The following is a 144,179-nucleotide window of genomic DNA, read 5'->3' on the forward strand; positions in this document are numbered from 1 at the left end:
ACTGTAACACTGTATATTATAAGTTTATCCTGCTCAAAGCACTTCACCATTTTAATATTGTGTGTATTGAGCCGTACTGTATTGTAGCCATTCTCCAATCTGTTAAATAAAGTTTTCATTCATTCATTACACTACTGTATGTACACAATCATAAATGTAAAACCGAGTAGATTTTCGAGTGATGACAGACTGTCACAGACTGATTGAATGACAGGTGAAACAACTAATTGTATTCACCTCCCGTCTCCCGCCCTTCCCACGCGCCATGAACCACTGAGCTACTGGGATACAGTGCTTGCGCAGTCAGTCGATTTTAGCTAGTAGTCAGACTTTGCTAGCACAGAATGTCTCACTCGCAGAAAATAAAAATATCAGATTTATTTCCTAAACGTCCCGCCGGTCCCAGTGATAGTCCCACTAAATCTGATAAACGTCAGAGAGAGACAGAGACGACAGGTTCAGCCTCAGCATCAGGTATTGAAGAGTTAACTGAGTCTGTTCCCCTATACCCCCCCTCGGGCGCCAGGGGCTTCCACTGAGGGGTGATGCAAATAGGGATGGGTTGTTATGGCAGCTCATGATGGAAAGAGTGCACACCAAGTCTGATCCCGAGTTGAAGAATTGCCTCCAAAAGAGAGACAACTGGATGTCCAACAACATCCAAAATGATATTCAGCGACAAATTAGAGGCAAAGCATCCAAAAGCCCATTCTTTGGCTTGAGCGCTGACGGAACCACTGATATCACTCACTGGAAAAGAACAATTCTCGTGTAATATACAGTTTGCCGATGACAACTTGGAAGCTCAGAACTTCTTTTGGGGTTTTTACAATGCCCGGCCCAGACACAACAGCCGAGACGCTGTTTTTGTGTATAAAATACTTTTACGCCTCGACCTGCCCATGGAGAGGCTGATAGGATACTGTTTTGACGGGGCTAGCAACATGTCTGGGGGGTACAGGCTAGACCAGGGGTTCCCAAACTTTTCAGGCCGCGACCCAAAGAAAACGGTGTCAGAGAGCCGCGACCCCCACTATTATAGGAGGTAAAAAAAAAGAAAAAATGTAAACGTAAATGTATGGTTGAAACATGCAAACGTTCAAACGCACACACACTAATAAGCATTGGAGGCTTTTAACCAGGGCCGGACTGGGGAAATCATTCAGGCCAAGAAATATAGCCCCAGTCAGGCCACTTTTTAAGCAGGGGGTCTGGGGGTCCCCCACCAGGATTTTTTTTGTTACAAAGACTTCATTTCCTGCATTCTGGTGCAGGATTTTTTTTTATTTGTACCCTTTAAAGGCCAGTGTTTGTGATGGCATCACACATTATTGTTAAAAAACAGGCTAGCATATGTATGATTAGCAACAACACAGATTTTTATGGATTTTCAGTTTTTTGTAATTGATAAATACAATATTTTATTCAACTTCAGCCCTGATCATAACACCACATATTCATTTTATAATTCTAACCCTTTAAATGCCAGTGTGTGTGATGGCATATATTTGCAATATATCAAATGCAAAGTACATTTTTCTGGGGGGGATTATTACAGGCTAGCATGTGTCAATGATTAGCAGTTTTTCGTAAGGATCCCGCCTCCACCAATCACATGCAGCTCCCTTTGTGTGTGTGTGAGAGCAAGAGAGAGAGAGAGAGAGAGAGAGAGAGAGATAGTTCTCCAACTTGTGTGAGTTGCAGTGATCTCCTGGTTGTTCCCCACCTAGGTTATCTAACTATTGCGCTGGTGCAACTAGAAACACTGGCCTGGCCTGCTTCTAAGTTCAGTGGCCTGACCGCAAAAAAATAATAAATATATTTTTTTTATCATCTGGCGACCCCCCAGCACCCCCTACCGTTTTAAAGTTCCAACGTGGCTGCTTCTGACTATTGATTAAATTTACAAAAAATTGTTAATTCGCCCCTTTTAAAAACACCTCATACAATATCTTGGATTTCCTTCGACTGTCACTTTTGTGTTGATTGAATATTTCATGCTGTGTGTAACTGTAGTTTGTAATACAGGTCCAAAATATTGAGAGCTTAAAGTTGCAGGGGCTTTCTTATTGCATCTGAAAAAACTAGATGCTGTTCTGCAAAGTAGTTCAGAAATGTATTTGTTGTATAATATACCTTGGATCAGGTTAAAGAAAATACCTTTGGGGCTTGATTGTACTAAACTTCTAAAATAGATCTGTAATGTAACACGTTGTTTTTACCTTATCATTGTGTAAACAGGTAAAAAAAAACTAGGTTGTTATGTCTGTTTTAAATATATCATTGACCCTCAGCCAATAAACAAAAATTCAGAATTCAATAGGATTATGTGATATCACATAAGGAAGAATAACACTATGCAACAACCATCAAATGCACTCACAACACACACACATCCAAACGCATACACTCACTTTAAACAAACAACACATTGCAGCACCCACTCTCCACATTTTAGAACACCTAAACACACTTTATATTTATTGGTAATGGTTTTGCACTACACCATATACCTGTGTACACCTTGCTGTAAATTGTGCCTAAATTGTACTTCACCCCCATTTCTGTTTTACCGTATATATTATTGTATATTAGTATTGCATAGTATATTGTATGCTAACTCAGTTACTTCTATTCTGCATCGAACATTGTGTCTACGTGACTTCTAGTTTTACATGCTATACTATTTTATTTCATACTATCTCTTGTCTAGCACAGTCTCTGGAGCATAACAGAAAGAAACATTTTGTATAAAAGTATTCTGTAGTTCTGTATGACAACTAATAAAGAAACTTGAAACTCATGTTTTTACATGCACCAAAGTACATTTACCATAGTTTCTGCTAAATATCCTGCAACATGTTTTCAGGTGACAATGATATAATTGCATATTGTTTACATTAGATACAAAGATTTTGTAATACACTGTTTAGAACTATAGTGTTTGCAAATATTATGTCTGATTTACTCATGTGTAACATGTTAGAGATGCAATTCTTGCATGAAAGATGCTATACCTTTTACCAAGTAGTCATTTGAGATCATAGATCCCTTTCTTAGCTAGACCTGGTTCCAATTGACTGCAACAACAAAGACCTTAAAATACACAGAACGCTTACTGAGACATACATAGAAGGCAAAGTGGGCCCTGGGGTTACATTTGAGGTACAGCAAACTATATTGAATGGGTTTTTCGGGGTAAAAAAGAGGATGGAAGGTATTGAGGGCCTACAGTTTCAAAGTTTTTTTTAAAATCCTTTACAGACCTAGCTATCATAGAAGGCCTATTCCCCAAGACTGCTATTTTCTGGATACTGTGACATATAAGTTTGATGTTATGTTGAGGTTTGAACCATAGTAAAAGGATAGTTGACCTATAAATGCATTATAAATACAGGTGTACCATTGAAACAGTCTAGGGATAGCTATTTAACTTTAGCTAGAGTGCTTTGATGTGATCTATATCCAAAAATAAGTCTTAATTTAAGAAATTACAAACATCACAAAACAAACTGGTCAGACTACTACTTGACCTGAACCCCAGAACCCACCTCACCCCTGCCCACTTTGACAACCTAGGATGGCTTAGAGTAGACGACAGAGTACAGCAACTTGCAATGGGCATGGTCTACAAGATACACTATACGACCGGGGTGCCCATGTACATGTCAAAATACTTCCCAAAGGTCAGTGAATACCACAACCACTACACCAGAGGAAGCTCAACAAATCATGTTAAACCCAGATTCGGCTCAAACAAGGGACTAAACACGTTTCGCAATTATGCCACAACAATGTGGAATGCCCTACCCAAAGCTGTAAAGGAATGTGAATCCCTGCCCACATTCAAAACCGCTCTTAAAGAGCACCTACGGGAGGCTGCAATTCGAAACTGGCCACCGTAAATGCCCAAAACCCCCACCACCTCCTAATAGACAGTCTCCTCCCCACCGCATGTATATATTCCCTCCCCGCCGTATGTATATTTCTCTCCCACCCACCCACCCCCTCCTAATGTACAGTCCCCTCCCCATCATATGTATATACTCTGTCAGGATCTAGGGGTAACAGTACTGTATATTTGAATACCGTTTATGTCACAAATGTATCAGTACTAAATACCTATATGTCCCTATGCCATAAATGTCATGTATGTTGTGTATGTCATAAATGTCTATATGAATTGAAAATGGGGGACCCTGATGGAAACAAGACAAACGTCTTTCTCAGGTCTGCATCCCCTTAACAATTGTATGTATTGAGCCGTACTGTATTGTACCCATTCTGCAATCTGTTAAATAAAGTTTTCATTCATTCATTCATTCACATATGAAATACCCTATTGAAACAGTTAAAACAGCTTGGACAGACACATACATATTTTCTGGACTATTTTGTATCACAAACAGTGCTGTATTTGTAATCTGCTATGTCCTAAATGTATGGATGTAGCAGTACTGTCTATCTGTATGTCATATAGGCCCTGATTAATTGAAAATGGGGGACTCTGATGTAAACAAGACAAAAGTCTTTCTCTGATCTGTAAGCTCATAACCTTGTCAAAGACTCTAATATAGGGTACATTTATATCTGAATACATTGTATTAGTTTTACGAAATAAGAAATAAGAAAATAAGAATCACCACTGTGTCTCAAAACTGTGAAATAGTTGGTATTACAACAATTACATTTACATTTAGTCATTTAGCTGACGCTTTTATCCAAATTATAATTATAATACAACTCTGTCAGCCGTGTAACAATATTCATCAAAGTGTTGCATGTTATAGTGTAGGTTAGTTTATTAGGACAAATGCATGACTGTAAGGTTAGTTAGGCATTGGTCAGATTATGTTACAGCGACACCTTCCATTGTGTGAACTAAAAATATGCTATGAGTATAATGTTGTACACTAACTTTCATGTTACAAAAAAATATAAACCAAATGTATTTGAATGATGCCTGTAAATATGACTATAACGTTCTACAGAGTTTTGCTCTAAGTTTGCATGTCCCTTAAAGTGCTAATCTTCTAGCCACCATGCGGTGTTTTAACACCTAAGAGGGCCCCAATTCACACCCCTCACACACACAGACCCACATAGATAGATATTTTCTGTACATTATATTTTCAGCACAACTCTAAACTACCACATATAACTTTTATACCTAATCATATCTTTAAGTGTAATAATTAATGTGAACAAAAATACAAAACACTGTAATGCAACCTTTTTAAAAGAGTCTATTTTAAATAAAACGCTTCACCGGTTTTACAACGGTGGTTGTAATCAGCCCCTCACCCTTTGAGAGGCAGCCATCTAGCAGAACTTAGCCTCCAAGCATATAACCAAACACTATATATTACATACATACATACATACATACATACATACATACATACATACATACATACATACATACATACATACATACATACATACATACATACATACATACATACATATATACATATATACATACATACTTAGTCTGGTTACAAGTTATCACTCTTTTTCAAACAACATCAGCCTATTATTAATTTACATTGTATTTTCTTTTATTTACATATTTTCTGAACACAAGTGTCTAAAGATTGTGTCTTTATCCATGAAACTAAAATATAGACACATTGTAATTTTCTGAACACAAGTGTCTAAAGATTATGATATTCTCCAAGAAACTAAAATATAGACACATTGTAATTGTCTGAAGACAAGTGTCTAAACACTCTCATGCATTCGGCTTTATCCACGAAAACAGACACAAACATGCACACCCACACACAGCCACACCTTGGGGGCCGTGAGTTTTTTCTACAGAAAGGGGAAGTCGGACACAGTCGTAAATCTCTTGGAAATGACAGGACCTGAATACAGAAATAAGAGGGGATGTCTTTCGTTTCTCCCTCCTCCTTCTATGACAGCTAAGGGGAGTGTCATTTCAGAGAAGCTGCAGTTTGACAGAGAGTTATTCAGTCTACTAAGAAACAGTCTAGTGTTTCAGAATGTGACAGAGAGGGAGACAGCCTTCAGAGGCTATTGAGCAACCACTTGGAAGAAAGCATTCTCCACTCTCCAAGAATCCATTTTCTGAACACAGAGGAATACACAAATACATTGTATTTTTCTTAATCCCCCTAAATACACACAGAGGAATCATGTAGAACACAGACACTTATTCTTAAAATACACACACACACACACATTTAATCTGAAGATATAAATAAATTTATTCTGAAACTTAATTCCCACACGCACAGAGACTTTTTCTTAATTCCCACACACACACACACACACACACACACACACACTTATTCTTAAGACCCTGGAATACACACAGACACTTATTCTGAAGACCTTGGAATACACACACACACTTATTCTTAAGACACACACACACATTCTGTAACTTAACCCCCCCACACACATTTGAAATGTATTCTGAAGACCTTGGAATACACAAATACATTCTGAAGATATACACATTTGAAATGTTTATTTATGTCCACATAAATTTATTCTGAAACTTAATTCCCCTACACATACATTCTGAAATGTTTAATCTGAAAATAAAAAATAAAAATTATTTTGAAAAAAAATAAAAAATAAAAAAAAGTTTTATTTTGAAAAGAAATCTGAAAACTCCTCCCCTTCCGTAACAGGATGTCCCTCCCCTCCGAAAGTCCCGCCTCCTTGAATCCTCGACCAATCAGAGAAGGGGTGGGACTTAGGGGGTCATAAATCATCTCAAAAGGGGGCGTGGCTACAACCAATCAAACTAAAGAGCCGTGGCTATATGCCCTTATAAGGTCTGACACATTGTGAATACCTAATCTCTCCCATGGGGTCAATCGTTACATCCACACATCCATAAATTTTTTTAGAATCATCGGAGACAGAACAACCTCAAGGGGCTTCGTTTCGGATTTCTATACACTCTTGCTCAGGTCCACATACAAGAATCTCCCATTAGATATAGTTTGGCGGGAAGACATTCCAGAACTGGACAATGAGTTTGACTGGGGTGATGTCTGGACTAATATTACACTGGCCTCCAGGGCCGTCCGGGCCGCGGCCCGTGGGCCTCTAGTGATGAGGGACCTAAAAAAAAAAAAAAAAAAAAAATTAAATTTTTTATTTTTATTTTTTTTGGAGGCCCATCGTCACTAGAGGCCTTTTGGAGGCCTCTCGTCACAAGAGGCCCCAAATTAGTATTATAATTTTTTTAACTTATTTTTTATTTTTTTGGAGGCCCCTCGTTTTTGGAGGCCCCTCGTCACTAGAGGCCTTTTGGAGGCCCCTCGTCACTAGAGGCCCCAAATTATTATTATTTATTTTTTTACTTTTATTTTATTTTTTTGGAGGCCCCTCGTCACTAGAGGCCCCACATTTTATTTTTATTTTTTTTCTTATTTTGGAGATCGATGTCATACTGTGACACTGAAATGAAAACATATTTCATCAACTAAAATATTTAGTCAACAAAAATATTTCATCAACTAAAATATACAGTACGTCACACCCTGCCGTCTGTGGGTGGCAAATCCTGAGTATTTTTTCTCCTCTTCATAAGAGTTTGAGGTTTTCCGTTTGAGGTAAAAACAGCAATAAAAAGTCAAAACTTGCATCTCCACATCCCAGCCCCGACGCCTGAATACTTTTACCAACGGATTTCCAGTTCCGCGTTCGCGTTCTGCGCTCTGATTGGCCACTGACGCTTCTGGTAGCGCCAATCGTGTGACACCTCTTTCTTTCACCGGTTAAGCTTAGGCACTCTTTCAAAGTTGGTTAAGGTTAGAGTTTGTCTTAGAGCAGGGCGATAGAACACCAGCCCTGATTCCATACTCTAACCTTAACCAACTTCGAAAGAGTCGCCTAAGAAACGTCATACATACATACATACATACATACATACATACATACATACATACATACATACATACATACATACATACATACATACATACATACATACATCAGCCCCACCCCCACCTAATAGACAGTCCCCTCCCCACCGTATGTAATGTATATATTCTCTCCCCACCGTATGTATATTTCTCTCCCACCCACCCACCCCCTCCTAATGTACAGTCCCCTCCCCATCATATGTATATATTCTCTGTCAGGATCTATGGGTAACAGTACTGTATATTTGCATATCATATATGTCACAAATGTAACAGTACTATATACCTGTATGTCATGCATGTCCCTATGCCATAAATGTCATATATGTTGTGCATGTCATACATGTCATTATGAATTGAAAATGGGGGACCCTGATGTAAACAAGACAAACGTCTTTCTCTGGTCTGCATCCCCTTAACAATTGTGTGTATTGAGCCGTACTGTATTATTTGTAGGGATGCACGATAATTATCGGGCCGATATCAGCAATTATGACGTCATCCCGATAAACCTGATAACGTTATTAATAGCTCTGATAATATAATATATTTTTTGGTAAATTTGGTGAATTGGAATGAAGTGCGTTTGTTTTGACTGTAGGCTCCTCCCGTTTTGTCAGTACTGTGCTACGACTGACAGCGTGTGGTTTAGGAACAGGGCGTTTTACACAAATCCAGCGGTCCCTTTCTTGGCTGTGACGTAGCCACGCAAGTTAACGTTAACAACAAAGATGGCCGCGTCGGTACTCGGAGTTTCAGAGGAAAAAGATTGCTTGCTATTTGTAATAAATGCAATGCAGAAGTTCCACAAGGAGGGAAAAGGGCAACAACTTGCAATACATCCAGCCCGACTGGTCATCTGCGGCATCACCACGACGGTGTGTTATTGTGTTAACTTAGAAGCCCATAAGTATGAAATAAAATAGTATAGCATGTAAAAATAGAAGTAAAAAATAGAAGTCACGTACGTAGACACAGTGTTCAGTATATACATATGTACAATGTTCAATGCAGAATAGAAGTAACTGAGTTACCATACAATATACAATATACTATGCAATATACTAATATACAATATACTATATAGTGCAAAGCAGAAATGGGATGAGGTACAATTTGGGTACAATATACAGTAAGGTGTACTGAGGTATGGGTTGTAGTGCAAATCCTTTACCAATAAATATAAAGTGTGTTTAGGTGTTCTAAAGTGTGGAGAGTGGGTGCTGCAGTGTGTTGTTTGTTTAAAGTGAGTGTGTGCGTGTGGATGTGTGTGTTGTGAGTGCATTTGATGGTTGTTGCATAGTGTTATTGTTCGTTGAGCAGCCTGATGGCCTGGGGATAGAAGCTTCTTCTGAGTCTTTCTGTGCTTGTCATGAGACTCCGGTATCGCTTGCCTGACCGCAGCAGTTCAAAGAGGCAGTTGTTTGGGTGGCTGGAGTCCTTGATAATTCTCTTAGCCTTACCCCTGCACCGCTTGTTGTAAATGTTCTGGAGAGTGGGAAGCCCCCCTCCAATTGTGCGTTCGGCTGAACGTGCCACTCTCTGTAGTCTGCTACGGTCTTGTGCGGTGCTATTCCCAAACCAGGAGGTGATATGTCTGATGTAAATATTTTGCATGGTGTGTTTTTAACCTGTTCTTAATGACCTGTATGCCATTATATGTTATGCTTTTTTAGCGGCTTTTAACACTAGGCCCAGGGACAACAGTTGAAAATTAGCTTTGGCTAACACTGTCTCACACATTTACATTTATGTTCATTAATGTGTGCTGTCCCTGTTCAAATAAAGTTTAAACTGAAACTGAAACTCAGATCAGTGCAGTGTGAACAGCACAAATCACATGAAATCTGATCTTTTCAATTCTGATTTGGGTCACTTTCATATGTGGTCCTAAAATCAGATACAGGTCTGATCTTTTGCAATGCGACCTCAGTCTGAATAGTCATGCTACTTTTTACGTCAGTCTAGATTGACATTTGTCACAATTGTTTTTATGGCCATCTTCTTTTGCGTGTGTGGGTCAGTTCAGGAGCATGACCAGTTCACACTGGAATCTGATATTGGTCAATTTTTTTTTTAATTATGTGAACAGCCCCAAAAAAAGATATGAGCAATAAATCAGAATTGAGCACCAAGGCTTGCAGTGTGAATGTAGCCTGTGTTGCAGTGGAGTGCCTCACATGATGCAAGGTTTATTGCTTGTTAAAAAGGATCCCCATTAGCTGATGCCAATGACACCAGCTAGTCTTCCTGGGGTCCGAAGTCCCACATATCAATATATACACATACAAATATACATACACACACACGCGCACATATATACATGTGTACATACACATACACACATACATATATACATAATATACATACATACACACACACTATATACACACACAATACAACAACCTAACTTATTACAATCATCCAAAAAAAGACATCATTGAAGAAAAAAAACAATATTGCACATGAAAGGTGCTTGCCTGTAAAGGGCAACATTACCATCTTCAGCTTGTCACAGGTAAGAAAATAATAAGAACAAATAATTAAAAACTAAAATAAATAACCACTGGACTACTACTCACTAGCTAAGTAATACATTCGTAATTTATGTTTAAATGATGATTTGCTATTTAATTGAAGTATGTGTTCTGGGCAGCTACTGTATTCCAATAAGGAATGGCTCGATAAATGACAAGGTGCTATCAACACGTCAGTTTCTACAGTGTGCTAAAAGGTCACAGACACATTTCAATTGCCGTTCTGACCTCTCTGAATTACCATGAAGCCTCACTGAACATGATTCCATAATACTACTTGCTAAAAAATGTGTGCAGTGTTCGTGGCTGACACCCTCCAGCCAGGGAGTGGCTATTTGAAAATGTAACTGTAGTGGATAAATCTGCATGCCAGCTATTTATTTATTAATTTCTGATAAATGTGAGATGACTTTTACATTTTAAAGTTGCTGTAAGAGGTATATTTTTGTTAAAATAACTGGTCTACGTGTTAAAATAATAGCTCTATACATTCCGACAGCCATCACTGATGTAGAGTGTTTGGTCAGTAACATGGGTCTCCCAGTCACTCCACTCTGCAGTAAACTGTTCCCACTTTATCCAATCAGGAGAGAGAACGCCATGCTGCAAAAATGGTCTGACAAAAATTCGAAAGAAAAACGACAGTTTTGAGCAAATATGTGCTTGAAACAAGTAAAACAATCTGCCAGTGCACTAAGCAAATGTCGTTTGGCAAGATTTCTAGGGTTCTCTCTCCTGATTGGATAAAATGAGAACGGGATACCAGAAAATGTATTTTCTGTTTACTGCAGAGGGACTGGGAGACCCATGTTAGTAGGTGTCAGAGTGTGATGGCTGTCAAAATTTGAGTTATTTAACCCCTATTTTAACAAGAAGATAATACTTACAGCAACTTTAGATTATTTACGGTTATATTTGGTAATAGTTGGTAATAGAAATAGTTGTCAGGTTTTCACTTGGCACTATGGTTTTATTCTTTTGGTTTTTCTTAAAGGGGAACTCCACTTTTTTTGGAAATTAGCTTATTTAACATCTTCCCTGGAGTTAGACAAGAAGATGCATACCTTTTTTGTCTCTGTGCGTGCATTTTAGCTTTGGGAATAGACGCTCCGTTAGCATAGCTTAGCTTCATCACTGGAAGTGAGGCAGGACAGTAGCCTTACAGTGCCTTACAGTGTATTGCAAGGTCTGACATTGACCAAACTTGATATGCATGACCTTGGTGGGCTCTAGGTCAACTCCTGAAAAGGGGGTCAATGTCAGACCTTGCAATCAAAAGTTAGGGGGCGCACTGAAATTATGGCAAGGGTTATTAGCCCCCTAACTTTTGATTGCAAAGTCTGACATTGACCCCCTTTTCAGGAGTTGACCTAGAGCCCACCAAGGTCATGCATATCAAGTTTGGTCAATGTCAGACCTTGCAATACACTGTAAGGCACTGTAAGGCTACTGTCCTGCCTCACTTCCAGTGATGAAGCTAAGCTATGCTAACGGAGCGTCTATTCCCAAAGCTAAAATGCACGCACAGAGACAAAAAAGGTATGCATCTTCTTGTCTAACTCCAGGGAAGATGTTAAATAAGCTAATTTCCAAAAAAAGTGGAGTTCCCCTTTAACCAGTAGGCCTGAGCGTATATAGTTTAGCAGGTCATTGTCTTGGAACTCACTGTTCCCTGGGAGGACCACATTGAGGAAGCCAACGAGAGGAAGAGGGCAACTCTGAGCTTGTGGAAGAATGTGTAACGATGGGTGTGAGGTGTGAGCCTGTTGAGGAGGGAGGCAGAGGATTCCCAGGACAGTCCCTCTGCAGGGCTTACAACATGCTTTACATTCATAACAATTATAACATTTATAACCAATAGGGCATGCAGACCCTCATCTGCACCTTTGTTTTTCTCATATTTTTATATTCAGAGTTAATTATATTGTTTACACTGTTTATTTTCTCATATTCTATCAGATAAAATTGTATTTCCTATATGTATTGTCTTTCTTCTTTTACCCTATCCATACCTGTACCTCTCCTGAGTCCTCCCCCATGCTGCTATGACGCCCAAATTTCCCTAAGGGGATCAATAAAGGAATATCTTATTTTACAGCATAGAGCATATGTCTGAATATACCTGCATCATTCTATATACCTACCTGCATATAACCTGTATAACTCTGTATGATAGCATGTGCAATAATGCTGTATATATATATATATATATATATTAGTGCTGTCAGGCGATTAAAAAAATTAATCTAATTAATTACAGGATTTGTAATTAATTAATCTAATTAATCGAATTTTAATCGCATAACCATTTTATGCCTGATATTCTATATTATATAATCATATTTCAAATTGCATGTGTCCGGATGGCAGAATTCAGTACTGTATCTACAAAACCTTCTGTTTAATCATCTTCCATCTATTAATTTGCTTAGATTTTTCAGGTCTGGTCAATTTGAGCATGGTGTTATTCACAGTCAAAGATACAAAAAAATGTATTGATATTCTCATTTGGTTCATTACAATTTACTCAAAATAAAATGTTCATTCAATCAATCACCGCGCAGATTGATTGATTGAATGAAAATGTTATTAACAGATTGCAGAATGGGTACAATACAGTACGGCACACAATTGTTAAGGGGATGCAGACCAGGGTGCAACTTGCACCGTGCAATCCATTCTTTGTGGATCTAGCCCACAGTATTTCTGACACTGGGAATACATTCCCTGAGATTCATAGAATTCCTAGAATCAGATACCAAGAACATGCAAATGGACCATATTAAAAAATAAAAAAGTCTGTAAATGTGTATTCTACATTCTTATGGAATGAATGAGATACAAAAAAAATATTATAAAAAAAAAAAAAAAATCTTTTTTTGTAATTAATTTTGAGTTAATTTTCATAACGCGATAATTTGCTGTGTAATTAATTAATCTAATTAACGCGATAAACTGACAGCCCTAATATATATATATATATATATATATATATATATATATATATATATATATATATATATATATATATATATATATATATATATATATATATATATATATATATACATACAGTATTTATCCACATCGGTCTGTACATACCTGCATATAATCCTTTTTACATATCTGTAGATACCTCCTCTTACTAGTTACAGTGCTGGATAGTGTCTTACCTCTATCTCGAAAGTTATGGAAAAACAGGTTGAAAAGTACCTTGCAGGAAAAAACCGAATCTACGAATTCCAATCTGGCTTCAGAACATCCCACTCCACTGACACATGCCTTTTCTATTTGAACGACCACATCAAGCAAGAGGTGGACGTGGGCAAATACTGCAGCATGGTCATGCTGGACCTCCAAAAGGCTTTCGACACTGTCAATCACTCCATTCTGATTGACAAGCTAAAAGCAATTGGTTTTGATAGTTCACCAGTGAGCTGGATGCAATCCTACCTGGAGGGGAGAGAACAGATGGTGGAGGTGAACGGTACACTGTCTCTCCCCCCCCCCCCCCCCCCCCCCCCCCCCCCCCAGTGAGCTGTGGTGTTCCACAAGGAAGCATACTAGGACTGTTACTGTTCCTAATTTATGCAAATTACCTGTGACAAAATGGCAACCAATGTAATAAAAAAAGTCAACCAACGAACAAGATTATTGTACCGGATCTCCTCTCTGGTAAACAAGAATACCTTGAAGACTCTAACAGGAGCACTCATTCAAGGGTACTACGACTATGCTTGCACCTCATGGTACCAAAGCACCTCAAAGGCCCTAAAAACAAGACTACAAACATCACAAAACAAACTGGTCAGACTACTGCTTGACCTTACTCCTAAAACCCACCTCACCCCTGCCCATTTTTACAACCTAGGATGGCTTAGAGTAGACGACAGAGTACAGCAACTTGCAATGGGCCTGGTCTACAAGATACACTACACCACAAGATATGTACATGTCGAAATACTTCACAAAAGGTCAGTGAATTCCACAACCACAACACCAGAGGGAGTTCCACAAATCATGTTCAACCCAGATTCGGCTCAAACAAGGGACTAAATGCGTTTAGCAATTATGCCCCAACAATGTGGAACCAACGCCCTATCCACAGTCGTAAAATAATGTGAATCCATACCCTCCTTCAAAACCGCTCTCAAAGAGCACCTATGGGTGGCTGCAATTAGAAACTGGCCCCGGTAAATGTCCAACCCCCCCCCCCCCCCCCAATGTACAGTTTCTTCCCCTTCCAAATTAATGTATATATTTTTGTATATTTGTATGTCTTGTATGTCCTAAATGTCTTGATGAAACAGTACTGTATATATCTGTATGTCATGTAGCTATGTTAAAAATGTCTTGATAAATTGAAAATACACACATCTGATTTGCACTATTACTCAGTAGTACTAAATGATATGTTTTATATCCAGTTGAACCACCTGTACATTATTACTATTTAACTTTACTGTTACATTTTGCACTCTGGTTGGGTGCCAAACTTATTTTCTTTGTACTGTATAATGGCAATACATTTTAATAATATAATATAATCTTTATTAATTAAACTACTGTCGTTTCATAAAACCAAAAGCAACAGCCATATTATATATTCGCGTTTATGTATGAACTACATCGTGTGGGACTACATTTTAGATTACTGTAATGCCGTTACATGTACATCTAGCCTCACTAACGAGTAGTAAACCGTTACTCCCCAAACGCGAGGGGTTTGCAGTGCAGTCGGCTCCACTCTGAGGGTATTTCCAGCCATCATCACCACTGGACGAGCTGCAGGCGGAGTCTCGGCTGAGAACTCATGTTAGTGTCTGTCTCTTGGGTGTGGTTCTCTACAGCCACAGTACCGTTAGCAGGAAATCAAGCTGCAGAGCAACTTCACTTCACTTTCAGGCGGAAAAACAGCGGCGTTAACTTTGTTTGTAAACCGTGGTGAAGAAACCTGCCAGTAGACTAGTTAACAAAGTTGATTGAGGCGAACGAAGGGCGTTTGATTACGCGCCATTTTCTCATGGACAAAGGTTTTTGTTGTCTCTATCGTTATTACTAGCTTCTTTATTCTCAACTTTTTATTTTTTAAATCGAGAACCCCAACCAAGAAAATGCCGAAGACGGTAAGACGAGTATAACTCCTATGTATTCATATATTTAAATGTTATATATCTCTGTATTTGTGTGTATGTGTGAGTGTGTGAGAGAGAGAGAGCGAGAGAGTGAGTGTGAGATACTGATTGTGTGAACGCGCACGCGCTCGTGGCTTTGTGACCGGTGATGTTCAGGCATTTTCGGCTACAATGATGTGACAATTAGTTTGTAACCGAGAGAGATGTGTGTCTCGCGGTCCCCGAAGACCGGAAACGCTCTATGATTTCCCCTCAAGACTCGTTCCACTTTTCACAGTTCAAACCAGTAGCAGGGCTGTAATAACGCATCTATGTAGGCCTGCTATAGGCCAGCGCCACACACAAGTAGGCCTATGGCAAGTTGTGTGTGTATGTGGGGTGGGGGGCATACCCGGGGGGGGGGGGGGGGGGCATACCCCACCATTTTAAATAAAAAAAGTTGTTCTCCAAACACAGCAAAGCTAACCTTATTCTTGACTCAGAGCTGCCAGTTAAATCAAAATAGCTTTCAAGATTAAGTTATGACCAGAGGGGCTCTGCCCCTGTATTTTCTCTATTTATTGTATTTTAAACCTTTTTTTTCTCTCTCTTCTAGACAGGAACGTAATGTAATGTCAAAACTGTGAAACTTTGATATTTACCTATAAATATTTGAAGCTATGTGTCAATCAATTAGGCTCCCCCTATATTTGGTGATTGCATATTGCATATTGATTTGATAGGAATGAAAAGTTGAAAGTAACCAACAGGAAAGTGTCTGAAGTATCTTTACTCCTGATGTCCTGAGACGGTTCAGTCAAAATTAGACTAGTGAACATTCACTACAGTGTCACAACCATTTTGTTCCATTCCCTATAATCTGTGATGCCAAACAACAGCTCCACAGAAAATTAACAGGATGGAAAAGGTGACGTTGTCCAGGATGGTTTTCTGGGAGTCAGGGTACATGGCTGTGTATACTGGGAAGTGCTATTAGTTCAGACAAAAAAAAGTGTCAATGGAGCAGCTCTGGGGCACATATAATGCCAGTTAGGGTACAGACCCTCACCTGCACCTTGTGTATACTGATAATGTTTCTCATATTTGTACAGTATATTCAGAGTTAATTATATTGTTTACACTGTTTATTTTTTTCTTCTCATATTTCTTTATTCAGATTTAATTGTATTGCCTATATGTATATCTTTCTACTATTACCCTGCCCATACCTGTGCCTCCCCTCCCCCATGCTGATATGACGCCCCACATTTCTCCAAGGGGATCAATAAAGGAATATCTTATCTTTTCTTTTCTTACATCACATAAACTGGATTCTCTGATGTCTGGCTTTTGGAGAGATGTTCACAGATGCCACTAATCTTTTCAAATTCAACAAAATACAAAGTTATTAAAATCGAGGCACCATTCAAGCCAGTTTTAAGCAAAAAGAAAAAAACAAAAACACTACAATTTCTTTGCTGGACCCGCCCCCTCCCCCCCAAAAAAGGAAAGAAAAAAGAAAAACGGTGCATTTCCTGTTGCATCACCTCATGTTGCTCATCGGCCTGTAGCTTGGTGAGGGACTCTGCTACACGACCAGCATCTCATACAAAACACAGGGAAGCTGGTGAATCCTAAAGCTAATCAGTCACAATCACTGAATGGATGCTCTGCACAATAAGATTTCATTCATGTCTGTCTCCTAGGCTGCTTTGTGTGCAAAGCACATTTCAAGCTGCCCCTCTTCGCCTCAAGCAGCCATTAGAGTGGATATTTACTGCTGCTGACCAGTTAATAACCTGCTGGAGCTGCCTTGTTCGATTCCAGTCTGAAGAGGAATCTTTAGTATAGTCTCTCTCTCTCTCTCTCTCTCTCTCTCTCTCTCTCTCTCTCTCTCTCTCTCTCTCTCTCTCTCTCTCTCTCTCTCTCTGTCTCTGTCTCTGTCTCTGTCTCTGTCTCTGTCTCTGTCTCTGTCTCTCTCTCTCTCTCTCTCTCTCTCTCTCTCTCTCTCTCTCTCTCTCTCTCTCTCTCTCTCTCTCTCTCTCTCTCTATCTAGTGAATGTTATCTCATGAATTTCCCCAAGGGGATCAATAAAGGAATATCTTATCTTATCTATAGCACCTTTCATATTTATTGCACATAATATCACTCACATCCAAAACCTCCACACATTCAATTAGTTTGACAGTTATTGAGAGTAAATTAATTTGAATATGGCCACCAGTGATGTCATCTGTGACATTGAATCCTTGTGTTGTGTTAATTACAGCGCAATGAAATTATGTAGATGAAAATAGCAATACCTTGTCTTATAGGGACTGCTACCTTTATAATTTCATTGAGCTGTTGCGGTCGGGTTTCTTGATTTAAAAAATAACAACACACAAGGATTCAATGTCCCTGATGATATCACCACTGGCCATATACATTTGTTTTTACTCAAAATAACTATCAAACTAAATGAATGTGTGCAATACTGTTTAGAGTTTCTAGATGTTTGTGAGATTATGTGCAAAATAAATCAGCATTGTTTTTTTGGTGAAGCATCCCTTTAATGTTCTGCACTTCTATAATGAAGAAAAAGGCGTGTAATGATACCAATCATAGAGGTTTTCACATGTCGTCAAATCATTCACATCAACTAGTCATAGATAAATACAGTATATATGTATTTATTTTAGAGGTGGGCATAGATAAATTTTTTTATCTAGATTAATCTATCTGCAATCCTGAAGTTAATCTAGATTAAAATGGCTCATTTGAAGTCTGCCGAAGGCATTCAAAATATGTGTGTTCTACGCAGTGTTGTGCTAGTTACTGAAAAATAGTAACTCAGTTACTTTACTAGTTACTTCATTTCAAAAGTAACTCAGTTACTTTACTAGTTACTTACACCCAAAAGTAATGCGTTAGTGTGAAAAGTAACTATTTAGTTACTTAAAAAAATAATGTATTGTTCCCATTGATGCCCTTACAGATTCTTACAGTCAACATCTGTTGATCATTTTGACAGTTTCCACTAATCTCTCTCTCCTAGTATGTCTCTTAGCTCTCTGTCTCTCATAAATGTCATAAATGTCACTATGAATTGAAAATGGGGGACCCTAATGTAAACAAGACAAACGTCTTTCTCTGGTCTGCATCCCCTTAACAATTGTGTGTATTGAGCCGTACTGTATTGTACGGTACCCATTCTGCAATCTGTTAAATAAAGTTTTCATTCATTCTCCCCCTCCCTCCCTCCCTCCCTCCCTCCCTCCCTCCCTCCCTCCCTCCCTCCCTCCCTCGCTCCCTCCCTCTCACACACAGAGAGAGAGAGAGAGAGAGCGAGCGAGCGCTTAGGTTCTATTAGGTTGAAAATAAGTGCACGCTAGGTTGAATGAATTGATGAACAATTGATGTCGCCGTTGGAACGTTTCATTATAAGCGCCTTGCAAGTTGCAACGTTGGTTAAGATATGAAAATACTTGCCAGTAAGGATACATTAGCCATTAGCTAGCTTACTTACAGAGACTTGTGGTGGAGGTTCTAGCTGAACGAGCCCGCCAGCTTGATTTCAGGCAGCAAACGGGTCCGGAAACGAACGTTTTAATCCACACCACACCACAATATGTAAACAAAGGTTTTAACCATCCACAACAGAATACTGCAGTCCAAATGTATTTCCGATGCTTGATTCTTCTCTCAGACCGACGCAATGTCTTGAAACTATTATGTTTATTGGCGACGCGAGTGTAGTGTGTAAACAAACACGCCCACAACGTGTCTCCGCACACAAGAGTTCTACGCACACACAGAGTAATTCGACCAGGTATACATCAGCTAATGTAATTGGCTCCCAGACCCAATTTTGAGAATAGATTAACGGCGTCAATTTCTTTAACGCGCGATAATAGTCTGCCGTTAACTTAGCCTGGCCTTAATTTATTTATATAATTATAATTTGTATGTGCATATATATATATATGCGTATATAATTAGAAAATCTGATATCGGCTGATACCGTTATTTTGAGAACAGCCAATATCTGTCCGATGATATATATCGGCAAACCGATATATTGGTCGACTGCTAACATATATTGCCCTAAAGATCACAAGGCCCCATGCAGTCAGCTAAAGGCTAAACAGCACAGGGCACATAGAGGAAGTGGAACAACAGTCTGTAACCACTATTACACCCTGCCTTGTATTCACATGTCTTCATCAGTGTACAGGATATACAAATTCCATACTAATTTCCTATTTCCTTCTCGCTAATATGAGCTAATATGCTTAAAATGCCATGCTGTTTTGGGTTTATGAGTGAGTAGACACTAGGGGTGGGAATCACCAGAGGCCTCACGATACGATATCACGATACTTAAGTCACGATACGATAGTATTGCGATATTAATATTGCGATATATTGCGATTTATTACCTTTTTTCAACTGCAAAGTAAAACTTTGTCAACATGTTTTATCTAATAAAATAAAGTTTTCAGTCTGTTCATCTCACTTCAATCATTTTTATTGCAGCAAATGGGATTTTCTCAAGCAGACACTGTAATCTGTGTTGCATGTACCTGACAAACTGAACTGTTTGTATTACAGTCATATTCCAACTTAACTGAATGCACTGTATGTATGTATGTATGTGTGTGTGTGTGTGTGTGGACTACTGTACTATTACAGGTATTGAAATGAGCAATGCAACTTCCTTATACAAAAAAATTAATAAGTTATGCAGCCCCAGAGCCCTTCAGCAACTGGGGGGGGGGGGGGGGTTTGAAATTAAATTACTGTTAAATTGAAATGATGAATGAAAACATGTACTATTAAATAAAAAAAGAAAGTGAAAAAGTAATAATAAAAATAAAAAAAGTATATTGATACTTGGCGTCCTTGTATCGATACAGTATCGCCACGCAAATATACTGTATACTGTATCGATATTTTCTCCCACCACTAGTAGACACTCAACAGGAGTTTGGTTAAATGGTTTGAATTTAATATGTTTAGATTAACATTTTAACATTAGGTTTTTGGACATTGAGCTGTATCAAGCTCCATATGAATCACACTTTACATCTTGATGATGTCACAGGTTTAAGTTTTAGTTCACTGGAGAGAGTTGTTTGACTGGACTGTGATGGACTACAGGAATTATATATACGATTATATACATGCGTGAGGGAATTCCTCTTTATTAAGGCTTTAGTATGTTTAGTTAGTCATGCCCAAGGGGAATGTTTCCAAAGTATGTTTCCAATGTAAAAAAAGAAAAAGAAAATATAGGCTATCCTATAGATTTTCTTTTTTTGTTAGCTTATTTTGAAAAGCAGAGATTAGTGTTTGTTTCAGTTTTCACATATCATGTTTAATTCTTCTCACATTTTTATTGACTATATTAACCTTGTAGCTGACTGTAATAACCTTGTTTTAGCTGACTGTAATAACCTTTTAGCTGACTGTAATAACCCTTTAGCTGACTGTAATAACCTTGTGCTGACTGTAATAACCTTGTAGCTGACTGTAATAACCTTGTAGCTGACTGTAATAACCTTTTAGCTGACTGTTAATAACAACCCTGTTTTAGCTGACTGTAATAAACTTGTAGCTGACTGTAATAACCTTGTAGCTGACTGTTAATAACAACCCTGTTTTAGCTGACTGTAATAAACTTGTAGCTGACTATAATAACCTTTTAGCTGACTGTAATAACCTTGTAGCTGACTGTAATAACCTGACCTTATAGCTGACTGTAATAACCTTGTAGCTGACTGTAATAACATTGTAGCTGACTGTAATAACCTTGTAGCTGACTATAATAACATTGTAGCTGACTATAATAACCTTATTATAGCTGACTGTAATAACCTTGTAGCTGACTGTTAATAACAACCCTGTTTTAGCTGACTGTAATAAACTTGTAGCTGACTATAATAACCTTTTAGCTGACTGTAATAACATTGTAGCTGACTGTAATAACCATGTAGCTGACTGTAATAACCTTGTAGCTGACTGTAATAACCTTGTAGCTGACTGTAATAACCTTGTAGCTGACTGTAATAACATTGTAGCTGACTGTAATAACCTTGTAGCTGACTGTAATAACCTTGTAGCTGACTGTAATAACATTGTAGCTGACTGTAATAACATTGTAGCTGACTGTAATAACCGTGTAGCTGACTATAATAACATTGTAGCTGACTATAATAACCATGCTTTAGCTGACTGTAATAACCTTGTAGCTGACTATAATAACATTTTAGCTGACTGTAATAACATCGTATCTGACTGTAATAACATTGTAGCTGACTGTAATAACCTTGTAGCTGACTATAATAACCTTGTAGCTGACTATAATAACCTTGTAGTTGACTGTAATAACCGTGTAGCTGACTGTAATCATGTTTTAGCTGACTGTAATTACTTTGTAGCTGACTGTAATCATGTTTTAGCTGACTGTAATTACTTTGTAGCTGATTGTAATAACATTGTTTTAGTTGACTGTAATAACTAAACATGATGAATTGAAAATGGAGGACCCTGATGTAAACAAGACGAAAGTCTTTCTCTGGTATGCATCCCCTTAACAATTGTGTGTATTGAGCCCTACTGTATTGTACCCATTCTGCAATCTGTTAATAACATTTCCAATCACTCAATCAATCAATCAATCAATCAATCAATCAATCAATCAATCAATCAATCAATCAATCAATCAATCAATCAATCAATCAATCAATCAAACTTTGTTTTAGCTGACTGACTGTATAATAACCTTGTTTACCTAGCTGACTGTAATACACTGGTTTTAGCTGACTGTAATAACCTTGCTTCTGGTTCTATCTTTTTTTTTCTTTCTCTCCAAAGAAACCATGATTATTTAGAAAGCATGCCTTTGCTGGAATACTTTTGGCATTGCTTCAATTTCCCAAGGAAGTCATGTTGTGACTCAGGCTTTCTCCAATTACATCAGTTCCTTTCCAGTAATTTTCTAACCCGCAGCCTTATATGGAGTAGCTAATGTCCCAAAAATCCCAAAAAATCCCTCCTCCTCTTCCCGTTTCCTCCTCCTTTCCTCCATGACCCGGAAAACAATGTTGCCTGTGGTCCCAGAATAGTGGAGGAGCCGATGGGGGGAAGCTGCTCCTAATGTCTCCGTCTGTCCGCCAAGCGTTTCCTCCTCAGGAGCTAAACGACTGTGACGTGCTCAGCACCAGGCTTCTTACATGTGAGATTATTGGAGCAATACCTTGGAGAAAGAAAACATTACCTTTAGGTGGATATTCATTCATAAATATGTAAAGCCTTTGAGATTCAACGCATACTTATATATTAAGTTATATATACTTATTATGCACATTGAATAAATAACTTATTTTAAGGGATATATTTTTTTTTAACATGAGGTCATCATCAGCTGACGTCTGCTCTTCCACGCTGACGCTGGCAGCTGGCACAGTTTTTCCCTCCTCCTCTCCCTCTCCAATCCCTCTCCTCCTCTCCTCTCTTGTCTTCCTTCTCTCCCAGTTGGAAATGAATGGCAGTGGGGGGAGGGGAGAGGGAAGGAGCAGTAATGAAAAGTTTTGGTGACGCAGCCACAGTGTTTAAGACTCCCACTTCTCCTCCCTGTACAGGCTGACAGAGTATAGTGTGTCCACAAAGCACTTTTCTGTCTCAACAAATGAAGATCAGGCTGTCGTCGGGTCTTATAGGTTGTGTTATACACGCTGTAAAGACTTGTCTTTCAGACATGTAGGCTGTGTTTTGTCTTCAGATAGAGCCAGGTTGTTGCACAACAGTAGCACATGTTTTTTCCCCTCAAATTGCTGAGTAAAACACGTAGAATTAGGCTATATAGTAGTAATAATATACTCTTCATGGTTAGGTGTTAAAAAGTTATCATTGACTTCTTTCGAGAAGCCTTCAACTCACACAGCTGTAGAGCCGAGGAGGTTGTTTATGGCGATGCCACTCTCTGTCTCTCTGTCTCTCTCTGGACTAACGTCTCCATGTTAATTGCGGCATCATATCGCTACTTGCTGGATATAGCAGGCTTATCATTCCCATAACGTTTGGTTTCTAATGAATACTTAACTTTGTGTAAAAGTAAAAGATTAGCAATAAATCTATTTAAGTCTCATCGCAAAACCGACAACGGCGTACAATAATCTCTTCCGCAGCCGACACTGTTAGTGAATCATGTAAACGTTAAGGCAATATTAACACCCTCTCATGACCGCAATGTATACATTGAAGAACATAGTGTACAAAACTTGAATATGACTTACCGCTTTACACCACTGTGTATGAAGCTTGATGGATGTAATACTGTAGTTTTCTTGTTAGAGAAACCAAGGTTTTTTCTTTTTCTTTTTTCTTTTTATGAAATATGGGAAAGGAGAAATGGCAAAGTGAAAAACACCAGAGGTATGCAAGCAGGGGATTAAGGGACTCTAGTGCACATAGCACAGCAGATTAGGTATTTGTAAGCTAGACCTGGTAGAGACAAAGTACAAACATTTGGGGGCTTTATCCCATAAATATATTTTTTCTGCGTCGCTGGTATGCACCATAACTTGAGAAAATTAAACGACTAAAAGTAAGTTTGATTTGCTTTTTTGCTTTTTAAAATTCTTTACAATTTTTGTTCTACAACACTATATCTGAGAGGGATTGAATCTCAAGGTCATCTAAAGGTTTGTATAGGAAATAACAAGCCAGACAGAGAAGAAAAGTATAAAATATGATTATGGGTGAAAATAGCACAAGCAGAGGTTACTTTTGATAGCAATTGAAGGGGGTTAAATTAAAACAAAAATGCAATAATTTTTTTGATTTAATAAAGAGTAAAAATTGAACTATTCCCTTGGTAGGATTAGCAGTACAGTGTTATTACTGCTTGTTTCCTTACTAGTTTCTGAAAACTATTTTCCTTGTATATCGCATTAGCATCAGCTCTTTGGATTGCTGATGCAATTATTTTGACTTGCTCTGTAGTCATGCTTCTCTTAGGATGCAGAGGTAGTGATTGTGTAAAAAAGAAGAAAAAAAACAAGCTTCAGGATTTATATACAGGACATTCTATGTTTAACCTTTTGGCCGACTTAGCACGTTTAAGAACGAGAGTGGTTGAATATTTGCTGAAAATGGCCACACATTATATTCTGGAGTTGTTTACCGTTTGTGTCCAAATGGGATGTGGTGCAGTGTAGCTAAATGTTGCTGAGCTCAGGATGATTATCCCACTGCATGATACCGCTGTTGCCCTAATTGAGGACTTTAGTTTGAGATTACATGTCATGAACAATGCATTGTGATACGCATGGATTTATCTGATGCCCTGCCGTTGTTTTCACACACACCTCCAACTACCACCCACCTAGCCTTTTAACGACATCATGTACATTGTCTTTTCTGTTTCGTGTCTTACATACCTTGTCATTTTAATTGCTTGTTTGTTTCGTGTGTTTCAATTATTTTAATTATTCATATATATATACACACAGTATATATATATACATGTAATTATTATATAACCCCCCCCCCCTTTCCCTGTTACCCTTAGAGAGGCCCTTTTGTCCTCTCGCCAGGCCGTCATTGTGAATACGAATTTGTTCTTAATTGACCTGCCTGGTTAAATCAATAAATATGGCTAAATTATTATTATCTTTTAAAACGTGCTAATTATGGTGTGTGAAGTGTTTCTGGGTTCTGGCCATGCAAGACCCTATAAGAACATTTATGGGGACTCCTTATTGGACCTCACTCCCCACCTTAACCTTAACCCCCCCCCACCTCCAATGTAACCTCATTGGACTTCGCGCCTTAACCTCATTGGACCTCACGCCCCACCTTAACCTCATTGGACTTCACACCTTAACCTCATTGGACCTCACGCCCCACCTTAACCTCATTGGACCTCACGCCCCACCTTAACCTCATTGCACTTCACGCCTTAACCTCATTGGCCACACGCCCCACCTTAACCTCATTGCACTTCACACTCCACCTTAACCTCATTGCACTTCACACCTTAACCTCATTGGACCTCACGCTCCACCTTAACGATAACCTCATTGGTCCTCACTCCCCACCTTAACCCTAACTTTAACCTCATTGGACCTGATGCTCCACCATAATCTTAAAATCATTGGACCTCACACTCCACCTTAATCTTAAAATCATTGGACCTCACACTCCACCTTAATCTTAAAATCATTGGACCTCACGCTCCACCTTAACCCTAACTTTAACCTCATTGGACCTCACTCACGCCCCACTTTAACCTTAACCTCATTGGACCTCACACTTCACCTTAACCCTAAGATCATTGGACCTCACGCCCCACTTTAACCTTAACCTCATTGGACCTCACGCCCCACCTTAACGTTTTTAAAAGAGTCCCAACCTTTATGATCTTACTTTCCATTTCTTGGGTAAAAAACTATTTTAAGTTGTTCTGCTTAATTAATTAGCCATACCAGGTGGTTAAGACGCAGCCCTAAACTAGCCCAGATGAAACAATGGGTACCTTTCACATTTGAACCGATACGGTACCGGTACCGGTACCTGTGAATCGATACCGGTACCCAACGGTACCTTTTTTCTGTACTTTAGTCTCTAAAAATGTAATCTACGTACCTCAGTCGTGAAAAAATAAATCCAAACTTCAAATAACTACACTTTCGACCGTTTTTCGGCTTGCCATTGCCCCGACTGCTTTGTTGTTGAATCAAGTCAAATCCTAGGTAAGCGTATAATATTGTGCGTGTGAATGTTGACATGAAAAAAAAAATCGAATTTAAAAAAAGATTTTGTATCTCACGTGAATCGATACTCGGTAGTACCGACGTGTTTCGGTAAGTACCTTTAAAAGTACCGAATTCGGTACCCATCCCTATGAAACAGTGTTCCGTTAAAGGGGAACTCCAACATTTTGGGAAATTAGCTTATTTAACATCTTCCCTGGAGTTAGACAAGAAGATACATACCTTTTTTGTCTCTGTGCGTGCATTTTAGCTTTGGGAATAGACGCTCCGTTAGCATAGCTTAGCTTCATCACTGGAAGTGAGGCAGGACAGTAGCCTTACAGTGCCTTACAGTGTATTGCAAGGTCTGACATTGACCAAACTTGATATGCATGACCTTGGTGGGCTCTAGGTCAACTCCTGAAAAGGGGGTCAATGTCAGACTTTGCAATCAAAAGTTAGGGGGCTAATAACCCTTGCCATAATTTCAGTGCGCCCCCTAACTTTTGATTGCAAGGTCTGACATTGACCCCCTTTTCAGGAGTTGACCTAGAGCCCACCAAGGTCATGCATATCAAATCTGGTCAATGTCAGACCTTGCAATACACTGTAAGGCACTGTAAGGCTACTGTCCTGCCTCACTTCCAGTGATGAAGCTAAGCTATGCTAACGGAGCGTCTATTCCCAAAGCTAAAATGCACGCACAGAGACAAAAAAGGTATGTATCTTCTTGTCTAACTCCAGGGAAGATGTTAAATAAGCTAATTTCCCAAAATGTTGGAGTTCCCCTTTAAGTTCAGTAACATCATCGTATGGCATCTAAATGTACCGTGTAAATGTACCAGAGTTTAAGTTTAAGTTTATTTGCAAAAGGGACAGTGCATTAACATTAAAAATGTAAATACGCCAGAATTAGCCAGAAGGCTAGATTTCATCTGTAGTCACTCCCTGGCCAAGATGTTAAAAAGGGCATCAACCTAAAGTGATAAAAAAGGTTATCACACATAACATACATCAAATAGGCCTACATAAAATACAATTCATCATCACAATATATGCATTTTAACAAAAATACACATATAAAACCGAATAAAGCTGAATTGCATATACACACCGTTAATGCATTTAGCTGTGGGTGCAGCTCTGGTGTTCTTTGAGCCAGATTTTAATTTTTTTATTTTTTTTTTATTGTTCAAGCGTGTTACATGTCCGGATATGTATAGGCATAGTGTTCATAGTAGAGACGAGGAGGAAGCGAGGTACTGTGTATCTCACTCTGCGCCCACTTCCCTTAACAGCATCGCAACACGCAGCGGGGAAAACAGTTCCGACCGCAGTTTGCTCAGAATGTACAGTATCGGTGCTTGGGTTGATACACAGATACTAGAAAAGTATCGCCATACCTAGCCGTTAAAAATGGTCCAATACTCCTTTTTTTAATACTAATTCTATTAGTATCAATACTTTTAGAATAGTAGCCGTATTGAGTAGACACGTGACCGGAGCAGTGCATGTGTGTGAGAGAGTTAAGGCTGTCCCTGTTTCTGGGATTCGAACTTCGTCAGGGTTTTTCGAACGAACGTTCGAAACTTCGTTTAAAAAAAAAGATATATATATTTTTTTAATAATTTTATTTATTTTTATTTTTTTAAATGAATATCCTCAAACTAAATCCTCAATTTGAATAAAGTGATGAATCTGATTAAATGAGTATTTTTTTTATTTATTCTTTATTAAATCAACTTTCTTTAATGAATATAACTCATCAGTTTATTTTAATACTATAATATTAGTGTAGCCTAATCTTTATCTGCAACTGTGAAGAAAACCCCCATTATTATTATTTTTTTTGATAACATTTTTTTCTTTTTTTAATTAAAAATAAAAAATTCAAATGTTGATTTAGAATTCGAATGCCAACGTAACAAACGAAGGTTCGAACGTTCGAACGTTTGGGCTCAGCCCTAGAGAGAGTGCACGCTTTGTGTAGTAGGCGTGTCAACAGTGTCAGATGAACACACATCAAGGCATTTTCCACATTGTCTGTTTGTGATTCTGCCTAAAGCCAGAATGAGCGCTTCAGTGTGAGCGCTTCGGTGTGAGCGCTTCGGTGTGAACGCTTCACTCGCAAAATGATTTACTTCACTCAAATTTGTCAGTAAAATAGCGAACCGGAAAAACTATTTAGGAGCACATGTGAGTAAAGATTATATCAAGCTGACAATTCAATGACCTAAACTAACATTAGCTGCTAATGTCAACCAAGCTGGCCCCAAAACAGTTAAACTAATCCTGGAGCCACTCAGCGGAGTCTCTGGAAGGTTTTGTTTTCCAACAGTGAGGAATGGGAGGGGCTAAGCCAAGACCCTCTCCCCCTCTCCCTCTCCCTCTCCCCCTCTCTTTCTCCCCCCCCCTCTCTCTCACATATGTATAATATTTTTTATAATCTTATCTCCTGTGCTGGCACAAGCACTAACATAGTGTGGAGTGGAGAGATAACACATAATAACAAATATATAGCTATATATATATATAGCTGAACAGCTGTAACAGAATCATTTTATTATTTAAGTTTCAACAGCGTCAACATATCTTCTGTTATTTTATGAATAAAAAAATATTTTATAAAGAATGTTCCATGTTCTGTCATCTAATATTATATTCCATTACCTTTCCTGATGTTTTAAGTTTTTGCCGTGGTATCATTTTAGGACTGGTATCGGTATTGTGAGGCTGGTATTGAAGTAAAAATGTTGGTATTTGAACACTATAACACTGCTAATGAGAAAAGGTTGACTGGCATAATTATCTTCTCCCAACAGCAGTGATCTCAGGGGGGGGGATTCTCCTCGAGCTGAAATACGTGGTTCTGAGCTCAAATAAAACAGATTTGCGACAGCCCTAGAGAAAAGAGAGGGGGAAAAGATTATTTTCTTTTGTCTGACTCAGACCAGATCTGTTGCCATGGTTACGGCTGTCGGCGTGGGGCGGATGGGGGTTGGGGCTGCCCTCGTTCGACGTGCAGAACGTGTGGAAGAGCACATGGCGGATGATTAACGCCCATTTGTACAGATGGGAAGCTTGTTCCTGTTCCAGCCGAGTCCATTGTCTTTGCATGTTTGGAGTATCTTTGGCCAAGCTAACCCAGCTAGCTAACCCTGCTAGCTAACCCTGCTCTCTGCAGCCCTCTCTGTGTGCTTCTGCTGTTGATGACGACAGGAAGTGATAGGGTGGCAAGTGTGTCCTGAGCAGTAAATGGGGTCCTGCTGACACAAAGGGGAAAGAATGCAGCCCTAATCAGCCCCACAGCTGGGAAATAATGCGCACCATTGTGGTGCAGGCCAGGCGTGGGCCTCAGCCCTGTGCAGCTATTTCCCTGCCCATAGATAGGCCCTAATAGCTTTTTGTTTTGTTTTGTTGTTTTTTTCCAGGACAGAGAAAATAAGAAATCTCTATATGGTTAATCAGCCTTCACAGTAATGATATGAAATCCTTCCGTGGCATTGAGACATGGCACAGAGGTGTCAAAACAATGAAGTCATCCAACGTTATTCATCTAGTACTTTTTTTTCTCTTCTCAGGGAGATATGGGAGGTGTCATTTTTGTGCTTGGGACATTTTTGTTAGAAAAGCTAATTATCCTTAGAGACAGTGGTTTATCTGAGGCTACACTATTGTTTGACAGTGGCTTTCACGGATCGCTTGTCAGGGGGCATGTTTTGGTTTGGAGCTCCACAGTTCACTAGTAGTGACATTTTCTAGTTTGTTATGGGCCTATATTGTACAGCATAATTTGGCACCATACTAATTACCTTAGGTCAGTTTTAATTTGAGGCAATTTTCATTCATAATCAGAACAAATACTGAAAATATACAGTGATTTGTATTAAATTAGATTAAAATGTATTGTCATTATACAGCACAAGTACAGTACAATGAAAAGACGTTTGGCAGCCAACCACAGTGCAAATATAACAGTAAAGTGCAATAGTTATATACAATGTACAGATGATTACACTGGATATAAAATATATAAATGAGCACTACTGAGTGATGTATGTACAGTGTCTAAATGACCGTGTTGAGTACACATGTGTGGCTGGGTAAGTAACTAAAAATAAAAGAATGCAAAGTGTCCCAACCAGACACATAGCTGGTTACTGACATTTACTCAGTGCACAGAGACAGAAGAGTTTGACCCCATTGACTTTGCACTGGTTTGTGGCTAACTAGCCAGAGCTATCATTAATGAGTTAATGTACATTATTATGTACTCATTATTAATGAGTAGGGGGCTAGGCCGTCCAACGATTAAAACTAGAATTAGTTTAGAAGATTTGGAGTGACTGAGGCGGCTGGGTGGCGCAGCGGTCTAAGCGCTCGTCACCAACGCAAGAGACACACATGTCATACTGGCTCAATTGGCAGAGTCAGCGGGAGGGAAGCCGGTGGGTGGTAATCTGGTCGTTGTAAACAGCGACTCCTACAGGTCGGTCTGGGCGCCTGCACAGCAAAGAAGGGATATGGTGAAGGTAGTGTGACCTCCCACGCGTTACACTTCACCAATGAGAGTCCACGCTGGCAGGTGAAAAGAGGTCGCTGGCGATATGGCCAAAAACGTTATTGCGATAAAATTATAAAATTATTTTCATATCACTCGATATCGATAATTATCGTCGATATAATTTCTGTCAAGTTTAATTAACTTCTTATGCCCGGCGCCGACGGACGGGCTATTAATAGACTCACTTGTTTTGCTGCTGCGAATGTCTCGAGTTGATGTCGTCATCAGTCCGTGCACGTTCTTCTACGCACCAGTGCATAGATTATTATATTCCACCAGGGACAACCTACCGCCACTGGATCATATGCATTATAAGAATGGAACTAACAGTTAGCCAGAGCAAGCGGTGTATCCCATGACAATGTACTAACTATCACCATAAAATACTCCGTTCCGCCCCAATACATTGCAACGACGTCCACCGCATACCCCACACTACTCTAACCGTGGCCTCAGAATTCACGCCACACACCCACTCCGCACGTAAACTATAAAATAGCGGCGTGCAAGCTAATGATCCTAGCCAGCCTTGTTTCCAATGTACTAACTATCACCCTAAAATACTCCGTTCCGCCCCAATACATTGCAACGACGTCCACCACATACCCCACACTACTCTAACCGTGGCCTCAGAATTCACGCCACACACCCACTCGGCACGTAAACTATAAAATAGCGGCGTGCAATCTAATGATCCTAGCCAGCCTTGTTTACTACCCAGAGGTGCACCGCGGGTCTCCTTCGCTGTTGCCATCTCATTCACTGATTGGTTGTTAGTGCGTGTGCTCATATCCAAGCTTGGAAAATCGATATATCGAAACTTTGCGACCACGTTTCATGTTTATTTCGAGGAAATAATTTATCGCGATAGTTATCGTTATCGTTTTATCGCCCCCAGCCCTACGCTGGCTGTCTCCTATGTGACGGAGGAAGCATCTGTTAGACTTCAGGACTCCCTAGACCAACCAATGGGGGGCACATGCGAGCAACGACCAGGAAAACAGTGGATTAAAAAAAATATGATTTGGAGTGACTGATTTAGGTAGAATGATACACGACAGGATGTAGCTGACTCAAAACAGAAAGAGAGAGAGAGAGAGAGAGAGAGAGAGAGAGAGAGCGAGCGAGAGCACAGTGTTGGGCTGTAAAGCCCCACAAGGCCCCAGCCACTAGAGGATGTAGTTACTTCCTGTAGAGAAACACGACAGTGAGACAGGGGGTGTAGAATGAAGCCTAACTTGAAATAAGCAACTTTGCACGTGCCGTGGTATCTAGACACTAGATCATCACATACACAAGCTAACCTTTTCTCAATGTCAACTTCTGGCTCGTTTCTGGCCTTTTTGTGCGTTTGTGTTGAAAGCCTGTGTGCCAGTGTGTGGGGTGGGGGGTTGGACTCCATGCTGAAGCATTTGTTCAGAAACTATGCTTAGCCACCCTCTCGAACAGTGTCCATATATGGGTACCGCCAGTTATGCCGGGTTACACAGTGTCAGAAATGCAAGTGTTTGGTGTTGAATTAGTGTGTGTGCGGATGGAGTCTCCCGTTTCTCTCTGTGACAGAATGTTTGCGATGTGCAACAAGTGCTGATGCTGAAGCGCTAATGTTTCTGAGAAGCTGTCAGACGTAGAATTGGATTAAACCGTTTTTCCATGAGGAATTGATGTTTCAATTTGTTTTAGAACAGCTGCGATGCACACAGCATGCCTCCCCCGTGTCATTTCCTACTATATCGTCTCCTTGCTCCATCTCCTCTTCTCTCATCTCTTTCTTCATCTCATCTTTCATCTCCTCTCTCTTCTGTCCTCCCTCTCTTTCACCTCTCTTTGGCACTCAACCTTCAGCCACATCCCCCTCTCTCTGCCAGTCTAGGGTAGGTTAGTGATACACACACGCACGCACGCACGCACGCACAGACAGACAGACAGACAGACAGACAGACAGACAGACAGACAGACAGACAGACAGACAGACAGACAGACAGACAGACAGACAGACAGACAGACAGACAGACAGACAGACAGACAGACAGACAGACAGACAGACAGACAGACAGACAGACAGACAGACAGACAGACAGACAGACACACACACACACACACACACACACTTGAAGTAGTGTGTGAAAGACGGAAGAATATATGTGTGACCGGGGATTTACCAGCAGCGCTCTGTGGTGCATCTGCATTTTCTGTAGCCGGAAATCGGGTCCCAGCCTGTGAAGCAATTCTCACGTCTGACTATGTGACCCTAAACCCCACAGCAGCAGAAAGCCTGAACTGTTGATATGATCAAGAACCGTCAGGTCTCTGACTGCATGATCCTAAACCCCACAGCAGCAGAAAGGTTGAACTGTTGATATGATCAAGAACATGACCCTAAACCCCCCAAAAAATGTCACTCACATCACTCACAGGTAGGGCTGTCTTAAATACTTCGAAGCTTTAATTTTAATTTTTTACTTCGATTTGTGTGTGTGTGTGTGTGTGTGTGTGTGTGTGTGTGTGTGTGTGTGTGTGTGTGTGTGTGTGTGTGTGTGTGTGTGTGTGTGTGTGCATGGGGCCATTGGGTGGGGCCGGGGGACAAATACACTGGAGGAAAGTAACCCAGCTCAGCACTGCCCAAATTATATCATCACTATTGCCTGTTTGAAGGATATCATCCTCAAACACATATACACCTACATGCCTTGTAGAATTCCACACATAAGAAAGAAAGATACTGGGATGAATAAACAAAATAGGAAATAAAATGTAGAAATGCATGCAATACATAAATATGAATCTCCATATATGAAATAGAACATTTAGATAAGGTGCTACTGGGATGTTTTGGTGAGTTCTTTGTTTTTTTGTGGAAGTAGCCCTTCTTAAAAATGCATGAACATTCACTGATAATTGGTCTGTAGTAGAGTCTACAAGGTCTACATTGCCGGACCATGTAGAATCCGGACCTTGTAGACTGACATAATTCTGTGCATAGTTTAGTCTACACAGGCCATATTTCAAATAATCAAAATCTTACTTAATTCATCTTAAACATTCTTGATTTGGGGGATTGGTAGTTCCCATGAAATCTGAAGTTGTTCAAACGACAACAGCGATCCACCTTGAATTAAATCACACAGCTGAGTGAAACCTTGTTGGCTGCGTCACAGTCACGAAAGGGGCTACTTAATTAATTAATCCAATCCACTTTATTTATAGAGCACATTTAAAAACAACAAAGTTTACCAAAGTGCTGTACAAGTCCCACAACATAAGATAATAATTTAAAAAGTATAATTTTTTTTCTTTTTTCGAAGCTTCGAATTAAAATCGAAGCTCGGCCCCGAAGCTTCGATTGCCAAAAAAAGCTTCGAAGGTCAGCCCTACTCACAGGTTATAGGCTTGGATCTCTGGTTTCTAGTCTTTGGAGAAAGTTGTTCATGTCGACAAATACTGACATGTCGATAAAACTCAAGAGTCAAGCATTCATGACCCTTTTAAAGGGGACATGCATTATAAATGGCTTTTTTCAGTATTTAGCATTGTTTTATAGTAATAGGGGTTAGTATCAATGGGTCTGTGTCTCTAATAGGGCTGGGCGATAAAACGATAACGATAACTATCGCGATAAATTATTTCCTCGAAATAAACATGAAACGTGGTCGCAAAGTTTCGATATATCGATTTTCCAAGCTTGGATATGAGCACACGCACTAACAACCAATTGGTGAAGGAGATGGCCGACAGTGAAGGAGACCCGCGGTGCACCTCTGGGTAGAGAGGTAGGACTCTAGTAGTAAACAAGGCTGGCTAGGATAACTAGCTTGCACGGCACTATTTTATATATTTACGTGCCGAGTATGTGTGTGGAGTGAATTCTGAGGCCACGTTTATATTAGTGTGGGGTATACAGTGGACGTCGTTTCAATATATTGGGGCGGAAGAGAGTATTTTAGGGTAATATTTAGTACATTGTCATGGAATACACCGCTTAGAAACAAGAGGCTGGCTAGGATAACTAGCTTGCACGGCACTATTTTATATATTTACGTGCCGAGTATGTGTGTGGAGTGAATTCTGAGGCCACGTTTATAGTAGTGTGGGGTATACAGTGGACGTCGTTTCAATATATTGGGGCAGAAGAGAGTATTTTAGGGTAATATTTATTAAATTGTCATGAGATACTCCGCTTGTCGGCTAACTGCTAACGTGCGTGGACTGATGACGACATCAACTCGACTCGAGACATTCGCAGCAGCATAAGAAGTTAATTAAACTTGACAGACATTATATCGACGATAATTATCGATATCGAATTATATGAAAATAATTTTATAATTTTATCGCGATAACGTTTTTGGTCATATCGCCCAGCCCTAGTCTCTAATTACCATATTGACTCATCAGTCTAGTGTCGAGTTCACGAGATCTTCCCTCACTCAACTAAGCTATTCTGATTTGACAGTTTTGCTGACGTGAATATAGCACTGATTTGCATAACTAATGCCCCCTCTATGGTTGACAGCGACAGCAGAGCGAGTGGAAATATCTTCACTTCCTCAAACAGAGCGAGGCAGAGAGAGAATGAGCGAGCGAGAGAGAGGGAGAGAGAGAGAGAGAGAGAGAGAGAGAGAGAGAGAGTGAGAGAGAGAGATAGATAGAGAGAGAGAGAGAGAGAGAGAGAGAGAGAGAGAGAGAGAGAGAGAGAGGAGCTTCAAACACACACGCCTATTACACACAACCTGATGCGCAGGGCTTCTCCCTGGTAGAGAGAGAGAGATAGAGGGACCGTGGCGCAGGAGTGTGTGAGACACAAACAGTAAAATAGCTGGATCGGGTATCGGTAAAAAGAAAGAAAAAACGGATTTTATTTTTTTAATAATAAGAAATAACCATTCAGTACATTTATATCTATGTGTTAATTTGTTACATTTAGGTTCACAAAGTTAGGAAAGTAATGTTTTAAGTCAAGCCTGATGTTGCCTTGCACAAAAGAATGATCCCAGTCTCTTCCACACAGTGACAGTGAGGCATACAGTTTATTAATTGAATGAATGAAGTTTATTTTCTGTCTTTGTTTACAACAAATCAAAAACACACTTGTGATCCTTTACAATTCTTAAAAACAAAATATATATAAAAAAAAGAAATGTGGATTCAATCTTTTTATATATTTTTTTTTACTTTTTTGGAAAAAATATTTGGACAATGGGTATCGGATCGGTATCGGTATTGGCCGATACCCAAACCAAGGTATCGGTATCGGGACTGAACAAGTCGGATCGGTGCATCCCTAAATAAGATAAGATAAGATAAGATATTCCTTTATTGATCCCCTTGGGGAAATTCAGGCATCATAGCAGCATGGGGGGGAGGGGGGGAGGGGTACAGGTAGTAAAACAACACAGTATACAGGTAGTAAAAGACAACACAGGCAGTGTAAACAATTTGATCAATATGGTCAATATAATTTACTATCTGACTAGCTGAGGAATATTCACATTATTCACAGTGTCACATAAGGTGCAGTATGCATGAGGTAGTGTTATAATTTACTATCTACTGAGTATACATTAATCAAAGTACCAGGGTAGTCTACTTTGTCCCCCTTGGGTTCCTAATAGCAATGCATGTCCCCTTTAACACCAACCAGAAAATGTACAAATAACCTTATAATACAGACTATTTATGGCATTATCTTTTTCTATGTAGTGTTTAGTTTATTGTGACACTTGGTTGTCAGATCAGACAGGAAGGGGGTGTGGCGTAGAAGATGTTACAGCATAGTGTGGACAAACTGTAGCAATCGTGGGTAAATGGGTGCATGGACTGCTTCAGACAACAGAATGCCCCGGTTAAGATTTTCCCAATGTTATGATATTTAGTTATTGGTGGGTCTTGCTTGATCTTGTTAGCTCACTCTAGCTGATTTGATTTAGAAGCTTCTTTTAGACTTTGAAATTATACCTCATCTAGTTTTCATGCAGTATCATGCTTATTTAATTATACATTCAGTCTTTGGCCTTTGAGGACATTTAGAAAATTGTATTCTAGATTTAGCTTTTTAAGTAACTTTTTAAGAGTAACTAAACTAACCTAGGGCCCTTTGTTGCACTAATATAGGCTATAGAGAAGAATGTGTCTTCAAATAGAACCCAGCTGCCTAAGTTCCATATTGTTAATTGTTTTTTTTTTTTTATCTACTTTTTCTCCCATTTTTTCTATTTTTCTCCCATCCCAATTTTGTATTGTCCAATTCTACCCTCCCCTGTCTCGAACGCTGTTAGGCCATGCCTCCCACAGGCTGGCTGCAATGTGGACGAAGCCTTGCATCACGTGTCCCCTCCGGTACACGAGGAGGCAGCCGTCGCATCTTTTCACCTGCACAGCGAGATCTCTCAGTGGCGAGGGTCTGCGTGGGAGGGACACGCCGCCCCCGTCGTTTCCTGATTCTGCTGCGCAGGCGCACCAACCGACCTGTAGGAGTCGCTGTCCACAACGTCCGATCCCCACCCACCAGCTTCCCACCCCTAACACTGCCAATTGTGTTACTGTTAGTATGAACGACCAGCCAAGCTGGTAGCAATGCTGAGAGCTGGGCTCGAACCCAGCATCTCCTGCATTAGTTGCGAGCGCCTTGCCCACTGCGCCACTTAGCCGCCCCATATTGTTAATTGTTAAGGTTTAGACGTCACCTTCCTTAGGTCCAGTAAAATAACGCAATCTCTCCTCTACGTCATTTCACAATTTCTGCCATGCTTGCAGGCGTGATTACGAAACCTAGCTGCATTTCTCGGAGACGCTCTCTGATTGGCCGATGCATGTTTCTACACTGGTTAAGCTTAGGCACTCTTCGAAGTTGGTTAAGGTTAGAGTTTGTCTTAGAGCATGGCGATAGAACGCCAGGTAGTTTGCAGGCTGTTTGACGTGGAAATGGGCAAAGACACAGCTCGTCACGGATTGGGCAAACGCATCAGTGGCCAATCAGAGAGCGTCAGTCAGTGCCAATCAGAGAGCGTCTCAGAGAAATGCGGCTAGGTTTCGTAATCACGCTGCTTGCAGTCATTATGGGAAGTGGGCGTAGGAGTTGCAATGAAAAGGAAGCTGAGAGCCTTGTTGCATTTGAAAACCACGCTTTTATGTTATTCAGTTTTCAGGGGAGCATTGACCAAATTCACACAGCAGCCATTTTGCTCTTATGTCATGCTCAGATTTATGTCATCCTCCTCTCCACCCTGGAATCCCAACCTGACACCTGAGCGTGACGTAAGAACAAAATGGCCGCCGTGTGAATATGGTCAATGGGAAATGTGAGTGCAATGGACACAAATCATTCACAAAGGCAGCACAAGAGCAGCACCACAGCTCATTTAAAGCTGTACAGCACAAGAACAGCAACACAGCTAATTTAAAGCTGTACAGCACAAGAACAGCAACATGGCTCATTTAAAGGTGTACTGCACAAGAGAAACAACATAGCTCATTTAAAGGTCCCCTGTCTTATAAATGGCCTTTTCCAGTGTTTAGCATTGTTTTCTAGCAATGGGTGGTTGTATTCTCAGATTCTCATTTTGGCGGATTGCTCTAGTTCAGATATCACGAGATCCTCCCCCACTGAACTAAGCCATTCTGATTTGACTGTTTTGCTGACGTGAATAAGGCACTGATCTGCACATCTCAGCCCCTGGTTATAGTCACCGCCCACAATCAACAATTCGCTCAACAGCGGAGTAGTGGGAATAATGCGGAAGTGGTTTCCCTTTCCTGACTCTCCCTCTCTCTATCTCTCCAACCTGCATTTTACACACAATCGCAGCTGCTCACACAGTGCACACGCACGCTCACGTCCCTGACTCTCCCTCTCTCTATCTCTCCAACCTGCATTTTACACACAATCGCAGCCGCTCACACAGCGCTCACGTCCCTGACTCTCCCTCTCTCTATCTCTCCAACCTGCATTTTACACACAATCGCGAGTCGAGCCGCTCACACGCGCACACACTCACAGAGCGATCTCTCCTCTCTCACTCCCTCTCTCTCGCTCGCTTGTTCTCTCTCTCGTATGTATCACGCTGTGTGGGTGACTGTCACTCAAAGCGCTTTGCGAGTATGGGCGGAGCCCAGCCCAAAACAGCTTGAAATCTTGAAGTGGAAAAATGCTGCTTTAGAGTACTTGATTAGAAATACAAAACAATGATTTTCTTGGGGGAAAAAACTTACAGATGTGTTCCATAGACTCACATGAATTGTGTAAAATTGCCCAAATAGTGAAAGGAATAGCAAAACAGGGGACCTTTAAAGGTGTACTGCACAAGAGCAGCAACATAGTTAAATTTAAAGGTGCACTGCACAAGAACAGCACTATAGCTCATTTAAAGATGTGCTAGCTAGTGCAGTTCTTTATACATAGAAAATGTTAAAGGGGACATGCATTGCTATTCCTAGCACTATTTGGGAAACTTTACACAATTCCTGTGAGTCTATGGAAGACATCTGTAAGGTTTATTTAAAAAAAATCATTGTTTTATATTTCTAATGGAGTACTCAAAAGCATAAGGATTTCAGCCTGTTATTGGCTGGGCTCCGCCCATAAGCACTTTCAGTGACATGATACATACGAGAGAGAGCGAGAGCGAGAGAGAGAGAGAGAGAGAGAGAGAGAGAGAGAGATGTCCCCGACACACACGCAGTCAAGTTTGTGTATGTGTGTGTCCCCGACGAGGGAGAGAGACACACACTTCTGCAGTCCCTCTCTCTCTCCCTCTCTCTATCTCTCTCTCTCCCTCTCTCTCCTCGCTCGCCTGTCAAACCCCGTTTGAGAAAGTGTTGGGTTACACTATGCCTACGTCCCCGACGCGTGTATATTTTCCCTAACGGAGTTGCACTTCCGCGTTCGGTTTGCACGATCTGATTGGCCACTGACGTTTTTTTCAACGCCAATCGCGCTACTCCTAACAAACTGGTTAAGCTTGGCGACTCTTTCGAAGTGGCTCTCTTTCGAAGTTGGTTAAGGTTAGGGTTAAGGTTAGGGTTAGGGTTAGTTGGTTATGGTTAGGGTTAGTTGGTTAAGGTTAGGGTTAGGGTTAGTTGGTTAAGGTTAGGGTTAGGGTTAGGGTAACAGCCTGCTGGCGCGATTGTTAGGAGTAACGCGATTGGCGCTGAAAAAAACGTCAGTGGCCAATCAGATCGCGCAAACCGAACACGGAAGTGCAACTCCGTTAGGGAAAATATACACGCGTCCCCGACACACACGCAGTCAAGCTCTCTCTCTATCTATCTCTCTCTCTCCCTCTCGCTGTTCTCTGCCTGTCAAACCCCGTTTGGGGAAGTGTCGGGTTACAATGAAAATACTCCACCAGCGCATTGTGATGTCACGTTGCGAGTCAAATCAGAATGACCTAATTAACTGGAGCAGGAAATGGTCTGACTTGAATGAGAGCAATCCGCCAATATGGTATTTAGAGATACAGACACATTGATACTAACTCCTATTACTATAAAACAATGCTAGACACTGAAAAAAGCCATTTATAATGCATGTCACCTTTAAACTTGCCACCAATTGCAACTTGGTTAACCTCCCGAAGCAATATTTTCTCAGACTCTCTGATGGATCCCTGTAGATGTGTCAATGGCAGATTTTACAGTGGGTTTCTTACTCGTTATTCTATTTTGCCCTCTCTTCCACAGATCAGTGTGAGAGTGACCACGATGGATGCAGAGCTGGAGTTCGCCATCCAGCCCAATACAACAGGGAAGCAGCTCTTTGATCAGGTATGCAGACGTTCTGGCCCCATTTATCTGTTCTGTTATCAGTGTCATACTATGTGCTTTAAAGGGGCAGATTTCTTTTTTTACTATTACCTACTCATCGATGATGTTACTCATCAGTAGAGTCTATTCTCAGCACAATCCATGCTGTGCTTCATACCCAGTGCTAGTTAGCAATATTAGTGTAATATAATGAGGGCACTTTTCTGCGAAAGAGCACTTAAACATACTCCATAGTGCACCCAAAGCAAACATTGATTGATGTTTTTTATTTTTGTGTCTTACATACAGGTGTATGCCCAGCCCATATGGTTCACAAACAAAAGGCCATGACAGTCTATTGGGACAGATTAGATTGTTTGTCATAGATTTTAAGTCAAGCTACCATTGGATCGTTTACTCTGTGCCACAGTGCATACACAAGTATACATATACATACATACAAATATAAAACATATTATATAATAAATATATTGTTTGGATGTGATTGGTGCATGTGGGCATGATCTAACATGTCAAGCTCATTATGGGATCTTTCTTTCTTTCTTTCTTTCTTTCTTTCTTCTTTTTTTTCTTTCTTATAAATAACACCCGCCCCCCCCCCCCCCCCAATCCTCCTCATTGTTTACAAACCTCGTGTTTTCTACCAGGTCCCCTGGTAGCTGACGCCTGTTAAGATCATGTTTCCATTTTTGCATTTCTTAAGGTTGTTAAGACAATTGGACTGCGTGAGGTGTGGTTCTTTGGACTCCAATACCAGGATACGAAGGGTTTCTCCACATGGCTCAAGCTCACTAAGAAGGTACGTGAGCTCTTTACTACTGTATACTGTACGTAACAGCAAGTATCATTGGTATTCGTTTATTTTTAAAGCCTGTATTGGTAAACTTCCCTCTTACATCACAACACTGTTGGAATGGAATCTTGGAACCTATTCTACACATTCAAATGGTTGGTTCTTAGGGTTCCTCCTGTTTGCTCTGAACTAGGAAAAACTGCTTTTTCCTTTGATGCATGACGCAATATCCGAGTCCTTCACCTGTCGGTCAACTTTGACTTGTCACCTGATCTACTGAAGAGGAATTGCACTGGCGTTGTGGTTGTTTAAAGAGCAACTGAATGTCATTAATAAATCCATTAAGATCAATCCATGATCTCAATAGATTGACCCAAAAAAATTATAATTTGATAGATAATTATTCTACCAGCTGGCCTATCTCACAAAATGTAATGTGTCTCCTGTCACTCCTCCACATGCAAAAGAGAATATATGCTTAATTATACTGTATATATAGCCTATAAATCTTTTCCAGCCAGCACAGTAACCTATACAGTAATAGTCCTCAGTCTTCCTCACTGACTGTCCCAGCAGACCCCCAAGGAAGAGACTCGGTGTGCGTAGACTAATTGTGCTCCCTGAAAATATCTTTGAATTCTGCTGTGGAATGCTGGAATGCGTTTGATTCTGGTCCACACATGAGTTCAGCAAAAAGTTCAAGTGTAAACACTTACATGGCTTGTTGTGATTAACTGATTAGAAGGTTGGGATGAAATGCACTACAGTCTAACATCAATAATAACGGCTTGTTGGAATGTGAACACATGTTCCTGTGCGTCCTCGCCTAGAGACTACCATCACAAAAATAGCTCAGATCACCAGTGTCTGCACTTAGATGTGGTTTAAGTGGGCGGAGACGCAGGCGTGATGTTATGCCAAAATGGAACCTAATATTGTACAGAGCTAGCGGTATCTGTATTAACACACCACTAGCTACGCCACCCCACCCATCTCGGTTCTCTTCGAGCCACGGAATTGCAAGTGCAAAGAATTTGCTGTACGCCTGACCAAATGGCCAATACACCTGCATCGGTGCTTGCACCAGCCTTGCGCCTGCACGGAGATAGAGCCCCAAGTATCACCTGATATAGGGAAACCAGATTTTTCTTATGCCGTCTCTAACTCTTGGAATGTCCTCCAACTCTCTCTGAAGTCGAAGGTTCTCCCTTCCCTTGGAATGTTTAAATGTAGGATTTCTGACCACCTGTAACATAATATCTTTTTTTATTATTAATCTTTTGTGTTTCATTTTCTGTGAATATTGCTGCTTTATTGTGTACTGTTTTGCATTTGTTTGATCGTTGTTTCTGTAAATGAGGGAAACCTCATAAACGTACAATATTAAATAACGGTTAAAAAAAAAATAATCATCTGTGTCACATTGTGCACCAGGTAACAGCCCAGGATGTGAGGAAAGAGAGTCCGCTGCTGTTTAAGTTCCGTGCCAAGTTCTTCCCAGAGGACGTCTCAGAGGAGCTGATTCAGGAGGCCACCCAGAGGCTGTTCTTCCTGCAGGTGAAGGAGGGGATTTTAAACGATGACATCTACTGCCCCCCTGAGACCGCCGTTCTCTTGGCCTCTTACGCAGTACAGGCCAAGTACGCCGACTACAACAAGGAGGCCCACACACCAGGATACCTGTCCAGTGACAAGCTGCTCCCTCAGAGGTAAGTGTGGTAGTCATGAGCAGTAGCCCTATTAGCTTAGCCGCTTATAAATGGTTATCTTCCAGGTTAAGAGTTTCAAACTCGCAGAGAAAGATGCTGAAATGGCAGTTGTAAAAAGAACAGTGTTGGGGAAACTACTTTAAAACTGTAGTTTTCCAAACTAACTAGCTACTTCACACTGAAACTACTTTAAACTGTAGTTTATCAAACTAACTAGCTACTTCACACTGAAACTACTTTAAACTGTAGTTTATCAAACTAACTAGCTACTTCACACTGAAACTACTTTAAACGTGTAATTTACCAAACTAACTAGCTACTTCACAATTAAATTACTTTAAAACTACATCTTAACTACTAGCAAAAAACGTTCAGTTCAGAGGTTGAGACATTTGGCTTATTTTCTGTGAAGAACGTAAGAACACACTGTGCACCCCCACACACACACACACACACACACACACACACACATTTATATTACATAATGTGGTGTTTGGGTCGAGGGTGATAAAAGTGTGGAAATTGTAGGTGAAAACAAGTAAACATTGTAAAGATTAAACAAAAAGGTTCACTATGTACCGAAGTGCAAGAAGTACATAATCAACACACTCTCTTTCTCACACACACACACACACACACACACACACACACACACACACACACACACACACACACACACACACACACACACACACACACACACACACACACACACACACACACACACTAGAACTCTGTCCCTCGGGCACCCAAGTGGCGTCCTTTGCCGAATGTCTTCCCCCCGCTCTGTCTCCCGTTCTTCCTCTATCTCTCTCTCTACCGGACTGCCTGGTAGTACAAACAAAAAAAAATCTACCAAAAACATAATAATAAAAAAATAAATAAAAGAACTCTGTCCCTCATGTGGTGTGCAGACCGGCATTAATTTGTGTTCACAGGGCGTATTTATAGTTTCCATACAATACTGTACTGTATGTGAAATGTGTCTTTTAAATTTGATCAGTTCAGTTCAATAAAGCAGTTCAGTTCAATAAAGCAATAAGCAATAAACATCAATTAATTTCTATTTGTTCAAGATAAACATGATTTATTCCATCCATGTCTTGATTATAATGGTTTTACAAAAATCACATCACAAAAAAAACCTAAAAGCACTTTTATTGATAAATGTGATCTTATAGTTGTATCAAGTCCATGTCTATAGTTATAGTTATGTCAGGTCCATGTCTATAGTTATTGTTATAGTTGTGTCTGGTCCATGTCTATAGTTATTGTTATAGTTGTGTCAGGTCCATGTCTATAGTTATTGTTATAGTTGTGTCTGGTCCATGTCTATAGTTATTGTTATAGTTGTGTCAGGTCCATGTCTATAGTTATTGTTATAGTTGTGTCTGGTCCATGTCTATAGTTATTGTTATAGTTGTGTCTGGTCCATGTCTATAGTTATTGTTATTTGTGTCAGGTCCATGTCTATAGTTATTGTTATAGTTATGTCAGGTCCACCGTCCACATCTATAGCTATTGTTATAGTTGTGTCAGGTCCATATCTATAGCTTAGTGTTGGGCAGTAGCTAGCTACATAGCTTAACTACAATTCTCAGTAGCGTGATGTAGCGTCGCTACTTTTGAACCAAGTAGCGTTCTCTGTAGTGTAGCTATTTTTAGAACGAAGTAGTGACGTAGCGTGAGGAAACGCTACACGCTACTATCCGGAGAAACAGACATAAAGATTTGTGGGAAAAAAAACTCCCCGCAGAAAACCCACTATGGTTGGTTGGTTGGTTTAGATATGAGTATGACAACTCACGATTGGGTAAGGTTAGGCCAAAACATTACGGGTAGGCCAATCAGAGGCAGGATAGGGCGGGACTCCAGCTCCGCAAATCAGGAAGTGCAAATCAAAACCGACCACTGAATGAATGAATGCAATTTAACAGATTACATGAACTAGTCCGCACGAAATGGCAGAGGGATTAGATGTTTCCAGGGCTGATGGCATTGATGAAGATGATGATGTCAATAACAACAATGCCTCTCCATGGCCCTATCTGGAAAAATGTATGAGTTTGACTGAAAAAACGCCTAAAACATAATGTTTAGGTGTTTATTGTGTCAGCCAAAAACGAAGCTGCTCTCTCTCAACTTCCCACACGCCAGCACTAACTTGAGAACACATATTCAGGTTAGCTGATGAAAACCTTTACATAAACATTGTCAACTGTTCCCAAACAGCACACAAGTCAGTGCACTTTTTGTCAACAGCAGCTGCTATCATGTTTCACTGTAGGCAGAAAATGAACAATATTATGGGGGTGGAGGAAAAGAAAAAACAAACTAACATTAAATATACACTAAGAGGGAAAAGATCACCTAGAGCAGTGGTTCTCAACCTGTGGATCAGGACCCCCAGGGGGGGTCCCCACATGATTTTGGGGCCATGGAATGTTTTGTGAGTTACATATTTAAATACATTTGGTCATTTAGCTGACGCTTTCATTCAAAGCAACTTACAAATTGTGTACAACAAGTCAGCAGGAGTGGTACATATCTAGCAGGCTAGCAGCCAAGGATAAGTAGTATTGTTTGTCTAGCAGTGTCAAGCTTGAGTGTTATACTCTGAGTACATAGTAGTATAGACATATTAGCATTGTTGGAGGGCTTGTTTCAGTTTTATAATAAACAATCAAACTTAACCTTTTTTTTGCCTGCCTATTTGTTTGGTGGTAACCTGATCATGAAGTAAAAAAATATATATAAATAAAGTAGTGCCGATGTAGTTAGCTATTTTTGCAATGTTCTTGTAGTGTAGCTTGCTACATTTCTCTGGGGATAGCTTCTATTGTAGTTGAGCTATATTTAATCGAGAGTAACTTGTAGTGTAGCTTACTACATTTTCCAAGTAGCTTGCCCATCACTAGCTATTGTTATAGTTGTGTCAGGTCCATGTCATGTATTTGTGTATGACGTCATGACTTGGTGTTTTTAGAGTCCTGGATCAGCACAAGCTCAACAAGGAGCAGTGGGAGGAGAGGATTCAGGTCTGGCATGAGGAACACAAGAGCATGCTGAGGTAACCGCACGTACATACACACACACACACACACACACACACACACACACACACACACACACACACACACACACACACACACACACACACACACACACACACACACACACACACACACACACACACACACACACACACACACACACACACACACACACACACACACACACACACACACACACACACACACACACTGTTATACCTGTATTCATATGATTTTGTTTTTACTTAACCTCTTAACCACCCAGAAAAGTGGCATTTTTTTTTTACTTGAACTTGAGGACTGCATACTTTCTTTTGCAAAGCTTAGCTTTATACTTTATACTTATAGCACATGCATGAGCCTGGTCTCCTTTGAAAGATAACACTCTGAAGTTACTAATGCAACTGTAACTACTAATGCAGGAGATGCTGGGTTCGAGCCCAGCTCTACCAGCTTGGCTGGTCGTTCATAGTAACGCAATTGGCAGTGTTAGGGGTGGGAAGCTGATGGGTGGGGTTCGGACATTGTGGACAGCGACTCCTACAGGTCGGTTGGTGCGCCTGCACAGCAGAATCAGGAAGCAACGGGGGCGGCGTGACCCTCCCACGCAGACCCTCGCCGCTGAGAGATCGCGCTGTGCAGGTGAAAAGATGCGACGGCTGCCTCCTCATGTACCGGAGGGGACACGTGATGCAAGGCTTCGTCCACATTGCAGCCATGCCAGTGGGAGGCATGGCCTAACAGCGTTCGAGACAGGGGAGGGTAGAATTGGACAATACGAAATTGGGATGGGAGAAAAATAGAAAATGGGAGAAAAAGTAGATACAAAAAAAGAGAATAGTAGCGTGTCCAGGCAAGAAACAGCAACGGTTATAGTAGAATTGACGTATAAGGCTATAACTCAGCATTTCGGGAATTACCCCAGACCGATCAAAAAATATACTTATATTCACCACGGTATAACGCGCGAATGTATGCATGGAAAAAATTTCTTTTTTGCATCTTGACCGGAAGAAAGTCACTGTCAAATGACCATAGTATTGTATCCATGGCTATAATATAGAATATAGATTTAGCTCTACAAACAAGGTGACGCACTCCTATCTTTTAAAGCATTGGCCTAGCTACAACGGGGCCCATCTAATGGCTGGCACTGAATGAGTTAAGACAAAACGATGGTTGTATAAACTATTTGATTTTTTATAATTGAATGACTATTCGAAAATCGATGCCCATCCCTAGTTTATAGGTTATATTATAAATAAAGAGACACAGGCTATTCTGAACAGAGTCTCTAATGCAGAAAAAAGAATCTGAGATCTAGAAGACCAGTGTGCGGCCAATAGTAAAACCCTGCAAGTCCAATCCAAAGAACTGAACACGCTACAAACAAAGTTTAGGCATTTGGAAGCACAAAATCGGAGAAATAATCTGATCTTTGTTGGCCTGGCAGAAGGACTGGAGACAGGCAACTCAGACAAGATGATGGGTGACATATTAAGATATATTCTGGATGTTAAAGAAGACGAGCCAACACCAGAAATTGAAAGACAGCACCGTAGCCTACGTCCCCGCCCGGCTCCAGGTGAGCCACCGCGGCCGTATCTGGTGCGCATACTGAGATGGAGCGACAGACAGAAGATCCTCCAGGCCGTGGCGGAGAAAAGGCAGCTATCCTGGCAAGGAAAACCACTGAGAGTCTTCCAGGATTTACCAACGAAGATTAAAAGAAAGCGTGCAGAATATGATGATATCAGAGGGAAACTCCGCAGAGAAACGTCCATGCGCTATGGTATACTTTACCCAGCGAGGCTTATCATCACCATTGATGAGGTGAAATATATATACAACAACACATTGGAGGCTGTTGAAGATTTGAAGAAACGATTACCCAAGATCTTTGGTTGACATGAGTGAGATGACCAGAGCCAGAGGCATAACTGCACCAGCGTCACTGTAAGCCCCCCTCTGTTTTTTCCCCTTCTATATACCTTCATTCATTATGCTTTACTGGGGCTGATGGAATTGGGAGATATTTTTTATGTTACACAATGAACAAGTGCAAAACGAACAAATCACACTCTCTCCCTTATAAACATAACGCTGCTGCCCGCAATCGGGTATTTAAATCACACAAGTTGATTGAACTTTGAGAACGGAGCTGTGTAGGATGCAGCGCGGCCGCACCTGCTCTGCTCGCGGACAAGGGATGGACATTAAGTCTATCTCTGTTTTGTTTACTGTTTTTCCTTTGCCTAATGGCTTATTTTATGTATGTGCATGTCTTGATCCACTTTTTCTCCTTATTTTTTCTATTTTTTTCTCCCATCCCAATTTCGTATTGCCAATTCTCCCCTCCCCTGTCTTGAACGTTGCTAGACTATGCCTCCCACTGGTCGGCTGTAGTGAGGATAGAAGCCTTGCATCACGTGTCCCCTCCGGTACACGAGGAGGCAGCCTGTCGCATCTTTTCACCAGACAGCGCGGACTCTCAGTGGCGAGGAGTAACGCGTGGGAGGCTCACGCTGCCCCCGATACTTCCTGTCTTTGCTGTGCAGGCGTCACCCAACGACCTGTAGGAGTCGCTGTCAACAACGTCTAATCCCCACCCATCGACTTCCACCCGCTACCTCTGTCAATTGAGATAGTATGACGACTGGCCCAAGCCGCAGGCAATGCTGACACCGGGATTCGAGACCGGAGTCTCTTGCATTGGTGACGAGCGCAATCTCCGCTACGCCACCCAGCCGCCACCATGTCTTGTACGTTTTATGTCTTTGTCTATCCATACATGTTGTTGCAGAGTTTACAAGGAGGAAGCTGTAAAGTTGCTTAATAAAAATAATGGGACCTAATAATGTAAATTTGATTAGCTGGAATGTGAAAGGTATTTCAAACAAAACGAAAAGATATAAAATTATTACATATTTGAAATCCCTATCATGTGATTTGGCAATGCTCCAGGAGACCCAGCTATAGGTTACACTTGAAAGATTTAAAGAGCAACACCTACTGTACTCCCCCAAACACCTGAGACCCCCACAGTGTGGCTCTCTGCAGACCAGGCGAATACACAGCTGAGCAAGTTACACGCAGGCAAGGCTGCGGGTCCTGATGGGGTGAGCCCAAAGGTACTCAAAACCTGTGCCTCTCAGCTGTGTGATGTGCTCCAGCTCATATTCAATATGAGCCTGAGGCTGCAGAGAGTCCCGACACTGTGGAAAACCTCCTGGTGGTCCCTGTCCCTAAGTGCCCACGTCCCAGCACGTCCAAGGACTACAGGCCGGTGGCTCTAACCTCTCATATAATGAAGACCATGGAGCAACTCCGCCCGGTGATCAAACCCCATCTAGACCCACTCCAATTCGCCTACCAGCCCCAACTGGGGGTAGAGGATGCTGTCATCTACCTGCTGAACCGAGCCTACACACCTAGACAAGCCGGGGAGCACTGTGAGAGTCATGTTCTTTGACTTCTCCAGTGCTTTTGATACCATAAGAAGGCGAAGCAGCACCTCTACCACCTGAGACAGTTAAGGAAGTTCAGAGTATCGGGGAAGATACTCCAGTCCTTCTACTCCGGAGCTGTAGAGAGCATCTTGACTGGAAACATCACTGCCTGGTATGGAAACAGCAAGGCACAGGACAAGAAGGCCCTACAGAGAGTGGTGCGCTCAGCTGAGCGTACTACGGGTATCTAGAGATGTTCCGATACCATTTTTTCCTTTCCGATCCGATTCCGATACCTAAGCTTTAGGTATCGGCCGATACCGATACTTATCCGATACCAGTGCATACATTAAAAAATATATATATTTTATATAAATGATATTTTGAATGATTTAAAAAAAAAAAATTAATTACAGATACTGTTATATATACTGTTTTTTAGTAATAACTAGAAAGTAATGGTATTTATTCAACAGGTGATTGTATAGATTTGTATTAGTATCATTAATCAATGAGTATGGGGTTGCAGCACTGCAGATATACCCTACTCCAATGATCCGCACGGACATTAGACGGTGTTGCACTCGCTACCCAGTGGCTCTGCAGATATACCCTACTCAGTCTGTAAGCTAGTAGCAGATAGAACGTTCATGTTGTGATTTTCGATGCAAAATAAATATTCAACATTCTCTTTTGAGACTCCGCCTCAGACTCTTATCCTTTGGCACTTGGAACTTGCTGTACTTTGCTTGCAGGTCTGCAGCCATTATTGCTGGATTATGAATAGCACCAACTTTAGACACGGTATCGTTATCAAGCTAAGCTAGCTGACCTAGCTCGTCTTCCCGCATTGACATTTGATAACGCTAGTCAGTAGCTACTTAACTTAAATACGATTCACCGTGGGTGCATTATTGTTGATAGACGGTCACGGACAGTGTCAGGTCCTGGAGAAAGGACAGGCGATCATCTGATTTGATGTAACGGGCGGATGTTGTTCCAACTAGCTAGCTTTTCAGCTAATGCTATCATAACACCAGCAAAACACATCCCGTCCGAGCTCCCCGTCACACGCTCTGTCGGGGACAATGGAATTTAAGAAAGTGTATCTGCTGTTAAAATGACAAACAGCATCACACTTTAAAACATCTTCATTTTATAATCCTCACTCTCCGCAGGAGATAAATTACGTCATGGGATCGGAGGCTACAATTTACGTGTATCGGCCGATACCGATACCAGCATTTTAGGCAGTATCGGCGGCATTTCCGATACTGGTATCGGTATCGGAACAACTCTAGTATTGCACTACCACCCCTGCAGGTCTTATATAACACGAGGTGCAAATCCAGAGCCTGCAGAATAATGAAAGACCCTCACCACCCCAACAACAGCCTGTTCAAGCTGCTGCGGTCAGGCAAACGCCTGCGAACACCAGCAACTAGGACAGAGAGACTCCGGCTCAGCTTTTTCCCCCAGGCCATCAGAGTCTTGAACACTGAACTCTCCACACACAAGCACACATGAGCACACATATAATACACACACTGTATACGCTCACACACTAACAGTCACTTATGAAAAGGTCACACACAAAAAAAGAGAGAACGGGAGTGGTTCTTGTATAGTAAATTGATGGATATAGCAAGTTAGCATAAGCACACATAGTATAAATGTAGATTGTATAGCATTGTATAGTAGTGTACATAAGACCCAGTGCCTCATCCGTAGCTAAAAATGTACTATTGCAGGACCTTAGCATGTCTTACCATACTTTTTGTAAACTTTATGTACATTATACCTGTTATGTCTTATTTTTATTACTTGTATTATTGCACAAATGTCTTATTCCGAGATGTCACACCATGTTACCTGTTACCTGTTTATTGCACAATGTTGTTTTTTTATTGGATTCTATTATATGTTATACCACTGTATTGCACATCGTTGCGGGCAAGACCACCCGCATTTCATTGTATACTTGTATGCCGTGACAAATAAAACTCTTGACTTGACTTGGCTTGACTTGACCATAAGGCCTGGGCTGCTGGGTGAGAAGTTTGAGGCGATGCAGGTAGAGGCCCCCCTGGTTTCCTGGGTTGTTGACTATCTGACGGGCAGACCACAGTATGTGCGCCTACAGAGCTGTGTGTCAGACAGACTGGTCAGCAACACGGGGCCCCGCAGGGGACAGTCCTCTCTCCCTTCCTCTTCACCGTCTACACCAACGACTTCCACTATCGGTCAGGGTCCTGCCACCTTCAGAAGTTTTCTGATGACTCTGCGATAGTGGGATGTATAAAGGACGGTGACGAGAGGGAATACCGGGGACTGGTAGTGGACTTCATCAAATGGTGCGATAAAAACCACCTGCAGCTAAATGTGGCGAAGACCGGGGAGTTGGTGGTGGAGCTGGGGAGGAGGAGGAGTGCACCTGTGACCCCCGTTTCCATCAGGGGAGTCGATGTGGACATGGTTGAGGAGTACAAATACCTCGGTGTGCACATCGACAACAAACTGAACGGGTCAAAACACGCAGAGGCACTGTACAAGAAGGGCCAGAGCCGACTCTACTTCCTCAGAAGGCTGAGATCCTTCAATGTCTGTACAAGGATGTTGAGGATGTTCAATGAGTCTGTCGTGGCGGGCGCCTTCTTGTACACTGTGACCTGCTGGGGCAGCGGACTGAGAGCAGGGGACACAAACAGGCTCGATAAGCTGGTCAGGAAGGCTAGTAGCTTGGGTTGGGGTGGAGCTGGACTCTCTAGCGAGGGTGGCGGAGAGGAGGAGCCTTGCTAAGCTCCAGGCCATCAGGGAAAACCCCTCCCACCCACTATACACAGACTTGGCTGACAGGAGGAGCATGTTCAGTGTTAGGCTCACACTACCTAAATGCAGCACTGAACAGCACAGGAAGTCCTTCATTCCAACAGCCATCAGACTATACAATGCATCACTGTGCCTCACTGCATCACTGAGCACAGAGTGACAGTTACCATCTTCCTGGACTCTTACTTTTAAAACATCACTGTGCAATATTACACCTACTGTAGACTTCAGTATATTTTTACTGTATTTATTTACTGTATATTTTATTCAATTTTTATTCTACTTTATTCTATTCTTATTTTTAGGCAATTTGTTTTGTTATTCTTATTCGTGACTTGTTCTGTTTAAATGTTTAATGTTGAGCGATTTGCAGTGTCAAATTTCCCTCTGGATAATAAAAGTATTTCTATTCTATACCGGTAAAACTATTTCTCAGCTTGCTTGACAAAGACCTTCAGGCTCTAGAAATGACAAGCGAGGACAAACTCCACCGCTATATTTAGGTCTCTTGCCATTTGTTGGCTTTGCTGTTGGTTTATTCTACATGTAAACATGAAACATGTAGATACATGCCTTCTGCCTATCAAGTAGGAGTCATTGGGCCTTGTGTATGAAACTATGTGGAGGTCCTACGCCACACAAATGAGGAAACCTTGTGTTTTAGTCCTTTTCAACAAGTTCATATAGGTCTTCGAGGTCCCTTATACCTGCCCTAAGCAGCCTCCATACCTCTGTTTCTGTGCCTGTAACGAGTGAGCTGCTTTTATCGTACAAATACGATAATTATCATACATCTAGCAGTGGTGCGTGAGCCTGTACCGTCGAATGAAATTCAGATCCAATTTTCAGACTAGATGTTGCAGATCAAATATGACGCAAGATCCAGCAATAGCATAGCAATCTTGTCATTTAAAAACGTCATCAGAAACATATTGTAGCGTCCTCGCTATTAAATGACTCACAGAGGCTGTTGTTTCTCACTTCGTGTTTTATTCAATTTAGTGGATATAGGTCTCAGTACAAAAGACTGGGTGCATCACCTCTGCTTGTAATGTGTAGACTCATACTTGAATTTCCCATACCCCAAGAGATCACACCCTCAGGTGTACCACCCTCTTATACCTTCCCACAGGTCAGCCCCAGGTCAGCCCTTCCCACAGGTCAGCCCCCCCTCCCCTCTACCAACCCCGGGCTTGCACGACCAATAGCGTCGCCTGCCAGTCCCAGGTTGGTAGAGTGCAGAGTGACAGCTCGGCTGACCAATCACCCCAATCCCAGGGTCGCTACAATATTTTAGGTTCAACTTTAGATAGAAAAGAGAAGATTTACATGTGAGCTGCCATCTTGTAGTGGTGGTGGGCCTGATCTCTGCCAACGACGAAAGGGCCTACCTGGAAGAGGTAGAGAACCTGTCACAGTGGTGTCAGGAGAACTGCCTCTCCCTGAACGTCAGCAAAACAAAAGAGATGATTGTGGACTTCAGGAGGTCGGGGGTCAAGGACTACAGCCCCCTCAGCATCGACGGGGCACCAGTTGAGAGAGTGAACAGTTTCAAGTACCTCGGAGCCCACATATCCGAGGACTTGACATGGACCACACACATTGACAGTGTTGTGAAGAAGGCACGACAACGCCTCTACTTCCTCAGGCGCCTAAGGAAGTTCCAAGTCAGTCAGAAGATCCTTAGGAACTTCTACTCATGTACAATAGAGAGCATCCTGACCGGCAACATCACCTCCTGGTTTGGGAATAGCACTGCACAAGACCGTAGCAGACTACAAAGAGTGACACGTTCAGCCGAACGCACAATTAGAGGGGGGCTTCCCACCCTCCAGAACATTTACAACAAGCGGTGCAAGGGGAAGGCTAAGAGAATTATTAAGGACTCGAGCCACCCGAACAACTGCCTCTTTGAACTGCTGCCGTCAGGCAAGCGATACCGGAGTCTTATGGCGAACACAGAAAGACTCAGAAGGAGCTTCTATCCCCAGGCCATCAGGCTGCTAAACGAACAATAATCGCTAAACGAACAATAATCACTATGCAACAACCATCAAATGCACACAGCACACACACCCACACGCACACACACACTCACTCAAACAAACAACACACTGCAGCACCCACTCTCCACACTTTAGATCACACAAACACACTTACACTTTATATTTATTGATAAAGGATTTGCACTACAACTCGTACACCTACTGTGAATTGTACCTAAACTGCACCTTGTCCATTTATGCCTTGCACTATATAGTATTGTATATTAGTACACTGCACAGTATTGTATATTGTATGGTAACTACGTCTACGAACATTGTACATATGTCTAAACTGAACACTGTGACCTCTTTTTTTTTCTTCTAATTTTTACTATGTTTTTATTTCATACTTATCTTGTCATGCACAGTCTCTGGAGCGCAACAGTAAGAAGCATTTTGTACAAAAGTATTCTGTACTTCTGTATGACAACTATTAAAGAAACTTGAAACTTGTACACACACACGGCGATTGTGGCTGCAATTCTGAATGGCTCATTTCAAGAGGGAAGGTTTACCACTTGAACTGCAGAAAAGGCACAATGCACATATTTAACATGTTGTCAGTGTTGGGACAACCCCTCCATTCTGTAAATACAATGCAAAACTCAAACCTCTTAAGCATCAGACGTCCTGATGGCGGGCCGTCACACACTCACGTGCACGTCGCGGCACCTTGCCCTCGTCTGTCGGCTCCGGGCTGCGTTTTCGCCGATGAACCAATACATTGTTGGAAAGTTGAATTTGCCACCTTTCGATCATCACCCCACTCAACCTCCAGCGTGCCCCCAGTCTCGAGTTACAAGACGAGTGGACCAATGACCCCCGACGGTGAAAATGATTGACCGCCTTTGTAGCCAAGGAGTGTCTGCTCCAAAAGTGATCCCAGACAAGCACTGAGAGTTGGGGAAGGTGACACAAGAAGACGAAAAAGTCCATTGTTTTGACGAGAGCCTCTGAATGAATGGGAGTGGATGGCCATTTTGGATAATTACCGGTACACACATTACAAAAACCTTTGTAAAACATACATTTTCCGTGGGACTTTTATAAACTTTAGACCTGTATGATTATAAGACTTCAGGCTATGGAACCGTTATGTTTTCCAGCTCCTACCTCTCAGCTGGAACCCAAAAACAGGCATCTGGCAACAAGTAAACAGAAATGTAAGTACACAAAACATTTACTTCTGTGTGTTCAAACCTCTGTAACTCTATTTCATTAGCACTCAAAGTGATTTTTCTTTATTGTCTAAGAAACTTCAGAATGTTACCTTTCAAAGGAGACCAGACTCATGCATGTGCTATAAGTATAAAGTATCATAAATCGCAAATTACCAATACCTTTTTTATAAAACTAGCCCCATTTTTGCCCAATGCATAAGTGGTTAACATCAACAGTCTAATCTAAAAGCTGCAAAGAGAATGGCGTTTCAATTTCATGGTGTTCTGCAGGAACATACTGGAAACAAATAACCACACAGAGGCTGTTATGAATTAAAAGTTAAGAAATGGCACCAACTCCATCCAAATTATTATCCCTGTGCCTGTTGGTGATGTCAACCACCAGTAACGGCAGAGTAGTGTTTGTAAACAGTGAGCCAATGAATTCCCATCGGTGATAATTCACTGCAACATGACAGGAAATGGAAGCCAAGACGTCCCTCTTAAAACGTTAGACGTCCCATGCAAAAGTCGATACACTGCTCCCAGAAACTCTTGCACAACACACACTTCCAGTGAAAGCTCCTGGGCCCTCATTCATCAACGTGGACGTAGAATATGTTCTATTTTCACACGTAAGCACAGAATGTAGAATCAGTGCACGCACAGGAAAATCGGGATTCACCACACGTGCGTACGCAGGTTCTACGCACACCTGTCATGATGAATATGACTTTGATCCTACGTTTGAGCTCGTGCACTGTTTTAAGTATTTGCATACCAGAACCGCCCCGATTAACCATATACGGTAATGGAATACCCCCATGAAATGTGGAAAAATGGACTAAGCCGAGGGAAGCGTGTTATGAGAACGGTGATGTCGGATATGATATCTATTAACCATTGCTGCCTGGGCAGGGCAAACACTAATAAAGACCGTGCTGGAATATGACTGCCTTTTCCCGTGTTGTTTGATTAATACCCAGGGATTAAAGTTCTCCTCAATTTTATTCCAAATCGCGATGGATTTTCCGTCAATTTTCTACCTGCTGCATATGATTTCTAGAGGCATACTACTACAATCTATTTTGATGTCAGTATTGGGTAGCCTATATAAACAATAATACGAGAGCATATACAAGAACAATGAATCTCACTGCATGTATGATGTAGCCTGCCTTTCAATACATGAACTTGAATCCCATCATGTTTGTGTGCGGGACTCACAAGGCTGTTGTCACAATGGGTGGTACCGGTACAGTAATAACAGTCCACACAATATCACGATGGACCATGCCATAGCCTATGTTCTATTAGGACATGATCTGTGACGACAAATGTTCTAGAATGTTTGATTAAGATATCATACTCTGACAGCATGCCTATGATCAACAAAAACGCGAACTTGAATCCCATCATATACATAGTCTGTCCACTATCTGGTGTCATTGCAATGCGTTTTTTATTCTTTCTTATACAGTAAAAAGGGGGAAGAACACTATATCGTGGGTGTTCACATGACTTGTATTCTGCTTACAGCTTCGAAATTCCACTTGTTTCGTTTAACGTAAAGCCTTTTAAATATAATCAAAACGTTCCCGTGTTTCTGCGGTCTGTGCGCAAAATAATAACTATTATGATGAATTGAAAATGGGGGACCCTGATGGAAACAAGACGAAAGTCTTTCTCAGGTCTGCATCCTCTTAACAATTGTATGTATTGAGCTGTACTGTACTGTACCCATTCTGCAATCTGTTAATAAACTTTTCAATCAATCAATCAATCAGTTGAGCTACGCGGAGCGCAGTCAGTCAGTACACCCCGTATATTCCGATAACGGCGATAACGCTATATAAACCATGCTGCATTCATTCTGAGAGAAAGATCTATTATTCCAAATGCTATTTATAGGGTTTTCTTTTGACCATAATTACACTACTGTTGCTATTTTACAATGAACTATAATGAATTATGGGGGTCATACAGAACACGCGCCAGTGTCTTTATTTCCGCGTTGGAACGAATGCATGTACTGAGGAGCGCTTGTGCGTAGTAACGATATTCTACCACTGGGCGTCAGCTAAGTGTGCTCAGAGCTGTGCGTAGACATAAGCACAAAGTCAAGTTCAAGTTGAAATTGATGAATCCCACTCTTTGCTTAGAAATGATCGTACGCACAGGGTAAGCACAAATCTGTGCGTAAGACACGTTGATGAATGAGGGCCCTGGATTTTTCACACACCTTGTGACCTTTACTCCGATGTGCATTTCCCCCCCTGTATTAGATTAGATTAGATTCAAATTTATTGTCATCATACAACACAAGTACAGTTCAACAAAAAGAGGTTTGGCATCCAACCAGAGTGAAAATGTAACAGTAAAGTGCAATATAAATATACAATGTACAGGTATTAAACTGGGTATAACAATATAAATTAGTACTACTACTACTACTACTACTACTACTACTACTGAGTAATAGTGCAGATGCATGTACAGAGTTGTAGTATCAATATGTACAGTGATACAGGTACTACACTATGGTAGTAAGTCATACTGGCCAGCAACGTAACTAGTAAGAGTAGGTAAGGGATATGTACCGATATCGATATAGTCTACAAATATGTAAAAATGATTATATGCAGGTATGTACAGACAGATGTGGATATATATATGTATATATATTTTAAAAAAAATATATATATACAAGGTATACACAGCATTATTGTACATGCTATCATACAGAGTTATATGGGTTATATGCAGATGTATAAGTATAGTATGATGAAGGTAGTTATGATTATAGTTATGATTACTATGATGTATGTATTGTCTCCATGACGTTGACCCGCTAGAATTCCTAAAATGCGATCAAGCATCAAGAAAATTGTTATTATATTGCTATTAATTATATTTATTTTATATACAAATGATTATAAATATAACTACATATATTTATATATTATATTATTATTTATAGATTATATTATTATGCTCCCTTGGCAATGCAATCAGCAGCTCTCTGCATGTGATCTGACACAGACCTCTGTACTCAAACGTACCCTTAGAGACATAACAAATTGTCCATTCGTTATCTAAGGAGGACAAGTATTCCTAAATCAGACTTTCCTGTTCTGCATCAGCTAGTTTTATTGCCCAGCACCACTTTCTCCATTGTATAACCTACACGGGCATGTAATTGATATGTTCATACTAGGGTTACCACAGTGATGTGAAATTTCCCATGACTAATGAACTCATGACAACACCAGTATTACCAGTGACACCCGACATTTTACAAAATGACGCTCAATATCTGTTAACGTTATAGAATAGAATAGAATAGAATAGAATAGAAATAATTGTATTATCCCGTGGGAAATTTGACACTGCAAATCGCTCAACATTTAAACATTTAGACAGGACAGGTCACAAATTAGAATAATAACACAAATCAAATCAAGTTGCCTAGGATAAGAGTAGAGTAAAATAGGATAAAATGAAATGAAATAAAATATACAGAAATAAATACATTAAGAATATGCGGCTACATTGATCCACTGTGTCAGTTTTTTATTAATTTTCAATGACTAGTATCCATTTGTTGGACAGACAGAGTTGACGTTATGTTCTAATTTAACCAATGGACAGTAATGCCTTCCGCCAATTTTCTATCCATTCATTGACGGATCAATGACGGATCAATGTTGCTGCAGCCTTATTTAGCGCATCACGCAAACATATTGTTGCTGGTCTGGACTGGTCCTCAGCTCCTCTCCAGTCGAGCTGCTGCAGGGTTTAATCGTGTTGTCTCTAGATTCTCCTTTCTCTCCTTCACATGAAGTTAAATCTACTCTATAAACTTAAGCTACTCTGTACTGCGACCTATAAAACAGATCTGCTGTCCATGCACACGTTCAGTTTATAATGTCTGATTAGTATTGATTACTTACAAATTAGTCGTGTTACTATGAATGATACCGATTCTCCTGATAACTTCATAGAAACATGTTATTACTGTGTCTGTATCAGTCCTATCCCTGCATACACACGTCAAACATTTTTATATAAATATGTTTACTGAAGTGCAACTTAACAACTTTACACTGATAGTATATTAATGACAATCATACGCTTTGAATTAGTACATGAAAGCATATAAGGAGTACCAAAATACATTGTAAGTATACTCTCAGAAAAGTATGGGTAGAAGTATACTTTGAACACTTAAATACTAAAAAATATACTTTTGTTGTATTGTGGACATTTTTACTTGGGTAGGCTTGAATAAATGTGCTCTCTGTGTGCTGTGCTGAACTGATCCAATCTGAAAGAAGTATTCTTGTCAGTTAAACTCCTCATTCTTGGTCATCATCACACAAACTCAGCTGGGGGTTGGCTGAGATGCACAGAGACGTGACATGAGGGTTGTAAACATATAATGTATGACGTATATCATGCCAGTTAGGGTACCTTATGTATACTGCACCTGTGTATACTGTATACTTTAATTACTCATAGTATATTTATTCAGATTCTAAGTGTTATTGACCATATTTATTGTAATGTATAATATAACTGATAGGGCATACAGACAATATGCACCTTTGATTACACTGCCTACTTTCTCATATGCATATATTCAGAGTTAACAACTTGTTTTACATTTCTACTGTACTATCATTTTATTGCCTGTATTTATGTATTCTATTATGTATTCCCTGCCCATACCTGTACCCCCCACTCCTCCCCCATGCTGCTATGATGCCTGAATTTCCCCATGGGGATCAATAAAGGAATATCTTATCTTATCTTAAACTCACTGTTGAATCAGTTTGTAGAATACACCTCAGGCCCTGTTTCAAGGGCGTACTTTTGTTTTCAATGGTGAAGGGGACACATTTGGGGGCGTGGTCAGTGGCGGAGGGTGGCTGTTGTGTATAGTAGTAAGGTCGTGGTGGGTGGGGGGAGGGGGGTGAAGGGGGGGGGGGTCCCCCCGTCGTAGATTAAAAAAAATCAGTTTTGCAAGTCAATTTTGGTGAGTTGTTTCTATATACAATTCACTTATGACAAGTCATAATGCCGCGCGAGTCTCGGAACGTGAGAGAGAGAAAGAGATCGCGCTATTTATTATCTACAATGTATAAAACAACAGCCTAGAGGCTTTTAAATACAACGAGGTCATAGACAGATATTTCACAGACACGAAGCAATGCTGTTGCATTTCATGGCAATCACACAGACCATCGTTCACAGTTTCACACCAAACTTTGGGGGGAGGGGTGCTATGTATTTGAGCACACCTGACGACATGGCTGTTGTTATGCAAAGACACTGTGGTCGGTCCTTAGCGCCAGTGGCGTAACTCTGTTGATAGTGGTGCGGGGGACAGATTTGGGGGTGTGGTCAGTGACATCGCAGAGGGGGGGGGATAGGGGGGGGGGCACTGAAGTGGTTCACTTCCTACCTGTCAGGAAGGTCTTTTTCTGTTTCTGTTGGTGGACATATGTCAGCCACCTCTCCACTGACGTGTGGGGTCCCACAGGGGTCAGTTCTGGGGCCGCTGTTGTTTTCCAGCTATATGCTGCCCCTTGGACAGCTTATCAGCTCATTTAAAGACATTTGCTATCATTTTTATGCTGACGACAGCCAGTTATATTTTTCTTTTAAACCCCAAAATGTTCATAAACTGTCAGCTCTTGTTGATTGTTTTTCCAAGATCAATTCATGGATGGATAGTAATTTCTTACAGCTGAATAAGGGAAACAGAGTTACTATACTTCGGGCCTGACACACAAAAAGCTGATGTTGTAACTGCACTTGGTCCACTAGCCGCTTACCTGAAGCCAAGCTCAAGAAATCTGGGGGCCATCTTTGATCAGTTTCTAAATTTTAACGAACACTTAAAGTCACTAACCCGGTCTTGTTTTTTCCAACTAAGAAATATTGCAAAATTGCGCCCCAATATCCCATATCACTGTCTTGAACAGGTTATCCATGTTTTTATTTCTTCACGAATTGACTATTGTAATTCTCTGTTCACTTGCCTTGACAAAGCAGCTTTGGCTAAACTTCAAATCATTCAGAATGCGGCCGCCAGATTGTTAACCAGAACCAAACGCAGAGAACACATTACCCCTTTATTAGCGACGCTACATTGGCTACCTGTAAAATACAGGATTGATTTAAAAATTGCGCTCACCACCTATAAGGCTTTAAAGGGTGAAGCCCCAAGCTACATTGCTGAGCTTATAACCCCTTACTGCCCTAATAGGGCTCTCCGCTCCTCCGACCAAGGAGAGCTCGTCGTCCCCCGGACCAAACTAAAAACCAAGGGTGACCGGGCTTTTTCAGTCGTAGCACCCAAGCTATGGAATCAGCTACCTTATGAAATCAGGTCTGCTGTTAGTGTGGAGTCTTTTAAACAAGGTCTAAAAACCTTTTTATACAGTCAGGCTTTTAATTGATCATGTATGTGGTATAACATGTGTGTATGTGTGATTGTATTTTAATTAATTTATTTTTGAAGTATTCTACAATCTTGTATGTGATGTAACATGTGTGGTTATTCTATTCTGATTAACCTTTTACTGCCTGTAAAGCACTTTGTGATTTTAATCTGGAAAAGCACTATATAAATAAAATGTACCTTACCTTACCTTACCCATGCCTAGAGTTTTTTTTTTATAATAACAGGTGTGCAATACCGCATTTTCCCAGGCGGTGGCGCCATTTCTCCATGTAAACGACCACTGTTCTCATACACACTGGGCATACAGAAACAAGCATTTCATCATAAAGTATTCTGTATTTTGTTGTGACAAATAATAAACAAATTTGAAAGGTTTAAGGTGAAAGAACATTTATTATATGGTACTTCACCAGATCTTGTGAGGGAGTGTTGTGCTGCAGTTGGATCCTGGTACGTTTATTCTGGGCGATCAATAAATGGAAAGATTCCGAGGAGATCCTTTCTGCGCGTCTTTGCTACTATGCGAATGTTCTGGAATCAAGACGCCTGCGGGCTGGGAGGCGGAGGGGCGATGGTTATTTGGGGTGAATTATTTAGGCTGCACTTGGTTCACTTTTATCCCGGGAAAACCTAGTATTTGCTCTTTAAAACGGGATATTTAAAGTTAAACAGGAATTAGATCATACCCTGTGCGCCCAAGCACAGGCTGTAAAGTGTATGTGTGTGTGTGTGTTTGTTGGAGAGAGAGAGAGAGAGATGTGGTGTGTGTGTCCACTGTCTTGTCTGTTATCTCTGTTTATACCGTGTATGTGATGACATATTTGAACACACACACTTCGGCTGACGACCAAGCTATTATTATGCAAAGACAAGTAACGAGTGGGTACTTGGCCCGTGCAGGCCAATAATGCGACCCCCATCTGGCTACTCATCTTTCGCGTGTCCGTGGAACATTGTTTTGGACGGTAAAAACGTGGGGGGGACAATAACTGCATTTTGAAACCATGCCGGGGACATGTCCCATGTGTGTCCCCCCATAGTTACGCCCCTGCTTAGCGCGTGCACACAAAAATGCGACTCGTCCCTTGCCGGCGGGTGCTCACCTGGCTACACGTCTTTGCATGACAATGGCTCAGGTCGTCAGAGACCTGAGCTCAGAGATGGAACAAGCAGCCGTTTTCCGTGTGGTCCTATAGTGCCGCGTTTATAGTGCACCGTTTATTATCGTGTTGTTTTGGACGGTAAAAAGGTGCAGGGGACAATAACTGCCTTCTGAAAACATGCAGGGGACGTGTCCCCCCCCTATAATTACGCCCCTGCCCTGTTTCCACCTGGCATTAAGATCAGATCGAGGTGATTGGAAGTTCGGAACTCTAAGTACAGGTGTGAATGCACCCGATACACATTTAAACCTTTCACACCGGAACATGAAAAATCGGTGCTCAGTGTTTTCTTAGAGGGCCGAACTAAAGCCTCCGTCATGTTCCGAACCAATTATTCCCGGTGTGAACGTGCCGGCCGGTTCGAGATTACGTTCGGGAACCGGCTCCGGCCAGTGTGAAAGGCCTAATTGAGGACACCTTGGCTACGTTCAGACTGCAGACAAAAGTGGCCCAAATCTATTTGTACTTCTTAAACAACAGTGTGAACAGCACAAATCACATGGAATCTGATCTTTTCAATTCAGATTTGGGCCACTTTCATAATGTGGTACTAAAATCAAATACAGGTCTGATTTTTTGCAATGCAACCTCAGTCTGAACAGTCATGTGACTTTAATGCAACTTTTACGTAACTGTAGATTGAATTTTTTATTTATTTTTTAACATCCATCTTCTTTATTGTTCAAATGCGCATACAGGTCAGTTCAGGAGTGTGACCAGTTCACACTGGAATCTGATAACCACATTAAAAAATAAAATAAAATACAGACAGCCAAACAAAAAAACCCAGACCTGAGCAATAAATCAGAATTGAGCAGTGTGAATGTAGCCATTGAGATCTGATCAGTCAGAAGGTGGTCTGGGAGACTGGGCCACATATGGCCACTCTCTGTTAGCAGTGTGAACGCAAATGCGTCCTGGGCCACATTGAAGGACATTGAAGTGTCCTCTGGAGTTTTTTATACATAATTCTATACTGAACACAGAGAGGGCGTATCCCTTTCTTCCTCTTTTTTTTGTGCATCTTCTCAAGTTGGTTCTCAAATTGCGCAAGCTGGCTTTTCCCCCACACTATCTGAATATTTTTTAAATGCCCAATCATCATTAAAATCATGTTGAATGCTCCGGGGTTGTCACCAGCTTGGCTGGCCGTTCACACTAATACAATTGGCTGTATTAGAGGGTGGGAGAAGCTGGCGGGTGGGTCCGGGTCGTTGTAAACAGCTGCCAGGTGAAAAGAAGCGGTTGATTGGCTGGACGTGTGTCGGAGGAAGCACGTGATAGCCTCCACTCTCCCAGATGATCTGACTGTGGGGGGTAAGTGCGCAGCGACCAGGAAGGGGATTGGGAATTGGCATACGACTAACATTGGGATGGGAGAAAATCTGAGGAAAATGGAGGGGGAAAAAGATAAAAAATAAAAATAAAAAAAATCATGTTGAATGAATCCAAAGTATAAAGGTTTTATATGTTATCAGAATTCTCTATTTTAATGTGGGCTTGCCACGGCCCTTCAGCAGCCCCATGCCTTTTCATGATCTCAAGCATCCACAAAACAATTATTAACCTAATTAAAGCAGTGCACTGTTCCCACAAATTCCCAGAGTGATGTTTTTCTGTAGATTCATTCATTGAATCTTTATTTTGACTTTAATATTTACACTGAGAGGCAACCCTAATTTACATTGTCATCGAGTATCACATAATCATCAACAATCATATACAGTACAAGAAATAGAAAAACATAGAGTGTGGATAGATAGATAGATAGAGATAGATAGATACATAGATAGATAGATATACACGGTAAGAATAAATATATACTGTATATATATACAGCATTATTGTACATGCTATCATACAGAGTTATATGGGTTATATGCAGGTGTATAAGTAGGTATATATAAGGATTATATGCAGGTATATTCAAACAGACATGGATATATATACATGCAGTAAATATAAATATATAAATGTATATATACAGCACTATTGTACATGCTATCATACAGCGTTATATGGGTAGACTATAGTCTGAGGTAGGTAGTTGTGATTATGATTACTATGATTACAGTGTAGGGCAGTTGTAGACCGTGAAAGCAGGAGGTAGATATACATTGAGTATAGGCAAAGTTCAAAGTTCATACAGTATGGGTAACAGAGCCTAGATTATCAGTCCATTAAAAAATTAAAACTGGCACCAGCATTTGGGTTTTTGAGATATTGGAAGCAGAAAATTTTAGCATTTCTTGGCATCATGCTAAGCATGCTAGTGGGAGTCAATGGGGTGGCATGGAGCATTCTAGATTATTTACTACCACTACCATGGTCAGGCACCATGCCTTTTAAAGGAACACGCCAACCTTTTGGGAAATTAGCTTATTTGCCATCTACCCTGGAGTTAGACAAGCAGATACATACCCTTTTCTTCTCTGTGCATGCATTGATTGATTGATTGATTTTATTGTGGATTAGAGACATCATCCAAGGGATAAAAACATGATAAAATGCAAGCACTTATTTCCATCATGGTCCCTGGTATTAAAAAACAGGACATACATCAACATAAAACAACATCATAAAAACATCAACATAAAACAGCATCATAAAACAGTAAGATACAATGTGCATATACAGTTGAAGATAAAATAATAATAAATAAATATGCTACCCTCTCTTTCCTATGCCGATAGCCATGATCGTACATGCTTTTTGAAGCCAGTTAACCTGGGGGCCTGTTTAATGCTGCTGGGCAGGCTGTTCCACAGTACTGCAGCTGAGTAAAGGAAGGTCTGCTGGCCGTAGGAAATGAGTTTAAATCTAAATGGAACATTAGGCTTAGGGAACAGCACTGTGAGCCTAGCTTAGCGTCATTCACTGGAAGTAGGTGTGTTAGTGTAGCCTAGTTCCCAACAGTCACGAAATACACTCACTCCAAAACAGTTGTGACCTGTGTATTTACCACAGAGAACTAAAAAGTATTAGACATTTTGTTTTCTAAGCAGATATACACTAGGATTTTTTTTGCCGAACCACTGCTGCCTGGGCGCAGTGATTTCATCACCTCAAAAGCCCTGTTGTTTTTTGTATCTGCTTGTCTAACTCCAGGGTTGGTGGCAAATCAGCTAATTTCACAAAAAGTTGGCGTGTTCCTTTAAAGTGAACTTCAGTAGCTTGCAACGGTTAAAGACACAACATTTTAATCTAATGTTGGGGTCATGGGAACTTTCCCCGTCTCAATATGAAATCTTTTTAATCGGAGAGAACACTCTGTACACAATGGGAGGTGCTGGTCATGGCAAGATAAAGGTTCTAAACAGATAAATAACTAAATCTTCTTCTTGGGATTCATATCCACAGGAAAGAATCACACACTTTATGATGGACTGATTAACTTCAATGATACATACTGTGTATATCTTTATTTCTTTTGTTTCACGTAGTAAAAAATGAGGGATAACTTTCTATATTCTCTGGTTTAAACCCAATTTTGTAAACTGAATTATTTCAATATACTTCAGGCAACAAAAGATTAATAAAATAAACAAAACACAAAATATTCCACTCAGTTCATTCAATTCCTATTGTCCATACGACAATTCCCTATGTGATGAGCTGCTCCCCCAAAGTTCCCACAGTTCCCAAAATGAGTGATTCCAAAAGATAATCCAAGTTAATGTTCGTATTCCAAATTTAAGTTTGTAAATAATCCATTTTCAGTCTATAAAAGGGTTTGCACTTCACCATCAGACCAACACCATTCACAATGTTATTTGTTTATTATACATATTCATTTAGCTGGACTCAACTTAACATGCCTTTGTCACACTATTGTGGTGAGACTATAGAGCTGAGGTTTGTATTTATAGATGGTTTTCGTGTTACGATGATGTAATGATCTCATTGCTATTGTAGGATATTTGTAGATATCCTGATGAAGAATGTGCTCAGTCAACCGAGGTTTGGATAATAACAAAGGTTTATTAACCAAACAGATAGAATATATAGAGAGAATGGCTGAGGCTCTCGCCCCAGGTGATCAGCTGAAATTACCCAGGTAAGAACCCTTGATTGTGGTCGGGAGGAGCCCTTTATAGTTCAACAAGGGGGGTGTGTGGTCCCATTTGATAGGTCAGATGGGGGGGAGGGGGTACAGGTTTGGGGACACAGGGGAGGGGGGTGATTCCACAGAGAGGGGGGGGGGCACAGGTAAGGGGAACATATTTACATGAGGACATATTATACCACAATACTCACTTTTCTTTCTTATAATGTGGGTGAGATTAATGTATAATATACCAGGATTGTTTGGAACAGGTAAAAGTGGGGACCGATGTAATCCATCGGTTATCAGATAATGAAAAAAATAGAAAATAATTAAAATAATGAAAATGTTGGCCAATGTGTTCTGTTGGTTGGCCTAATAATTTAAACTAGTATTATTTACATACATGATTCATGACATGATTGACTGGACTGCGGTCTGTGTTATTTTGATATCAGAGATGTGGGAATAGATATCACCCTTTTCTTTTATTAATCGCTCAAAATACCTATATCAATGATTGGTCCTCATCTCTGATATCAAACAACAATTAACATAATCATTAGAAGCTATCGCTGTGCAAATATCTTGGCATACCTTCAGTCGTTCATGTCGTGACTGACGGGGAAAAAAACAAAATTGTGTGCATAATTATTAGGAATAGGATTTACACATAAGGCTAATGTGTACAAAAACATTTTAACAACCTAACCTGGTGGTTAATAAAACTAACATGATTGATTATGGGAAACTGTTCGCAAATATATATATATATATATTTGCACATTTTATGATGATTCTTGATGAAATTACTTAGGATCCAGTTGTATTTAATCTGAGTTTGAGTGTCACTTTCATCTGTGATTGCCTCAGTTTTGTTGGTCTTTACTTAGAATCAGGCAATTTTCTCCATTTCTTCTCTATAAATGAGGAGATAAAACGTCTTATGCATCGCTTCTGTATGTAATTCTAGTGCATATACTATCAATGGTTCACCATACAGGTGCAAAACAACGTTACATGTCCTCTTCTATGAGAGAATAAAAACAACTGATTCTTTCTTGTCTGACAATACAATTTTGTAACCTAAGTAATTCAAATGTGATGTAATGTGATCATGTGGTCACTTCTTCCTTCAGCAATACATTTTAGCTCATTATTACTAACCATTGTTAATGCTTTCTCATTGATTTCTTTTCATCACATCCCTAGTTCATCGTTTTGCAGATACATACAATTGTGTGAAAAGTTTCCTGCTTGTGAAGGTATTAATCTGAATGATGTTGCGTCGTTGTTGACAAGGTGTTCTCTGTCGGTCGTGTGGCAGGGCCAAACAGTAACACATAAAAATTTAATAAATACATACAATAGACATTACCTTAGTGGCTAATGTGTCAAAATAAAATTGAAAACCGTTAACCTAGTGGTTAATATAAAAGGTGATTATGATAATCGTTATGCATTGTTCTGTGGTGCATACTATCAATGGTCAAAACAAACTTGGTGTCTTGGAACAATCCAACTGGTTCTGCCCTGTTTAACAATACCATTTTGCAATGTGACTCTGTGATCATTTCTCATTGTCATTATAAAATTGGTTAATGCAATCTTACTGATTGTATTTCATCATATTCCTAGTCAATAATTTTCCAGATACATATGAACTCTGTGAAACAGTTCTTGTTTGTGAATCTGACAGTTGCTGTGAAGTGTTGATCATCTGTTCTCGGTCTGTCGTGTGGCAGGGCCAATACATACATAACAATGTGGACAATGTGTGTTCAGAAGTATCTTGTTCCACAGGTCTCTGATGATGTCTCTTCTTGACGATGCAGTCGGGAACATTCACTGGTCGTCGTTCATTCAGAGGGGGCCTACAGGAGGTCGCCGTCCGCTCCCTGTGTACCTTGTCAAGGGTCACCGGTAGCAGTCAACTATAGTGGTCTTTTCCTGCAGCCTATGTTGTTCTCCATCACCACCACACATCCGCCACTGTGCTCACGCTTGGCTCCCATCAGGCCCAGAGACATGGTGGTCAGGGCGTTTTTGAATGTGTTGTGCTGGTTTCGCTGTCCTCTCCTCGTCATTGCGGTACCACTTGATGGAGGGCGAGGGCCCGCCGGTGTAGTGGCTAGTCAGTAGGATGCTCTCTCTCACACGGATGGCAATCTTGTCATCGGGTCTGCCGCGGGCCGCCGGGGTGAGGCTACATGTCGTCCTTTCTGTCTCTGCTCTCCTTGGTCAGTCTCCTTCGTGGTCCCCTGCTCCACTTTCTTGGGGATGTCTGTGGGCTGGGTTGGATGGCGGTTCTCCCACGGTTGTTGTCGTCGTTCTGGTTGTGTCCGCAGCTCCTTGGCGGCGTCCCTGGTGGTTCTATGCTGTCGTGGGTCGCTCAGGTCACTGGGTTGTGTTCCTCTCTGTCTGGTCCTGCCGTCGTTCGTGGTTCAGGTCACGCGTCGTCTCACTCGTCCTGTCCTCTCACCAATTCGTGATCTGAGGGTGATAAACACTGCCTTAGAAAACTCCTCACATAAATGATTCAACGCCTTTCTGCTAAAGTGGAAAATCATTTTGGGATTAATTCAATTCATTGTAAATAAAATCACTTAATTGACAATAGGAAATGCAAACCAATTGCATTAGCAGTGATAAAATCACTTAATTGACAATAGGAAATGCAAGCCAATTGCATTAGCAGTGATTCCTTACGTCAAGAAGGTCACATTCACTACAATTTTATCAGCTCTTGTATCTAACTAGATCTACCTAGATCTTACAGCATTAGGCTTTAAATAAAATTGTAAATGAATGGCCAAAGTCTTGAATTAGATAAAATAGTCTGTGATGTTAAATTGAAGTTGATCTTACCTCAGGATGCGTTGAGTGTGCCTCAGGATACTTACCTCGCCATGACTTCTCTGGCGTTCTTCACATCTCAGTGTGGCTCATCATGGCATAGGGGGAAAAAAACATAAAATCTAGACAGCCAGTTAATTTTGCATGAAAAACAATCATTCGTTTTGTCATCTAACCCTAACTAACCTTACTGTCATGCATTTGTCCTAATAAACTAATCTATACTGTAGCACTCAACACTAATAAAACTAACCTACACTGTGGCACTCAACACTTTGATGAACATTGTTACTCAGCTGATAGAGTTGTGCCCTTTTTTGATGTCCTGTCATACAGTGTCAGCTAAATGATCAATGTACGTGTATACCTTGTACATTTAGATAATTGTGTTTCAATTTTGTGGTTGATATTTTGCAGTCATGGAAATGTATTAGTTGTTAAAAGAATAGTCTAAGGAATAGTCATGCATGTTATTGGTTATAAACAGAGAATAGAAGGAGGGGATTGTAAGTAGTTGTTTTCATCATTAATCTTTCGTCTCGGGCACTTCTCTAATTCATGTGCCTCTTGAAAAGAGATGATGAAAACGACTGGTTAGTTATTGTTAGTATGGGAGTTAGGTAGATTTTCATAACTGCAAATTCATCACCGGTGTCTAATTCATGTTAATTAAGTGGTTCTCTGTTGCCATCCACCGCCAGGTGAGTTCATCAAGTCTGTGGTCACGAGTGTAGGCATTTGCATTGCTTTGTCTCCCAAGTGTAAATCTGCATCTAAAGCGATACTTCCTACTATACTAAGTGGAGATACTAAGTTGAGTCTCTATAGGTGTGGTCAGACTGGCTATTTGCATTGTCTTTCACTCCACATCGTCCTCAGCTGGTTTGAGTGTTCAAATGTAGATTACTTTGGGGTCTCAATTTAAATGATTGTAGCTGGTCTCACTTTTGTGTCTTGTCTGTGTTCAGATGCAAATCACTGGAGTTTCAACTTTTGTGATACAATGTGTTTACACCCATTCTGCATCTTGACCCAGAGCCAGGTCTCTTGGTTGTCTGTAAATACAAACACATGTTAATTTCCCACTCTTTTCTTTTATTCTGGGTGAATCCTCTGCCTCAGAGCCAGATCTGTAAATACAAACACATGTTAATTTTCCACTCTTTTCTAAGACCATCTGAGTGGGTTCTCCTTGATTGTCTGTGAGCTTAACAAAACATCAGCTATTTCTCATCCATCCCGTCCTAGGATGTAATGATAGTGTTATCATTTATCAATCATATCGCATATGTACACAAGCATCATATGAATGTGGACCCACACATTTTGAATCATGTTTAAAATGTCTTACAATGGAAAGGGCTAGTTATCTTTCATTGGTTCTTTAGATAAACACATTAACTCAAGTGAATATAACCTAAACATCTTACTTTTAAACATGATCTATGTTGTTTGTGTTCCAAGTTTTCAACATTGAAAGCTTATAAAGTCTAATCTAACGCTGTTTATGTGGACTACAATTCCTGTACTGCCATATACTGGGAACCGGAAGTGTTTGTTTAGCTCCCATGGTCAGTATGACCGGTACGCCCACAGATGTATTATAATTCTGAAACAGACATTGTAATTAGCTTTATGTGACTTATAATGTGGGGGACCCTGATGTAAACAAATCTGGTATTGAAAATGGGGGACCCTGATGTAAACAAGACTGGTATTGAAAATGGGGGACCCTGATGTAAACAAGACTAAAGTCTCTCTCTGGTCTGCATCCCCTTAACAATTGTGTATTGAGCTGTGCTGTATTGTACCCATTCTGCAATCTGTTAATAAAGTTTTCAATCAATCAATGCATCTATATTTATGATTTTCATACTCACCGGGGACAGCTGATCCGTTACGTGTCGTCAGCAACCCGCATCTCGCCACCGCAACTCAACATTTTCCAATAGCAGCGCGCACATACATATACAAATAAAACATATACTACACGTGGATTTCACGCACCCTTGGCCTTGGGCACATTACACTTTACGTTCGCTTATGGAAAATCTGCAGTGTAAATCTGCATCTAAAGCGATACTTCCTACTATACTAAGTGGAGATACTAAGTTGAGTCTCTATAGGTGTGGTCAGACTGGCTATTTGCATTGTCTTTCACTCCACATCGTCCTCAGCTGGTTTGAGTGTTCAAATGTAGATTACTTTGGGGTCTCAATTTAAATGATTGTAGCTGGTCTCACTTTTGTGTCTTGTCTGTGTTCAGATACAAATCACTGGAGTTTCAACTTTTGTGATACAATGTGTTTACACCCATTCTGCATCTTGACCCAGAGCCAGGTCTCTTGGTTGTCTGTAAATACAAACACATGTTAATTTCCCACTCAACTCAACATTTTCCAATAGCAGCGCGCACATACATATACAAATAAAACATATACTACACGTGGATTTCACGCACCCTTGGCCTTGGGCACATTACACTTTACGTTCGCTTATGGATAGTTTAATATAAAATAATAACTTCACGGCGCGCATAGCGTGACGTCATCGCTCCATGCGACGTTCGTGCGTTCTCATTCGCCTCGGAAATAACGCTTTGCAATTCATACAGTATTTTTCCCACAAGCTCTCAATAGCCTGGAATTCCTAAACCAGCGTTTTGTTACCGAATGAACGCGCCTGTGCATATGTGAAACGTAAACAAACTGAAACGATAAAACTATACTTCCCCGAATGGTTGTTCCCGTGGGCCGGTTCCGGAAATTACTATTCTAGTTCGTCGCGTGAACTGCACTTCAATGTTATTACCTGAACTTCAATGTTATTCTCTATATAACGGTAATAGTCTCTCAATGCTCGTCGCGCTATCCGCAGCCGGTTCTTGACTCAATAAAGCAACGCGACGGGTCCTATAATACTTGTGCACATACAAACAAGACTTAAACAGACAAAACAACAATAATACATATAAGTTAACGTGTGTGTATATCTGACTGTATTGGATCGCTGTACGTTTAGTCGGCCAACATCTGTTGCGACAAGGCATTTTATCCCTTGATTTAACTACACATCGTTATTAAAGTCATAACGACCGAACCTGACTTCGAAATTTACCAGCGATATATTAGATTATATATACCTTTTAATCATACTCTCGGCCTCTTAACCCGCGACTAACGTCCTGTTTAATGTACTTTCCGCGACTGATGTCCCGTTTAATGTACATTTACGTACTCCCGGGACATCGCGTAATCATGTACTAACTAGGACATCGCGTGATCATCTTCCCGCTATCTGTATTGATCAATTGGTTAATTTAATCCAAAATACATCGTTTTCAGGAATGGAAGAGATTGTGAGCTTAGTTTGAGGTTGAAACAATGAATATTATGACGCTACTCTGGTAATTTCTAATTATGATTCCATCAGCTTCTCTGTCCTACTTCCCGCCTCTTTGCAAAGGAATCACAGAACGTTTTTAACAGAGTAGCGTTTTCAAGGATATCACATCATAATAAGCTCACGTATCTTCTTTTGTTGCCTATATTTTTTAGTCTGCATCAGCTAGACTAGGGGTAGCAATCCAACAACCTGTACTGTGTGCCTTAGCTTTTGGTCGGCTCCGACTCGACCTGGAATAGCACTTCAACCTTTGTGCCTAAACTTTTGGGAATAGCACTATAACCCACCCTCTCAGAACCGCCTGATAAAGGACCCAGGTGCACGCGCGCCCTGGTAACGATTCTCAATACAGATCAGATATATTAATGCACATTATTCTTACTCAGCCATGATCTCAATATTTGACAACATTCTGTAATATTCACCTGGCACAGAGAAAAGCGGGAAGGTTTAATTCCTTTCCATACATTTTTGGTCGACCAGTCTATTATACTCACTTTTCTCTGTATAGATGAAACGATACAGCATGCCGGGAGGACGCAAAAAGTCCGTCACAAGTTCGTAGACGCCAATTGTAGGATATTTGTAGATATCCTGATGAAGAATGTGCTCAGTCAACCGAGGTTTGGATAATAACAAAGGTTTATTAACCAAACAGATAGAATATATAGAGAGAATGGCTGAGGCTCTCGCCCCAGGTGATCAGCTGAAATTACCCAGGTAAGAACCCTTGATTGTGGTCGGGAGGAGCCCTTTATAGTTCAACAAGGGGGGTGTGTGGTCCCATTTGATAGGTCAGATGGGGGGGAGGGGGTACAGGTTTGGGGACACAGGGGAGGGGGGTGATTGCACAGAGAGGGGGGGGGGCACAGGTAAGGGGAACATATTTACATGAGGACATATTATACCACACTATTCTCTATTGAGTGTTCTTTTCTATATTTACGTGTTGTATTGCACTTGTGATATACTGGATGTGTCCTATGTTAGTACCTCTCCCTACACAGGACAATGCAATACAAAGAAGAGGCTGGTACCATCACGTTTTTATGACGCTCTGATGAAGGAACTATGCTGAAACATCTCTTTCTGTCATTATTGTTCCTCCTCTGCAAATTTACTTGAATCAAAACATCATTACTACAAAATAAATGAACCTGAGCCAAAAGTCTTGCATCTCTATATTTTCTTTGGAGTGCCGCTATTTCCTCTCAGCTACAGATCTATCTGTATGGAGTCTTTTCAGTTTGTGTAGGCAGAAGGGTAATGTGTTCATATATAGCCTAACATGAGTTACAGATATAACTTCCATCATGTCTACTTCTGCACCCCTGGCGCTCTGTGTTTAGATGTGTGTACACCCCCCCCCCCCCCACGCACACGCACACACACACACACACACACACACACACACACACACACACACACACACACACACACACACACACACACACACACACACACACACACTTATATTTATAATGCCACATGTATAATGACTGTAGTCTGTCACACATCATATTCATATTGCATATCATCAATTCAAGACCATATACAGTAGTTCTTTTTACACACCATACTGCCACAGCCCCTAGGGTGATAGATATGTACTGCCACAGCCCCTAGGGTGATAGGTATGTACTGCCACAGCCCCTAGGGTGATAGGTATGTACTGCCACAGCCCCTAGGGTGATAGGTATGTACTGCCACAGCCCCTAGGGTGATAGGTATGTACTGCCACAGCCAGGTATGTACTGCCACAGCCCCTAGGGTGATATATATGTACTGCCACAGCCCCTAGGGTGATAGGTATGTACTGCCACAGCCCCTAGGGTGATATATATGTACTGCCACAGCCCCTAGGGTGATATATGTTTTACACACCATACTGCCACAGCCCCTAGGGTGATATATCTACTGCCACAGCCCCGAGGGAGATAGATATGTTTGGAAGAAGACAAAATGCTAGCATGATCTCTCTGCTCTTAGCCTGCTTTATTAGTTGACAAATAAAATAAAATGAAATAGTACTGGTGTGCTGGTCTGAGTTGGGAGTCTTATTGCACATGTCTCTATTTACAGTAATAGGCACACAGACACACACACACACACACACACACACACACACACACACACACACACACACACACACACACACACACACACACACACACACACACACACACACACACACACACACACACACACACTCAGAATGAGTAGAGAGCATTGTGTTTCTTTAAAAATATTCTCTTTTAGAGTGACACCTGTTTTTACTGTACTGGGTTTTTATCACAGTGTTATTCTCTTTGTAATTGATCATTGTCTTGTTTGTCTGTATGTAGCTACTGACTGGAGGTCTGTGTGTAGCTACTGACTGGAGGTCTGTATGTAGCTACTGACTGGAGCAACATCTAATCTAATCTGGTTGTTTCGTACACAGGGAGGAGTCCATGATGGAGTACCTGAAGATCGCCCAGGACCTGGAGATGTACGGCGTCAACTACTTCAGCATCAAGAACAAGAAGGGATCAGAACTCTGGTTGGGTGTGGACGCCTTAGGGCTCAACATTTATGAGCAGAATGACAAGTAAGTGATTCCACCAATGACAAAACCATTAACATCATAAACGTTTGGTATAATTTGATTTGATATACGAAGCAACATAGAGCAAACACAGCCAAGGGCGTATTAAAGCATCACATAGATGACTGTGATCCGAGCGTATGTGGTGTTGAAGCGACATAGAGAATTATTATTATTATTATTATTATTATTATTATTATTATTATTATTATTATTATTATTATTATTATTATTATTATTATTATTATTATTATTATTATTATTATTATTATTATTATTATTATATATTTATATATATTTACTTTGGTTCGGTACAAGCTGTGGTTGTAAGATAAGATAAGATGATCCTTTATTAATCCCCTTGGGGAAATTCAGGTGTCAAAGCAGCATGGGGGGGGGATACAGAGCTTCACAGTCCTATGCAGTCCAGTATCTGTATACACTATAGATGCTATATGAAATATAAATACAAATACAATATAAATGTACAAAATACAAAAATACAAAAAAGTACAATGAGTGCACGTGGATATGATTCTCACGTCCCGAGTTCTGACAGTGATAGTTCTGGCAGCAGGGCCGGTCGGCGTGAATATTAAAGGCAACTGACTTGTGTTCAGCTTTTCTCTGATTGGCCGCGACCCCCGCCTCCACGCGGCAGGCAAGCGGCACGTCCCAACCATTCACGCGTCACTGTACATCACTTCTGAAGTATAAACAAACTAGGTTATTATGTTTCGCGTTTTTAACGCTGACTGATTATGAAATGCGCGGAGCATAATGTTGAGGCAGATTCACGCGTCACTGTACATCACTTCTGAAGTATAAACAAACTAGGTTATTATGTTTCGCGTTTTTAACGCTGACTGAGATTATGAAATGCGCGGAGCATAATGTTGAGGCAGATTCACGCGTCACTGTACATCACTTCTGAAGTATAAACAAACTAGGTTATTATGTTACCAAGCTGAACACAAGTTGGTTGCCTTTAATATTCACACGGCCGGTCGTCCGAGCCCTTGGTTGTAGTTGTAGAGCCTGATGGCTGCCGGTATTTTCTTCATCAGAATGACACCCAAGATCGGATTTCCTTGGAGTGAAATCAGGAACATATCCTTCAATGACAAGAAGTTTGTCATCAAACCAATTGACAAAAAAGCACCTGTAAGTATGTCCATGCTATATATACATTACACAGTATATCTACCTATAGAAGTTCCACTGTGATTTACTGTATAGACCTGGGGAGTGAGGTTCCACTGTGATCTATAGGCCTGGGGAGTGAGGTTCCACTGTGATCTATAGACCCAAGGAGTGAGGTTCCACTGTGATCTATAGGCCTGGGGAGTGAGGTTCCACTGTGATCTATAGGCCTGGGGAGTGAGGTTCCACTGTGATCTATAGACCCAAGGAGTGAGGTTCCACTGTGATCTATAGGCCTGGGGAGTGAGGTTCCACTGTGGTCTATAGGCCTGGAGAGTGAGGTTCCACTGTGATCTATAGGCCTGGAGAGTGAGGTTCCACTGTGATCTATAGGCCTGGGGAGTGAGGTTCCACTGTGATCTATAGGCTTGGGGAGTGAGGTTCCACTGTGATCTATAGGCCGAGAGCGAGGTTCCACTGTGATCTATAGGCCTGGAGAGCGAGTTTCTACTGTGATTTTTAGGCCTGGAGAGTGAGGTTCCACTGTGATCTATAGGCCTGGGGAGTGAGGTTCTACTGTGATCTATAGACCCGAGGAGTGAGGTTCCACTGTGGTCTATAGACCCGAGGAGTGAGGTTCCACTGTGGTCTATAGACCCGAGGAGTGAGGTTCCACTGTGATCTATAGGCCTGGATAGTGATGTTCCACTGTGATCTATAGGCATGGGGAGTGAGGTTCCACTGTGATCTATAGGCCTGGGGAGTGAGGTTCTACTGTGATCTATAGGCCGAGAGCGAGGTTCTACTGTGATCTATAGGCCTGGAGAGTGAGGTTCCACTGTGATCTATAGGCCTGGGGAGTGAGGTTCCACTGTGATCTATAGGCCTGGGGAGTGAGGTTCCACTGTGATCTATAGGCCTGGGGAGTGAGGTTCTACTGTGATCTATAGGCCTGGGGAGTGAGGTTCTACTGTGATCTATAGGCCTGGGGAGTGAGGTTCCACTGTGGTCTATAGACCCGAGGAGTGAGGTTCCACTGTGGTCTATAGACCCGAGGAGTGAGGTTCCACTGTGATTTCCCCTCTTTGCAGCTTCCAAGTGAAGCTCAAACTATCAGTACTTACTCCCATACCGTATTGTGTAGGTTCATAATCTTTGACAGAGGTATAAGTTATTGAATTTACTGTTACTATACTGTTACTATCTGAGTCAGGTAATCATGAGTATGTAATTCCAATAGTGTGTATCCAGTCTGTTGTTTTGACTATTTTGGTTTTGTAATGTTCGCTCGAGACCAGGCTTGTAGTGTCCGATGGAAATTGTAGTACTTATTAATTTGGTGCTAAAAGGTATCGTTTCAAGAGGCAAATCTCACATAATTAACCTTAACTCTGTTCCCATGAAATTTCAGATCAATTGAATAAGTCAAACTATAAATCCAGCTGCCTTGAGAAACCCCTTGTAGACCATAGGAAAAACTCATCCAGAACCAGGCGGGTCTTAGAACTATCACGTGCCTCCCCAGGTCTATACGTAGGGATGCTGAGATACCAGTATTGATATTGGTGCATCCCTATCTATACATAGTGGTGTAAAAAAGCATGCATTGATCAATCTCCAGTACGTCTTGACACCAGTAGGAAAACCTCTAACACTGCCTTATTTAAGCATTACATCACGCGCAGGAGTGGTTTGTGAACAATAAACCATGCCTAGGGGTGGTTGTTAGGCCCGAGGCGCAGCCGAGGGTCGTTAGACCCCCCTAGGCATGGTTTATTGTTCACAAATCACGACTGCAAGTGGTGTAAAGCTTTTATACAACTGCCACATTCATCCAACCTTATTGCTATACAATAAACACACATTAATCGAAGATTTATTGAAAAAACCATCTGCCAGAAAAAGTAGTTCCCACAACTACAAAAAAGACAATTTGCCTCCATGTGGAAGCAGATCGGAAGTGCATCCAACCAACTAACACATCCAACTGTGTATTATTGGAATGATTGAGAGAAGTTGCCTCATGTGGAAGCAGCTTGAAGTGCATCCAACCAACTAACACATCCAACTGTGTATTATTGGAATGATTGATTGAAAATTGTATTACCAGATGCAGAATGGGTACAATACAGTACGGCTCAATACACACAATTGTTAAGGGGATGCAGACCTACTTTCTATAGAACTTCATTCTTAGATGCTTCTATAGAAAGTAGGTAAAACAAATAAAAAAGTTTTCTTTGCCCTATAGGAAAAAAACGTTTTCTTCGCCCTATTTTTTTATTTATTTTTTTAAACCTACTGTAGAGGGCCTAAACTTAACCAGTTGGAAACCAAGCGTACAGTAATAAAATTAGCAATCAATCAATCAATCAATCAACTCAATAGGCCATGCTCACTTAGAACAGCGCAGCACCCAGCTCTCTCTCAGTCCCCCGCGTTGCAGACAGGAGTGTGTGTGTGTGTGTGTGTGTGTGTGTGTGGGGGGGGGGGGGGGGTGGAGACTGAGCCAGCGTCGGACAGTGTGAGAGTGAGGGCTGCAGTCAGAGAAGGAAAAAAAAATTGAAAAAAAATTGAAAATTAATCAATCAATCAATCCGCGATTTTTTTTTTGTTACACAATGATTCAAGACCCATCAATTACATCATCCAACATTGTTTAAAGGACTAAGACATTCGCTGTGACAGAATCGCTTGATATTTAGTCGTTTAGTCGCTATCAACATATCCATTTGTAAAGATTATTGTCCGTTCTCTTGTGATCCGGCGGAGTGATGTGAAGTGATTCGGTTGTGGGCGGGTCCTAGGACCAGCCAGCGTGGACTGTTCGCAATAAACACGTGTAAAATGACTGTTTCAGCCAATCAGAATCGAGAAATTTGCATGCCGTTGTATAATGAGAATCACAAGCTTAACGTGGGCCTTTTTCTTCAAGGACTTTGTATTCTATGCTCCGAGACTGCGCATCAACAAACGCATCCTGGCTCTCTGTATGGGGAACCACGAGCTGTACATGCGTCGTCGCAAGCCAGACACCATCGAGGTGCAGCAGATGAAGGCTCAGGCTCGGGAGGAGAAGAACAACAAGAAGATGGAGAGGTGAGTCACAGCCTCTGGTCAGAAACAGTAATCAGGGTTAAGTGCTTGATTTTTGACAAAAAAAAGTCAAAGCCTGGAATTCCTTGAAAACAGCAAATTTTTTAACAAGGTGCTTAAAAAGTAATTGAAATTCAAATCAACCATTCACATTGAAAGTTTTGTTCATCCATGATAACATTTTTCTGAATCAAGAAATTTTATTATTTTTATTTAAAGTGTAACTAATTGTCAGAAATAGGTTTTAAGTAGGGATGTCCGATATTATCGGCCTACCGATATTATCGGCTGTTATTACATGGCGTTTTCACATTCGCCGAAATGCTTGCTTGTGATTGGTCAATAGCCCCCCGACTGCGGTCATTATTTTTCAATAATGACCGCAGATTTTTCAATAATGACCGCAGAGCGCAGCTGTTCGCAATCAAGCCCACTGACACACTGTTTCAGTGCAATTAGACACTGCCGTGCCGGCGATGACAGGGGGCGGAGCGACGAGCGGACCCAGAACACAGCGGAGCCAGAACACAGAGGCTGCCCGCGATAATAATAATCACTTTATTTGGGCTGACAGAGCCACAGAACAACTGCGATTTGTCAAATGAATTAGGTATATTGTTAGTAAGTTAGCCATGTAATAAGCGGGATAATGTATAGCGCTGCACTGACAGCGGAGCCAGAGGCTGCCCGCGATAATAATAATCACTTTATTTGGGCTGACAGAGCCACAGAACAACTGCGATTTGTCAAATGAATTAGGTATATTGTTAGTAAGTTAGCCATGTAATAAGCGGGATAATGTATAGCCTACTCGGTCATTGTCGCAAAATAATTGACCTTCACTACGTTTAAAACACCTCGGCGCGGCGCCTCGGTATTTTAAACTCCGTGTCGGTCAATTATTTTGCGACAATGACCTCGTAGGCATACATTATCCCTTACATATTGGCATCGGAAAATATCGGTATCGGTTTTCAAAAATGATTATTATTATTATTTGTTTACATTTCTATAACCTTTATTTACCCAGGCAAGCAAGTAAGAACAAATTCTGATTTTATTTATTGTCAAAAGACTGCATAATGTTGTGTTAATTCCACAACAAGAGATATGTAATGTTAAATTACCTGAAATTATTCCATTTTTTTGTGGGGGGAAACCCTGCATATATCAAAATTAAGAGTTGGACAATATCGGTATATCGGTATCGGTAAAAAAGCCTATATCGAGCATCCCTAGTTTTAAGCCATAAATATTGGATCAGATTTTTTTTCTATAAAAAACAGCATTTAAAAGTGAATTGTATCCTTTTAAATGCCCTTTTAAAATGAAAAATAGTGCTTGGAAAAGTACTTGAAAGTCCTTGAATTTCATTTACAATGTCTGTGGGAACCCTGACTAACAAGGACTTAAAGAGATCATCTGTAAAGTCGTCAAAACAGCCACTTCTAGGCTAAAAAGCCCTGCTTGGTATTGCACTTTGTTAAATTCTTTTAGTTTTGGTCTGGTGTGGGGGGTTGGAGTTGAGTGGGGATAGGGGGAGGGGACTATCTGACACAGACTCTGGTGTGTTACTATGGTTTGGACCATTTATACCATCATCACTATTACTACTGTCTGATTGAATCCTGCCATCCACTACTGTTCACTACTACTATTGTTATCACTATAGTCATTATTACTTGCACTTTGTTCTATGTACCTATCCTACCTGTAACCCCCCCCCCCCCATGCTGCTATGACACTTGAATACCCCCAAGGGCATTAATAAAGGAACACATGACTTGATTTGACTTGGGGGTTGCTAATGCTGGCCACTCCTCAGACTCTGCCAAGAGAGGCCTGCGGAAATTCACAGTATAATAAGTTACTGAACTCCAACCCACATATTAGACCAAAACTAAAAATGCCAATACGTTGTAATACCAAGCAGGGCTCTTTTCCCTAGAGGTCACTGTTTGTTCCACCTTTAACACTTTGTTTCAACTTTGTTAGCAACCTTTGCAACAATCCAAACTACACCATGCAGAACCATCCCTACTGTACCTCCTGTATAGTGTATCTCTTGCCCAATGTTTACAGTGTGATCTCTACTGTTAGGGCTTTGCTGGAGAATGAAAAGAGGAAAAGAGAAGTTGCAGAAAAAGAAAAGGAGAAGATTGAAAAGGAAAAGGAGGAATTGATAGAACGGTTAAAGCAGATTGAGGAGCAGACAAAGAAAGCCCAACAAGGTCAGTGTCAATCACTGTTCTATAAAGACTGACTGGTATAGTGTCAATCACTGTTCTATAAAGACTGACTGGTATAGTGTCAATCACTGTTCTATAAAGACTGACTGGTAAAGTGTCAATCACTGTTCTATAAAGACTGACTGGTATAGTGTCAATCACTGTTCTATAAAGACTGACTAATAGTCTCAGTCGCTATTTTGTTGTATAAAGTTGTATATATTGTGGGAAACGGTTGTCTGTAAACGTCAATGGGTTAGCGAGGGAAACGGTTTTGTGCAATGAAACAGCACATAACCTCTCTGTGACCTCTGCTGCACAGACGTTCAGGACCAGATCAAATAGGAAATGTTTTGCAGCCTGTAAGTCACACCACATTGCTTTGTTGTTGAAGCCTTGATTTTAATGGTTCATGGAGCCCCTCCAAAAAACCTGATGCGCCTTATGTGGAGAAACAGGAGACGCTCAGCAACGGAAAAGATTCACTCACATCAGTAACAATTACGGAGACAGCTGCTCCCAGCTGCTGAACGCATCCTGTCTGAAAGCATCCTGTCTCTTATGTTATTTAACAGGCAGCTTGATCTGAATCTGATCTAGGCCTTATGGTATTTAACAGGCAGCTTGATCTGAATCTGATCTAGGCCTTATGGTATTTAACAGGCACCTTAATCTGAATCTGATCTAGGCCTTATGGTATTTAACAGGCACCTTAATCTGAATCTGATCTAGGCTTTATGTTATTTAACAGGCAGTTTAATCTGAATCTGATCTAAGATTTAGGTTATTTAACAGGCAGCTTAATCTGAATCTGATCTAGGCTTTATGGTATTTAACAGGCACCTTAATCTGAATCTGATCTGGGCTTTATGTTATTTAACAGGCAGCTTCATCTGAATCTGATCTAGGCCTTATGTTATTTAACAGGCAGCTTCATCTGAATCTGATCTAGGCTTTAGGTTATTTAACAGGCACCTTAATCTGAATCTGATCTAGGCCTTATGTTATTTAACAGGCAGTTTAATCTGAATCTGATCTAGGCCTTAGGTTATTTAACAGGCAGCTTGATCTGAATCTGATCTGGGCCTTATGTTATTTAACAGGCAGCTTAATCTGAAGTGAGGACCTAGTGGGTAATGCTGGGGATATACATGTAGACAAATTAGCAAACACATTTTGTATATGGAAAAGGAAAGATTCCAAAGGGTAAAATAAAACAATTTCCACGATCAAACAAAATAACTGAAATTGTCTCAAGATGATATTATTATTGGATCATCGCAGCAGCCCTAATGATGGCAGCTACTCTACTTACAAAACTATTATTGATATCAAAGCAAAACACAAGGATTTACGACTGAAGTTATAAGCCTACTAAAGGTATTTTCTTAATAAAAAAGACACATGAGCAATGAATGTCAGGTTCATTACCCTCCCCCTCAAAGACAAAGTGGACATAGCGTTTGGCACTGAAACCCTTTGCGTGTCACCATGCAGAGCTGGAGGAGCAGACTAAGAGGGCTCTAGAGTTGGAGCTGGAGAGGACGCGCGCAGACGAGGAGGCCGAGCGTCTGGAGAAAGACCTCAAGATGGCAGAGGACGCTAAGAACACCCTGTTGCAGCAGTCGGAGAACCAGATGAAGAACCAAGAGCACCTGGTTAGTTATCCTACAGTATCAACATACACTAGAACCAAGAGCACCTGGTCAGTTATCCTATAGTATCATCAACATACACTAGAACCAAGAGCACCTGGTCAGTTATCATACAGTATCATCAACATACACTAGAAAGATATCTTGGACATTAGATTTAAAGAGAGGACTCTGCATTACATCACATCCATTTTCAGAATAACAATTGGAGAACACATATTCTTTTTACAGATTTTGATGATTAACCTCTTAACTCATTCAGCGCCGGCCATTTTCCTCATCCTGTTCTAGCTAGGCCACGCTTTAAAAGAGTGCGTCACATTGTTTGTAGAGCTATATCTATATTATTTTGTTTTATCCACTTTTTCTCCCATTTTTCTATATATTTTCTCCCATCCCAATTTCGTATCATCCAATTCAACCCTCCCCTGTCACGGACGCTGTTTCTTGCCTCCCACAAGCCGGCTGCAATGTGGACTAAGTCATACATAGCACAAGTCCCCTCCGGTACTTGAGGTAACAGCAGTTGCATCTTTTCACCTGCGCAGCTCGATCTCTCAGTGGCGAGGAGTAACGCGTGGGAGGCTCACGCTGCCCCCGACACTTCCTGATTCTACTGCGCAGGCGCACCAACCGACCTGTAGGAGTCGCTGTCGACAACGCCCGATCCCCACCCATCAGTTTCCCACCCCCTAATACGGCCAATGTGTATTAGTACGGATGACCAGCTAAACTGAAAGCAAATGTGGAGCGCTGGGCTCGAACTGACGAGCCCAGCGTCTCCAGCATTTCGTGGCGAGTGCCTTGCCCACTACGCCACATAGCCGCCCTAGCTATATCTATATTCTATATTATAGCTATGGATACAATACTATGGTCATTTGACAGTAACTATCTTCTGTCCAGTGCAAAAAAGAATAAATTTTTTCATGAATACGTTTGTGTCCCGTATCCCCTGGTGAATATAAGTATATTTTCGGAGTGATCCGGGCTAATTCCTGGAGAGCTGAGTTATAGGGCTCTACGTGAATTCTACTAAAAGCATTGGCGTTTCATCCCTGGACACGCTACTATTTCCAAATCAAATGTATATAATAGGTATTATGTTTCATCTTGAATGCATGAATGGGGGGGGGGGGGTCGTTTCCGATGCTTTGATTGCCAGTAACGGCATTCGTTGTGAACCCCACACACACTGATCAGCTGGATCGATATGAAAACATTGTACGATCAAGCTGGAATTGACGTCAGATAGTCCTTACCTTTGATCGGGCATATTCCAAAAAGAATATTCCAATTGTCTGCTCGCGATTTCCAGTATTGGTCCCATTTGGTCCCAGACATAATTTGGCACAATTTATGGATTGAGTGTGCTAGATGCATTTAGAAGTGGTCGGATTAAGCGATCTACTTGGCTCCGTCTAAATTCAGCGCCCGGAGGGGTTTAAACTAGGGCTGTCAGTTTATCGCGTTAATTAGATTAATTAATTACACAGCAAATTATCGCGTTATGAAAATTAATTACACTTTTTGTTTTTGTTTTTTTATATAGATTCTTTTTTAAATTATTAGTCATTCCATAATAACGTAGAATACACATTTACAGACTTAAAATGGTCCATTTGCATGTTCTTGGTATCTGATTCTAGGGATCTTAGGGAATGTATTCCCAGTGTCAGAAATACGGTGTGTTACTAGGCTTGAGTAAATTGTAATGAACCAAATGAGAATATCAATAATTCTTTTTAATCTTATAACACCATGCTAAAATTGATCAGACCTGAAAAATCTAAGCGAATTAATAAATGGAAGATGATTAAACAGAAGGTTTTGTAGATACAGTACTGAATTCTGCCATCCGGACACATGCAATTTGAAATATAATTAATGAATATAGAATATCATGTATAAAATTGTTATGCGATTAAAATGCGATTAATTATATTAATTAATTACAAATCCTGTAATTAATTAGATACTTTTTTTTAATCGCCTGACAGCACTAGTTTAAACGTAACACACAGTCTGAAACAGGGTTTACTGCACTCTCGATACTGCCACCTAGTAGGATCTGGCCGGTACTGCACCCTCGGGGTCCTAGTATGCCTTTTAACGGCAACATACAGGTCCGTGACATTGAATAGAATATTAAAATCGACCAAATAACGTATACATGGATGGCGTTCAACGGTTGTCGAGCAAACGCGTATATAAACGTTGTTGGCGCAGATTGAGTTAACAGGCGCCCCCAAAAGTGGCCATTTTAGTTTTAGTTTTTGAGGACTGCATACTTTATTTGAAAACCAAAATACTATACCTAATACTTATAGCACATGCATGAGCCTGGTCTCTTTTGAAAGATACCATTCTGAAGTGTCTGATACAATAAAGAGAATTCACTTTTAGTGCTAATGAAATAGAGTAACCTAGGTCTGAACTTGAGTTGTAGAAAAACTTGTTACTCACGTTTTTCTGTAGTAGTTGCAATATCCAGAAGTAGTGTGCTTAAAAGAAAGTTATATGATGAGCTGGTATGAGCTGGTCCATAGCCTGAAGTCTTATATAGTAAATGTCCAAATTTCATAAAAATCCGTTCAGAAATGAGTTATTAGGAGCAATTTTGGTAAACTGGGAGAAGAAAAAAAGCTCTGCAGGTTTCAGTTTTCTCATTGACTCCAATGCATTCAGCGTTTCTTTCTCTTCCTGTTTTCGCTCGTGATATTTCACCTAGATCCCTGACTCGCTCATCCCCACGTGGGGTATCATTGGAAAGCCACACCCATTGGTTACAACCCTGTCCAATAGTTTTCGAGATCGGCAAATGATTGACGGAGCTAGAGCATTGGAAGTCGGGGGTGGTATTAAAAGAAAAAAAGTCTGCCGTGTACTTTGGCGCATGCCTCAGCATGTAACTCGATAACCGCTTAACGGATTTTGTCGCCTGAAAGGGCAATCGACAGGCAACAAATAGGTCTTTAATTCTATATATATATTGTATTATATTGTATTAAAAATAATGCACACCCGCGCCGCTAGAGTGTTGCGTTGCGATATATATGCAAAAAACAACAACAGCAAAAGTGTGTGTTATTCGTCTAGTCTCTCAAAATTTAATTAAAACGTTGTTCCCTCAGGCCACAGAGTTGGCTGACCTGACCTCCAAGATCTCCCTGCTGGAGGACGCCAAGAAGAAGAAGGAAGACGAGGCTGCAGAGTGGCAGGAGAAGGTGAGGACTTCTACTGGGACTCATGGTGCCATGTAAACACACACAGCCCCATCTCGCTTAAAATATGTAAATAAAGTAATATTCAACCACAGGAAAAAAGGTACATATTGTATGTTACGTTACGTTTGATTCGTTCGATTCAAATGTATTGTCATTATACAGCACAAGTACAGTACAACGAAAAGAAGTTTGGCATCCAACCAGATTGCAAATGTAACAGTCAAGTGCATTAGTAATATACAATGTACAGGTCATTAAACTGGATATAAAACATATCATTTAGTACTACTGAGTAATACTGCTAATCAGATATATGTACAGAGTTGAAGTATTAATATGTAAAGTGATGCAGGTACAGTATAGAGACACTACGGTAGTAAGTCATACTAGCCAGCAGTGTAACTAGTAAGAGTAGGTAGGGATATGTACAGATATAGATATTGTAGCGACTATCCTGATGTCCTGGTAGGCGCTCGGTTGGGTGCGGGAAATCCTCGTCTCTGGCACGCAATTAGAAAAAAACGTAATGTCCAGTCGGTGTCACCTGCCGTTGGGTGAAGTTCCCATTTAATTGAAGTATTTAACATAATACATGGTTGATGAGCCAAACAATAGTTTCTGATTAATTAATGCTGTTAATAATAGTGAAAACCGGGGCGCCCAAGTGGCGAACCACGTAATGCGTGGCAAAGAACCCGGCGTTCTTTGCCGAATGTCTCCCATTTCATCTCCCTCTCTCTCTACCGGACTGCCCGGTAGTAAAAACGCAATAGAAATCTACAAAAAACATATTTAAAAAAATATATAATAATAATAGTGAAAACGAGCGAGGGTACATGCGTGCGGTAAAAAACGTGAGACCTCTCCATCACCCATACCTTGATACCTTGATTGCAATAGCCTACACCTGTGCCTTTATTCACAACCCATGCGCTCTGCGCTGCCACCCAGTGATGAACTTAACACCTACAGACTTAACACAAAAACAATCAAATAGCTCCTACAGATATTGTATCTACAGGTATGTAAAAAGGATTATATGCAGGTATGTACAGACAGATGTGGATATATATATACAGTATATATATACACTGTAAGAATAAATATATATATACGGTATATATAGCATCATTGTACATGCTATCATACAGAGTTATATGGGTTATTTGCAGGTGTATAAGTAGCTATATAGGTATATTCAGACAAATATGCTGTAAATATATAAATGTATATATATGGTATATACAGCACTATTGTACATGCTATCATACAGCGTTATATGGGTAGACTATAGTATGAGAGGTAGGTAATTATGATTATTATGATTACTATGATTACAGTGTAGGGCAGTTATAGCCATAAGTAGTATATGTACTTATTCTATTGAAAATGCTTTTATATGCAGCTGTTTGTTAGTAAAATGTCACTTTTGGTTGACGGTGCTGATGAAACAACTGTATTCTGTATTCCTGGGGCTTCATCTGTGTGTGTGTGTGTGTGTGTGTGTGTGTGTGTGTGTGTGTGTGTGTGTGTGTGTGTGTGTGTGTGTGTGTGTGTGTGTGTGTGTGTGTGTGTGTGTGTGTGTGTGTGTGTGTGTGTGTGTGTGTGTGTGTGTGTGTGTGTGTGTGTGTGTGTGTGTGTGTGTGTGTGTGTGTGTGTCTGTGTGTGTCTGTGTGTGTGTGTGTGTTGGAAAGTTAGCCTAAGGTCTATTTTGGTAAACACCATGATCAGTCAACCTGTCTCTCTTGACTATGGACAGAGTGACTCATGTAGGTTTTGCTGGTTGTGGTTGTCTTAGTTATGCTAGGGGGGGGGGGGGGGGTATCCTGGGAGGATCTTTCTTGCCCCCATTGTGATTTTCCCTATTTGGACTTTTGAAAGAATGAAGCCATAAATGGTTGGTCCCAAAGGTCCTCATTGTGATGTTTAAAAAAGAATATTATGAAATAAAAGCTTCAGTTGACATTCTTATCCAGAGGAACTTACAGTCACTGCAAACAGTATATAAAACCATCACACCATCCCAGTTAACCAGGCAATACAGAAGTACTAGACAATAAAATGGCAAAGGATACCGAGTTTAAAGGGGAATTAGATGAGATTAGATGAATCTAAATCTGGGAGGTGGGAGAATACATTCAAACTTAGGCATGTGAGCAGGGGAAGGAATTGTCTTTTGAATGTTTTCACTGACAAACTTGAGTCACAGTATTAAGCAGAAAAATACCCTGCATTTGCCTCTAGGTGGCAGTGTGGGCCAGGAGTCCAGTTGAACCAGGGTTCCTGGTCTTGTTCCTCTCTGCTAGATGCTAGATTCGGAAGAACATTTTCACATTTATTTATATTATAAAATTATGACTTGCAGCTTGGCCAGAACCTGTCCACCTCCAATGAAAAACGACATCTCCTCAAGTTGTTTTTCCCTAAACCATGTCTCCTCAGGTCGCCATCGTGCAGGAGGACCTGGAGAAAACCAAAGACGAGCTGAAGAGCAAAATGATGGTGGTCCACATACAAGAGCCTGTGCAGGAGGAAAACGCACACGACGAGAACGACGAGAGCAGTGCCGAGGCCAGCGCAGAGTTCAGTGACGCCTCCATCTACCAGGACCGCAGCGAGGAGGACCGTATGACCGAGGCCGAGAAGAACGTCAGAGTCCAGAAGAGTCTGCTGGTGAGTTCACCAACCACACCTATTAGATCACCAACCACACCTATTAGATCACCAACCACACCTATTAGATCACCAACCACACCTATTAGATCACCAACCACACCCATTAGATCACCAACCACACCTATTAGATCACCAACCACACCTATTAGATCACCAACCACACCTATTAGATCACCAACTACACCTATTAATTAGATCACCAACCACTCCTATTAGATCACCAACCACACCTATTAGATCACCAACCACTCCTATTAGATCACCAACTACTCCTATTAGATCACCAACCACACCTATTAGATCACCAACCACTCTGAGGTCAGTGTATGGACAGTGAGGAATTTACTATATTATTTGGGGTAATACTTCTGTACAAGCTAAACTTAATTTGTGCATGCGGGTCGCGTGAATATTTTAGGCAACCAACTTGTGTTCAGCGTTTCTCTGATTGGCCACTATGCCCATGTGACCGCGGCAGCGCGAGAGAGCGGCAGTGCGGAAATAGGCTGCATTCTATTGCCATTCTCTGCGACAAACTCTAACCTTAACCAACTCCGAAACAGCGCCTAAACTTAACCCTTCTAACCTTAACCAACTCCGAAACAATGCCTAAACTTAACCCTAACCTTAACCAACTCCGAAACAATGCCTAAACTTAACCGGTGAAAGAATGCATGTTAAAAAAAAAAAAAAAAAAAAAAAAATGAAGGGATTCGAACTTGTTACCAACGCACCACAGGATCCAGAGCAAGGCGGCGAACCAGTTGAGCTAGCCGTCGATGTTAAAAGAGGGGGAATTACTGCTACATAATGCTGCCGCGGGGGCGTGGTTAGACGCAAGTTGGTTACCTTAAATAACGCATGCGGGTCAGTTCAGGAGCATGACCAGTTCACACTGGAATCTAATATTGGCCACATAAAAAAAAAAGAATGTGAACAGCCAAACAAAAATATTTGATCTGAGCAATACATGAGAATTGAGCACTAAGGCTTGCAGTGTGAACGTAGCCTTTGTATGGAGTCTGAGAATTTGGCATTGATGCTTTGTTCCCTCTACCACCAGGCTCTGAGCTCAGAGCTGGCCGACGCTCGGGACGAGACCATGAAGACAGCCAACGATCTCATCCACCAAGAAAACGTGCGAGTAGGACGGGACAAGTACAAGACCCTTAGACAGATCCGCTCAGGCAACACCAAACAGCGAATAGATGAGTTTGAATGTATGTAACGTGTCCACATTCCACACGGCAGGGCTCTCTTCACCACCCGAGACCACAGCCCTGCCTCAACACATGCTAGCGTGCCTTATGCCCACAGAAGACAGATACACGTTATCCAAAGGCCACAAAAAGTTCAGCACGTAATGTGTAATGACGACTTGAATATTCCATAAAAACGTAATCATCTGTAACAATGAATTGGAGGTGATTCACCAGGTTCAAAAGGGAGCTAACTTTCTTCGTAAGGGTTCATAGCACGTCGGCACATTCTTAACAGGCTCACAACCATATTTCACGATACATTCATGTGTTGAACAATCAGCATTTGCCGTGTGATTACACATTGATGTCACATTTATTTTAACATAGCAGATGAAAAATAATAGTAATAATAATAATAAAATATGGACCAATGCAATTTAAATTAAAATGCATCTGTAGCAGCATTTTGACTATTTATTCAACCTTGATGTCCTTATGCAACAAGGTCACACAGTTCTGCTGCCGTAATATTGTCATCAGCTCCATACTGATTCTGGAGAGTCTGAGTGAAGCCTGTAACTTTGTAGGATAGACAGTAGTTTGCCTGCGTTGCCCAGCAGATCGAGTGGTATTTTCAGCAGCATGGAGATGCACCACGCCTTCCCTCTCCTCAGCACCATGTCATATAGTATTGAGACAGTTGTCACAGCAGAGTGCGACTTCTGCTCCTTTGACAAAATATGAGAAAGCAATATGTATGTATAGTTTCATCTCTTATGCTGTAAGCCTCTGTAAACTATCTCAGTCGGGGCATTCAATGCTCATATTCTCAGCCCTGCCCACACACACACGCACACACACACACAAAGCTGCAAAATAGGTTTGTGAAGATCATGATTAATAGGCAGTAGAGTGCTGTGTGATTGTGGTGTGACTGGATCAGTCGAGAGACGGCGTTACATGCATCACCGAGCCTCCTGGCGGCTGAACAAGGCACAGAATTCCATACAATTAATTTGGGTGTGGCGCTATTCTGTGTATGTAAGACATATTAACCGTTTCTGGAAAGTCATATGCAAAGACTTTGATTTTATTTGATGTTGCTTATTTATTTTATTTCAATAATTTCACTGGGCTGTATTTAATACCTTCTGGGAATATGTGACATCATAATGACATTACACGTTCCAGTTTTTTAACTCAATTATTAACACACTGGATTTGTAAGAGATGGTTTGTAGTTTTGGAACATGTACGATGGCTTTAGTTTTTGGGTGGAGTGTTCCTTTAACCTCCGACGGCTGCCGCTAGTTGTTCCCAGTGGAGCCGCCCACTGGCCAACAGTAGAAGACACAGGTTATTCTAGACAGCTGTGTGTCACTGTTACTAATGTGAAACAGGGTGTGGCTGAGAAAGAGCATGTGTCCATGTGCCCTTCCTTGAGTTAAAAATAAAAAGAGGTTTGAGTTGAAAACAAAAGTGTTTTGGGCAACGCAATTCATTTAAAAATCTATTTAAACATATCACATTTCTGCTCTAATCACATAGTGTATGTGCTATACACTTTACAATGTATTGTATTCATTGTATTTATGAATGTGTCATGAACCATCTCATGAGCCTGTCTAAAGTGCAACATATCATTGGCACAACGGTTTAAAGCAAAAGTCCACAACAAATTCACATTATTTTAATGGGGAGGATCTTGGACAAGTTCAATCTAGATTTGTGGCCTTCAAGTGAAACAGGCGAGCTGAGGCTCCTATCTGTGACGCCAATGAGTGACCTTTCTGGAGCTGCTACGAGAGCGAGGACGTTAGGACAGCACTGTGCTCAGGGTCATTCGGGGATTAAGGAGTGCATTTAGTTATTTAAAACCGTTGGTAAGACTATAAAATAAAGTTTCAGCTCTTAGTCCACACAGTCAACAACCCCCTGCTGTATACTTGTTTATCTGAAATCTAGATATTGGAGAGAAATACTCCACAAATATTGATTGAACTGACTAAGATCACAGAAATAATAGAATAATGTCAATTGTCGGTTTGAGTTTCTCTTGATGTTTAATTTGGTAATCGTTTTTGAATTTGGATTATAGGTGAAAAATGTTTCAAGCTTTTGAATTTGGATTATAAGTGAAAAACATTTATTTAAAAAAAATATATATATATATACATCATCAAATTCAGATTGTTTTACATTGGTACAACCCATACAGTGTAGATGAGCCCAACACAGAACAGTGGATTAAACTGTATGGGTGGTCATGTTTTAGGTGTAGATGCTTCAGCTTTTTTGAAGGTGAACAAAGCGTACTGTAAACATTTTAGCAAATACCAACTGATTATACTGTGTCTGAAAGGTTTCATTCCAAAACGCTAAAAAAAAATAAAAAAAAATTTAAATAATTTTTTTTAAGTGAATATCCAATAATGTTAGTATTTTTAAGGCAAATGTCTTGAGAGATGTTGTAGCCAATGACGCAAGTATTATTTCATTATGAGTTTTACTTTAATGCCAGGAATATTTCAGTAAGGGTGTGGTTTTTATTTTATTTTTCTTCTTCCAAATGGTTGAATGTCTCATTCTGGAACACAACTCTTTTAAGTTGTGTTCTGATTTTTAAGTGTTGAAGGATGTTTTTTCTTTTCAGGGGAGAGCATTATTTTTGGAAGAATCTTGACAGTATTACTTTTCATACAAAATCTAATTATACAAATATGCTGGAAAACCAAGAGGCATACAAAATGACTAAATATAGACTTAACTGTATCTGCTATGACTTATAGATGTGCACAATTGTAGCTATACTTTGATTAGGAGTAATTCTTTTTTTTAAATTATACCAGTATTTGACTAGACCTTTTATTATACGATATCCAAAGCTCTGTTGTAATTTGGACTTTTAGATTTTTCGAAGTTGTAATGTTTAAAAGACAAATATCATATTAGATTGCAGGCTAAGCATTCATTGTGGTTGGACCACCGTGGAATTAAGATTTTGAGCTTCATGCTGTTATCCTTGATACGTTTAGTTTTAAAAAGAAATTATACACATTTTGCTAATCTGTATTTGAATATGTTTCGGGCTGGAGTGTCCTCTTGTATATTTCTTTAAAAAAATGATTATGAAATAAATTAAATTAGTCACCGAACTCTTTATCAAGTAAATTATATCTAATTGATGATGATAAACTATTGTAAATCATTGGAGTGTCAGGCAGTGCCTTGTCTGGTTGTTCAGCAGCCTGCTTTAAAAGCCTTCATTTGAACTGTCAATAAAAGAATCAACTGCATTTTGTTTCAATATGTTCTGTTTTGTTCTCTATATTATTGCATTTCCAGTACAACATATTTGAGATACTATCACTGCAGTCCTTGCTAAATCACTGTTCCCTAGCACAATAAGTATTGTATACCTCTGATATTACTCTGGTGTGAGTCACTTGTACTGTGGTGTTTCTTTACAGTACCATGATATTTCAGTCTCAACTAGGGGGTGGTCTGGAGGGGGGCTGTGGGGTGGTCTGGAGGGGGGCTGTGGAGTGGTCTGGAGGGAGACTGTGGGGTGGTCTGGAGGGGGGCTGTGGGGTGGTCTCTGGAGGGGGGCTGTGGCCCCCGTTGGGGAGACAACGATTTTGATGTAATTTCCTGCAACTTAAAGCATAATTTCAATAAAATAGCAAACACAAGGGTATGTTCCAAGTAAGTTATTTATTTAAGTACAGTGTATATCATGTGCAGGAGTGTGTTATAGGAATTAGATCATGCCTAGAGGTGGTTGTTAGGCCCGACGCGCAGCGGAGGGTCATTAGACCCCCCTAGGCATGATCTAATTCCTATAACACACGACTACAAGTGGTGTAATGTCTTTTATACAATGGCCGAATTGCTATAGAATAAACACAGTAATTGAAGCATAATGGAGATTTATTCACAAAACCATCCACAGAGAAAGTAGATCCAATAGTATATCCACTACTAGTAGACACCAGAGGGAGCTCCATAAACCATGTTAAACCCAGATAGACAGTACTGCTACATCTATACATTTATGACATACCAGCTTTACAAATACAGTACTGTTTTTGTAGGGTGATTATGGTTTATTTACATTGAGGTTTTGGGGTCACGTGGAGTGTGTTATACGAAATACCCCCCCCCTCCACCCCACCTACCCAGGGCCGGATTAACGACCGGCCCGTGGGCCTCTAGTCACTAGAGGCCCCAATTTCTTTTTTTACTTTAATTTAAAAAAAAATTGAAGGCCCCTCGTCACTAGAGGCCTTTTGGAGGCCCCTCGTCACAAGAGGCCCCAAATTAGTATTATTATTTTTTTTACTTTTATTTAAATTCTTTTTGGAGGAACCTTGTCACTCGAGGCCTTTTGGAGGCCCCTCATCACTAGAGGCCTTTTGGAGGCCCCTCGTCACTAGAGGCCCCAAATTATTTGTTAATCTTTTTTAACTTTTATTTAAAAAAATTTTGGAGGCCCCTCGTCACTAGAGGCCCCACATTTTATTTTTATTTTTTTTTCTTATTTTGGAGATCGATGTCATACTGTGACACTGAAATGAAAACATATTTCATCAACTAAAATATTTAGTCAACAAAAATATTTCATCAACTAAAATATACAGTACGTCACACACCCTGCCATCTGCAAGTGGCTAATCTTGAGTATTTTTTCTCCTCTTCATAAGAGTTTGAGGTTTTCCGTTTGAGGTAAAAACAGCAATAAAAAGTCAAAACTTGCATCTCCACATCCCAGCCCCGACGCCTGAATACTTTTACCAACGGATTTCCACAGTTTCGCGTTCTGCGCTCTGATTGGCCACTGACGTTTCTGGTAGCGCCAATCGTGTGACGCCTCTTTCTTTCACCGGTTAAGCTTAGGCACTCTTTCGAAGTTGGTTAAGGTTAGAGTTTGTCTTAGAGCAGGGCGATAGAACACCAGCCCTGATTCCATACTCTAACCTTAACCAACTTCGAAAGAGTCGCCTAAGAAACGTCAGTCAATATTTCTATTGTATTTTTTTTCTTTTATACATACATACATACATACATACATACATACATACATACATACATACATACATACATACATACATACATACATACATACATACATACAGCTCCACCCCCACCTAATAGACAGTCCCCTCCCCACCGTATGTAATGTATATATTCTCTCCCCACCATATGTATATTTCTCTCCCACCCACCCACCCCCTCCTAATGTACAGTCCCCTCCCCATCATATGTATATACTCTCTGTCAGGATCTATGGGTAACAGTACTGTATATTTGCATATCATATATGTCACAAATGTAACAGTACTATATACAGTACCTGTATGTCATGTATGTCATATGTCAGTTTCTTGACTTGACTTGACTTGATGTCCCTATGCCATAAATGTCATGATGTCATATATGTTGTGCATGTCATACATGTCACTATGAATTGAAAATGGGGGACCCTGATGTAAACAAGACAAACGTCTTTCTCTGGTCTGTACCCCCTTAACAATTGTGTGTATTGAGCCGTACTGTATTATTTGTACCCATTCTGCAATCTGTTAAATACAATTTTCATTAATTCATTCATTCACAGACAGTAACACAGGACAAAAACACATTTCACCCCCCTCCCTTCCCTAATTATAATTTAAATTGACATTCACGTAAAAGTAAGCTTACTATTCTAATATTATATTCTTGTCTCTAAAGTGTGTGCATGTTTTTTTTCTTCCTGAGGATGGCGCCATCCCCCCATCTAAACATGATGTGTTTCTTTTCTCTTCTTGATTGATTGATTGAAAACTTTATTAACAGATTGTAGAATGGGTACAGTACAGTACAGTACAGCTCAATAATTGTTAAGGGGATGCAGACCAGAGAAAGACTTTCGTCTTGTTTACATCAGGGTCCCCCATTTTCAATTCATCATAACATATATGACATACATGACATACAGATAGACAGTACTGCTACATCTATACATTTATGACATACCAGATTTGCAAATACAGTACTGTTTGTGATACGAAAAGAGTCCAGAAAGAGAGTATATACATTTGACGTAGAAACTGTACATTGGAGGAGGTTGGGTAGGTGGGGGGTGGGGGGGGGGGGGGGGGGGGGGGGGGGACTGTACATTGGAGGTGGTTCGGTGGGTGGGGACACTGTACAACTGTACAAGCAAACTGTACATTGGAATATTGACAAAACCATACTTGGTAATTTACTGTACATTGGAGGGGGTTGTGTTAGGACATTTACAGGGGCCAGTTTCGAATTGCAGTCTCCCGTAGGTGTTCTTTGAGAGTGTTTTTGAAAGTGGGTAGTGATTCACATTCCTTTACAGCTTTGGGTAGGGCGTTCCACATGATGTGGCATAATTGCGAAACGTGTTTAGTCCTTTGTTTAAGCCGAATCTGGGTTTAACATGATTTGTGGAGCTCCCTCTGGTGTTGTGATCGTGGTATTCACTGACCTTTGGGAAGTATTTTGACATGTACATGGGTACCTTGGTCGTGTAGTGTATCTTATAGACCAGGCCCATTGCAAGTTGCTGTACTCTGTCGTAAGCCATCCTAGGTTGTCAAAGTGGGCAGGGGTGATCAAAGTCCTTTTAGCTTGGCCCTCAGAGCCCACCACTTCTAAATATTCTATATATTTTTTAAAGTGAATATAAAAACGCCACTGTGCGTGCGTGCACGTGTATGTGTGTGTGGGGGGCCTCCACAAGAATCTGGCCCAGGGGCCTCTGAAGTCTTAATCTGGCCTTGCACCTACCAATCTCCTACCTACCAACCTCCTCCAATGTACAGTTTATTCGTCAAATGTATATACTCTCTTTTTTAGACTCTTCTTGTATCACAAACAGTACTGTATTTGTAAATCTGGTATGTCATAAATGTAGCAGTACTGTCTATCTGTATGTCATGTATGTCATATATGTTATGATGCATTGAAAATGGGGGACCCTGATGTAAACAAGACAAAAGTCTTTCTCTGGTCTGCATCCCCTTAACAATTGTGTGTATTGAGCCGTACTGTATTGTACCCATTCTGCAATCTGGTAATTCAATTTTCAATCAATCAATCAATCAATCAATCAATCAATCAATCAATCAATCAATCAATCAATCAATCAATCAAATAACAACCGGTTTGATTGATTGATTGAAAATTTTACTAGGTAACTTCACTGTGCTTCTTAAACAAGATGTAGCAGTACTGTCTATCTGTATGTCATGTATGTCATATATGTTATGATGAATTGAAAATGGGGGACCCTGATGTAAACAAGACGAAAGTCTTTCTCTGGTCTGCATCCCTTTAACAATTGTGTGTATTGAGCCGTACTGTATTGTACCCATTCTGCAATCTGGTAATACAATTTTCAATCAATCAATCAATCAATCAAATCTAAAAAAAATAAAAAATAAAAACGTCGTTTCCCCCCCCTTTTTTCGTGATTTTTCTTTTGTTTCACAATGAGTCATGACAAATTAATTACATAATCCATGTGTATGTAACAAACTAACATATTCGAGTTGACTATCTTTTTTGGAGGATTCGTTCAAAAGCTATTTATACTTCCATTTTTCTATCTATGGCGGATTGATTCAGACAGAAAAAATTAAGTTATTCGGTTGTGGGAGTGTGTTATACTAAATAACAACCTGCAACTTCACTGTTTCAGCCAATCAGAATCAAGACATTTGCATGCCATTGTATAATGGTATATATCACACAAATGAAATGTCCTACCAGGTGCATACATGTGTTTCCTTCCTCCAGGGGCCAAAATCCAAGCTGTGGAACAGTAAGTATGCCCAAGCTAGGCAGGCTGCAAGGTTTTCAGTCCAAATGGCAACCGTTTTTTCCCCATCTCCCAGTGGGAATTAAACCCCTAACTCTTGGCAGTGTTAGTGCTCAGAGCGCCAAGCACTCTTATCCGTTGAGCTACAGATAGCTTGGCTTGTTTGTCAATTGGCAAACCATTTGCAATTGACCGCTTCAAACAAAACGAGGCGTGAAAACATAGTTTTAAGAGGTTGATTTTATGCAAGATGACATATAAGGCAATGCTGCTGAGGAGCTTGTCCGGTTGTCATGGCAACACATGTCACGTCTGGTGCCCCCTAGTGGACTCCTCCTTTGTCTGGAATGCAAGGTCAGTTGACCACCAAATTATCTGTTGGCACCTGCTGTCGTTCACCCCTAAAAGCATTTAACTCCAGGCCACATGGAGGAAATGAAGAGGAGGAGGAAGGTGGGGTCGGGCGAAGTAACCTGCCAAAGTCTTACAGACTCCTTGTGCCGAATTCTCACGCCTGGCTGTATTCTACTCCCCTTCCCTTCATTGATTGATTGATTGATTGATTGATTGAAAAGTTTATTAACAGATTGCAGAATGGGTACAGTACAGTACAGCTCAATACATACAATTGCTAAGGGGATGCAGACCAGAGAAAGACTTTCGTCTTGTTTACATCAGGGTCCCCCATTTTCAATTCATCATAACATATATGACATACATGACATACAGATAGACAGTACTGCTACATCTATACATTTATGACATATCAGATTTGCAAATACAGTACTGTTTGTGATACAAAAAGTGTCCAGAAAAAGAGTGTATATATACATTTGATGTAGAAACTGTACATTGGAGGAGGTTGGGTGGGTGGGGTGGGGTTGGGTGGGTGGGGGCTGTACATTGGAGGTGGGGGGGGGGGGGGGGGTTGGGTAGGGGGGGGGGGACACTGTACACTGTACATTGGAATACTGACAAAGCCATACTTGGTCATTTACTGTACAACTGGGTTAGGACATTTGTAGGGGCCAGTTTCGAATTGCAGTCTCCCGTAGGTGTTCTTTGAGAGTGTTTTTGAAAGTGGGTAGTGATTCACATTCCTTTACAGCTTTGGGTAGGGCGTTCCACATTGATGTGGCATAATTGCGAAACGTGTTTAGTCCCTTGTTTGAGCCAAATCTGGGTTTAACATGATTTGTGGAGCTCCCTCTGGTGTTGTGATCGTGGTATTCACTGACCTTTGGGAAGTATTTTGACATGTACATGGGTACATGTCAAAGCGGCACGGTGGTGTAGTGGTTAACACTGTCGCCTCACAGCAAGAAGGTCCAGGGTTCGATTCCCGCTTGGGGACCAGGTTTCCATGATGCCAGGTACCCAGGTGGGGTATCTCCCAGGCCTTTCTGTGTGGAGTTTGCATGTTCTCCCCGTGCTCGCAAGGGTTTCCCCCCCGATAAGATAAACCCAATGGAAAAACATGCACAACAACAGATCGCTAACGCTGTGGCGTCCTTGACGAAGACGGACAGGAGCACTTGGATTGGTCCCCTGGCGCGGCTCACGTTGACGCCTGTCTGCTCCCGGCTGCCCTTGGGGGGGAAGGACGACGGGATGGGTTAATCGCAGAGACGAATCGCATCGGCGATTCTAAAGAGACAATGCATGCGTGTGTGTTCCGGTGTGTGTGCTAAAAAAATTAAAAATAAAAACTAACCGCTGTGTGTACCACTAAAACATTGAGTGTCGTTGCATGCCGAATAAAGACCTCTGCAACAGGTCCTGCATTATCATTATTACCTTGGTCGCGTAGTGTATCTTGTAGACCAGGCCCATTGCAAATTGCTGTACTCTGTCGTCTACTCCTAGGTTGTCAAAGTGGGCAGGGGTGAGGTGGGTTCTAGGAGTCAGGTCAAGCAGTAGTCTGACTAGCTTGTTTTGAGATGTTTGTAATTAGTATTTTAGTGCCTTTGAGGTGCTTTGGTACCATGAGGTGCAAGCATAGTCGTAGTACCCTTGAATGAGTGCTCCTGTCAGAGTCTTCAGGGTATTCTTGTTTACCAGAGAGGAGATCCGGTACACTGGAGTCAAATGCTTTTAAGAGAGTACAGTAGTGGCCGTTACAAGTGAATTTGGTGGCAGTCAGACCTGGACATTCTGCCCTGCAATCAGGGTTCTGCTAAACACAAATATGTCCATAACCAACATTCCAAATGATAAACGTTCCACTTCCAGTAGTCAAATTCAATACAGGTCAGGAAATGTGTGCAAAACTGTATTCAAATGTATTGTAATACGTTTTTGTTGAATCTAACCAGAGTGCAAATGTAACTGTAAAGTGCATTAACACATTCGTGGCCAACCACGTATATATACGTATTTTGGATCCAACGCTTGAGGGCCAACCACGTATATATACGTGGTAAGGTTGTTTGGGCTTTTATTCCATTGTAATATCCTACTCAATGTCACCGAGCGGCACTGCAGATTTACCCTACTCTTGGAATTCGGAAAAGTGCATTACCGGCCAGATCCTCGTAGGGGCGCTGTCTCGATAATGCAGTGTTCCCTGTTACAGACCGGTGTTTTTTTTATTTTTATCATGGGTGGACTTTTTTGTTAGCCTAAAGGTATGCCTGTAGCATGTAACTTGGAATACTTTTTGGGACGCTGAATTCAGTATGCAGTAAAAGAATATAGCATCAGCCAATGGACATATCGATCTACCAGATGGCGATCGATAACTGGGAAATCCTGTTTGGGATCCAACCAGCCCACGGTAAGAGCTTTTTCATGTAAATTACAGCCCGATCGGGCCTTGCTTTGATAGCCAACCACCCGGTCAGCGAATGAGGCTAATGAGGCTAATGCCGTTATTGGTAATCAATAATCAGAAACGACGTCCCCAGCCCCCCCCCCCTTTCATGCATTCATGGTGGACCATGATACTGATGCATTTTGAGTTTTAGCTCTAGCTTGTGTATAGCCGAAACGCCATTCGATTTAACGTTATTAGCTTAGCGCCTTGTATCTCGCCTTCCAGGAAATACCCCAGAACATTCCGGTATATAGTTTATATTCACGACGCTATAAAATGGGAACGTATTGATGAAAAAATTATTTCTATAAGGCATATTGAAGGGACGGTTTATAGTGTCAATTGACAATGACAATGGACAGATAGCAATAATATAAAGTATAGATTTAGCTCTACAAACAGCCTCACGCACAATGAAAGGTTGTTATGATATGCTGGCCTTATAGAGTGAGATTAGACGGATCCCAATGGCCGCGAAAGTGTTAACAATAGGGAGGTGTAGTCTGACGTCACTGGTTGTTCCACCCGTAAAGGGATTTATCATTGGGAAAATGGATTATCGGCTATTGTAACAATTCTGGCGCATGAACATTGGCAAGCTTTCCATTTTTGCACAAAATGAGTTCCCTTCTACCACTAACATTATTGTTTAAGCATTTTTGGTTGAAATAAAAGTTATAAGGTTTTAAATTTGTCGTAAAAAAAGAACTACATTTACCAGTAGGCAGCCTGTTGTTCAGTACACAGCCTGTTAGGCTGTCGCCTAATCCCCGTCACGGCCAGCTGATACCAAGCTAGCTAGCTAACGTTAACGTTACCCCGCTAAACGTACTAGACATTAGCATTATGTCTACTGTCGTGAACCATTTTAAATCGGGGCATGTAGAGGAGTTTCGGGAACGAGTAAAATGTGCAGGTCCTCCTCTCAGACCTGTGGGGCAAGCACTGCACACGCATCATGCCGGCTAGCAAGCTAGCTAGCTACACGTCACGGCCCGTTGATACCACGATAGCTAACGTTAGGTTATGACTATAACCAAGTTCTGTTAATAGTGGTGACGCTCGGCTTCACTCATGCACTGTCCTCGCACACGTGCACGCGCACTGAATAAAGACCACAATGTACCTTTATATCCCAATATTTGTCTGACCACACCCCTATCAGCTTACCTACATAAGCAGGGGTGGGGCCACATACTCGCCTCCTTCCCAAGCTTTCACCACAAGGTGAGATCAAGGGCTGCAGCGGCGTCGGACGCCGAGCGTCACCACTATTAACAGAACTTGGTTATAGTCATAACCTAACGTTCTGCATCATAGTGGCTCTCGCTCGGCGTCACTCATGCACAAGGGAGGCCGAGCGAGAGCCATCGGCCGACAAATACACCCTGCTGAAGGCCCCCCACAACCATCAGAACAGGGAGGGCCGAGCCCCCCCGACCCCCCCTAATGGAGGGCACCCCCCCTATTGGAGGTTTCCCGGGAGGGCGACGGACCCGACCGTGCGAAGAGGCACTCAAGCAACTCAACGCACAGGGTGAGCAGACCGTGGCCTGACCCCACGACTACACACACGCACAACCCGCATGCCACCCGGGAACGAACGGAGGGAACAACCTCGTTACTGCTCCCAGAATCACAGGGTCAAGGGCAAACCCAACCCCGTGGCAAGGCCGTAGCAGCGGAGCGCGAAGGAAGACCCAGACCCACTGAAGGGACTGGATCCCCTGGAAAACGGGGGCCCGGAGAGGTCAATGGCGCCAGGCATCAAGACCCAACCAGGCGGTCACTTAGTGACACCGCCCCCCACATCGCCAGCGTATTCGGATAAGGCCCCTCTTCTCCAAGAGCGGGCCCTTTCCCCCCAATAGCACACCGCCTGGCACACTGACCCTGCAGAACAGGCAGTCAGCATGGCCGTAAGCACACAAAAAAGGTTAACCAACGGAAGCAGGCAGCGCACCGGGGAAAACCAGGCAACAGGCTGTAACCTGAGCCTGGAGCACTGCGGACGAGAGCAGCCGCCCCGGCGGAAGGGGCGTATGCTGGCGTTGTTGCATGACCAAGCCTCCATTTAAAAAAAAAAACCACCCAGAGGGGTTGAGGCAGAGAAGGCTGACACGATTGGCAGACGTCATGAACGTGCAGGGGCACCCTCAACCGGGTAACCCGGGAGTTGACACTGCTCCAACACACCAGGGAATCAACCACCTTGGTGTTACCCAATGCGGTGGTTGTTCCTATAACCCCTCAAGAAAAGACACCAAAACACACCTGCGGATATACACCGGCTATACCGCAGAAAAAAGGGGGAGGAAAGGTTACCAGTTCACCCCTTTACGACCCCACACCCATGATACGATGTAATGACAAAAAGAGTATGACGCAGTCATAGTCAGCTCCATGAAGCGTCTAACAGCTTCACACAGCGCATGTGCTAACCTGCTATCTGAGTTTTACTAAGGAAAAAACACAGAATAGAGAGGGCCCTCTCAAGAGCCCCAGTATCAGACTTACACATGTGCTTCTGTGGCCAGCCCAACCCAGTTGTAGGTCACACGACACACACAACCCATTATCACCTACAAAAAATGGCAAAAACACTCTACAGAGGAACGCCGTTTTTCATAATGAGAGAATACACAATCCTCGATTAGTATCGGCCACAGGCCTTGCTAAGCACACACGAAAAAGCGACCAAACAATCTTTTCTTTAGGAAAATAAAGTTTCTCAAGCGGTTAGCACAACCCCAACAACTAAGCTAAGGGTTACATCGTATCCCTACCACACAGTGACACAATATAGTGTAACAACATGTCTGAGAGGAGGATGAAGAAGTCCCCAGGGAACCGGGGGGAAACACAACCCTCCTACTTTACCCTTAATACGGCCAGTTTAAACAGGTAAACCTGTTAATATGTGAACACACTGTTCATTGTCATTACAGGCTGAGAAAAGAATGATTCTTTACTCATATGTCACTAAGCATAGCTTTATAGGTTAGTTTAACCCCCTTAGTTGTGAGTACACGGTACATGAACACACAATGTGTCTCAACACAACAAACCAGATCATTTTCACATCTGTAACAATAACCCGATTTGCATGGAGACCAGTGACAAGACAATTCACACATAACTCGTGTCGTATCCTAAATGTAGTGCAGCAACACTCGTTTTGGAAAACATCGTTATTTACAAAACATTTAGAAGGGAAAGTGTTCAAGGTCTGGTCAGGACCTTGCCTACCGGGAGCGCAGATCAAGCGAATTGCAGTCTCTAACATGGCACCGAAGTAACACAGCCTCCTGTGTTTGACGACACAGGCAGCTCGCTGCTCCAACCCGCCGCTACGGTGCTCCTTGTTGACGCAGTCCTCGCCGGCCTGGCTCAGGGCAGGTTCGACGAACATCCTCTGTCAAAGATGACGTCGTAGTCAAGAGTGTTTAAAACATGTTATAGTCACAGCACGTTCAATAGTGTAGCATTAAGCTAACGGCCGCTCTCGGCCGATAGCAGTTACCTAGCCTAGTAACACAACAGGCTTGGTAAACACAGCGAGCTAGCGCCGCAGCTAACACAGTAGGCCACAACTAGCACGCAAGCTAAGCAGCTATCACCTGAACTCGTACACAACGATACAACAAGTCACACTCAGACAGGCCGCCGTTCTGAAACCCTCCTCACCTTTTAAGAGAGAAGAGAAACGAGATGTTAACACAGTTTTACAACGGTGATTTTACCAACATCCGACGGAGCCAGCACAAGTCCCATCTGGGCTGTAGCTGACTTGAACACGGATCTTCCGATAACGAACATCCATGCCCATATTTCCTTGTGAGGGTATACTCTCATTTGTATATGAAAGACGGGGCCTACACGGTGACAGAGAAACATCCACTCGTCCAGAAAACACAGGGATCACCAGTGTTACTGGTCGTGGCCCACTAGTTAACTATAATGGGCTTCAGACCAAGGTCCTCCGCCGTTGCCTAAGAGGCTGAACAAAGGACCCTAATCTGGGGCCGGTTTTCATAAACATTGTCAGCTAACCCCCATAGCACTAACAGACAAGCGGTGCTCGCAAGCAACATTACTCACCAACCTGGAACCCACCGCTTCTCACAACAGTCGGTGCGTCACTACAGTCCAGCTGCACCGTCGGAGGGTTTCACCCCGTCCAGCCGCAGCAAGGAGGACTGCAGTTGGGAGGCATGTAGCGGCGTGCTCCCAATATACGAAAACCGGTGGAGGTTTTTAGAATGATCACCATCTTCCAGACACTCCAGTGACGAAGACAATATCGCCGTATTTTCTCGAAAATAGTGAGAGAGAAAATAAAGATATGATGTCAACGTATCTCTTGTTTTCCAACTCTTCTCCTACTATCACATCACGTCAAGTGGGGATCTACCGAGGCACTACCCTGTGGTGAAAGCGAGAAGGAGGCGAGTATGTGGCCCCACCCCTGCTTATGTAGGTAAGCTGATAGGGGTGTGGTCAGACAAATATTGGGATATAAAGGTACATTGTGGTCTTTATTCAGTGCACGTGCACGTGTGCGAGGACAGTGCATGAGTGACGCCGAGCGAGAGCCACTATGATGCAGAACTAACGTTAACGTTACAAGCTCAAAAACCTTGAGTCGTATCATTTGATAAATATAGCTCCTAAAATGTACTGGAAATGTCCCTAGGAAGAAAGGTTTAAGTACAGAGGGTCAGAGACAGCTGTCCTCTGCAAGTCATAAAAGATCACTAGAGAGTAAAACCCCTCAAAGCTACATCCTGCCTAGAACCTGTGTTTGCAAGATAAGAGAAAAAGAAGTTTGTATCTAGGTTAAGGAACTCAGTAATAATCATTAAGTCATGTGCAAAATGAATGAATCATGTGTCTAGTCTTTTAGAAACAGTCAAAGTGTAACAGTTGGAAATCAAATATACTGGTAAGAACTAGAGTGACATAGTTCATAGATTGTGTGTGTGTTTACAGAGATTGATTGACATTGTGCTCACCACAAAGGTGGATTTACATACAAGTGTTGTCAGCAGTTGGGACAGTGGGGGGAGAAGTCACATTCTTCTGTTATCCACTGAGAGCGACAAAAGAACATGTCTCCTTCAAGCAGCTGTAACTAGGAGGGTCTAGTTACAGGATTACAGCAGAAACTATATACTTTCAAATGGTTTAAAAATGCTTACATTAGTGTGAAACAAACTGCAGATATTTCCTGGTATATTGTACTTGTAATCTGAGCATAAGGATATGAAACAATGTGGTACAAATAGGAGAAGAATCATTGAAGTATGCAACTGAGCCTTGGTTGAATCAAGTGGGACATATTTTAATGATAACTAAGTATAAACTGCTAGTAGATATTAACCTAAGCTAAAAGGAATGATTAAAATGCTATAAAACTAGACTGATGAGACAAACAGTGAATTTCATCTAGAACCAAAGGCTTTTGAGACAAAAATATAATGTATGTGTTTAGGGAATTAAGCAGAATTCAACCATGAATGTTTTGAGACTTAATACCAAAAAGTATTAAGTCTATTTCTTACTAGTTATATTAATTTGATTTGAAACAATGAAAACTGAAGCAGTTGGGCTAAGTCCCACCTTCATTGAGATTTGAACTGTGAATGCTGGTGATTGGATGAGACCAAATGTGTGATGTCACTGATGACCTCACGTTGAGGAGTTGCAGCTCATTGATAAAAGGGGGGTGTGGGAAAGACACAAAAACAGAGAAGACACACACCACCCCCCCTGGAAGAGGACGGCAAGCGGGAAACAGACGAAGAAGAAGCTCTTTGAAACAAAGAAAATCAACAACTCAACGACGTTCCGCCACTAAGGCTCCATTGAAGATTATTATTCTTTAATCTACTCTCTTAGTCTAGTGTTAATGACAAACGGCATAGTGTTTGAATTCATTAATATTATTGCATGGTATATTCATTAAGACTCAGAGAATTTCTTGTACTTCTTGACTTTGAAATAAAACAGATCTGAGAAAAAGAATCCTCTTCTTTCTCCTGCTCCGCCGCCGTTCTACAAGACCGTGTTGGTCTTTATCAGTAAATAGGTTTTAAGGTGAAAAACAGAACACAACGCAGAGTAGTTTAGATAGATGAGATAGAGGATTTTAAGGGAAAATCCTTATTACCTTTTACGATACTACTACTACTGTCGTGTCCATAAGTTCCCTGGCAGAATACTTTGTTTGTGAGGACAAAAGCATACAAAGAGGAGAGAACCATTTTAAATCGGGGCATGTTAGAGGAGTTTTGGGAATGCCGGCTAGCAAGCTAGCTAGCTACTAACGTCATGTAAAAAAAACAATAACGTTATAAACTATACACAATATGTACAACAAAACAATGATTTACATTAGTATTTACTATTTACAGTGATTTAACACTTTAATCGCCGGAAACGCCGAAACTCGTCATTGCCCGCCATGCTCATTCTGCCGAAGACGCCGTAACACGTCTTTGATATCAATATTTCAAAAATCTGTGATCGAAATCATATTTCTCCTCCGGGGACCTGAGATATACTGCTGAGCTCCACTCAACTCTCTAACGGTTCAAGAGCGCCATCTGGTGGCCGATCGGCAGATCGCCCAACAGGAAGTCATGTGGATGAAGTGGTGCTCACCCATATTTCGTCCGGGCACTCGCTATCATTAGCAGGACTCCATCTTGACACAGTGAACACCGATCGGTGCAAATAACTCGACAAACAACATGATTTGGACGTATATACTATTATACAACCAGGAGATGGATCGGGTATTTATACATCCCATAATAGGAATATCTCTGCTCCACGCTCATCACCCAACGGCGCGAGGAAGATACGGTAAGATCCAGCGTTATTTTCCAACGTGTTCTTTACTAACTGCTCTGATGATCATATCACCCACACTAGATGAATGATATAACGTTGCCCACGGAATTATAAACGACCCCCCGCCCATCCGGTCAACATCAGATGATACGTAGTAACTTCTAGAACCACGTCCAGTTGAAATTTTTTATCTCGCGCCGATTGCTATCAAACTGTATTTCATCATCAATATAATGCATTTGGAGCTATAAATCACGTTCTGGAGAAAGCTGCAGAAAACGATAAAAACATACTTATACTTTAGACCGTATTTTAGTATGAATATGTGAATGAAAAAGTATAACGTTGCTACACCCTGAACAATAGATATAGGACATTGAATGGGCCATAATAATGTCAATTTAGCAATACAATTTAAAAAGTTATAGCCCTGCAAAGAAGGGGAACTTCTCCATAGACAAATAGAGATGGCGAGGGATGGTAAATTATGAATTTAACCATGGCGACCAAAGTGTTAATATGCAGCGAAATAACGTTATACGATTTAAAATATAAATACAAATATGGTAACGTGATTGTTGCTTTTAAAAATGGTGGTTGGCTTTAAGATGAATAATAATAATAATAATAACTTTATTTGTATAGCACTTTTCATACAGTTGCAGTTCAAAGTGCTTCACAACAGTAAAAAATACAGGCATAATTGAGCATAAAAAAGATAGACAGGTCAAGGTATGGTAAATCACAGTGTTTCACATTAGGATCTAGCATCCCAATAGGCTCTCTGTTTACAGTTTCATTCAGTAATACAAATAATAAAAATTGTTTAAAATGATTCAGTTTAAAAATAGTCTAAAAATTATAAAATAGAACAGACATACAACAGGGTATTTAACATACAACAGAGCAGTGCATCAGTAAGAAGTCTTAAATTACAGTGCATACAGTAGGAGGTAGTGAGATCAAATTAGCATAGAACCGACACATGAATTTGATAGGCAGTGTATAAAAGTAGGCAGGGTAAGAATAGTGCAGGTAAGTACAATTTGTGTCAGGATATCCCTGATGTTTCATTGAAATGCCTGAGCAAAGAGATAGGTTTTAAGCTGTCTTTTGAAGATATCTAGCGAGTTGGCTGCCCTGATGTTTTGGGGTAGTTTGTTCCACAGTTTTGGGGCATAGTTGATAAAGGCTGCATTACCGATCCTCTTTTGACTGTTTCTGGGAGCCTCTAGTAGTCCAGCAGCTGATGATTGCAGTGTTCTTGCTGGCGTGTAATTTATTAGAGTGTTGGCGATGTAGCTAGGTCCCTGTCCATTTAGAGCTTTGTATGTAAGGAGAAGGACCTTAAAGTAAATTCTAAATGTTACAGGAAGCCAGTGTAAAGCAGCTAAGACTGGACTAATGTGCTCTCTCCTTTTGGTTCTAGTTAGCAGTCGGGCTGCAGAGTTTTGGATTAGCTGAAGCCTTTCTGTGATTTTCTTAGGGAGACCTGTGAAAAGTGCATTACAGTAGTCTAACCGGCTAGATATGAATGCATGAATTAGCTTCTCAGCATCTGATTAATAAATGGTTGTACTTTATCTATATTTCTGAGATGGAAGAATGATGTTTTCGTCACTTTGCTAATATGATAATTGAAGTTCAGTTCTGAATCTATGATAACCCAGAGACTAGTGACCTCAGATTTGATCCAAGGGGTTAGTCTTCCCAGGTTCTTTATTAACGTTTCTTTTTTAGTTTTGGGGCCGATAATTAGAATTTCAGTTTTGTTCTCGTTTAGTTTCAGGAAGTTCTTACTCATCCATTTATTTATTGCCAGTAAGCAGTCTGTAATGGAGCTAATCGCTGTATAATTTGGTTCAGCAGATATGTACAGTTGTGTATCATCCGCATAGCTATTGAAATCTACATTATGTTCTCTGATGATATCACCCAGCGGTAACATGTAAAGGGAGAAGAGTAAAGGACCTAAGCAACTCCCTTGTGCAACTCCATAGTTGTTGTCGTATATATCAGACATGTGATCTCCTAGTTTAACATAGAATTTCCTCCCTCTGATGTATGTTTTAAACCAGCCTAGCACATGTTCTGAGAAACTGACAAGGTTTTCAAGACGATCGATTAGAATATCGTGATCGATCGAATGGTTATGATCACCAGAGAGATACTAGCCACAGATTCAGGGTCAGTTATTTTCCCATTGTACGAATTGTTCAGCTTATGGAATGTAAGGGAAATCTGATCCTAGGTCTGTGACTACAGGCAGGAGGCTACGCTGTGGTGACGTCAGTCAGCAGCGCCAAATAGCAGTGTAGTTTCCCAGCGAACGAAAACATAAACATTGTTATTTTGCTACCTTTACGATTAATTGCGAATATTTTCATGTTGAGCTATAGATTGTGGATGAATACGCACAGAAAGGTACACCATGCCAACGTTAATGCTTTATTTATCTAAAACAAGCCGATTTAGAAATGGTCAATGGGGAAATACCTTAAGTGGAACAGAGGGTGGAACAGGAAAAAACGAAAATGATTACACCTTCCTATATACAGTGTAACAAGTTGGGGTGACAGTGGCTCGGGACATAGAGCAGTCGTCTGGTAATCTGGAGGTTCCCGGTTCGATTCCCACTCCTCCCGGGATCGCAATAACTTGAGCAAGTAACCCCTAACTGCTCCCGATGAGCAGGTTGGCACCTTGCATGGTTGCCTCTGCCGTCGGTGTGTGAATGGGTCAAATGTGAGGAACAAATTGTAAAGCGCGTTACTGTATATAAATGCACCATTTACAAGTGATTAAATGGAATATATATAACGAAGCTACTGAGTAATCTGATGTATGTCCAGTATTATTATGTACAGGGATACTGTCATAATCACAGCAAGAGCCTTCTTCACTCCTCATCCTCCCTCCACATTCTCCACACCTTCTTCACTCCTCATCCTCTCCCACACTCACAACGGAAGCCTCACTTCCTTATATGGGCAGCATCCGTTCCCCGGGTTCAAACGCTGCCGGCTCTTCACTCAACACAGCTGTCACTCATCCCCTCATCAACCAGACGGTAGTTCAGCTGGCGGATCCTGTTCCATCTTCGTGGGAGTGTTAAACTACCATCCTAAGGAAGAAGACTGAACCTAAGCCTTGCTACCTGTACTCATTGATATTCCCTGACCTAACCTTTGTTCTCTGTGTGCCCAGTACCTCCGCTCCAGTGTCCCTCCTACCTGGACATCCCGTGCTGATACTGCACAAGGAGTGCTCCTTCTCTCACCCACGATACAGCCCTGTGTCTACCTGCCTCGTGCTGCACAAGGAGTGCACCTGTCCTAACCTCAAGAACATTATCCCGTACTGCACAAGGAGTGCACCTGTCCTAACCCCAAGAACATTCTCACGTACTGCACAAGGAGTGCACCTGTACTAACCCCAAGAACATTCCTATACCTGTCTGTCGCACATTCCATTTGTCAAACTGTCTGCTTGGGGAAACTACATTAAAATACCCTAAAACGCTCCATTCTCTCTCCTCCTGTGTTTTGCTATTGGGCTCCGCCAAATCCCATTCTCACAGATACAAGTATAAATACACTATAAAAGCAAGCCATAATGTTATGGTTTGTAACCGACCTCAAACGCAACGGCACAGACAGGAAGTTCAGAGTTAGCCAAAAGCTAGGTTGTATTTATTTACAGAGTCACAAGATGGATGAGGTACAGTAATCAAACAAACGGGGATCTGGCATGTGACGATGTAGCGGCTCTGCAGATACTCCCAGTAGATAGTGGTGAGGAATTGGCATGTGACGTTGTAGCGGCTCTGCAGATACTCCCAGCTTTCACTCACGGTGGAAAAACGGAGAGAGAGAGAAATCAGAAACAGCCCAACGAACACACAGAGACAGAGAGGTGACTGAGTCCAGTATTAATCCCAAGTGACTTGATCTTCGGTGTACCACACACAAGTTAGCTGAGTCCAGTGAAAAACAACACGGTATTCTTCAGTGTTATTCTAACACACAAATTAGCTGAGTCCAGTGCAAAACAAAACGGAATTCTTCAGTGTTATCCTAACACACAAATTAGCTGAGTCCAGTACAAAACAAAAACGGTATTTCTTCAGTGTTCACCAAACACACAAAAAACTGATAATCCAAAAGGACTGTTTCCAAAAACTCACCAGAGCGCAACGCGTAAAGTGGGCAGATAACGAGGCGCAGCTCCAAAACGGGGAACCAGGTTCTCCACAGCGGTTCTCCACAAAAAGGTCCTGGAGAGAAAGAAGACAGGAACAGCGACGGGGAAAGGCAGGTATATGCAGTTGTATTCCAGAACGACCCAACATCGATAGCAAGGAGGTCTGTGTATATAAAGCCTTCAGGGGCGCTAATTACAAACTGTGACAGCTGCGGGATGAGATTGATACTTGCTCCAAAAGCGTGTGGCGGGGAATGCACCAATCAACACGGCACCTTAAAGGAACGTAGCGCGTGGCGGGGAATGCATCAATCAACATAGTACCTTAAAGGAACGGAGCGTGTGGCGGGGAGCGGACCAAACCTCACAGTACCCCCCCCTCCACGGGAGCCACCCGGCGACCAGCCCGACCCGGCTCGCCCGGATGGGCACGATGGAAGTCGGTGATCAGGCCGGGATCCACGATGAGCCGGCGGGAGACCCAGCTCCGTTCTTCCGGACCGTACCCCTCCCAGTCCACCAGGTACTGGAACCCCCGACCCCGCCGTCGAACGCCCCCATCAACCGGCGGACCTGCCACTGGGGGTGACCGTCCACCATCTCGGGAGGAGGTGGTTCCGGAGCAGGAGGCATCAGGGGACTGAGAGAGACAGGCTTAACCCGGGACACATGGAAAACGGGGTGAATGTGCATGGACGCAGGAAGCTTAAGACTCACCGCCACCGGACTGAGTACCTTTAGAACCTCAAAAGGACAGACGAACCGGGGGTTAAGCTTCTTGGCCGAGGACCGAAGTGGAAGGTCCCTTGCGGAAAGCCACACCCTCTGCTCAGGGTGGTACGTCGGCGCAGGAACCCGGCGCCGGTCAGCCCCACGACTGGCGCACTCCGATGACCGGAGCAGCGCAGTCCTGGTGATCTCCCAAACCCGACGGCACCGGTCGAGGTGGTCCTGTACGGAGGGAACTGCCACCTCCGACTCCTGTGCAGGGAAAAGAGGGGGTTGGTAGCCCAGGGATACCTCAAAGGGTGAGAGGCCGGTGGCGGAACTGACCATGGAGTTGATGGAGTACTCGACCCAGGGAAGGAAACGGCTCCAAGAAGCGGGTTTCTCGGCAGCCACACACCGAAGAGCAGACTCCACACTCTGGTTCATCCTCTCCGTTTGTCCGTTAGTCTGGGGATGATAACCAGAGGAATGACTGACCGTTGCCCCCAATCCCTTGCAAAAAGCCCGCCATACCTGGGAAGTGAACTGGGGCCCCCGGTCCGAGACGACATCCTGGGGAAAACCATGGAGGCGAAACACGTGGCGTGTCAGGAGGTCCGCCGTCTTGGCCGCCGAGGGAAGCTTGGGAAGGGCCACGAGGTGAACCCCCTTGCTGAACCGATCCACCACGGTCAGTAGGCACGTGTTCCCCTGGGAAGAAGGAAGACCCGTGACGAAGTCCAGCGCCACATGTGACCAAGGACGGCTCGGAATGGGAAGCGGCTGCAATAGCCCGGAGGGTGCCTGGTGGGAGGCCTTGCTGCGGGCGCAGACTGCGCAGGCCAGTACGAACTCCTTGACGTCGTTCCTCATGGTGGGCCACCAGAATCGACAAGCCAGGAAGGAGAACGTGCGCTGAACGCCCGGGTGGCAGGCGAACCGGCTGGTATGGCCCCACTGGAGGACCCGGGACCGGACCGAGTCGGGGACGAAGAGACGATGAACCGGTACGTTGCTGGAGCGCGATGGAAGCGTAGGGCACGCCTTACCACCCCCTCGATGCCCAAGGTGACTACTCCTACCACCCTGGCCGCTGGGAGGATGGGAGTCGGGTCCTCAGTGGTTGGAGCCCCCTTGGAGTGTAACCGGGACAGGGAGTCGGCCTTCGTGTTGCGGGAACCAGGGCGAAACGTCAGCGAGAAGTCGAACCGACTGAGGAAGCTGGCCCATCTTGCCTGCCGGCCATTGAGGCGCTTGGAAGCACGGATGTACGTCAGGTTCTTGTGGTCCGTCCAAATGGTAAATGGCTCCTCAGCCCCCTCTAGCCAATGACGCCACTCCTCCAAGGCAGCCACAACCGCCAGCAGCTCCCGATTGCCGATGTCATAGTTCCTCTCGGCAGGGAGGAAACGACGCGAGTAGAAGGCGCACGGATGTACCTTCTGGTCTGTTGCCGACCACTGGGATAAGATAGCTCCTAGTCCAGTATCCGAGGCGTCCACCTCTACGATGAACTGTCTCTTGGGGTCTGGATGGAGCAAGATCGGGGCGGAAGTGAACCTCTTCTTGAGGGAGCGGAACGCAGCACACGCCGCTGGGGACCAGTCGAACGGCAGGGCGGGAGAGGTCAGCCTGGTAAGCGGTTCCGCCACTTGACTGTAGTTCTGGATGAATCTTCGGTAGAAGTTGGCGAACCCGAGGAAGCTCTGTAACTCCTTCCGAGAGGTGGGTTCCGGCCACTCCTCCACGGCCCGGATCTTGCGAGGGTCAGCTCGGGTCAAGCCTCTCTCCACGATGAAGCCCAGGTAATCGACGGAGTCGGAGTGGAATCGGCACTTCTCTGCCTTGACGAAGAGCCGATTGTGGAGGAGGCGCTCCAGCACACGGCGGACATGCTGGATGTGTTCCTTGAGGGTCTTGGAGAAAATGAGGATGTCGTCTAGGTATACTACCACAAACTCCTCCAGCATGTCACGAAGGACGTCGTTCATGAGCGCCTGGAATACCGCCGGAGCGTTGGTGAGGCCGAACGGCATTACCAGGTACTCGTAGTGGCCCCTGGGAGTCTTGAAGGCGGTCTTCCACTCATCGCCCTCTCGGATACGGACTAGATGGTAGGCACTCCGGAGGTCCAGCTTGGTAAAGACGGTAGCCTGGGTGAGAGGCTCGAAGGTGGAGTTCATGAGAGGAAGAGGGTACTTGTTCTTAATGGTGATCTCGTTGAGCTGGCGATAGTCGATGCAGGGTCGAAGGTCTCCGTCCTTCTTCCCAACAAAGAAGAAACCGGCCGCCACAGGAGAGGAGGAAGGCCGAATGAGTCCTGCTTCCAAGGACTCAGAGATATATTGATCCATCGCTGCCTTCTCAGGGACGGTCAGACTGTAGAGGCGGCTGCCGGGAAGGGGAGCCCCTGAGCGGAGGTCGATGGCACAGTCGTAAGGCCGGTGAGGCGGAAGGGCCTGAGCCCTGGACTTACTGAAAACCTCCTTGAGGTCGTGGTACTCGGGGGGCAGGGGACGTGAGCGGATCGGCGCGGCCGAGAAATCCGCTCTTCGCTCTTTAAAGCTTGGTCCGCTCCGCTAATCGCTCATGTTGACCCCGCCCCCAAGTCGCTCTCCGCTCGCTCCCCGCTCACCTTGAATCGAGCGCTCCCCGCTCCCCGCGCCAGATCGCTCGGCTTTTTTTAATTTTTTTTGGAGCATGGTGTAAATTAGCGCAAACTACAACAGTCTACACCCCCTGGGCCCCTTAACAATTGTTTGTATTGAGCCGCATTGTAATTGTAGCCATTCTGCAATGTTAAATAACGTTGTTTATCCATTCACTAGCTCTATTAAGCGATGATAGGCTAGCCGAGCCACAATGCTATGGTCGCTGCCATTAACGTTAGCATGTAAGCTAACGTCAACAACAATGGCGTCGATACTTTTTCTAACAGGAGTGAGTGAAGGAGGAGGAGTGAAGCCTGAACAGGATATCACAGGTTCACCCTTCTCATTGGTTGAAAATGGCCTTCATGTTTGTACATCGCCATCTGTTGCTTTGGCATTGTACTGCATGTATATTACGTCAACCACTGTGAGCGGCCTGGAGTGGATTGGAGCGGAGGAGAACTCTCGCTCCGGACGTCGCGCCGACTCATTTTAAAACCCACTCCTCGCTCACGTCAAAACCGGCCGCTCCGCGCCCCGCGCCGCTCACGCTCCGATCCGCTCACATGCACTGTCGGGGGGTATGGTCGAGAGGTCCGGAGGCGGCTCACAAACGGATCTCCGGGGCGAGGGACAGGACGCCGCCTGAAGACACTGGGCATGACAGGAGGAGCTCCACCCCCTGATGGTACCGGAGGACCAGGCGATGTGGGGCTCGTGCAGCGTGAGCCAGGGCCGGCCCAGGACTACTGGGACAAGAGGGGATCTGGTGATAAAAAACTGGAGTCTCTCAACGTGGTTACCAGCAATGGTGAGCAGGACAGGACAGGTGTGTTGAGTGATGTCAGCCAGGCGGTGTTGGTCCAATGCGAATACCTCCAATGGCCTCACGAGGTCCTCAAGTGGAATGTTGGCCCGGGTAGCAAACTCGAAGTCTAGGAAACTCTCGTCAGCCCCCGAGTCAATGAGTGCCTCCACCGTGGCCCGTTGGTCCGCCCAGGCCAGGGTGACACTCATCAGACGGCTAGGTGGTGCACGGCTCTGGGAACGAGAAAAACGGCTCACCAGGATCTCCCGGGGTCCCAGCGAGCCTGGTCTGTTGGCCGGGTGGGGCAGTTGGCGATACGGTGTCCAACCCGACCGCAGTAGAGGCAAAGGCCGGACCTGAACCTCGCCTCCCGTTCAGCTTGGCTAAGATGTGAACGTCCCAGCTGCATGGGTTCCTCCCCGGGCACCGTACGGGAGGGGAAGGGGCCACCAGTCGTGTTGGGAGCAGGGCGGACCGCAGTACCGTCACGAGTACGGGGGGTCTGGAGAACCTCTGGAGGTCCCTGTCGGGTTCTCTCACGTCTTCTCTCCTGGAGGCGTCCGTCGATGCGAATGGCGAGGCTGAATAGGTCCTCGAGGGACTCAGGTTCCTCACGGGTCGCGAGCTGGTCCCTGACAGCGTCGTTGAGCCCCCTCATGAAGGTGAAACGAAGCGCCTGATTGTTCCAACCGCTCTCCGTTGCCGCCAGTCTGAACTCCAGCACGTAGTCGGTGACCCCGCCACTGCCCTGCCGGAAGGTGCCCAACCGGGCTCCAGGGTCCTGGCCATGGGCTGGGTGGTGGAAAACCCTGCGGAGCTCAGCCACGAAGTCTGGGTAGGAAAAACAGAAATCAGCCCCCATTGCCCAGGAGGCAGTGACCCACTGGGCTGCCTGGCCTGAGAGCAAGTTAGTCATGTAAGCCACTCGGGCTCCCCTTGAAGTGAATCGGCTGGGTTGATGACGAAAAACCAACTCACATTGCATGATGAATGTGGCACAATCCTCGAAGTTACCATCGAACAACCGTGGTTCGGAGAGACGGGGCTCCCGAGGTGCGGGATCGGGAGGCGCGGGGCCTGCCAGGGCTGCGGGTGATGCTCCGGCCGAGGCTCCTGAAGTAAGTGGGGTTACAAGCAAGGTGTTAACGGTTTCACTCAGCGCTTGTAATTGGTGGAGAATATTAGACTGCTGGCTAGCCAGAGAGCCAAGGGACTCCTGAATAGGCAGGACCTGGTCTCGGAGCTCCTGTACAGCAACCGCAGCCGCACCTAGCTGTAGGCTGTGGTCGTTGGTTACCTCAATCTGGACCGCTAACGCTGTTCTGACCCTCTCTGTGTCGGCTGAGGTCGTCATGGTTGGGTCGTAATGTTATGGTTTGTAACCGACCTCAAACGCAACGGCACAGACAGGAAGTTCAGAGTTAGCCAAAAGCTAGGGCGTATTTATTTACAGAGTCACAAGATGGATGAGGTACAGTAATCAAACAAACAGGGATCTGGCATGTGACGATGTAGCGGCTCTGCAGATACTCCCAGTAGATAGTGGTGAGGAATTGGCATGTGACGTTGTAGCGGCTCTGCAGATACTCCCAGCTTTCACTCACGGTGGAAAAACGGAGAGAGAGAGAAATCAGAAACAGCCCAACGAACACACAGAGGCAGAGAGGTGACTGAGTCCAGTATTAATCCCAAGTGACTTGATCTTCGGTGTACCACACACAAGTTAGCTGAGTCCAGTGAAAAACAACACGGTATTCTTCAGTGTTATTCTAACACACAAATTAGCTGAGTCCAGTGCAAAACAAAACGGAATTCTTCAGTGTTATCCTAACACACAAATTAGCTGAGTCCAGTACAAAACAAAAACGGTATTTCTTCAGTGTTCACCAAACACAAAAAACTGATAATCCAAAAGGACTGTTTCCAAAAACTCACCAGAGCGCAACGCGTAAAGTGGGCAGATAACGAGGCGCAGCTCCAAAACGGGGAACCAGGTTCTCCACAGCGGTTCTCCACAAAAAGGTCCTGGAGAGAAAGAAGACAGGAACAGCGACGGGGAAAGGCAGGTATATGCAGTTGTATTCCAGAACGACCCAACATCGATAGCAAGGAGGTCTGTGTATATAAAGCCTTCAGGGGCGCTAATTACAAACTGTGACAGCTGCGGGATGAGATTGATACTTGCTCCAAAAGCGTGTGGCGGGGAATGCACCAATCAACACGGCACCTTAAAGGAACGGAGCGCGTGGCGGGGAATGCATCAATCAACATAGTACCTTAAAGGAACAGAGCGTGTATATACTGTACTACCATAGTGTCTTTATCCCTTAATCACTGTACATAATACTATAACACTGTACATACATTTTATTAGCACTATTACTCAGTAGTACTCTATATATTTTATATCCAGTTTAATCACCTGTACATTGTATATTACTATTGCACTTTACTGTTACATGTACTTCTTTTAGTTGTACTGTATAATGACAATACATTTGAATCTAATTTAATATACAGTATATATAGTATATACAGCATGTACAGTGTACAGAGTGGGTACGTAAACAGGAATATATGCAGATATAGTTAACTTAAAATATATATAAGGTATACTACAGTGTTATTGTACATGGCTACCATACAGTGTTATATAGGTAGACTAGGTTGAGGTATGTAGTTAAATTGGACATAGAGGGGTTGGCCAATGGCGGACTAAGTCGATGGCAATTTACACTGAGCCATTGATAGTCTTATAGCTTTTTGTGTTTTTGTGTAATACATCCTGAGGGAGTATTAACTATTTCTTGCAGCTCCTTTAAATATTAACAACATGCCTAACTCATGGACTCCTGTTGCTGTGTGTGTGTAGATATGTTGCTTGCTAACATTTTGATGTTCTGTCATTATTCTTGTTTGTCTTTTCTTTGTTTGGTTTGGTTTTGTAAAAAAAACGAAAGAAACAAATTGGACAGAGCTTAAAAATCAATCAGGGGTCACGCCTTTAGCGTGAGGTAGTGGCTGAGAAACACAGCCCACATGTTCAGTGATATATCCACGTGTTGTAGATCAGTTGTACAAATATATCCAGCAGTTGTCGCAATAGAAAGTTCAGTTAAAACTGTTGCATTCTCAACCAACCATTTCTCAACACAAAAGAGAGGTTGTGTTTTTTTCCATCTCCCAACTTCCCCTATGTGGGGTCGTTCCCCCCCCCCCCCTCAGTGCACCGTTCCTGCAATACCAGGTGGACATGTGGAGTGGACGGAGCAAAGCCCCTATTCCATCTCCCCGTTCCAAAAATCTATTTAACCCTCATGTTGTGTTACTACATCCTAACTAACATTATATGCATTCATAACGATATAATCCCATTGTAATTTGATTTTATGGCCCCCGAGACACATCATGTCCCTTATTTTTAAGATGAAAATTACGTTGTTCAATCATAATATACTAAATGTGAAACCCATAGATAATAATGTTTTCTGACTATAATAGAACAATATTAGAATATAACTTCTGAAAAAAAGTTTAGTATATTTATTATTATTTTATTTATTTATTTATATTTAGTATTTTTATAGTATAGTTTTACCTTGCCGGGTCAAGAATGACCCTAACACCACAGTCGTACATTTATTTCTGCAGATACCTTCAGACTTTTCAAAATGGTGAAACATAGTTTTGCTGTGCTTATATATATGTGTTGTGGAGGATATCATAAAGCCTTGTTCTAATAAAATCAACTACATGGTAGTTATTACATATTATAAACTTGAAACGGGTCGCTGGAGACCCTAACACCACATAAGGGTTAATATATGGTCCCCAGGTATCAGATATTAAACTGATAAGAACAGATACACTTGGGCGGACAAGGCACTCGTCACCAACGTAAGAGACACTGGTATCGAATTCAGCTGTTAGCGTTGCCTCCGGCTTGGCCGGCCGTCATACTGGCTCGATTGGCAGAGTCAGCGGGAGGGAAGCCGGTGGGTGGGTCTGGGTCGTTGTGGACAGCGACTCCTACAGTTCGGTCGGGGCGCCTGCACAGCGAGGGAAGGATCTAAGAGAGGTAGTGTGACCTTCCACACGTTACACTCTCTCAGTGAGAGTCCGCGCTGCCAGGTGAAAAGAAGTGGTGGGCTGGGTACACATGTGTCGGAGGAAGCATGTGATAGTCTCCGCCCTCCCAGACCGACGGTAGAGGGTAGAGTGCGCAACGACCAGGAAGGGGATTGGGAATTGGCATAACGACTAACATTGAGAGGGGAGAAAAACGGAAAAAAGAAGGGGGAAAAGATAATAAAAAAAAAATAACAGATAAACTTGATCTTAGCCAAGATTCAAGAGGTTTATTTATCACATACATACCAGGGCATACAGATGTGTGTTAACGTGTGTTTGTGGATAGCGTTGGCTAGATTTTATGTATATGCCAAAAAAGTTGCTCAGTATCACATCTTGGACTCACATTACAATAATCCAAACAGATTGAAACTTTGAATATTTCTCATATGGTGAATGTAATGCGAGCCGCCGCGCTCGACTGGGGCTATTGAGGGAACATACAGTAGGGGCTTGTCTCGCTTCGCCAGTTTCTGAAAAATGCGTCAAATTGGTTACTAATGTGAAAGATCGGATCGGGAAAGATCGGTATCGACAGATACTCAAAATCACATGATCGGGATGTGTTTGTGGATAGCGTTGGCTAGATTTTATGTAGGCCTATATGCCAAAAAAGTTGCTCAGTATCACATCTTGGACTCACATTACAATAATCCATGTTTGTTTTTTAAAAACAATCACTATTAAGCGCGTGAACAACAAGTGTCACACCTTTCACCCTAGTCGCAGAACTGGACATGTTAGGGTTAGGGGGTTAGAGTTAGGGTTAGGGGGTTAGAGTTAGGGTTAGGGTAACCTAGGGTAACCCTAACCCTAATTTAAGAAATGGTTAAAATCCTGAAAATGAATAAATATTCGATATGTATGGTGAGGACTGAAGTTAATAATGATATTCATGAAGGAAAATTGGAACAATACATGAAAAATATATGTTTTACTGAGATCGCAGGTAGTGGGTTTTTTGAAGGTTGACTCGAGGGTTAAGATAAGATATTCCTTTATTGATCCCCTAGGGGAAATGTGGGCGTCATAGCAGCATGGGGGAGGTACAGGTATGGGCAGGGTAGTAGAAGAAAGACATAAATATAGGCAATACAATCTCAATATAGAAATATGGGGATAATAAACAGTGTAAACAAAGGTGCAGATGAGGGTCCGTATGCCCTATGGTTATATGATTGTGTGGGGTATTGAGAAGAGCCGTTGAAATGACAGTTCCACACTAGATGGCTGGTTAACACCCTGGTGAAGGTCACAGTAGCCTAACACACCACATGCAGAAACTGCGATCGCTATCAGCCTTGCGACCAATGGTAGGATTTCTGTGTCTAAAACAGAATGTTTCTCTAGGTACAATATACACACCTGTTAGTACATCACACACCACCATCGGTACCCCGTTCAGATGACGATTTGAACTTGATTAACGCCTAATCATGCCGGTAACCGTTTATAGGGATTTTCATTCGCTGTGACTACATAAAGGGAAGTGAGTTCTTTTAACTTTTTTCTTTTTGAAGCGGACAGAATTTTTACACTCACGTTGTGACATGAAACCCTCCCCTATCTACCATCTCTACACTATTTCATTAAAGTGATATTTCAGACATACAAAATACCGAAATGAAAATTGTGAGCCAAATAGGATAAATCTAGATTATAAGATTAGATTAAAAACGTATAATACATTATTCAGTCATTACACACAGCACAAGTATAGTACAATGAGAAGAAGTTTGGCATCCAACCAGAGTGCAAATATAACAGTAAAGTGCAATAGCAATATACGATGTACAGGTGATTACACTGGGAATGAAGTTATTGCGATTATGTACACACACACACACACACACACACACATAGACATGGGTGATTAGGGGTGGGATGGTTCACAAAACCCACGGTTCGGTATGTACCTCGGTTTTGTGGTCACAGTTTTCAGTTCGGTTCGATATATTGTTTTTTATTAAAAAAAAATGAACACTAAAAAATCTAAACATGCTTCTCATTTATATATAAAAGTTTACAGTGTTTATAGCCTTAAATAATGTTTGGCACACAAAGACCGAACTGACTGAAAAATATAGGCTACATTTGTCAAAGTATTAACTTAGTGCAAACAAACAATATGCTCAGCCAGCACTAGACTTTCCTTTCTTTAATATAAACACAAAAAAACAATGTCAACTATGTTTAAATTCCCTGATTGTCAGTTCTTAATGGAAAGATTTGTTTTCTGTTTGAAATTATTATGTATCTGTCTACATTTATTTAGACTAACATTATTTAAATATTGAGTGCAACTGTGGTGGATTACGTAATTCGGTGAGTTGGAACTATCTATGGGTTGGCGCCGCGTCCCCACGGACATTTTAGTGTCACGGACCGCCAGCTCAGGCAATGTTATCAACGCGCTCTGCCAACGTTAGGAGGTGATGGCATGCAGTGGGAAAGCGGCAATAGTCCCGGTTGGAGTTAGTAAAACACAGTTGTATGATAGCCTTCTTGGATGTTGAATAAACGCCTATCATTGTCTTTAAACACTCCGCCTCTCAGACTCCCATTTCCTTCTCTGCTAGCTAGTAGCTACGGTAACATTTCATTGACTCTATTAGCTAGCGGGCTACTATAGTTAAAACGTGCATTGTGTTGTACAAACTGCTAACGCTATGGCAAGATGTGTGTAGGCCTATGTAATGTTAATGGCTATGTTTTTAAAGTCGTAATGAAGATTGATTGTGCTTGCCATTTTTACACAAACTGACTAGCACCTGGCTGCAGTGCTGCTGCTGCCTGCAGCCAGTGCTCACCTCTCCCGGCCCGGCTCCGCCAAATGAATTTTTTTATTTGCGCGTCATCTGAACCGTACGATACACAGACGCCCCGACAGTGGGGGTCGTACCGTACGGTACACGGTTCGGATGCGTACCGTCCCACCCCTAGTGATTACAATACTCCCTTGTAACGCTCCCCCAGGTCCTGCTGGACCAGACTAACTTTCCCCCCGTTTCGGCTGGACCAGGCATTGGACTTTCACAACCTCCTTTCATACCCCCTTTCAATAATAATACACCACTGCCATCTGGTGGTCTGATTCAGATGTGGCAGCTCTGTGGTCAGGCCATTCAGCTGTGTCATATTATTTGCATCAATCTGTGTTTTGTATATTTGTTGTCTTTGTTGTCTGTATCACTGTGTTAGTCAGTGTTCCTACTGTCTGTGTTTTGTAAATGTGTTTGAGTCTTGTGTGTCTCAGTATTGTACATTTGTTTCTAGTTTATTCCCCTGTGTTTCAGTATTGTGTTAGTTCTGTTACCACAGCTGTGTCCATTCAACAATCACCCCCTTGTCTCTAATTAGTGTTTGTATTTAAGTGTTGTCGGCCCAGCATCCATTATTCCTGTATTCCCAGTGAGTCCGTTCGTGTTTGTGTTTTGTTATTCTGTCACCCTGTCATTTGTGAAGCTTCCCTGTATCCTGTGTTTCCACTTCATGCAAGTAAAGCCTTTTGTTTATCACACCGCCGTCTCCTGCCTGCTCTCTCCAAGCTCCCTGTGTGTTTAAATCTGCAGCTGGGTTCCATTTCATCATGCCATCTAAGCGCAATCGTAACACTCCCTCACATTTGAATCTAATCTAATTAGGGCTGTCCCCGACTAAGGATTTGGATAGTCGACTATGATTGGCCGAAATTAGCCGATAGTCGACTATTAGTCGACTATGAATCTTTCTTTTAATTTTTTTAAAGTATACTTTTTCTTTTAAATTTTTTTTATCATTCCATTTGGGCTGTGGGGTGCTGAAGGAGTCGACGGAAGGCTTCTTGTCCTCTGCAAAAGCATGCAATTGGTCCACTGATGGATACATCTTGATATTTGTCTACTCTAGTGTGTTCATTAGATGGGTGAAATCCTCTTTCAGTGCCTCTGTGCCTGTTTTCTTAGGCAGTTAGCCTCTGGTATGCGTGCCATTATTGTTAGCCACGCTTCTAGACCTCTTTTCTTTTGGAAAGAATGATTAAAAAAACCAAAAGTTAAAAAAAAAGTAATTTCTTTTATTATTATTATTTTTTTGTATTCGACTAAGAGGTTGGCAGTCGACTACGGCTCCTTTCGATCGATTAGTCAACTATTCGACTAATAGGGTCAGCCTTAAATCTAATAGATCCTCATAGCAAATGTGTCGTCCACAAGGAGCCGCATCTCTGGGTATGGTTCTTAGTGTTCCTTGAATTTGCTCTGAACTAGGAAAAACTGCTTTTTCCTTTGATGCTTCCAACACATGGAATGCACTCCAACTGACTCTGAAGCTGAAGAAGGTTCTTCCTTCTTTAGCTGCATTTAAAAGTATGATCTCTGACCAATTTGTCGCTGTAAATTAAAGATCTGCAATGGCAGTTTGGGGTGAAAACACAATATCCTCAACACTTACAAACCCATTGTCCCGATCCGATCACGTGAATAAAAACTATTTTATTCAACAAACATGACCATGTTCACGTCTTAAACTCATACTGAGGCCTTAGTTTTGGTTTTAAATGACATATCATCATTCATTTATTTATTGTCACACAGAGCAGAAGAATTTGCCAAAACAAACGCATTTCCTTTGATTTACACCGTCGCACGACAGTGACGTGTGCCAAAAATAGCTCACAACGCGTCCGCTCCCAAAACACCGGCAGGTTATGTCCACCTGATAACTCGTAACACCTGAGCAGCTAGACAAAATGTCAGAAGTTTGGAAGCATTTTAAAATTGAAACCGAAGCCAGTCCAATAGCCAGTTGCAATGTTTGTGACTAGAGCGAGCAAAGGAATGGGGGACGGCTGGTGCTCTGCCAAACTGTTTTGAATGCCTCGCTTGAATGAAGAACGTTCACCTGGATAACATCAACATTTGCTTTGTGAGGATTATTCGTCTGCGTTTCAGACCAAAATGGAGCAAATCATTAAGTCGAACACTGTGAATGTATACTAAATGTGCAAACAGATTGAAACTTTGAATATTTCTCGTATGGTGAATGTAATGCGAGCCGCCGCACTCGACTGGGGCTATTGAGGGGACATAGGGGCTTGTCTCGCTTCGCCAGTTTCTGTCAAAAATGCGTCAAATTGGTTACTAATGTGAAAGATCGGATCGGGAAAGATCGGTATCAACAGATACTCAAAATCACATGATCGGGATCGGATCGGGAGCAAAAAAATGCGATCAGGACATCCCTAATATCCAAGTTTTGGTTCTTTATTATTCTTAATAATAATAATAAAGAACCGTCCTCGCTGGTCCTCACTGATGGAGAGGTGCAACAAACACTGGTATTTGTACATTTTTAAGGCCCTTATTGGTAAGGAACCTCCTTATACTACATCATTATTGGAATGTAATTTTAGTACCTATGGAACCCATTCCAGTGATTGGCTGGTCCTTAACCCTCGAGTCACCCTTGTCGCAGAAAAATAATCACTATTAAGCGCATGAACAACAAGTGTCACACCTTTCACCCTAGTCGCAGAACTGGACAGGTTAGGGTTAGGGTTAGGGTTAGAGTTAGGGTAACCCTAGGGTAACCCTAACCCTAACCCCCTAACCCTAAACCCAACCCTAATTTAAGAAATTTAAAATCGTGAAAATTAATAAATATTCTATATGTATGGTGAGGACTGAAGTTAATAATGATATTCATGAAAGAAAATTGGAACAATACATGAAAAAGATATGTTTTACTGAGATCGCAGTTTCGGTCACTAGGGAGACAGGTAGTGGGTGTTTCGAAGGTTGACTCGAGGGTTAAGGTCCCTCGAGTTTGCTCGGAACAGGGTTGTAATAGAGCAATAGGCTACTCTACGGATGTGTTGGCACAGGTTGGATAAAAGTGATGGTGAGCAGAGAAGAGTCATGGTAAGATGACTGGTCAGGTTTGAAGACAGGAGAGAGTTCCACTGTTAGCAAGCGCCCCCAAAATTGGCCATTTTAGTTCGTTTTTGAGGACTGCATACTTTTTTTTCAAACCAAAACAACATGCTTTATCCTTATAGCACATGCATGAGCATGGTCTCTTTTGAAAGATGACATTCTGAAGTCTCTGATTCCAGAAAAAAATTCACTTTTAGTGCTAACATAATAGAGTTACATAGGTCTGAACTTGAGTTGTACAAAAACTTGTTACTCAAGTTTTTCTGTAGTAGTTAATAGTCCAGAGGTAGTATTTCCCCAGAAGGTGGTATGGCTTACAAATCCAGACGGAGCCATAGCCTGAAGCCTTGTGTAGTACATATCCAAATTGCATAAAGATCCATTCAGAAATGAGTGATTAGGAGTGATTTTGGTAAACTGTGTACAAAGAAAAACTCAGTTTTCTCATAGACTTCAATTAATTTGGCTTCCTGTTAAAGAATTTAGTTGTTCACCTAGATCCCTGATTCACACATCCCCACAAGGGGTATCATTGGAAGCCACATTCATTGGCTACAACGATCCACAATCATTTTCGAGATCGGATCTAGATTGACGGAACTACTGCAGCCTGAGTCGGGAGTGGTATTTTGCGCAATACCGTGTACTTTGCACAAGCCTCAAATACTGGCATGTAACACGAGAACCGCTGAGCGGATTTTGTCGGTTTTGTTGCTATCGACAGGCAACAAATAAGCCTTCAATTCGATATATATATTGTATTACAAAATATGCACACTAGGGGTCGACAAAGTGCCGGTTGCAAAAAGTCCAAAAAACTGCCCTGATATGGGCTGTCGCAGCTTAAGAGGTTCTCTTAGGTGGGTTTTGTTCATCACAGAAATTGTGGGGTTGTGTGTGTGTGTTCTGCAACAGACATAAATATTTATCAATTAACTCAATGGACGCCACGCAGTTGAGCATCGTTTGTACTTACCACGCCAAGCTCTAAGAGATAGGAATAAGTGGCAGTGTTTGCAGGGCTATAACTATATTCTATATTATAGCTATGGATACAATACTATGGCCCATTTGACATCGACTATCTATCGTTCAATATGCGTTAAAGAAATAATCTTTTCATCCATACATTCCCGTTTATACCGTGGTGAATATGAGTATAGTTTTAGAGTAATCCTGTCTAATCCCAGAAAACGACGCTATGCAGCAATACGTGCATTTCATCATGAATGCGTTTTTTTAATGCTTCGATCAACGGCATACGTTGTGGAGTAACGTTACACACATATGTTGTGATCGAGGTGAAGTCATGGTCGGATCACAGCAGATTGATATCATATAGCCCTTACCTTCACTAGGATGTACCCCAAAAAAGAATATTCCAATTATCTGATTGCGAGTCCCAGTATTGGTGTCGATCGTGTCACCAACATAATCCGCCACACATCATGCATTCGGAGCATCTCACGCTTCTCAATCCGATCGGGACAACCGCTCCACTTGCCCGACAAAGAAAAGTCTGACCGGAGACTTTTGATCGACGCACAGGCCAAGATATAATGTTTCAAAGGGTGCTCAATACTGCCACCTGGGTGGATGCGGCCGGTATTGCACTTTGGCATTCTCAGGATGATTCCCCATGTTAACCCAGAGTACGTGTGCCTGTAATGAATGGAAATATCGAATAAAAGAAATAACAATGAAAACCCGACTATACTCGGGTCTGGCGCTGAACGGTTGGCGAGTTAACCCGACTTTACTCGGGTCTGGTGCTAATTAGATTAATTGGATACATACAACTCATGATTAATCTCAGTCTTAAATGCAAATAATAGTTATATACTGTAATATCTCTTACCAAATTAAATACAATCAATCCAAAGATATCATTAATTCATCACAGTCTATCTGAACATTATATTATATTCATAATATTCATGATATTCCAGTCCATTCCTGTATCATGAAATACAGCATTATCAGTCCTCAAAGTACAAATCTGCATTTTGCTAGGATGCCCCTAGCTCATGGAATGAACTCTTGAAAGCTTGAGATTCTCCTCTCTGTTGCAGAGTTGAACACCTTGATCTCCAACCTTTGTCAATCAAGTTGTACATGTTTTGATTGATTGTTATCCTTACTCATCTTATTGTTATGATTTTATATTCTGTGTGATTTTTTTACTCTATGTACATTCGACGTGACTGTAAATGAGGGAAACCTTAGTTGCCTTTAGAGATTAAATAAAGGGTTGAAATTAAATGAAATATCCAAGCTTCAGTTCTTTATTATTCTTATTACACTTACTGTACAGACTCATATCCAAGCTTCTGTTCTTTATTATTCAAAGTCTTAGAGAAGAAAAGTATTTTTTACCCACTACTATTGTTTCTGAACAAAAATAGCACATTTGAAATATTCAAATCTTACCAATCTCCATCGGTACTTCCTCCTTATTTCCTGTGGCGTTCCCCCGGGCTCTGTACTTGGACCCATCCTCTTTTCTATCAACATCATACTTCCACTGGTTCAGATCTGTAACGAGTATACCCAAATGCAGGTATATTTATTTATACAAAATATATGGAACAGGGGAATTCAAGGAATAGGGGTAAACTAAACAAGAAAATAAAACGGAATAAATAAACAAAAGCAACGCCAAGCGATGTCCAAAAGACAAATTAAACAAAGTAACAAAAGAAAACCACAGGAACAATTAAAGTCCAATTACCTGGGAACAAAAAGATTCAAAAACTCACGGGACAAAACAAAGAGTAAAAATCCAGGGAATTAATAAAGGAAGCAGGCAGGAGGTTCACCAGGTGGGGTAGTCAGGCCAGGACTGTGGTACAAGGGAGACACATCTAAGTTACAAATCAAACTTGTTTTTATTATTTTCTTGTTAATTACTTATTTTCTTGTTCAGTGCTAGGCTCACACTACCCAAATGCAGCACTGAACGGCACAGGAAGTCCTTCATTCCAACAGCCATCAGACTATACAATGCATCACTGTGCCTCACTGAGCACAGAGTGGCAGTTACCATCTTCCTGGACTTAGTTCGAAACAGCACTGTGCAATACTACACCTACTGTAGACCTCAGTATATTTTTACTGTATTTATTTACTGTATATTTTATTCCATTTTTATTCTATTTGACTCTACTCTTATCCTAGGCAACTTGATTTGATTCGTTTTATTATTCTAATTCGGGACCTGTTCTGTCTAAATGTTTAAATGTTGAGCGGTTTGCAGTGTCAAATTTCCCACAGGATAATAAAAGTATTTCTATTCTATTCTATTCTAAACCAAAACAGAGCTTGGAATATCAACTGGTATTTCAAATAAAAAGGCATAGGACTCAACTAATGGGATGCAAGTCTACGATCTGGCAAAGTGGAAGAGTTGTGACCAGTCTTGTATGGCAAGGTTGATTGGATATGAAACAGCTGATCGCCTGACTCCCCACACCTGGATCCACTCCTGCTTGATTGAGACAGAGAGAGAGAGAGAGAGAGAGAGAGAGAGAGAGAGAGAGAGAGAGAGAGAGAGAGAGAGAGAGAGAGAGAGAGAGAGAGAGAGAGAGAGAGAGAGAGAGAGAGAGAGAAAGAGTGTGGGGGGAAAACAAGGGAGACAGGGGAAGGGAAGCCTGGTGGCTTGGAGGAGCATGACAAGACCATTCGGAGGCACAACGTGAATGGTCTTGCTGGATCTCCAAAAGGCCTTCAACACTGTCAATCACTCCATTCTGATTGACAAGCTAAAAGCAATTGGCTTTGATAGCACATCAGTGAGCTGGATGCAATCCTACCTGGAGGGGAGAGAACAGATGGTGGAGGTAAACGGTACCCTATCGCCCCCCCCCCCCCTCCCAGTGAGCTGTTTAGGACCGCTACTGTTCCTAATTTATGCAAATGACATGTCATCAGCCTGTGACTGCAACCTGTTCCTGTTCGCGGATGACTCAGCACTGCTGCTTTCGGACAGGGACAAGTTGCAGGTTGAAAAAACCCTCAGCTCTGAACTCGGCAGAATCTGCACCTGGCTCGCTGATAACAAACATGCAAACATAACAAATTTAGCAAAACCTATGACCTCTGTCCTATTATGGTTTCTGTATGGAAACAGAATATCTGCCTCACACACCCCCTGCACTTCAGCTCTGGCACTATGTGCACGTAATAGGCACGGGTGAAATTAGTTGCCATGATGATGGAGACTCCACACCTGCCCCCACTGTCCTACAAGAAGCATGGTTCTCCATTCATTCAGCGTCAGATCTTCCCTAAGAATGGCCTGGCAAGTATCCTCTATGTTATTTATAGATTATGCTGTCTATCAGATGTGTGTTCGTGTTTTTGACGTTGTAGTTTCCTGTGTACAATTCTCTCGTGATTTTTTTACATTGTATTTTCCTGCACAATTCTCTCGTGATCTTTTGACATTGTATTTTCCCGTATACAATTCTCTCGTGATTTTTGACGTTGTATTTTCCTGTGTACGAGTCTATCGTGAAGATCGACTCCAGCGACCCCCACGGGCCACTACCGCAAGCCTGCCAGGCTAAAAATATAATTTGCAACCCCACATAAATCTGTATGATGGCATGTACAATAATGCTGTATATACCGTATTTTATTTAACCACATCTGTCTGTACATACCTGTGTAGCAGGGTGGATTATCCCTGCTTCGTGGGAACTGTGGTACACGGTCAATAGGTAGCGAGACACAGTAGAACTCTGGCTAGCTGCACCTCCGGCTTTGGGGTCAGGAGCGTCAACTGGAGGCTGGCAGTGGGGTGTGTGAGGCCCAGGATTTACAAACCTGGTCTGGTACTCTGGTCTTCCTCCCTCTCTCTTGGGCAGTCAGCAGTACTCCCCAACACGCCCTCACTCTCCCCGATTGTCCCCTAGCACCCCCCCCACACCTAATGACCGAATGGTAAATAAATAACTTGGTTCCCCCGTAAGCAGTACCCTCCCTCTGTAACACCAGAAACCTTACAATGGGAAAAGGGAAGGTTGACCAGGAAGGGGTTAATAACAGATATATTACCCACATCAATGATTAGAATCAGACTCAAGAAAAGACACACACACAGTGCTCCCGTTCCGTATGAGTGTTATTGTAACGTGGCCTAGTTACAACATAGCTACGTCTGGTGATTATTGCACCATGGGTATCAACAAACAATGATTACACTGGCATAAATCAATTATATAATTACACCTAGGCACCAAGTGCTCTCACGGTACCCGGACTAAGTGCTGCCCACGTCTGGGCTGGACACAGTATCCACCTTCCCTAAGGGATTACATATACTGCTCCAGGTCGGTAATATGGGGAAGGAAGGGGGGAACATAAGGGAGGAAAGCGAATTGTTCACCGAATGGGAAATATTAGGAAACACACATTTTATCACGCTCAAAGAAAAGGAACGAAAACAAAAGAGTGGGCCCACAAAATACCAGTAAGTCCTATCTTAATGCCGGCATATATTGTTTGGGGTACCCCTATGGAATGGTAGTAGCAACGTTACTTTCGCCCGCAGGCTGCACCACACTGTGTACTGTATAATAAATCGGGAGCATCAATGCTCATTTGTACTCATCCGAAATGGCCGCCTCGCCACTCCACTGTTGTCCGGGAGGCAAGATGGCGTCGAACGCTCTCGGCGAGGATGTTAGCAGGCGGAGCTGGGCAGAGAGGCAGCGCCGGCTGAGAGCGTGTGCTGAGCGATGACGACCCCTGCTGGATGGGAGGAACTCCCGTAAGCTGCAGGCAGCCTGGTGCAGGTCTGATTGAAGTCAGCCGGAGCAGGCTGAATGCAGGCAGCCGGGTGCAGGTCTGGTCGAAGTCAGCCAGAGCAGACTGGTTGTTGGCCCACGCTCGCCCTGGTGCGCGCACTCTATACCGCACACAGTAACTACTATAACTCGATGGTTAAGGGCTTGGATACTCGGTTAACCGCACGTTACTTATACCGCACACAGTAACTATTATAACCCGATTGCTAGTGCCTGACTCTGCACTAATTGTTCATATACTATCGCTGGTACTGCTAGGATATCGTGTCCACTAGCCAGTACTTGTTATCACCCGTTGCTATCTCACGGGGCCCTCTGGCATAACTTTAGCAACAGGGCTCTCCAGAGCCCCCGTTAGCTGCGACTGCTCGTTGTCCAAGTTCACTGCCGAAGAGAGCGTCTTCCGTTTGTCTCCTCCATATATCACCTCCCAACTCTCTCCGCCACTCTCTGCCTGCTACCGCCCCCTGCTGGTCCCGCCTGCCAGTCACAAGGGGAAACGCATTGTAGAATATGATCCAGTACTGTCATTTATAATCCATATTCCAGTGCTCTTCGGAAGGGGACGCTTGTGTCATTGTTCGTGTGAATATCAATGATGTCTTTGTGTACAAAGGGAATATAAAACACCAGTCAGCAGTCTCGAATAATATACAATATTTTCAGACTGCTACATTTCCCCCCACTTTGAACTTGCTAAGTCCTCTGCAAGTTAACAACAACAACAACCAACACATGCATGAAAACGGTCCTGAGACCAACAGTTTCACACATCGATCGACACTCGTACCTTATGCTAACAGTTTCACACACTCCTTCATGAGCTGGACACACTGTTCAACAAACACACTCATGAGCACGTAGTCCTGGCGATACCGAACGGGTAGCCGACCTCTGGTGCTCCTGTGGGGCCGGGCTGGTTCTTCTGTGTCTGTAGGTGGGTCATGGACCACGGCCTCGCCCTCCGGGGCCATCGGTGGACCGCCCGCGGCCTCCTCTTCGACTCCGTCTCCGCCTTCCTCCCCCTCTTCTCCCGATGGGGTCAACTCCGCGTCTGACCCAGCGTTCGCTGCCTCTTCCGGGACGTCCCGCATGGGCCTGGGGTGGTTACACGCCCTAGGATGCGGTTCTCGGCGGCACCCGAAAGCATCTCCACTGTCTGACCAAGGGCAGAGCGCGACCGGCAGCAGGCGAAGATGGTAGAACAATTGATCGCCATGGCGACACCCCCTCACTCCGCACGGAGCTCCCGGAGATCATCACGACAAGGGTCTAGGGCACATTCCCCTACCCGACCAAGCGACCCGGGACCCCGCCAACAGGAGGATCCTGTCCACGTCTCCGAACCCCCTCCCCGGCCGGTCCATACGAGACCCAGCAACTGGGAAGAACCGGACCACGCCGAGAGACTGAACAGAAGACTCCAGGACCTAGCAGAGGAAGAGGAAGAGGAAGAGGAGGAATGTCAAGCCGACCAGCAACAACGTACTCTGGACCAGGAGGCCCAGTACAGCCCCGACCAGCAGCAACGTACTCTGGACCAGGAGGCCCAGTACAGCCCAGACGTCAGCCCCGAGGCCCTGCGTTACAAACCCCCGACTCAACTCACGGGTGAGTTTGACGCACCGCCAGCCCCGAGGAACAGCACCTGGGTACCCGAGCTTCGGTACCCACCAAGTACCAGCCCACGACGACACGTACGGGGAGACTCGCCCAGGAGGCCTCTCCCCCAACGCTCACCGATGTGCCAGCCATCCATGGCATCGTACCTTGGCACACCGACGTTCCCGGACTTCACACACGAGAACAGAGCACAGTACACAGAGCTACGAATGTGCTTAGAGACAATGATGTCCGATGTCCCCGATGAGACGTACAAGTATGCTATCCTACTCAAGCACCTGAAGGTGCCCAGAGCGCACAATATAGCGCTGGCATATTCCAACTCTACTACCCCATACACCGCGGCTCTAGTAGCCCTCGACCAACATTATGGACGCATATGGGACTACGTGATACAAGAGATAAGAGACATCGACCGTCTCCCCCCAGCCAGAGACAACAGAGCATTAGATGACCTCTCTATCAAGGTACAGTCCCTGGTAGGGATGCTGGGGTCCCAAAAGGAAAAAGGGATATACGAACTGTACGCTAACTCTAATGTAGAAAGGATATTAGAGAAGCTCCCTCCCGCCCGACAAGAGCGTTTTCGGCGGCAAAGAGACCACCGCGACCCCAACGGCCCAGAGGCATCCCTCCTAGACCTGTCTGAGTTCCTCGCCAGGGAGGTCAGCAGCTTACGACTGGACACGTTCGTATGGAGTGGACCAAGCCCAAGACTAGGACCTCGGGGATCAAACGATAACCGCCGGTCGGTGACCGTTATGCACCAAGCCGAATCAGTACCGCAGCACAAGAACCACAACGCCCCCTCGACGAAAGAGGAGTGGAAGATTGAATGCCAGTACTGTGAAGGGGAACATCGGCTGTATCAGTGCGACACTTTCGGGAAGCTGACCACGGACGAGGTGAGTCAGTGGATCAAGGACCACCGCCGCTGCTTCCGCTGCGCGCGCAGCCATATGGCAGCTGAGTGCCGCTTGAAGAAGAAGTGTAGCAGGTGCGGCGGCACCCACTTGGAGGTCCTGCATGACATCAACAAGCGTCCGCCAGGACAACAAAGTGGGCCCGTCACGGTAATGTACCAGGCCGAGGCGGTGGCACCAGTACCAAAGATCCACCAGACCGCCCCCTGGTGCCCCGACTGCTACAGCAGACACTGGGAGTCACGGTGCTACTCGGACGACCGCGAGTCGGCACCACTCCAGAAGATCCAAGGCAACCGACCAACAGGAGTGCTCCATATAGACCAGCACCACGGGACCCCCCGAGTGCTCATCAAAGTGGTCAGAGTGCTCCTGAGCTACGAGGACAAGGTCCTGGACACTTACGCCGTCCTGGACGATGGGTCTGAAAAGACTCTCCTCCTCGCTTCCGCCGCAGCCCAGTTGGGCCTGCGGGGTGCCAAAGGTACCATGACAATACGCACCATCAGAAGAGACCAGAAGACCATAAAGGGTGAAAAGGTCTCCTTCAAGATAGCAGCGGTGGACCAGCCCGAGAAGCAGTATAGTATTACCAACGTCTTCACCAGCCACGACATAGGCCTATCACAGTACACCTACCCCATCCCACAGCTGATGGCGAAGTATGTGCACCTACGTCAACTACCTATACCGCTTATCGACGGCGCCACACCGACCCTGCTCATCGGCTCCGACCACGCGGACCTCATTCTCCCAATTGAGGCGGCCCACATCGGACCCAAAGGATGCCCAGTCGCGGTTCAGACCCGACTGGGGTGGACGCTCCAGGGCCCCCTCTACGGACTTGACAGTCAACCCACGTCTACACGCTGCCTACACACAAAGGTGAGCGACACCGGCCACTCTCCCGTACAGCCCGTTGAGAGGCTATTGACATTAGGCGAGAGGCCTGTGAGAGAACCGTGGGCACAAGAGGGAGTTCCGAACTCCACCCCCCTCAGCTGCGCTCCAGACGTAGCTGACCTCGAACCCAGCACCCCAAGCGACTCCTTGATGGGGCGGCCGGAACCGGCCCCTCCTCAGACGGGGTACAGAGCAAACAAGAGAAACAGACGGAGGAGGTGGAGGCGCAGCCAAGCACAGATCAAAGCAGTCTCAGGCCCGCTTCCTCCTAACCCCCCTACCATCCCTTCCAGCCCGTCAGAAGCGGGTCAAGGACGGGGACAACTTAAAAGTGGACACAATCGTCATGATCATAGACCAGTCACTACCCCGAGCTGCGTGGCCGGCCGGCCACGTAAGCAAAGTGATCACTGGTGCCGACGGAAAGGTCAGAGCGGCAGAAGTGCTCGTCCAGGGGCGGACATACACCCGACCCGTGGCGAGGCTGATAGAGTTGCCAAGGCTCCCCGACTCGCTTAATGACGACCATGACCCACTGACTTTGTGAATTGCCCTACCCCTCACAACGGACATTGAGTAGTGGACAAGACGGTTAATCTGTCTCTGCTTATCTAATTAGGTGCGGACTAATTAGGAGGCGGCTGTTACAAAGGGTCAGATTAAACCGAATATATATATTTATTGCTTGAGATCCCATGTATACTATTTGTATATCGTTTGATATCCCTTGTATATTCTTTGTACATATACACGGAATATCCCTTTACCTGGTACAGGACAGACCATAATATTCGTTCTCCTATTGGAAGCGATCCCCTAGGCGCCACGGCCATACCCCCCAATGTCTAGTTCAAAGTCACCGCCAAAGACATGCCTGGACATGACCGGCTCTGCGCAAGAATACGAGACAGAAATAAGGTTGGCACTAGATTATTCAGCGTACGTATAAATACGTTGCAGGTGGATACAGCAGTTAGTTAACCTAGAAACGTGTTACCCTCAAACGTTAAAGCCTTCATCACGAGTCAACGACCAAGTGAAGTGAGCAACCGTGCATCTAAATAGAGCACTTATAACCGCGTGCGAATAGGACAGTAAAGTGTCAGAGCTTAGTGGAATAACGTCAAGTTCGACCTAGTTAATGTGAAGTACCGCGCACCGGAGAATCTACACCGGTGAATGCAGAGCCCTTTCCAGCTGGATTATTGCTTTGGTCCTGTGGCTGTTGGAGCGGAGGAGAATCGCCTACACCCACTACTGTGTGGGATTTACCCGTGAGGAACATCACTCGAGCCCGTCTCTAGGAGAGGCTGGCTGGCTTTCACCTATGCTGCACGCATACTTGGATTATAGCTGCTGCTTTCGTCTGCCGATCAAGGGAGTAATGTACCGCCTCCCGTAGCTGGAGCTTATTGATTCCCCGTTGATCCAGAGTTTGCATTCGAACATTCCTGCCCCCTGCTGGCCTACAACCGGAGCGACCCTACTAGTATCTCCCGCTGCCCTACTAGTGTACCATAGATATAATTCCTATGATACAGGTGGTATTCATTATCTCCTGCGTAATATTCTAATGGACTTACGCTCTTGACCTATTCATGCACATTCTTTGCCTTACAAGCGCGACTCTAATTCTCAAGTAATGTAAGATAATCTTAGTGCTGCTAATAAATATTATTCTAACCCATATTTGTTGTGGAACCGTGTCATTGTGGAGGTGTTCATCTCATATACCTGTGTACTGTATGGCCAGTAGTAATGTACATAAGACAGTAGTGGTTTAATGATACCATACTTATTAATACAGTCAGGGAATTGTACCCCTCAGTTACAGTTAGGAAGTCTTTTTCGGTGTCTTCTACCTCAGGTTCGGTCCGCATCGGCATGCGAGACAGGGCGTCGGCGTTCTGGTTGAGTCGACCAGGCTTGTACTGGACCACGAAGTCGTACTCTGCGAGTTGAGCATTCCAGCGCTGCTCCACTGCTCCCAGGTTGGCCGTACCTAGGTGTTTCAGTGGGTTATGGTCGGTGATCACGGTGAACTGGGCGTACATCAAGAGGTCTCGGAACTTCTCAGTGACTGCCCACTTCAGGGCGAGGAGTTCCAGCTTGAACGCGCTATAATTTTGGTCATTCCTTTCGGACCCCCGCAGACCTCGGCTCGCAAAGGTGATGACTCGCTCCACGCCCTCTTGCTTCTGGCTTAGTACTGCTCCCAGTCCCAAATAGCTCCCGTCTGTGGTCACTATGAAGGGGAGTTGGAGGTCGGGGTAGGCCAGCACCGGAGGCGTCAAGAGGCACTCCCGCAGATGATCGAAGGCCGTCTGACACTGCAGAGTCCACTTGAAGGCCTCGGGCCGGCCTTTAGCGAACCCCTTCTTTTCTTTTCCCATCAGGGCATGCAGGGGCTGGGCCACTTGGGCGAAGCGGGGCACGAACCGCCGATAATAGGACAGGAACCCCGATAACCTGCCTCACCTCCTTCGCTGAGCGTGGCGGCGCTGGCCAGTCTTCCAACGCCTTCACCTTGTCGGTGTCAACCTGTATGCCGGCTGCAGAGACGACGTGTCCCAGGAATTTGACCTCGGTCTTCAGAAGGAAGCACTTTCAGGGCTTGAGTTTGAGCCCATGTTCCCGCAGTCGTCCAAACACCAGGTCCAACTTCTGGCAATGGCTCTCGAAGTCACGGGCGAACACCAAGACGTTGTCCAAGTAGACAAGCAGGACGTCGAAGGCCAGGTCTCCCAGCACGGCGGTCATCAACCGCTGAAAGTTTGCGGGTGCGTTACACAAGCCGAAGGGCATGCGGGTCCACTGGTAGAGGCCGAAGGGCGTCGTGACGGCTGTTTTCTCTTGATCCTCTTCTTTCACCGCCACTTGGAAGTAGCCAGCGGTGAGGTCGAGTGAGGAGAAGATCTTGGCCTGCCCCAAGGCGTCTAGGGACTCTTCAATACGAGGTAGGGGGTACGCATCTCGGTGCGTCATGTTATTGAGGCGGCGGTAGTCACAGCAGAACCGCACGGAGCCGTCCTTCTTTATGACGATCACGGCCGGCGACGCCCACGGACTGCAGCTCTCTACTAGCACCCCCTGGTCCACCAGGTCTTGTACGTGCCGCTTCACCTCCTGAAACACGTGAGGCGGTATTCGGCGGTGCCGTTGCTTGACCGGGGATGCGTTACCGGTGGGGACGTAGTGAGTGACTGTGGTCGTGTAACCGTAGTCTCCGTCGTCCAGGGAGAACACCGCCTTGTGTTTCTCCAGCACTTGATTTAGTCGGCTCACTTGGGCCGGCGTGAGATCTTGCAGATTCGCCTGCACGGGCACGGCCAGTCCTCGGACTCTTCCGTACAGCTCTACCTCGGGCGGGCTGTCTCGAGCCTCAATCGCCGTCACTCGGACGCCTCCGTCTACTTCCTCCACGGTCACCCTCTCCTTAGGCCGCACTTGATGGGGGCAGTGGAGCTCCGCCAGCCTGGACCTGGGTCTGAGCACCATCTCAACGTCAGTCGGGTTCAACACCCGCACCGGCACTCTTCCCTGTCGGGTGTAGGTCACCACGTTCGCCACCAGCATTCCGGGGGGCAGGTTAGCACTTGGCGTGTTCTCTAGCATCACGGGGCGTCGCATCCCCACCGTCGTCTCGCAGCGGCCTGAGACGATCACTTCGCTGTGTGGGGGAATAACCACCGGCTCTTGGCCGGCCACTTTGACGTATCCCATTCTTCCCGGGGCGGTACACTCTCGGGCTTCTTGGGCCATGGCGGTGACTATACGGCGGATGGCGATGCTCTTAGCGTCGACCCGTCTTCGGCTCGCCAGGCGCATACCCTTGATTCCTCTGAACAGGCCGTCTACCCCGCCGAGCACGTTCATGCCCAGAAGTCCCTGGACGGCGTCTCCTGGTGCCACTCGGGCGGGGTCGTCCTTTAGGATGAATATGCATTTACCCACAAACGTCATCTCTAGGCACTTCACTTCGGCGTATAGACACCCCACCACTGGGATCTCCAACACATTGGCGGCGATGAGGGTGATCCAGTTGGTTTACATATACTGCTCCAGGTCGGTAATATGGGGAAGGAAGGGGGGAACATAAGGGAGGAAAGAGAATTGTTAACCGAATGGGAAATATTAGGAAACACACATTTTATCACGCTCAAAGAAAAGGAACGAAAACAAAAGAGTGGGCCCACAAAATACCAGTAAGTCATATCTTAATGCCGGCATATATTGTTTGGGGTACCCCTATGGAATGGTAGTAGCAACGTTACTTTCGCCCGCAGGCTGCACCACACTGTGTACTGTATAATAAATCGGGAGCATCAATGCTCATTTGTACTCATCCGAAATGGCCGCCTCGCCACTCCACTGTTGTCCGGGAGGCAAGATGGCGTCGAACGCTCTCGGCGAGGATGTTAGCAGGCGGAGCTGGGCAGAGAGGCAGCGCCGGCTGAGAGCGTGTGCTGAGCGATGACGACCCCTGCTGGATGGGAGGAACTCCCGTAAGCTGCAGGCAGCCTGGTGCAGGTCTGATTGAAGTCAGCCGGAGCAGGCTGAATGCAGGCAGCCGGGTGCAGGTCTGGTCGAAGTCAGCCGGAGCAGACTGGTTGTTGGCCCACGCTCGCCCTGGTGCGCGCACTCTATACCGCACACAGTAACTACTATAACTCGATGGTTAAGGACTTGGATACTCTGTTAACCGCACGTTACTTATACCGCACACAGTAACTATTATAACCCGATTGCTAGTGCCTGACTCTGCACTAATTGTTCATATACTATCGCTGGTACTGCTAGGATATCGTGTCCACTAGCCAGTACTTGTTATCACCCGTTGCTATCTCACGGGGCCCTCTGGCATAACTTCAGCAACAGGGCTCTCCAGAGCCCCCGTTAGCTGCGACTGCTCGTTGTCCAAGTTCACTGCCGAAGAGAGCGTCTTCCGTTTGTCTCCTCCATATATCACCTCCCAACTCTCTCCGCCACTCTCTGCCTGCTACCGCCCCCCTGCTGGTCCCGCCTGCCAGTCACAAGGGGAAACGCATTGTAGAATATGATCCAGTACTGTCATTTATAATCCATATTCCAGTGCTCTTCGGAAGGGGACGCTTGTGTCATTGTTCGTGTGAATATCAATGATGTCTTTGTGTACAAAGGGAATATAAAACACCAGTCAGCAGTCTCGAATAATATACAATATTTTCAGACTGCTACACCTGCATATAATCCTTTTTATATCTGTAGATGCAATATCTACTGTATATCTGTAGATATCCCTTACCTACTAGTCTACACTACTATCATAGTGTCTTTATACCTGCATCACTGTACATATTAATACTACAACTCTGTACATACATTTGATTAGCACTATTACTCAGTAGTACTGATTTATATATTTTATATCCATTTTAATCACCTGTACATTGTATATTACTATTGTACTTTATTGTTACATTTGGTTGGATGCCAAACTTTTCATTCATAAAAAAAAAAGAATTCATAAAATTTGCCTGATGTCTTTCAAGCTAAACATGGCAGAGTAAACCACTCCTTTTACACTCAGGAGGTCAGGAAGTCATTTTATTTGAGCTTATGTGATCTGTGAGGTCATTTTACATCATAGATAATAGATCTTTTAATATTTATGCATTTTATGATTCAAGCTGTGTTAGATATGTCATGTCTGCCTATTCATCTTGTCTTTTAAACGACAAATGACAAAATGTTAAAAAAGGTCCACAATGGAAATACTTTATTGTGTCAACCTTGATGATTTTATAATGTATGCATGACTGTTGGCTGTGCATTTGTTATTGATTGTCGAAATAAACTAAACTATAGCACATAAAGATGGATAGGGATGAGAGGGTTGAGGGATGGATGAGGGTAGAGGGATAGGATACATTTAAATATTTTTGCAACCTGTATCGTGTTCTGTTTTGATTTGTAAGATGATGACGTTGCAATAAAGAAAAAACATATAAAGATAAACACTTTGTATGTCAAACGGGAGACTCAATGTCGGCTATGACACAATAATGAAACCACACTGAAAACTGTCATTTCTTTCAGCTAAACCTCCCTCAGCAAGCCTGCTCTGACTTTTCAAAAGCCTGTCCACAGCATTTCACAACCACAACATGTTGTCACTTAGTTTCCACACGTTTCCTGCAAGCTTAGCTCTGCAGCTCTCTTCCTTATTTCAGCTTCCTCTTTGCCATGTTAAGGCTTGATGGTCAAGCGTTTTGTCAGACGCACAGTGTCATCATAACCACCTCTGACTGTGTTGGAAGACAGAGAGACAGTGAGCAGCGTTGATCAGAGACACATCTGCTTCTTCATCAAAGGATCCAGTCGCTCAGGTATACAGTATGTGCTACTATGTCTTCTAATTTACAAAAATTATGTGAAAAAGTAAAAAGTTATCTAGTGCATGTGGTATACCTCTGGATTAGAATGGATAAATACTGTGGCAAATGCAGAATTCCATTCCCAAAGTGTGAAAACATATATTTATTTCTTGTCAATGCTACCGTCTAGCATTATACAACAATGCAGAAGCATTTTTTTTTCTACAGATCTTTCACAGCTGCCTCGTTCATTGATTCTACAGACTCATCTGTAACTATGCGAGAACAGGCCCCCCACTTAGTGTATTTGACAAGCTGAGTTGGACACTCAGTTTGAACGGGTGTCAGTTTGTCAAATACCCCAAGTGAGGTGTCACTTGTCTACTACGGATGTACCCTGCACCTTCCGCCGGCTCCTGAAGGGACACTAACCAAGCCTCTAACTCCATGTGATGATCTGCCATGTCATGCCATGTGTCTAAATGCTTGTTTCTATAGAGAATGTCTTCGAGTAGTATGCTGGTGTTTTCTTTTACAAAATATAAGTGCAGAGGGACAATTCTTCTAATTGTTATTTGTACTAACTGTTATTGTAAATGATTTAATCTGTATAACTGTGCTAACTGTAATTTTGTTTGGTATGCTAAAACCTTGGAAACAAAACATGCATCCTTAACCATGTTCACTGGGGAATTATCTCATGTACATGTGCATTCATTTGTTATAATCATTGAGATTCATGATCTTGATGCTGATCATTATTCAGTAAAAAGAGGAAACTGTTGACTGTTGATTGATTTAAATTGTTATGCTTTAGTTACATATGCCCAGTTGATTGTTTTTAACCTTGCTAGATTGTAATATTATCAGATTGATAAATACCAAATGGAAGTGTTGTTTTATACAGTAAGAATAAATATACATACATGGTATATGCAGCATTATTGTACATGCTATCATACAGAGTTATTATGATATTTTATATTTGACAAATCATCTACAGTACAAATATTAAAACAAATAAAAACAAATACTTAAACAAATACAAGATTAAGTATATCTGCACTTTTAGAACATTTGAAATGCTGTTTGGTGTTTCTAATAAGTCTTATACCTACAAGCTCGAGCCTTATCATGACTAAAATATATTTTACGTGAAGTTGAATCTCAGAGCGTGGTGGACAAATGTATCTCTGGAAACCATCTTGCTGACGTCTTCAT

General features: G+C 42.6%; 1 protein-coding gene across 1 annotated transcript; it reads left to right on the top strand.

Moving 5' to 3' along the window:
- Positions 1-15,260: 15,260 nt before the first annotated feature.
- Positions 15,261-94,716, top strand: LOC311233820 (moesin-like). Its single transcript, XM_084320850.1, has 13 exons — positions 15,261-15,573; positions 40,544-40,627; positions 41,331-41,426; positions 42,855-43,129; positions 46,116-46,199; positions 76,050-76,196; positions 77,261-77,357; positions 80,272-80,435; positions 82,533-82,663; positions 84,158-84,318; positions 87,450-87,542; positions 89,985-90,215; positions 91,282-94,716. Exons 1-13 carry the CDS (start codon positions 15,562-15,564, stop codon positions 91,444-91,446), a joined length of 1,740 nt encoding a protein of 579 aa, XP_084176976.1. The 5' UTR covers positions 15,261-15,561; the 3' UTR covers positions 91,447-94,716.
- Positions 94,717-144,179: the final 49,463 nt, after the last annotated feature.

This window comes from Notolepis coatsorum, assembly GCF_963971535.1.
Source record: "Notolepis coatsorum genome assembly, chromosome: 8".
Lineage (NCBI taxonomy): Eukaryota > Metazoa > Chordata > Actinopteri > Aulopiformes > Paralepididae > Notolepis > Notolepis coatsorum.

Bases quoted from the DNA above. Each gene is read 5' to 3' on its own strand.
- LOC311233820 (XM_084320850.1), top strand. The intron at 40,628-41,330 runs GTATGCAGACGT...GCATTTCTTAAG, and splicing joins GGAAGCAGCTCTTTGATCAG to GTTGTTAAGACAATTGGACT. The intron at 82,664-84,157 runs GTCAGTGTCAAT...GTCACCATGCAG, and splicing joins GACAAAGAAAGCCCAACAAG to AGCTGGAGGAGCAGACTAAG.